The 107418-nt window shown below is 43.0% G+C and overlaps 14 protein-coding genes and 1 pseudogene across 19 annotated transcripts; 6 read left to right on the top strand and 9 right to left on the bottom strand.

Annotated features, from left to right (window-relative positions):
* LOC8071753 (aspartyl protease family protein At5g10770) lies at positions 8328-10182 on the bottom strand. Its single transcript, XM_002454315.2, has 2 exons — positions 9954-10182; positions 8328-9833 (listed from the first exon to the last, which is right to left on the bottom strand). Exons 1-2 carry the CDS (start codon positions 10099-10101, stop codon positions 8581-8583), a joined length of 1401 nt encoding a protein of 466 aa, XP_002454360.1. The 5' UTR covers positions 10102-10182; the 3' UTR covers positions 8328-8580.
* On the top strand, positions 20935-22459 carry LOC8071754. The gene is made up of 3 exons (XM_021460486.1): positions 20935-21120; positions 21776-22006; positions 22105-22459. The coding sequence occupies exons 1-3, from the start codon at positions 21115-21117 to the stop codon at positions 22147-22149; spliced, it is 282 nt and encodes a 93-aa protein (XP_021316161.1). The 5' UTR covers positions 20935-21114; the 3' UTR covers positions 22150-22459.
* On the bottom strand, positions 22305-26349 carry LOC8077714 (cellulose synthase-like protein E2). The gene is given in 9 exon segments (XM_021460485.1): positions 22305-23178; positions 23180-23281; positions 23372-23719; positions 23850-24068; positions 24195-24407; positions 24516-24647; positions 25012-25152; positions 25308-25629; positions 25941-26349. Coding segments are annotated over 9 exon segments (2232 nt in total). The 5' UTR covers positions 26243-26349; the 3' UTR covers positions 22305-22725.
* Positions 26685-29396, top strand: LOC8071755 (pentatricopeptide repeat-containing protein At4g16835, mitochondrial). The gene is made up of 2 exons (XM_002452585.2): positions 26685-28864; positions 29257-29396. The coding sequence occupies exon 1, from the start codon at positions 26986-26988 to the stop codon at positions 28822-28824; it is 1839 nt and encodes a 612-aa protein (XP_002452630.2). The 5' UTR covers positions 26685-26985; the 3' UTR covers positions 28825-28864; positions 29257-29396.
* LOC8077715 lies at positions 28894-29970 on the top strand (annotated as a pseudogene).
* Positions 30150-35650, bottom strand: LOC8077716 (ribulose-1,5 bisphosphate carboxylase/oxygenase large subunit N-methyltransferase, chloroplastic). The gene is made up of 13 exons (XM_002454317.2): positions 35232-35650; positions 34979-35142; positions 34793-34876; positions 34624-34681; positions 34236-34289; positions 34040-34111; positions 33801-33881; positions 31923-32095; positions 31305-31407; positions 31050-31181; positions 30775-30897; positions 30555-30690; positions 30150-30462 (listed from the first exon to the last, which is right to left on the bottom strand). The coding sequence occupies exons 1-12, from the start codon at positions 35598-35600 to the stop codon at positions 30604-30606; spliced, it is 1500 nt and encodes a 499-aa protein (XP_002454362.1). The 5' UTR covers positions 35601-35650; the 3' UTR covers positions 30150-30462; positions 30555-30603.
* LOC8071756 (cytosolic invertase 1) lies at positions 46034-49396 on the top strand. Its single transcript, XM_002452587.2, has 4 exons — positions 46034-46729; positions 47662-48093; positions 48206-48764; positions 48885-49396. Exons 1-4 carry the CDS (start codon positions 46298-46300, stop codon positions 49178-49180), a joined length of 1719 nt encoding a protein of 572 aa, XP_002452632.1. The 5' UTR covers positions 46034-46297; the 3' UTR covers positions 49181-49396.
* LOC8077717 lies at positions 51014-56328 on the top strand. The gene is made up of 5 exons (XM_002452588.2): positions 51014-51444; positions 53771-53856; positions 53949-54254; positions 54389-54472; positions 55566-56328. Exons 1-5 carry the CDS (start codon positions 51031-51033, stop codon positions 55969-55971), a joined length of 1296 nt encoding a protein of 431 aa, XP_002452633.2. The 5' UTR covers positions 51014-51030; the 3' UTR covers positions 55972-56328.
* On the bottom strand, positions 57311-60687 carry LOC8077718 (protein kinase G11A). The gene is made up of 3 exons (XM_002454318.2): positions 60290-60687; positions 58421-59395; positions 57311-58261 (listed from the first exon to the last, which is right to left on the bottom strand). The coding sequence occupies exons 2-3, from the start codon at positions 59275-59277 to the stop codon at positions 57400-57402; spliced, it is 1719 nt and encodes a 572-aa protein (XP_002454363.1). The 5' UTR covers positions 59278-59395; positions 60290-60687; the 3' UTR covers positions 57311-57399.
* LOC110434317 (glycerol kinase-like) lies at positions 66548-67760 on the bottom strand. Its single transcript, XM_021458161.1, has 5 exons — positions 67711-67760; positions 67440-67567; positions 67219-67358; positions 66941-67032; positions 66548-66680 (listed from the first exon to the last, which is right to left on the bottom strand). Exons 2-5 carry the CDS (start codon positions 67514-67516, stop codon positions 66657-66659), a joined length of 333 nt encoding a protein of 110 aa, XP_021313836.1. The 5' UTR covers positions 67517-67567; positions 67711-67760; the 3' UTR covers positions 66548-66656.
* Positions 71449-77113, bottom strand: LOC8071757 (25S rRNA (cytosine-C(5))-methyltransferase nop2). Its single transcript, XM_002454319.2, has 17 exons — positions 76703-77113; positions 76043-76203; positions 75893-75956; positions 75546-75679; positions 75284-75367; positions 74980-75054; positions 74828-74899; positions 74675-74748; positions 74429-74481; positions 74193-74302; positions 73821-73889; positions 73663-73737; positions 73128-73220; positions 72979-73058; positions 72802-72901; positions 71847-72328; positions 71449-71764 (listed from the first exon to the last, which is right to left on the bottom strand). Exons 1-17 carry the CDS (start codon positions 77010-77012, stop codon positions 71722-71724), a joined length of 2079 nt encoding a protein of 692 aa, XP_002454364.2. The 5' UTR covers positions 77013-77113; the 3' UTR covers positions 71449-71721.
* LOC8071758 (nucleotide-sugar uncharacterized transporter 2) lies at positions 78539-82834 on the bottom strand. 2 transcript variants are annotated; one of them, XM_002454320.2, is made up of 7 exons: positions 82471-82825; positions 80818-80969; positions 80509-80717; positions 80322-80415; positions 79827-79993; positions 79567-79737; positions 78539-79060 (listed from the first exon to the last, which is right to left on the bottom strand). In XM_002454320.2, exons 1-7 carry the CDS (start codon positions 82604-82606, stop codon positions 78781-78783), a joined length of 1209 nt encoding a protein of 402 aa, XP_002454365.1. In that variant the 5' UTR covers positions 82607-82825; the 3' UTR covers positions 78539-78780. The 2 variants fall into 2 exon arrangements, with proteins under 2 accessions (XP_002454365.1, XP_021314375.1); XM_021458700.1 differs by having other exon boundaries at positions 78920-79162; positions 82471-82834.
* LOC8071759 (zinc finger protein CONSTANS-LIKE 9) lies at positions 83958-88971 on the bottom strand. The gene is made up of 5 exons (XM_002454321.2): positions 88651-88971; positions 86445-87139; positions 85776-85973; positions 84967-85271; positions 83958-84792 (listed from the first exon to the last, which is right to left on the bottom strand). Exons 2-5 carry the CDS (start codon positions 87030-87032, stop codon positions 84663-84665), a joined length of 1221 nt encoding a protein of 406 aa, XP_002454366.1. The 5' UTR covers positions 87033-87139; positions 88651-88971; the 3' UTR covers positions 83958-84662.
* LOC110434981 (DNA-directed RNA polymerases IV and V subunit 4-like) lies at positions 96824-101170 on the top strand. 5 transcript variants are annotated; one of them, XM_021460151.1, is made up of 10 exons: positions 96825-97117; positions 97319-97445; positions 98104-98202; positions 98366-98470; positions 99995-100106; positions 100212-100289; positions 100401-100434; positions 100519-100587; positions 100682-100783; positions 100865-101170. In XM_021460151.1, the coding sequence occupies exons 2-9, from the start codon at positions 97364-97366 to the stop codon at positions 100754-100756; spliced, it is 654 nt and encodes a 217-aa protein (XP_021315826.1). In that variant the 5' UTR covers positions 96825-97117; positions 97319-97363; the 3' UTR covers positions 100757-100783; positions 100865-101170. The 5 variants fall into 5 exon arrangements, with proteins under 5 accessions (XP_021315825.1, XP_021315826.1, XP_021315827.1 ...); XM_021460152.1 differs by having other exon boundaries at positions 97343-97445; XM_021460150.1 differs by having other exon boundaries at positions 96824-97117; positions 97291-97445; positions 100401-100587.
* On the bottom strand, positions 101350-102985 carry LOC8071760 (probable glycosyltransferase 7). The gene has a single exon (XM_002454322.2). It carries the CDS (start codon positions 102850-102852, stop codon positions 101521-101523), a length of 1332 nt encoding a protein of 443 aa, XP_002454367.1. The 5' UTR covers positions 102853-102985; the 3' UTR covers positions 101350-101520.

A 107418-nucleotide genomic window follows, 5' to 3' on the forward strand; every position in this document is an offset into this window, starting at 1 on the left:
CTGAAATTGCCAACAGCGAAGGTCAGACCGGCTGCTAGGCTACAACCAAGATGGTTCAGACCTCCCCAAGGTGTCCTGACAATCAATACCGATGGAGCATTTGTGCAGGCAACTAAGAATGGCTCTTGGGGTTTCTTTATTAGAGATTAAACCGGTGTACGCGTGCTGGCAGGTGCCGGTAATGCTGGTCAACTTCATGATGCGTTAATGGCGGATGCGGTTAGCTTCCTCAGGCCCTGGAGACAGCAGAATTTTACGGCATCTCCCATGTGCAGCTATAGGTTGACTCAAGTGTTCTAATGGAGGCTATTACATCTGGTGCTCATGATCGTGCTCCTTGTGGAGTGATTTTAAGGGATATCCGAAACCTGTTAGCCAATGAGTTTTTGTGTTTAGATGTTTCTCTTATTCCACGTTGTTCTAACTCATCTGCGCACGAGCTTGCAAGTTTGGATTTAGTTTGGGACTTGGAACATCATGCATATGGACTGGTCCTCTTCCTGTGATTCTTACATGCTCGAACTTGGAACTTGAGCACACAAATGGTCTTTTCTTCTTCCTTTTGCATGTGAGGCATAAAGTCAAACTAATCAAACTGGCATGCAGTCTAAATTCGTTGTAAGCAGCCATATATTATTTATCTACCTTCATTAAGCCACAAATCATTTTTCGACTTTCCATTTGCTGCTTGCTGCTGTAGAGCTTGGTAAGCTTTTCAGTGAATGCATTATCTATCTTTTGGCTCAGCAGTGTAGCTAGGGTCTCTAGAAATGCTCACCACAATAGTGAAAGAAAGGGTCTACTTATAACAAACATAATAAGGTTGCAAACTATTGCCAAGTTGGCAACAATTTAACATGAACAGGATACCCCCTTACTTTTAAATTATATATGAAGTTTAGAAGAAGCTAATTAGCAATCAGTTTGTCTTACTAATTAATTAGCTTGTTCTAATATCGTAATATATAAAACAATGGTGCGAGGAATTGTCAATATTATCATTTGGTACTGTAATATGCATTTGGCGGCTAACCATTCATCATGAAACGATATGATGATGAAACCTAGTCACATGCATCATTGACTTCTACTAGTAATCTTGTGTTAATTTTTATTATAATAATAACAGATTAGTTATTTCGTGAAATTTATGCTTCAATTGGTGCTCCAGGCCGGTGAGAACAGGCAGCGGAGTCGGGCCCATCCAGTGTATATAAAATGATAAATAGTGTGACCACCAGTAAACTGCATTTCCATTTCCAATTTCCCACCATTGTACGTTGTCCCATTGTGTTATGGGTTATGGCATTGTTCACTTGAGGGCGCCACCATTTCGTAGATCGCCTGGTTCGTTCAGTAACACGTCATATCGCTGAAATGAGATTCTGTACGAACTACATCCTCTAATGGATTAGTCTCCGCCCCGTCCTTTAGAAGAAGAACAAGTTTAAGAACTCATTAGCAAACCTCCAGACTTCAAGTCCATGACCCAACCATCTCTTGCAAATTATACTTGGATGTACTTAGCTACTTAACCTCAGGAAAAAAAAAGTTAGAACCAAGAATTGCTTATTATGGTGGTTGTGCCACCTCCTACCATTTAAGGGATCAAACGTTAAGGGCATGTCCAACCCATAGACAAAGGGTCGTTTGTAAGTCTCTCGAATTTATCATACAGACAGATAAAAAGACAAGACATATAACCTATAGTCTATTTCATTAATTGCAAACTGTTTAATGCTTTGCACCTATCTAAGATCAATTATAAATAGATTTTTATATACCATGGTGTTGCAAGGAAGTTCATGCGCCATTTTTTTACTGATGATAGGAAATAGAAGTGGTGACACTAGGTAGTACTGTCAGTTTTTCAACTATAGGTATTTTCAGTAAAAAAAATCCATTGCTACTGCTAGTATTGTGAGTTCTTAAATTTGAGATGTTAGACTCTAGGCATCTAAGAACACGTACTGAGATAGCAGTTCAATGGATAAGAAAATGCAGTTCCATTTCATTTTTTTTTTGAAACAAAACCGGAAGAAGAGCTGTATGTTGTATTAAAAAGAAGGGAGTCTACAAAGGCACTGTACAAGTAAAAGAAGTAAAAAAATATACAAGATGTACAAGCAGAGTCAAAGCTCTAGGAATCTCAACTCATCAAATGCGGGATAATAAATTAGAGATGTGTTTTGCTCCCGCCATTGCCCATAAATTTGCCTCATCTTTGATTTTCTGGAGAAGCTGCAAAGATGTGGATTCTTTGTACTAAAAAATTCTTGCATTTCTTTCTTTCCACACCTCCCAACAGACAAGAATTATGATAGAGCATAATCCTCCTCTCGCCACAGAAGGTGTGCGATCTAAGCTGTTCCACCAAGTTTGCGCTGAGTCTCCTAGCTCCCAGGCGGTTAGTTGTAGTCCAGCCATGTTGCAATGTTGTCCCAGATACGCCTAGTATAGCGGCACTCTTGGAACAGATGAACCCCCGTCTCTTGGCTGCGCCTGCATAAGGGGCAGACGCCATTATTTGTCCATCGCCGCGGTTGTAGCCTATCAGCGGTCCAAGTTCTGTTTATTGCGAGCCATGCAAAAAATTTGCATTTTGGTGGTGCCCAAACTTTCCAGACCAGTTGCTTGAAGTTTGTCCGCGTTGCTCCAATGAACTGCGATTGATAAGCCGATCCTATTGTGAATTTTCCATCTGGCTTAAATTTTCAGGTAATGCTATCCTCCATGTTTGATTGTAGCCGGATGTGATTGAATGTGCTCCAAAGCTTGACACACTCCAGGAAGTGCTGGGAGGTTGAAGCCCACATGTCGCAAGTCAATGTCTTTGATCCACGTTTTGTTGTGCAAGCCCTCGCTAATTGTCTTGTTTTTGTTTTTTTGAAGATAAGGGTTGCAATTGACTGCTACTGCTAACATTTCTGACAAGCGGCAGACACCGAATAATTCTTGAATGCTTAAATTGGCTAAAACATAAGAGCTAATACTATTAACACCGTCAGACACACATCCCCATCGAGCAGTATAGCTGCTGAACGTCGACACACCTCTGTCGTGGTCGGTGGCGTCGTGGTCGGTGGCGTCGGTGAAGCTTCTTCTGATATGGATTGGGGATAAATCAACCCGGCTAGATCTACACATGGACGAATCCATTGCTGTAGCAACAGCGTACCCAGGCACAGGGGAAGCCTCTGCTGTCACCACACCCAGGCACAGGGAAGCCTCCGCAACCGTCGTGCCATACCTAGGCATGAGAAACTCGCTGATGGGGAAGATGCTGCGCCGTTGCCGCCATTAACAGGGAAGAGAGGTCCCGCCGGGTCGGATCCGCGGCCAGCAGAGAAGAGCTGGCCGGTGCTAGATCTGCGGCCAACGGGGATTTGGCACGCAAAATTCATCTCCCCTGCGATGTCACTTCCTCCACACGCGTGCACCATACTGGATCCCGCTACTCTCGATTCGCCATACAACGCGTCTCTGGATAGACGAGAGCTGCTTAGACCACGAGCCACGCTTGTCCTCTCGTGAAACGACGGAGAGGCCTCGTCTGCTCGTTCATGAGGTCCTTCTTGCAAAATAAACAGTATACAGACAAGGTATACAGACGCGTTGTACATGCCCTAAGTGACTTGTATTGACATGTACTCCCCCGCTTCAACTTATAAAATATATCTAGTACAAGTTATATATCTACAAAATCCAAAACATCTTATAGTTTAGAATTGATGGAGTACTTCAACGTAGGTGCTTTCACCAAACAGCCATTGCGGCCCCTTCGGCCGTAGAACTGAAGGTGAAATACTATCACTGCCGATTCTTACACAACTAGTGGTACAAAGGTGCAGCAGAGAAATGGTTTACATGGTAGTTAATAAGAACTAAAGTTTGAATTTAACACGTGGATCAAAATTCGTAACAACCATATATGACTAAAAGTTGAAAGCTAAAATATAGATTTATTAGCAGAGTTCATATAAACTAAGCAAACATTTTAACTAAATATCGTACAGATGTAATTCAAAGGATGAAAACACATATAGAGTAACTGGCAAATTTTAAACACATCCGGATAGAGATTCTGGATTTTTTTCAGAAGATGGATAGAGATTCTAGATGGGTATTTTTGTTACAAAATAAATAGAGTAAAGATAATCAACTTTTTAGTTGCATGCGTAAAATTTATTCATGAAACTTTTGATACCTATGCTGGACCAGGAGAGCAAATGATAATCTAGGTGCATTATTACCTTCTCTAAGAGCAATTTCAACATGGTCACTACTTGAGCCCTCGAAACCAAATTAAAGGTCAGAGTCAAAAAAAAAAAGCTCCAGCAGAGGAATTACTAGAGCCCTCAAATTTTAGGGGCTCCTCAATCGGTTATCCTAGCGCCCGGACGTCCGGCGCGCAAAACACGTCCGGACGCCGGTGTCTGCTTCCCGCTTTCATCCAAATCAATTAATACGGTATATTTCTGCTAGTCTTCTTCGACTCACAAACATTATTCTTGCCGTCCCACTCGCATGTTACTGCTTTTGTCAGCATATTTCGCGCCCCGCATTAATTTTCTTGCCGTCCCGCTCGCATGCTGCTGCTGTTGCCAGCAGGCTTCGTGCCCTGCGCCGTTCTGTTGTGCGCATGCTACTACTGCACTTGCTACTCCTGGTGGCCCAAGTGTGTTGATGTTAATGCTACCCCTGCATGTGCATGGGCTCACCCAAAAAGACGACAGGAGCACAAGACGTTATCTATGTTGACTCCTGTATGCTACAATATACTGTGGGGACCAAGCCTAGTGGTGCAGGAGGTGATGCAGGGGCACCTGGCTCTGCGTTAGCCATGTTGACTCAGACTGCATGCTACAATATCCTGTGGGGACCAATCCTAATGGTGCAGGGGCGCCTGAATCTACTTCCGTTGGGTGTTGGTCTGCTAGAGTGTGAGGAAGCAACACTTTTTGCAATAAAATATGCTGAAAATCGGGTGAAACAATTAAAATATACGTGTGCAACATATGTATGATATTACTGCAACATATTTAATATTGAGATGAAATAATTGCAACATATGTCTGAAATAGGTGAAACATTTAGAATATAAACTTGTAACATACATGTATAACTGTTGCAACATCTACAACATCCGAATCAAAAACATGCAACATTCAGATGAAACAGCTGAAACATTTGGAATACACAGTTGTAACATACTTATATAGCCACCGGAACATATATAATATTTAGATGAAACACTTGCAACATACATTTGAAATAATTGAAACATACACTTGTTATACACGTGTATAACCATTGCAACACTTGCAACATCCGGATAACAAAATTATAATATACATTTGAACCAGCTAAAACATTCAAAATATACACTTGCAACATAGTATATAGCTACCATTGCAAAAAATACAACAACATCCAAATAAAATATAGTACCTACATCTAAAACGCAGGAGACAGGCTAGATGCCATGGAAGGACAAAAAAATTTGCACCAACACCCTTAAGGTGTCCCATGCTTCTCAAAATAGCTAGTATAAAAAAATTTCATTGTCTATCATGGAGAGAGATCAAATAGCTAGGACTTCTAAATAGCTAATGTAGCATGATCTCCTAGAAACACCTCTATAACGTTCCACTGTAGTATTTTTATTTTATTGTTTTTTTGCCTTATTTAGCTAGCTATTTATAAACTACTATTACAAACGTCCTCAATTGCCATATAGATGTGATCTGCATGCCGGTGGATCAGCCAAAGCAGCAACGTGGCAGAGGCAGTTTGGCGTGGCGCAGAAAACAGGAGAAGGAGAGAGAGAAAGAGAAAAGAATAACACAACATGGAGCAGCGAACAGCAGGTCTAGACGTTAGGTAGGACAGGCATAGCAAGGATGCCTGCGGCCTAGGCACATGCAGCTAGGTCTGGTGGGCACATGCAGCTAGGTCTGGTGGGCTGTAGCCAGCAGCTTGACCACTCTGCACTACATGCACATCTAAAAAACCAGTGGACACACACGCACGCGCTTTGATGCGAAAGATGGCGCAGATTTCTAATATGTGCGAAGATTGATCCGTTCGGACGGCCGGACGTCTGTAACTAAGCATTACCGCTCCTCAATACCCTTGCACCCCTCATTTGGGTAGAGCTCTAGTTGATGACGCATGGGTAACATACAATAGTAAGTATATTTGAGGGCTATTGTTGGAGTCGTATGTGAAAAAAACTAGACCCTAAAAAATGATGGAGCTCTCAAATTTACCCTACTAATTCACCGACCTTTTCTTTTCTAGATCCACACCACAAAACATCCACGGCTAAGAAGCCCTCTCTCTATCCACCCAAAAAATTATACCTACAAAAATAATATCTTTAAAATGAACTGTCCAAACTTACTTGTCAGCCTTTTCTCTCCATACTCACTCAAACCGAATGGTCAAGATCTCATGTATCAACCTCCTCATCCCTCACCTATGCCCACATGGAGCACCCCCACGCCCGCACACCCGCGGCTAGGGTTCAATGCCTCAGGTGGTCTTTTTCATCTATTATTCGCTCGAGCGACGAGCGACTGCGGAAAGAAAAAAAGATCACACCGCCGCCTTCTCCTTATCCTCAACGCGGCTAGGTTTAGCCTGCCACTGCCATGCCTGAGATCCAGCCACTACCACGTCTAGAAAAATTAAATTAACTAATGAAAGAAAGAAAAATTCACAAGAAAAAATGGCTACTTCCCTAGACAACCAGGTGAAAGGTCCTAATGGCTATAGGGGGTGAATAGCCTATAAAAAATTCTACAATAACACTTAAACAAACTTGTTAGATGAACAAAAGGTGAAGCGAGTGTTGCGCTAGCCTACTAAAAGAGAAAGCCACCTACCAATAATTCTAGTTAATTAAGATCACTAAGCACTCAAGAACTAAGTCTCTACTCTCTACACTAGTTTAGCTAACCTAGAACAAAGAACAACTAGAAAGCTAAACTACGCAACAAGTTAGAACTACCAAGCTAGGTACACAAAGTAATGCAAGAGAGTGGTAGAGTGATATACCGCAGCGTAGAGGAATGATCCAATCGATCACAATATGAGTGAATACCAAAGAAGACTAATCACCCCAGAATCAATGATTTACACAATGATTTCTTACCGAGGTTTACCTGCTTGCCGGCGCTAGTCCTCGTTGTGGCGATACACTCACTTGGAGGTTCACTAGGGTGCCGTACAACCAAAGGATCATACAAGCCACGAGCAATCCACTAGAGTACCTTTTGGCTCACCGCTGAGGAAAGGTCAAGAACGTCTCATGATCACCATGATCGGAGCTAGAGACAGTCACCAACCTCCGCTCGACGATCCTCACTGCACCAAGCTATCTAGAAGTCGGCAAACTCCAAGAGTAACAAGCGAATCTCGCAGCGGAACACGATCACCAAGTGTCTCTAGATGTAAACACTCAAGCAATGTACTTGGATGCTCTCCAATCTTACAAAGAAGATGAATCAATGATGTAATTGAGTGAAAGTGTGTTGGCTAGGCTCACAAAGTTCATATGCCAATGAAAATAGCCAAGAGTATGAGCCCAAGTTAGCCAACAAGAATTTATAGAAGTCCCCAAACAATAGAGTCGTTGGCTCTCGGGTTGGGGGACAAACACGGGGCCACTGGACGCTCCAGTGAGACACCATCGGACGCTGCCACCTAGCATCCGATGCACGGATCACCGCCACCTGTCCACCTTTGAATCTCATGTGTTAGATCCTAATGGTCACTTGAGCAAGTCAGCGCACAGTCAACAAAAGCACTGGTACCGGTGAAGAACCACCTGACACTGAGCCCCAGCGTCAGATGCAACTTAGAGAGGTTCCAGAAACAATTTTCCTCCAACTAACGCGTCCAGTGGAGGACCAATTGATGCAGTTTCTAGTGCTCACAACACCGCTTTCTCCTCGCGCACGACCTATCGGTGAACAATGACTAGACAACGTCTGATGCCCACCCCTCGTGACCCATCGGACGTGCCGGTGCACTGCGTCATCCAGCACTGTTTCACCCAGCACACACCTGACGTTGAGAGGCAACATCCGGTGCCAAGACGTCGGATGCGCCAGTGCAACTCGCTGCTCTATGCCAACACTTCACCATGCAACCGACGCTGGCCTAGCGTCAGATACTCTGCAATCAGCATTCGGTGTGTGTTTCTCGGAGAGGAACGTTCTCGCGACTTCGGCGAATCCTGCCTCCGCCATAATGAAAAAAATAAACATTTCGTTGTCACAAAAACGCCGAATAAGGAGTAACTCGCCCAAAAGGCACGATGAAACAATTTTGAAGTATTCATACACAGTATTACAGTCATTGACAAGGCCATGGTTGGTACCAATCACGCCAAGAGCAACATTATATATCATTGATCTTTTATTTGTAATTATTAATCAGGAGAAATTACAATTATCTTTTTGGTTGTAGTAGTTTTGCACTTCCATGTCTGTTTACCTCGCACTTGCAACCACAAACAAGTGCAGTACGTAGTCCCGGTATCGTCAACATCGTTACGCCGATCACCATATATCAGCACGCCCCAGCCTTGAACCCCACGGCGCCACCACCGACGTCGTACAGCACCTCGAACGTCCGCTGCTGCACGTTGCCGATGATGCCGAGGGAGCTGTCGTCACTGTTGGCCGCGAAGGCGAGGCACAGGATGCTGTTGCTGGTCTGCAGCATGATCCCGTCGGAGGCGATGTCGACGACGGCGCCCCCGGAGAAGACCAGTGCGACGGTCGGTATGCTGACGCTGGACTGGCCGCTGAAGTCAAAGCAAGTGTCGAGGATGCCGCTGGGCGGTGCCGACGGGTACTGCTTCATCCCGGCCTTGAACGCCGACGACAGCGCTGAGTAGGCCGTCGGCGGCAGCCGCGTGAGGACCGTGCCGGAGTCCATGATCGTCCCGGCGGAGAAGACCGAGGTGGGTATGCTGAGCTGCCTCCCGCCCACCCTGATGGCCTGAATGCGCACGCCGTAGAACGTGGGGACCTGGCTGCTCCTGAGCATCGGCGTCTTGACGAAGCCCGAAGTTCCAGCGCCGAGCGTGAGGAACCCGGAGGAGCTCGACGTCGCTGGGAGGCAGTACGAGAAGGCCGCGCCGAACGTCCCCGCCGTCTGTGACACCAGCGACTGCGCGCCGCCGCCGAGCCCCATGAGCCCGTCGGTCTGATCATTGAAGCCCGACTCCACGTTGCTGCACCCGAACTGGAACTTCCTGACGGCGTTGGAGCCCAGCGCGAGCGTGTCGGAGCTGTATGTCCCGGTGGTGCTCGAGCCATCGCCGTAAGTGACAGTGTACTGGCACTGGGAGCTGGAGCAGCCGTTGCCTTCCTGGCCGAGCTGCGCGCAGGCGGCGGAACTGCAGGAGAACGGGGAGTACGTGCTCGACGAGCTTGGGTCGAAGAGTGGGTCCGCCTGGGAGTGGCACTGCGAGCACGGCTTGCACTGCACCCAGGACACGTCGCTGCCGGTGTCGATGAGCATGGTCTGGGACTTGCCCGGAGAGCCGAGGCGTACGGTGATCAAGTACTCCAGCGTGTCCAGGGAGGTGCCCAGGGTCGTCGGCACGGTGGCGTGCGATTGCTGGACGTCACCAGCGCCGCCGCGGCTGCCATTGACGCCGCCGCCGGAGAACTTCCGCTGGATGTAGGCAGCTCGGAGCTGGTCGCGATGGAGCCTCTCCTCCAAAGTTGGCATCTTCTTGGTCGGCAACGGTGAGCATGGGCCGTGACGGTGATGCAATGGCACCGTGGCGGCACCGGTCGACGACTTAACCGCTGAAACCATCGGAGCAAGGGAAACGATGATGATTGTCATATAGGAGTACAAGTGTGCACAAAATAATCAACCAAGTGGAAAGGAAACTGCTGGTGCGTGCACGGACGACTGTACTGCACCTTTGGACTCGGAACAGACGGACTTGGTCCTCAGAGAGCCAAGGGACAGAACCTTGTAGCTGCCATGATCACCTGCGTGAGCAATGGGAGAGCGATAGCTGAGAAAAACGAGGAGGCTCAGGAGAAGAAGCTTCGGAACAGAGGCCATGGCTTGCGGTTCCTTGCTTGCCACTTTGTCAGGCAATGCTACAGGAGCTGAGGTATCAGAGATGCAGTGAGATGCCAGCTTCAGAATGCACCCTGCTTATATATAGAGGGAGGCAGAGAGCAACATGAGCCCGGGGTGCCCCGGCACCTACGCAACCAGGGTTCATATCACGATGGAGACTCGTGGTGGACTGGGTAACGGTGGCGTGCATACATGGGGGGACGACCAAAACGGACCCCAAGGCGTGCGGTCTTCTTCAACGGATGTTGCCGCCTAGATGAGCGCACAAAAAGGCCACTTTTGAATTCTCTGTGATAAGATTATTGGGCGCCCTCGATCGGGCTGGATGATTAGGTAACAACGTCATCTTTACTGAACGAAGTCAGTGTATTTGAGTTCGCAAATTTAACTTGCTGGAGGATTGGGCAACACTGGTTATATTTAATAACAACGCATTTGCGCAGCAAGGATTATTCTAGCCTATATATGGGACAAGTTCCTCTCCATTTTGTGGTAAAAATAAAAGAATTTTGAATAACGACACGGCTTCTAAAATATAACATAAGAACATAAGAAAAGTGTATTTTTATGTATGATAGCATAGAACTAACCTGGAAGTTTCATGCATAAAAGTACACTTTTCTTATGTTTTATGTTATATTTTAGAAGCTGTATAACCAAAGGTTGAAATGGTGAGTTCTATCCATTGCTTGCTCTAACTATTATAAATTGGCTGTAAAGAAGGAAGCAAAGGTGCGAAAGGGTGGCAAATGCCTTCAGAAGGAGTAGTCATGGTAAATGTTGATGCATCGTTTGATGATAATATGTGGGGGTGTGGAAGCATAGGAGTTGTAATTAGGCTGTCTCCAATAGCATATGCATTTGGGAACCCAAACCCAAAATAGGTTTCCAACACAATACCTGTAGCCTCCAACAGAATACCCATACAGAAAACCCATTTTGGGTATCAGGGGAGGCATAACCCAAAATTGGGTATCCTCTCTCCTCGAGACCCATTTGCAGATAGTGTTATCTTTTAGGTCTTGTTTTTGAGCGGTTTTGAAGGCAGTTTTGTCTTTTTCATTTTTATTTATTTTGGCTGAATATTTATAAAATTATAGTAAATCACATAAAATTCATAAAATAGTAAATCTGATTTTGTTGGACTCCAGATAAGTAGATCTACATAGTGACCATATAATATAGTATGCTTTAGTACAAAATTTTTATTGTAGCTTTAGATCTGTTTTTTCTATAATTAATTAGAATAATTCATAGCTATAGTTTGTATAGTCCAATTGTGGTGAATTTTTAATGTTAGACTAATTATTATATGTGTTAAACTATGGTAAAAAATTCATACTCATTAGATCATGTATAACTTAGTTATAGATTTATTATAATTTAACAAGCATAAACCTAAATAAATCTATAACTAAGTAATACATCATTCAATGAGTATAAAATTTTTACTATAACTCAAACATAGAATAATTAGCTCACCATATAAATTTCATCACAATTAGACCATACAAAATGCAGCTATAATTAGTCTAATTAATTTCAGAAAAACATAGATCTAAAGATGCATCAAAAAAATCTGTACTAGAACATACTATATTATATATTCAATGTGTAGATCTACTGATCTAAAGTCTAACAAAATTGAGTTTTCTATTTTATGATTTTTATGTGATTTACTGTGATTTTTCAAAAGAATTCAGCCAAAATAAATAAAAAGAAAAAGGTAAAACCGCTTTCAAAACCAGGTCAAGGATGTAATGTGCACGGTTTAAAAGTTGAGGGATGTATTTTGTCCGGTTTTAGAGTTCAAGGATGAAAATCAGACTTTCACGAAAGTTGAGGGACCTAAAGTAGACTTTTTCCATGATAAAATGAAGAGGGGAATCATCAATCTTTTACCTAAATTTATTTTTAGATCTATATTATTTAGGGTTTATAGCCCGAATAAATCTATGAAGAAAATCAAATATTTTTTTATCAAGATACTGTTACCCAGGGGCGGTTCTAAAGTAGTAGCATGGGGGGACAGCTGTCCCCTCAAATTTTTTTTGAAAAACATTTAATATGTATACTCTTTAATAATATATACATGTATAATACATTGTTATACATAATTGCTAGTCTACTCAGCTTATATAACAACCTTAACACTCTATATTCACAACTATTTTATCACCGTTTAGTGATCTAATTATGTTATGTGCATATCGATGAACTATATCGTTTTCGTTCGTACCCCCATGATCAAAATCCTAGATCCGCCACTGCTGTTACCTATGAGATGGCTTTGGTGATTGTCACAACAGTGTCATCATTGGCCAATCCGTACCGCCTATCGACAATGGGATGGTGCTTCTCGACACTTCCCACAAGGATAGTAACTCTGGGTCATTGATCTCATCGTCGATGGTCACAGGAAATCTGGTATATATAACGAATCTACGGTGACAGTGATGAATATGTAACCTATGTTATCCACTAATGCAACATTAGATCTTATAATATATCCAATATTTTGACAGCATATACAAAGATTGCACTTTACTACATCGAGGAAACCATTGGGGAAGAAGACGATGAAGGAATCTAAAAGAATATCATATCTTTTTTATTTCATTTTTTTCATGTGTAGTTTGAGAAGTATATATCGATTTTTGATATAGTTCCTCCTTCACTTTGAAAAAATCATCAATTATTTATGACCGGGGTATCATCGACTGAGAGCTATAGAAAAAAGAATGGGAAGTCAGGTACTTTTTCTACGAAACTGAAGGGTCCGCAGCTCCTAAAGAAAAATTATTATTGCAGGAAAACGAAAAGTTTGGAAATTACAACTAGACATCGCTACAGCTAGACATCCCAACATTCTAAAAGTACATCAAAACCAATCCAGTCAACTTCTGACTGCGCTAGGAGGCTAACTGGCTAAGCAATCCAGAAACATGGGCCGAACGCTTGTTGCTGCAGTCTCTCGATAGTTAAACAATAATTGTCCAAAAACGGTTGGTCAAAGAAAACGCACCTACAAAAGGCTTGTGTATATATATGTATTTTATACATAAAACACAGGTCCGCTCGCTTCTGCTTGCTGCTCGAACTTGGAACTTTACCACCCAAATAGTCTTTTCTTCTTTCTTTTGAATGCGAGGCATAAAGTCAAACTAATCAAACTGGCATGCAGTCGAAATTCGTTGTAATCAGCCAAATATTATTTATCTGACTTCAGTAAGCCACAATCGTTTTTCAGCTTTTCTTTTGCTGGCTTGCTGCTCTAGCTTGGTAAGCTTTTCAGTGAATGCTCTATCTCTTAGCTCAGCAGGGTAGCTAGGGCCTCTAGAAATGCTCACCACAATAGCTCAGGTCACCACAATAGTCAAGTTGCCAGCAATTTAATATGAACAAGATGCCTCCTTACTTTTTAATTATATATGAAGTTTAGAAGAAGCTAATTAGCAATCAGTTCGTCTTACTAATTAATTAGCTTGTTCTAATAATGTAAATATAATACAATGGTGGGAGTATTTGTCAAAATTATCATTTGGTACTGTAATATTCATTTGGTTGCTAATCATTCATCATGAAACGATGATGAAACCTAGTCATGCATCATTGACTTCTAGTAATAATGTACTCCCTGCATTCTAAACTACAAGACATTCCAAGAATCTTGGAGAATTAAATAATCTAAAAAATTGACCAAAATTATAGAGAAAACTACGAAGATCTATGACATCAAATAAGTATACTATAAAAAAATATAATTAATGAGAAATCTAATAATACTTAGTTGACATCACAACTATTATTATTTTAATTATCTTATAAATTTGATTAAACTTAAGATGCTTTGATTCTTTAGGATTCTTAGAATGACTTATTTGGTATAGAGGGAGTATTCGACAACATGTTAGGTCGCTGGAATGAGATTCTGTACGAACTACATGCTCCAATGGATCAGTCTCCGTCCTATCCTTCAGAAGAAGAATATGAGAACTCATTAGCAAACCTTCACACGTTAAGTCCAAGACCCAATTTCTTGCAAATTATACATGGATGTACTTCTTAACTACTTAACCCCAGGAAGAAAAAAGTTAGAACCAACACTTGCTTCTTTTGGTAGTTGTGCCACCTTCTACCCAGTGAATTGTATTGACATGTACTCCCACGTTCCAACTTATAAAATATTTTGACCTTTTTACTATATATTTAAGTATATTATATATCTAAGTGTATAGTAAAAGTTATGTATTTAGAAAATTCAAACATTTTATAATTTAAAATTGATGGAGTACTTCAACAACAAGGTGCTTTCACTATGGCTCAAACAGCCACCACGCCACTCCGGCCCTAGCTAGAACCGACAATGAAATATTATGACTGTCGATTCTTCTACAACCGGTGGTAAAAAAGGGTGTAGCAGAAATGGTTTGCCTAGTAGTGAATAAGAACGAGCGTTTGAATTTAACCCATGGATCAAAAATTGTAACAACCATTTAAGACTAAAAGTTGAAAGCCAAACTATACATTTACTATGTAAAAAAATATGCAACAAGAGTTCATATAAAAAGCTAAGGTTTTAGCTAAATATCATAGATATCCAATTCAAATGGTGGAAAACGCATATAGAGTAATTTGCAAATTTAATCACATCTAGATAGAGATTCTAGATGGATATTTTTGTTACAAAATGAATAGAGAGAGTAAAGATAATCAATCTTTTAGTTGCATGCATTAAATTTTATTCACAAAACTTTTAATACATATGTTGGAGCAGAAATCATAATCTAGGTGCATTGCTTTCTCTAAGAGCAACTTCGGTCCCTACTTGAACCATCAAAACCAAATTTAAAGGCTAGAGACAAAAAAAAGAGCTCCAGCAGAGTCCTTGTGAGAGCCCTCAAATTTGAGGGGCCCCTTAAATCCCCTCCCACCCCTCATTCCTAGGGGCCTGGTGCAAATCTCAAATGACGGTTGGAGTCGTTCCTCCACTTGAGCGCTCGCAAAACCACGCCTACCCATCCGCCTCCAGCGCTGATTTGCCTTCTACATCCCCGGCAAGGCCCTCCCCTGGCATGGCTCCCTCAGTGGGTCCAGCCAAAGCTCCATTCCCTAGTGAGGCCATCCCAAGCTCTCTTCCCTCACTGCGGCATCTTCCCTGGCAGATCTCACTTGGCCGACTCTCTCTTTGACGACCTCTCTCACCGGCGAGACCTTTCCTCGCGCACGACTCTCCTATGTCGCTCCTTGATGAGGCCTGCCCCTCAATCGGTGACACTCGCCCTCGGGTCTCCTCCTCCCTCAAGCCACCATCCAGGCTTCTCTTCCCCAACGGGCTCCTCCCATTCCTAACTCCTTTCCCCGACTCGATCCTTTCTTCCCAGTGAGCCCCTACCATCAAGACCCTAACCCTTCGGCATGTGTGCTCCTCTCATGTGGAGCTCCCTCATGCCACCCATAGCGCATTCGGGTAGAGCTCTGGCTAATCACGAGTGGGTCCCATGTGGCAGTGTCTCTTTAAAATAGATTTGAGGGCTCTTGTTGGAGTATATGTAAAAAAATCAGACCTCAAAAATAAAAAAACTCAAATCAAAAGTAGGGGCTCTGCTTTAAGGGCTCATACTAGAGTTGCTCTAGTGGACCAGAGTCTCCAGCCTATGCTCCTCCAAAAACACTACATGATAAGACCTTCATTGCAAAATTAATTAAAATTTCATGCATCATTGCTTCATAGCTATTCTGGATTTTGTCTTAGCTTTTCTAGAGATATGAATTTTACTATGCACCTAGACATACACTATTTTTTATGTTTACTATGTCTAGATAAATAATGTACCTAGTAGGAAAGCTAAAATGTATAATTTTTTGACCGAAGTCAATAGGAGAAACCCCAACCTATTTTTTGTATTTTTTATTCCAGACCTGTTTCATTCGCTCCCACGGGGAGTTGAACCCAAGCCTGCTAGATACTACTCAGGTGCTCTAACCATTAGGCAAGAGGCCATTTTGCCTAAAATGTATAATTAGAATGGAGGGAATAATATTTTTTATGTTTAAGTTTGTATATATAAATATGAGTGTAGTATTCCACCTCTGTCAAAGTAGTTATTGCTGAACTATCTCTCAATCTCTCTTAGGCCCACAACTAGCCAATAAAAAATCCCTTCATACGTAATTTATACTAAAAGTATGGAAATGTTAAAATAAATAGATGGAGAGAGTAGTAGTTAGGGTTAGACAACTTGCCTAGTTTGAATTTATAGCACACCCTATTAGGTCATGTTTGGATGTTTGGATACTAGACCATTCTTTTTTTGCTCTTGAGGCTTGAAACAGAAAGCCTAAAATGCCATATAAAGTTTAGTCAACCTCACAAAAACTTTAGATCACACAAGTTAGCTAAAGTGATATAACTTTTAGTCCTTAACTTTAGCCAACTAAACCATAGGCCAGAAGATCCAAATAAAGAGACCATTAGTCTTGCTATTGCTCCCTCATTCCCAAACTAAATCAACTTTTAGATTCATTTTAAGTTAAACATATATGAAAACATATTTCATAGTATATCAAATACTTCGAATTTTGTTCTAAATTTGATCTTTTTATATAAATTTAGTTAAATTTATGAAATTTTGACTTAAGAGAGTTTCAAAGTTATTATTTTAAGACTGAGGAAGTATATATACTTCCTCTATTCTATATTACTTGACGTTTTAGACTCCCACGGAGACCACACAGAAAGCAAAAGACCCAAATATCCCTCAAGAAGTCAAGTTAGAGATGCATTGGAAATTAAAATGTCTACTGGAAAACGAGAAAGGTGTACTGGGAGGAAGTGAGAAGAAAATATTTTAGAACAAAATTTGAATCATATAAGGTCATCTATTTTGGAACGATGGGCATATTTATTTTCAAGCCCATACAAAAAAGCATCATCCACAATTTCAAAAGCAAGAGAGATAACACATATAAATTTTTTTAGGGTACACATATAAATTTCAGTAGGGTGCATTTATAGGAAAGGTAACTCAACACCTTAGACAAGTATAATAGGTTATATTCAGCAAATAATCTAATGCAGACGAGAGTACTGTAGAGAGAGAGAGAGTGCTAGTCGTGAGTTTTGGCATGGGTCGCTTGCAGGTTCCCACAGTTTGCATGCATGCAACATGTGTTAGATGAGCTGTTTCCCTCTTGACTATACAGTAAAAAAATGGTGCTGCCATATCCTTTCCTCTTCCTCTCCGCTGTCGTTATTGTACACCTTATTTATAGATTTAGTCTTCAAATATGCTATAAATCTAGGCCTTTTTTAGTTCACCCTGAAAACCAAAAAGTTTTCAAGATTCCTCGTCACATCGAATCTTATGGCACATGCATGAAACATTAAATATAGACGAAAACAAAAATCAATTACACAGTTTAGCTGGAAATCACGAGACGAATTTTTTGATCCTAGTTAGTCCATGATTGGATAATATTTGTCACAAACAAACGAAAGTGCTACAGTACCGAAAACTTTTCACTTTTCGGAACTAAACATGGCCCTAGTTTATTTTTCTACTTTGATTGCAAATGAACCTGACATAACTTCTCTGTCCACTGACCCCTTTCCGTCGCTTCTCTCGATCGCGTCTCTAGATGGACTGGACCAATGGCCAATGGCCATCCCGATCTAGTTCGTGGTATTCAGTTGCTTTCTTGACCGATTTCTACCCTCTAGCTCCGCCTGTTCTGCGGTTGGCGACGCCGTCGCCGTGGGGCAAGTGTGGCCGCCTGCAGCTGCCGCTGCCGGCGGACCTTTTCCCTTGGAGTACAACTGTACCAGCTCGTAGGTCTTTTTCAGATTTTTTTTATTTCAGTAGTAACTAGGTTTAAAAAATTTGTCTCGTGATTTACAGATAAACTGTATAATTAGTTTTTGTTTTTATCTATATTTAATGTTTCATGTATGTGCCTAAGATTCGATGTAATGAGAAATTTTGAAAAGTTTTTTTGGTTTTTAGGGTGAACTAAACAAGGCCACAGTAATAATCATCCCATCTGACATTCCAGGTTTCCATTGTTTGCTTCGTTCTCGGCAAGGGGAGGCAGCGTGGAAACGCGATAGAGTTTGCTTGCGCCGACGCACTACGATGGAGTCTACCTATCATATAAATTGTGGACAAAACACGTCAGCAGATAGATGTCACAACACCTGTAGAGTGTAGACAAAATAAACACGTACACATCATTTCTAATTCACAGCGGCATTATTTACCGGGATCCATTGCTCAGCATGCACTTGCGTGGTCGAGCGAACTCTCGATAACCTATTATTCCCTGCCATGGTGTTCCTCTCGCCGCGTGATGGCATGTCGTGAGAACGGGTTGCGCTGTTCCCGTGGAAATTGTGCGCGCACTGAGCTTTCGTACTCCCAGCCGGTTGTGTCGTGCGTGGGTTCGGCGGGTTTTGTTTGGCACCGGGGATTCCTGGACAGTGGCGTGTGGCGCGTCCGTATCTGCAACAGCGACGTGTGCGTCGTCAGGAAGCAGATTCCTTCTACGCTTGAGCGAGCCTGAGAGAGAACTCGATCAAGCATGCGGCGCGCGATCGAGCGTTGTTGCCGCCACCGGCGGTCGAGAGGGACGGGGCGCGCGATCGAACGGGGGCGAGCGGCAACAACGAGAGGCGGTGCGCTCGTTCTATATTTTCTTGTTCACAGTCGAGGACACAGCGCGCGTGCGTGTGCGTCCGTTTCGTGTGCATGCAGGCCTCCTCCGTGTGCTGGCGGCGGCGCGTGCGACGGGTAGCGTGCTCCCACCGGCGCACATAGCTAGAGCGCGTCGATCGGATGCAGGAGTGAAACGATTTCGATCGACTTGAAAGGGATTATTGTATATGCCTTTATATATGGGCATCTCTCCATCAGCAAGTTAAGGACAAGTTAAGATACTTTCGTCCCTTCCAAAATGTACCCCAGAGGCCCCATAGAAATCATAAACAGGACGTTCCCACTGGAGCTAACGACTTCCATTAACAAAGTTAGTGGTAGGAGACGATCTGGACATCAACTTTTCATGGGTGTTCTTTCTATGTTTCATGATGTAAACCTTTGAACAATGTTGGAATTGGTGTGATGTTTGGATACCTACAGGAAAACAATTTCATGCAATTGGGATTGCGGCAGTATGTTGGGCTATCTGGAAACCCCGAAATAGAACATGTTTTGAGGGAAAACTCCTATCAAACCCAGTCTTTATTATTTGTCATGCTTGTGCTTTAATGAAATACTGGGCAGGTCTTTTCAAGGAAGTAGACAAGGAAGCCTTATAGAATGGAGTAAACACGATGCTCAAGATCGCTACCTCTCTTCTTGCTAAGAGGAACAGAGAGGGAGAGTTGCTGGTGAAAGACAATGACGACAACAGCCAAGAAGAGTAGAAGATCTCCTGTCAAGTGCCCGAAGAAAGCGCCCAGTTGTGATGCGATTTGGGTTTATCTTGCTTTAGTGTTTTGTAATCTGATCTGTTTTCTAACATGTCACAGTCAGATCAATGGAGAGATAGGTCTCAATAGTTTTATCTCTATGTTAGCTTTTGTAGTCGTAAGGTTTCTCTGGGTTCTGTCCACTCTGTCTTTCTATATTGCTTCCTAAAGACTTTGTATTTCCGTTAGTGATAATAAAAATGGGGTTTACCTCAGTTTAAAAAAAATGATGTAAACCTTCTAGCCACTGCGTCTTATTTTGTTTCAAATTAATAAAATTACAGTAGGGCCGGGGGGAAACCCCTCCTGATTCCCTTAAAAATACAGGACTGCAACGTCATATTGCTTTCAGTATTTTCCTTCAAAAGAATTAGTTCCATTATTAATTACAGAGAGTAGAGTGAGAGAGTGGATGAGAAGAATGAGAGGAGAGCCAATTATGGGCAGGGCCCCCACCGTGTCAAATAACGAATGTATTGATAGAGTTCGTAGTATACTTTTTTAGTATAAGGCCTTCAATAATGGTGAGAACAACCTCCGGTTGACTCTGCGTTCTAGAAGACGGCTACATACTGATGCGATTGCTCTACATCTCATCATACTTCACATATAATGTATCGTTCACATATTATTTCTTTGTTCTAAATTATAAGTTATTTTAATTTATCTAGGTATATAAATTTTTTTATGTATCACATATATACATTATATATATACATAGCATGTATCTATAAAATCTAGAGCGACCTATAACTTTGAATGAAGTGACTATGTCGCAGCGAATCCTTATATCTTTTAGGTTTTATTTGGATGTTCTCGAATTCACCTCAATAATCCACACGTGCTGAGATGAGATGGATTGTGATGAAATTTTGTTTGAATTTTACTCTAAGCTATCTCAACATATGTAGATTGATATGAAACCGACTATATCCAAACAAGGTCTTAGGATGATTTGATATGAAACATATATTTCATCATGACCGAGGGAGTATATGGTTTTCAATTCTCAGCGAAAAATAGCAAAGCTTCTGCTAAATTTTGGAAGCACTGACCATTGCTCGGCCTTGCGGGTCCTGCCTTGTGCCACGCCCATTTCACACGTATATTTCATCATGAGTCATTACTTCTTCTTGCAGCCCAGCCCAGCCCAACCCAACCCGGTGGACACCCCGCGCGCCCACCTGCCAGCGGAACCAGCTCGCTCTTGCGCTGGTTTCCCGAAACAACTGCAGAACGAACTCAAAAAAGGCGAAACGTCGTTTAAAATTTGATCAATTTTAGGCAACGTTTGCATGCAAAACATGCCATTAATAGGTATATAAGATACGCGTAGGAGGCTGCTGTTGCGCTCCGCCTTCGCCGCTGCCTCCTCTTGTTTGTGGTTTTGGCCAATCCTTCCCCTCCCTCTCATCCCGGGCCCCGGGTGAAAATTTTGCCCCACAAACTCTAGCGCGTCGGATCACAAGCAAGGGCAAAATTTTCTGTGACTCCGGCTGAAGGACCCTGCGACACCCAAAACTATGTCGGTGAGTGCAAATCTCCAGCGCCTTATTACAGTCGATCACATCGTTGCTGTCTTTTTTTCTTCCTTTTATAATGCCTGCATTATATTCGTCTATCTTGGCTTGAAATCAAAGACTGTTCTGATGCATCACGCATGATGAAAACACATGCTTGTCGCATTGGATTGGCATGAAATTTTGTCTTAGCGATTTGGCACCTAGATGCAGGGATGAATATCTAGCTATCAATTACGATGATATGGATCCATATCCATCAGTTTGGCAAAATGGGAAACTGATAGCTATTGACAACGCCTGTTCATTTATAGGCCAATCGATCAATAAACATGAATGAAATCAAATTGGAAAGCATTTGATGATCAACAAACTGTGGTTCCTGATCCTTCACTTTTAAATTGTTGAGCGATCGATCCCACTGACAAATCATGCGTACGGATCAGATGTGAAACGGATGTTCACATCGAGGTCAGGATGTGGTCATCTGGTATCTGGTTTTCTACAAATCTAGCCTTGAACAGTAATGGTTCCCCCGGGGCAAGGCATGCAATGATGAATGAATTTAACGCTCTAATCAGGAGGAAAAGGAAGTAACATTATATTATGCATTCACATTAATGATTAATGCCTAATAGCATATAGCTGTTGTTGTGCTGATCAGGTGGCGAAGGACGACACTGGCCGCACTATACCCAAGTTCGGCGAATGGGACGTCAACAACCCGGCCTCTGCCGACGGGTTCACGGTTATCTTCAGCAAAGCCAGGGATGAGAAGAAAGCCCCGACGACCAAACCACAACCAGGCCACATCACCCAAAGGTCGGCGTCGGCTGACAGCAAGGACTCCAGGACCGACAAGATGACCTCCTACAACTCCAGGACCAACGCATCGGTACGCGTCCGTCCGTCCATCTCGTAGATTTATTTGGCTAACTAGTCACCGATATTCATAATCATGCATGCGTTGTGATTGATCTCTCCAACTTGCAGAAGAAATGGTTCTGCTGTGTCTCGCCCAGTCCTACACAATCTTGAGGAAGCAAAAGAGGAACGCAATGCTGCAGTCTGGTGCTATTCTGTGATGGTTATGTGTAGCTCTGTCGCTGGCAGACTGGCCATGAGTGACCTCTTCGAACTCGATCCTACTACTTGCCAGTGACAGGGGCACTATGTATAGCCGTTGCAAAATGAGAAAATTACTCTGATGGGTGTCTGCTTATAGCTCCTTAGCTCTGTATACCATCAGTTCAAGTTGATGTCTGCTTGTAAGTTTCTTTTTCTCGCCCCTTCTCTATGTGGTGTAACCCTTCCTCAACGTTATCAGTGAATCCGAGTTACTCCCCAATAATCCTCCTGCTGCATTTTGCTGTAACTTCGCCGAGGATAAATTTTGTTTCGGCTCTGACCAAACCAGGTCAACGAATTCTTAGATTGCAGTGACTGAACAAAGTTATGCGCCACCAACCTGACAAACAAAATGCGGCAACGTTTTCTGATCTGTAGAGGAACATGTTACAGCTGTTTAAGTTCTCTTGGAAATATACACTGTACCATTCTTATAACTTTCACCATCGGATTTCAAAAACATATATATCTTCACCAGCTTCACACCTAGAAGTTGGTTGGCAATATACATAATGGCATTACAATGCAGAGCGAAATTAGACTGACAGAAGCTGGTAATCTGCCACTGTCCTTGCGGAGGAACACTGCTTCATACACTGGGAAATTCAGTGCTACTAGTAGCGCACATAGAACAGCCTGCACAAACATAGCTCCCAAACTCATCGCACCTTTATGCAGCAAAACTTTTGTCACCCCGAGCATCATGCATGCCAGGTTAAGCAGTGCGACGGTTGTAATGATCACAAACATTGCGGAGAAGGACCCGAACTCCATCATCCCCTTCTTGTACCTCTCTAGGGCCTGCGAATCAGTTACCTTCGCTGTCAGGGTGAATCCTGACTCAGTGATACCAAGCAATCTGCGGATTGTGTCGATGGCGGCCAAGAGGTATGAGGTGATTCTTCTGAAAAGCCACATCCTTTGTGCGTTCCACCACTCTAATTTTTTTAGCAGTATCACCACATTGCAGTGACTCCACCAAGCTGCAGAAGTATGCAGCCACAGCAACGTATGCAAACGGTAGAAACCAGGGACTAGTTATCTGCGTTGAGTAGATTGCAGATGCAATTTCTCTTTTAGAATTTGGCCAGAGTGCATATAGAAAGAAGCAACGAAATATATATCAACTCACCTCAGGGAACAATGAGATGCCATTGAGGAAGCAAAGTGAAGGGATGGTGACATAGTACAAGGTGGGGAAGCTGTTAAGAGCCCAGAACCCACATACGGAGTAACCCATTTGAAGACCCAGCCTGATCTTCCTGTGACCTAGCAGAAATGGGCTGTACTTTGATAGGGAGATCTGGAGGAACCCTTCTGTCCATCTCTTGTGCTGAACCAGGATCTGTCCTAGTGAGGTCGGGGCCATGCCTAAAAACCCCTTTCTTGGTGGGTTGTGGTAAACTGATCTCCACCCACGGCACTGGATTTGCAATCCTGTAATAACATCCTCCAGTGGGCAACCATATCTAACTCCCTTCTGTAATCAGCAACTCGAAGTCAGTAATACAAAGTCCATACACAATTGAGAAAATTCTGTGATCGTAAAGCAACAAAGTGTGACCTCGACCACAGTAACATCATTTTCAGAGTTGTATATAGAGATCTACCTCGATTCCCCAAAGGGTGTTGTGCTCATATGTGCAAGTCACAAGTGACTCAGCCATTCCTTCCAACTCACTGACATCTTCAGTTTTACTCAACATCCTAGTCCAATCCTCCTTGTAGTCTCGACTATATATTCGCCCACATAGAGCCTCTCTCCGATGGAAGCATCCTGTGCCATAGTAACACATTCCACCCCATCCATCCAAGCAAGGATGATCCAACTGAAGACCAATTCAATCAAACAAAAAAACAGGGCTTATTAAGCTTAGTGGTGCATTTTCAGCTCGAGGCATAGGTAAGCCCTCCATTGAAATTCTAAGAGGTACTATATTTGATTTTTTATTGACCTCATTGACGGTGTTGATGGGATTGCCATAGATGTCATTGTGCACCACATTTTCAAAGTTCTGAGGATACTGAACAAAAGCAATATCTTGACCTTGCTCTTCATCTTGGAAGAAGCACAATGCATCTCTGATAGACCCTGAATTGTTGGAGTACATATCACAGTCCACATTCATAATGACTGGGCTGTTGCTTATCACTGATGATACCCTTATCTGCAACATCAACCTTAATTAAGGAGTTATATAAACATAAGAAATATTGGTTCAAGTAGGACATAAGAGAATCATGGACTATAATAAATACAGTCCAAAAATACCCACCAAAGCATTCAGTGATCCAGCCTTGAAATGATGATGTTCCTGAGGTCTCTTCTCACGAGCCATATAAACCAGTGTGGGCAACACATTTCCATCGACATCAGTTGCTTTTCTTTTGTTTCCATCAATTAAAATCTAGCCATTGAGAACTCTTTGATCAGAAGAAACCACAAAAATGATGAAAACAAAAAATACAAAATTCATAGCATTTCACTAACGAGTGCATATGAACCATGCCAGGCTTGTCTTGCTAAGACTAAAATAAAATTTGATAATAATGGAATAAAAATATTATTGGAAGAGTTATCTGCAAAACTTGTTATTTCAGTTGGCTTGGATTATTATTGGAAAAATTAGTCATACTTTTCTTACATGAGTGTTTCAAACACTCCGCGGATGTACTGGACTACTAGTTAAATTTTGAATTGAACCATCAGATCCTTCTCCTAGTAGTATCGATCTGATGATCTGATCAGACCACTTATACCATAACCTTTACCTGAACTATTGAAGGGTGATCTCTAAAACTTGTATTCTCGCTCCACTTAGAGAAGCCCCTAAGCTTGCATTTTGAAACATCAGGGATCTTCCCTGAATTAACAACTGAATTCACTCGATCTGCCAAATCTTTGTACATCTCCTACAGAACAAAAACAGAAAAAGAAAGATAATATGAACAAACTTTGCTGGTTTCAGTATCACAGAACATATAGAAAGGCCACAATAGCGCAAGTCAATGTGGCAGGAAGTAGCAAAATAAAATTTAGGTTAATGAGTTGAAATTGTACACACTACCTTCAAGGAAAACCACTCTTTACGGTCACATGCATCGGGAGGGGTAGCTTCTTTACCAAAGTAAGCGGCCGGCGACCTGGGTTCCACTTGGTACTTCTTGCAAAATGGAAGCCAGTGCTTTGCAAACTCTGATGCCTCATATAGAGCATATAATGTTATGATGGAACCAGCATCATCAGACAAATAGATGTTCAACTTCTCCTGCGGGTAGTCATAGGCCATAACAGATAGGACAGTGGAGATGACAAGCATTGGCGGCTCAACAGTGGGGTCTGCTGTACACACAAATATGTCCATCCCAGGAAGCTGCTCTTCCTTGTACCTGTTTATAGTCAACGTTAGCTGAAAATTCAGCATTGGTACAGATAGTAACTTCATAGGTTCGAAGCCGCTACCAATCATGGAAATTTAGCTTGGAATGTGCAGCATTTCAACACCTACAATACAATAGTCTAGGAGGATGCATATTTAGCTTGACTGCCTCAATATCAATCGTAATCCTAGCAGGTTAGGCAGGGAGGTAGTGATTGTTTCATGCCCGCAGTTCAAAATAGATGTCAAATAAGTGAATGCAGAAATTCAGTTAGTTCAGATGACAAACTCAAACACAAACAGCCGCTACAGGGAAAGTACCTTCGCGAGAGCTGGTCCGGGAAGGCGCGGCGGTAGACGGGGCTCCACCGCACGGACAGCGTGAGCACCCAGTAGAAGCCGAACCAGAGCTCGGCCGCGGAGAGCCCAAGCCACGCCCACCACCGGGCGCCGCTGCTCCTCGGCGGCACGTGCGTGGCTCTGTACAGCCATACCAGGAGAACCCCCGCGAGGACCGTGCTCGCGAACAGCCGGTAAGCGTACGTCGCCATCCCCGTCGGTTTCTCCGTCACGAGCAGCGGTAAGCGGTTGCTCCCGCCGCCGCGGACGCTGCTCCCGGCCATCCCTTCCTCCGAGAATCACTGGGGAAGTGTCGGGTGGGTTGTGAGCTTGTGGGTAGCAGCCTAGCAGGTGGTCAGGTCAACGCAGCTTTAGCGTGCACTACTGCAGCCGCCTCTCCGGTCTCAGCTTTGAATTGTCATCTTGGGCCTTGTTTAGTTCTAAAAAATTTTGCAAAATTTTTCAGATTTTCCGTCACATCGAATTTTTAGACACATGCATGAAGTATTAAATATAGATAAAAATAAAAACTAATTACATAGTTTGGTCGAAATTGACGAGACGAATCTTTTGAGCCTAGTTAGTCCATGATTGAATAATATTTATCAAATACAAACGAAAAAGCTACGGAGTCGATTTTGCAAAATATTTTGGAACTAAACAAGGCCTTGGAGCAGCCAGCCACCACTGTACTGTGTTCCCAGTTGAGCATGGAACACGAGACTTGGCGGTTTCCCCTGCCGCCGTCTCCACTCGGAGTAATGCTCCGGTCAGACAGAGCTCTAAAGAAAAAGAAGAGCCCAAAGAACCAACTCCGGCCCACTGCCATCTGGCCCAGCAGCGCATGCTCGATTTTTTCCCCCCCGTTGGTCCGTCGGCTACGACGCTAGCCGCCGACGATCATAAAGGAGTACATGACGGCGGAATTCGCCCTCCTTCCGGCCTATCGCCGCCGCCGTAGCCTACTAGCTTCAAACTCCCGCCATGCCAGTCTCCAGACGGGGTGTGAGTCTGAGGCGAACGTGAAATGATCCTGCGGCCTTCTCTTCTGGCCGTCGCCCGCCCTCTCACCACCGGCACCGCGGCCGTCGCGGCGGCCGTCCGCCGCAGGGACCTCGCCGGCGCCGAGGAGGCCTTTGCGTCGACGCAGCTCAAGACCACGACCACCTACAACTGCCTCCTCGCGGGATACGCGAAGGCGTCCGGTCCCGGCCGCCTCGCGGACGCACGCCGCTTGTTCGACAGTATCCCGCACCCGGACGCTGTCTCCTACAACACGCTCCTGTCCTGCCACTTCGCCTGCGGCGACATTGATGGCGCGTGGAGAGTCTTCTCTACGATGCCCGTCAGGGACGTCACGTCCTGGAACACCATGGTCTCCGGGCTCTCCAAGAACGGGGCCATCGAGGAGGCCGAGGCCATGTTCCGGGCCATGCCGGCGAGGAATGCTGTTTCCTGGAATGCAATGGTTGCCGCGCGCGCGTCCTCTGGAGACATGGGCGCGGCAGAGAACTTGTTTAGGAATGCGCCGGAGAAGACGGATGCCATTCTCTGGACTGCAATGGTGTCAGGGTACATGGACACCGGCAATGTCCAGAAGGCTATGGAATACTTCAGGGCAATGCCTGTGAGGAACTTGGTTTCATGGAATGCTGTTGTCGCTGGTTATGTCAAAAATTCACGTGCAGGTGATGCCTTGAGGGTGTTCAAGACCATGGTTGAGGATGCTATTGTGCAGCCAAATCCATCAACGTTAAGTAGTGTGCTTCTTGGATGCAGTAACCTGTCTGCACTTGGATTTGGGAGGCAGGTACATCAGTGGTGCATGAAGTTGCCTCTTGGTAGGAGCATTACTGTGGGCACGTCTCTTCTCAGCATGTACTGCAAATGCGGTGATTTGGATGACGCTTGCAAGTTGTTTGATGAGATGCATACAAAGGATATAGTTGCATGGAATGCCATGATTTCTGGCTATGCCCAACATGGGGGTGGAAGGAAAGCTATCAAGTTATTTGAAAAAATGAAGGATGAAGGTGTGGTGCCAGACTGGATTACTTTGTTGGCAGTATTGACAGCTTGTATCCACACCGGATTGTGTGATTTTGGAATCCAGTGCTTTGAAACAATGCAGGAAGCATATAACATTGAACCCCAGGTTGATCATTACTCATGTATGGTGGATCTTCTCTGCCGAGCTGGTCTGCTTGAAAGAGCTGTCAACATGATCCATTCAATGCCCTTTGAGCCGCATCCTTCTGCCTATGGCACATTGCTGACTGCTTGTAGAGTTTATAAGAACTTGGAGTTTGCCGAGTTTGCTGCTAGAAAGCTGATTGAACAGGATCCACAGAATGCAGGCGCCTATGTACAGCTGGCAAATATTTATGCTGTGGCAAATAGGTGGGATGATGTCTCTAGAGTAAGGAGATGGATGAAGGATAATGCGGTAGTGAAAACACCTGGGTATAGCTGGATGGAGATAAAGGGTGTGAGACATGAGTTCAGATCTAATGACAGATTGCATCCTCAGCTTGATTTGATCCATGACAAGTTGGACCGCTTGGGGAAGCTGATGAAGGCGATGGGCTACTCTCCTGATCTTGATTTTGCACTGCATGATGTTGAGGAGAGTCTAAAGTCACAAATGCTGATGAGGCACAGCGAAAAGCTTGCCATCGCTTTCGGTCTGATTAGCACTTCCCCTGGGATGACCTTGAGGATCTTCAAGAACCTCAGGATATGTGGAGATTGTCATAATGCAGCCAAGCTTATATCCAAAATCGAGGACCGAGAAATAATACTTAGGGATACCACACGGTTCCACCATTTTAGAGGTGGGCATTGCTCATGCGGGGATTACTGGTGAAGGAAAGAATTTCAACAACAGTTTCAGACACACTGGCAGTGTAGGACTTGCAACACTATCTAAATTGGAGTTTATGTATGAAATATGAACTATGAATTTATGGACTTGGTTCGTCATGTATGACTTGAATCATTCAAAGCCAGATCAACCCTGATAGCCTCTGGCTTAGGGAAATATGGCTATTTTATAGTTTGTTCCTGCTTGGTTTTTCAAATTGTTTTCTTTTTTGTACCTTCTAGTCTGTGTCTTGGTATGAAAGACCACAAGTGTTACCTGGTGATTCTTTGAAAAACAGTTTCTTTCTGGAACTTCCCAGAATGGGGCTATCCATCCTTAGATAGCCTAGCTACCTTTATGCATGTGTACATCTAGTGGATTTTCTGTTTACTTTGTGCTATGGGATTGGGGTCACTTATGCTATTATTTTTTCAGGAGGAAATGGTGCGGGGGAAGCCAGGATATGAACACCTGAATGAACCCCTTCATATATTGGTTGAGACAGAGCTACCTGCTGAAATCATTGATGCTCGCCTGATGCAAACCCGCGAGATCCTTGAAGATCTGCTAAAGGCTTTGGTATGTCATCAATACCTTTATCCTTTTACTTTTGAAACTCTTAGCTTGCCTGCTTTTAGTCCATCTTGAAGAACCGATACCTGAATAGTTCTTGTTTTCTACTTTGCAGGATGAATCCCTGGACTTCTTCAAGAAGCAGCAGCTACGGGAGCTTGCAATGCTGCATAATGGCACCCTTCGTGAGGAAGGAATGCAAAGATCTGGTTCAGCGTCCCCTTTCCACAACCACCTTGGAATGAAGAGAGCTAAGACAAGGGTGTAATGAACAGAGTTGCAAGCATCATGAAGGGAGAACCAAATCATCTATTCTGAGACCGATCCTGTGTACACATGGGGTTGCCTTGCTCGTAAAACATATATCTGGAGCTGTGTTTCCTGCTACTGGGGAGTTTGGTTATTCACCCTAGGTTGTCGTGCTATATATTGGGTTGTGCAGGGTTTTGTAGCAATGTTGTTTGTGTAATGCTCTTTTGGAGCGTTTGAAAGCTCTCGGCTTGTATTTCTTATCAAGACAAGAGAGTATTCAAGAACGCTGTTTGGGATTGAAGAAATGCGCTGCTTGGGATTGAAGAAATGCTCTAACTGTCTATCTGTGTACAAGGCAAGCATGGAGGCTTGCTATATTTCATTCGAACCTCTCGTTTGCTACTATCAATCAATGGTGCGCATTAGTAGTAAACTGACGGCGTCTTCAGTTGCATCTTCAATTTAGATTCTTCTTTGCTGATGCAGAATAATTTAGAGGGAAAAAAGAAAAGATGTGGTAGCGGTTGAGTATATTGTATGCAAAAATTTACAGAAGTGAACATGTGGGTTTACCACTCACGACTTTCTTAATAGTTGCAGGTCACCATGGTTGAATTGAATCAACATTACACCGATTACTCTTTACATATAAGCTCTGGGCTGTTCAATGTCAACGCACAGCTATCCTTCATTGAAGAATTACTAGTTTCTAGCATCCAGATGTTTCTCCGAGGATGAAATTTGCGGTCCAGATCCTGGACTGCAGTCTGATTTGGCAAACAAACATATGAGGCTTCGGCAGTAAGGTCAAAGCGCCTGAAATCGAAACATGCAATAACCAGTAAACATGCAAGTATTCAGCAACTATAAGTGATTAATACTCCGTACCTAATAAGAGAGTAAATTACCATGTTACTGGATCCAGTAAGATCTGCCAAGATAAGATAGCCGATCCATTTATTTAAAGAGTTTTCTTAGCCCATTGAACAATGACAGAGCTCTAAGTTCGCCACCTCTCATGTCCCTCAATCTTCTACGCAATATCTGGGCGATACAGTTGGAGCAAATGTAAAAGGTTAGGAATTGAAACATGACAACATACAAAATCAATAAGATTTACTGACTTACATATTGTGTACGATACAGGATTCTCCGTTCACTGATGCACAGATCTCTTGCTACCTGTTTTAGCAGTAATGTTCTGTTGGCTTGTTTTGCATTCATTGAAACTTCTGGAGAGCCACCGCCACCCTGAAAGTTCACACAAAAAAACTGATCAGTGATTTGTATACAAAAGCATTCAGCAAAAAAAATGACAGGATCAAAAAATTAATAGGCAAACAGATTGTCAAAATCTTGTGAGAGGTTGTATTGTGCAAGAGATGCCATGGAAAGGACATCACCTCTAAGTACTTTGTATATTTTGCTATATTAGGTTCACAGCAGTCCAAGATAAACTGAAGGGCCTGTTCTTCCAGGTCAGGGTAACTCAATCTGGGTTTGGATGAACTTTTATTGGATGCAGCAACAGCCATCTGCAAGGGTAATTTGGCAGATTATAACCAATAAGTGACACAAGCTCAAATTATCTTGAATATCCTCCAACTCTAGCACTGTTGATAATTAACCACATCAGGTTCAAACTAACAGCCACAAACCTCCTCAAAGTGTTGACTCATGTCAGGTGGACTGACCACAAGGAAGGCATAAGCCATCAGCTCAACTGGCCACCCTGTGACCCGCAAAGGGAAACTTTCAGATCTGTAAATGGTTATCAGATCCACTTTTGTTAATACAACTATACAAATCTGATGATATCAGAAATATACATTGCAAAATCATCACATGGAATTCAAATAAACGGGAATGATGTGATACTGAGCTAATAGAAGGTTCAGTTTCCCCAAGCAAGGCATGAGTGGTAAGTCAAGAATCAAGTACAAATCTATGGCAACTTCTACTTAACTCTCAAATTATTCATTCTGGAAAAAGAACTGGTTTCCGTCTCAATAAAATGCATTTCATGCTTTTCATAATCTATTTATTCTGAGTACTATATTTTCGTATTATATTCTGAATACTATGTCGAAGTAACAATAAGAAATCAGTGATGTTCGAGGACTGTTCTAGTCCAATAAATGGTCATTTTAGCATGATCACAATATAGAGAAGGAAAAAACAGTTCAAGAAACATGTTTTATGTTGACAGAAATGATATTATCATGTTCCACATGGAGAGGGTCAAATTTGACCTCATGAGTATAATGAGCACTTACTCTGACAAACCGTTTCGCTTCAGTGCTTGTAATTTCTCCTTATAGCACTTATCAGACTTATCAAGAGACACCAACAGTTCAACCGAATCATTTGGGTTTGTTCCCTCTTTTGGAACAAAACCATATGAAAGCAATAGCTCACCACTGGATTTCTTCCCATAAGATATAAATACCTTAAGACAATAAATCAAAACATGTAGTTTAAAAGACGAAACAATGCCAGTTACACCCAGACTTAGGGCATACAAAAAGAAATTAGGTAAAAACCAAACAAATTTCATGTAACTGCAGTACCAAATAAAGGATGCTAACAAATCCAGTTTTATTCATGTAGCCCTGCTGGAGCCAACTGTGTGATTTATGTACCAAAAATGGACATAGTCCTAACTCCTAAGGTTTAGTTGACACAGCCTGAACTTATTATCAAGATTTCAGAATCGAGAAGATGACTCAACTGTTAAGGGCCTGTTTGCAACAAAGAAATTGAAAACAGAGGAATAGGGGGAAAACGAAAGAAAGGATTATGAGTGTTGTCGCAAAACAGAGGAATGGAAAAACGCGGGAATAATTCAGGAATGGTGTTTGGAACACAGGAATTATAAACACATGAAACTTAAATTAAGGCAGGTCTCATGTGGGGAAAAAAACAGCTTCTCACGAGTTATACCAGTCAGAGCAGTGCACTCTCCCCTTCCTGGTCCGCGTTCTAAGCCTGGTACAGTTTCTTATTGCTATACCTCGGGTGCATCTCCCACCTGTGGTCCAATTTTTTTTATTCATGTGAAAAACCCATCAAGTACACGCTACCTGAGTTTGCATTTCTTACTTAGCAACTGACATGTTGACCTCATAATCTGTTGGTTCCAAAAATCAATTGCAGTAGGTAATAACTCACTCATCCTCTCTCTCATTCTTATCCGGTCACTCTCATCTCCTTCCTCTGGGTCTATTGATCCTGCTACTCTCTCCATTGTTCTGATCTGATCATCCTTGTGAAGAAACACTGAAACAGTGCAGTTCGCTGCAAGTGGCAGCAGGTGGAGCATGATGGGGAGGCACGAGCATTTTGACGGATGCAGGACTGCATAAAAGGGCAGCGTACAGTTTTTTTTCGAGAACATGTCTGTTGACATGTGTTTCATTAAGAGGGGGTTTATCGAGAACATGTCTGTTGACATATGTTTCATTAAGAGGGGACAAGATTGACATTTACAAGGCACTTACCCACCAGCCCCAAACACGAGCAGCGTTGGAAGCAAGATGGACGCAACCACTACGCTTAGATAAGCAACATTAGTCTGTGAGGAGCTATATGTGCTACATTGGTACTTGTTTTTGTGACTTTGGAGAGCAAATCAGAGCATGCGTAGTAAACTGCTCATGCGACTACAACGTGCCACAGTACTTCACTCGGAGTCTCAGATGCATTCGTCCTCACCTTGCGCCGTGCACGCACCGGAGAGAAGTTCTCGCATTGCTTCGCGCTTTGAAGCCGACAGAGGCAACCTGAAGGTTTCTCAGAACCTGGCAGACGCCCTGGCATGCGGAAGAGGCGGCGCAGAGGGGTCTCACTACAGTCTTCAATAGGAAATGAGTGATTGTATCCTCCATTCTAAATGCACATGAACTATGTTTCCTCCGTTTCTTATTCCTATTCTTTTCCTTTGAAGTTCCTACAATCCAAATAGGCCTTTAATGCCTATTGCTAGGGAACAGTAAGCCCGGCGTGCTAATGAAACAATAATTACATTTCAGAAAACCCTGAACAAATAAACATGCCACCCGGACTTTCAAAAACGGCACTGTCACACTAGTATTGTTAATACTTTCAATTGATAGATAATTAGAATAGAGCTAAGGAATAAACGAAACTGTTACCTGCTCACCTGGTTGATATGAGCGGTCAGTGGTGAAAACTATTCCTTGCGATGACTTGTCAAAATCCAAGAATGTTTCCACCTGGAAACAATTAAACATCAAGAAGTAAATTCCAGCAGCATTGTAATGTTAGGAAGACTTATGAGATGTAAAACGGAAAATCTGTGGATAAGGATGCTTAAGCAAAATTTGAGCACTATTCAGGATGGTTCTTTGTACAAATAAACAAAATGTGGTACCTCAGGGCTATGGTTTAGCATATCTGCCCAAGGAACTAGTGCCACCTTTTCATCCATTGATGGCAAGCGAACCTGCAGAATAGACCAATGCACATCCTTGGTTAGCATACAATGGCAGCAGTAGTAGTAAGCAAAAGAATTCATACTAATCATAAAAAGGGATATTAGACACCATATTTACTAGATCCAGTCTTACCAGGCGTGAGAACAGAATCCCAAAGGACCATAGAAATGTCTCTATGTTATACACCTAAAATAAGAAAAATGAGGCATACTGATCAGGTTAAAATATAAAAATAATTAGTAATAAAATACCATAATCGACATCCATAGTGTAATCAAATTAAAAATATGCAGTTACAAACATGTGACCAACTCCTCACAACATTATATTGATACTCAAATTCAAAAACTAGTATATTCTTCATCGTTCTTCAGATATAATATGACCTCAAGATTAGAGATTTTTTGAAGCTATGCTCTGTGCAAAGGATTGAAGCTGGATAAGTATTGTTGTATTGTTGCACAGTGCGCACATATGTGTACACAAAGAGTATAGCAGTAGCATTGTTGGCAAAACACACCTCTTCAGGGAACAAATCTGAATGCCTGGAAAATATACGGTCTCGAAGGTCGTTGTATCTACAAAAACCAATAAAGCATCCCAATGTGAGTTTCAACAGCTAGGGGGGGGGGGGGGGGGGGGCAATTTGCTAAACAAACATCAGTAGAAGTATTTGTAGACAATCTTACGTCCCAATCACATCAGTTATCCTCTGAATTGCACGTTTCCTGATTGGTGAGGCCACCAAGTATGCATCTAGCTCTGCACGAGTCCTACAATAACACAAAAAAGCTGTACAAGATTGAGAATGCAATCTCATGAGCCTATCTCCCTTCTCAATACAGCAATATGCCTACTACAATCCCCGGCCATACCAGTATAAAAGCGAGTAAGGCTGCCTCGGCAACGCTGCTATGTAGCTGCTCCACCTCGATGAGCCCTCTAAACTGGCTTCACTTATGAGGTAAGTGGCGATAAGCGGCCAGTCCGGCACGGAGTTCCTCTTCATCACCTCACCCACCTCAGGGCGGCCCCACTCCTAATATATACAGAAAAAGTACCAATTGTAACATCATTTCTTAACAGAAACAGCATCTCTGCTGTTAGTGAGAGGCTAAGACTTATTACCGAATCGGCGGTGATGACTAGGGAAGGGGGCACGAAGAGCAGCTTCTCTCCCTTGCGTATGTTCTTAAGGGCGACGAGGCCGCGCTCGCCGATGTCCACACGTTGGATGGCCAAGCGTTGCTCCGGTAGGCCCGAGTCAATGAGCCACCGCTCCAGCGACGCAGCGCTCTCCAGGGACTCGATCTCGCAGCCCCACGGGACGCCCGCGGCGGCCTCCCGCTGGGCCGGCGCGGATGCGGACGCCGCTGAGGCCCGTATAGGAGCGCGGCCGCGAGTGCGGGAGAACGAGGAGGAATACGAGTGTGGAAGCGGGCGGAGATGGCGGGGAGCGCGCAGCGGCGGGTGGAGCGTGGTGGTGGAGGTGGCCATGGCGAAACTGACGTGGTCAGTGTGCAGGCGCCGGCGCGGGGGCTTATCCGCTAGTCCCCAAGGGTCGTGGTGGGTTTGGAAGATTAGGCCTTGTTTAGTTCCAAAAAATTTTGCAAATCAGTCACTGTAGCATTTTCGTTTGTATTTGACAAATATTATCCAATCATGCACTAACTAGACTCAAAAGATTCGTCTCGTCAATTTCGACCAAACTGTGCAATTAGTTTTTATTTTCATCTATATTTAATACTCTATATATGCGTCTAAAGATTCGATGTGACGGGAAATGTGAAAAATTTTGCAAAATTTTCTGGAAAGTAAACAAGGCCTAATAGTGGATTTTCCAAGCTGGGCCTCGAAGATAAGTGGGCTACTGCAGCCAAACAGGAACATTTCATGGAGATATAACGAGAGCCGTTCCTTATTTTTCTATGGAATCAATCATAGTAGTTCTGAAGTTTCGAAGAATCCAACCATCTATTTAGATCCTAATTAAATTAGAAAAAAATCAAATTACAAATATAATTATTAGTTATGGATTCTAATAGTCTAGACTATTATAGACCTTGATAATTTGTTATTGTTTTATGATTTCCAATATACTCAACAATTCTAATTCTGCAATATAATTTTTTTCTAATGTGCTTCATAAAAACTGAAGGGGTGTTTGGAACTGTCCTACACTCCTACTCAAGTTTTTCAGCTTCATTTCATATTTTCTAGCCAAACGATTTCAGCTTCATGCACTCTATTTGAGAAAAATTAGAGTCGAACTCTAATTTTTTAGAGCTACTCCATAGTAGAGTATGGGTCGTGGATGTATATGATATTGAGTATCTTGTCAAAGTTGGATAAAAATTTAATGGCATTTATGTACTCCCTCCGTCCTATTAAAGTGTCGTTTTTAACTTATAAACTTATTGTTTGATTGTTTATCTTATTCAAAATGTTATATAAATATTATTTATTTTCTTATGACCTATTTTATTATTAGAGGTACTTTAATAATGATTTATTTAATTTTTATTTGTATAGAAAAATAATAATATGAACAATCAAATAAGAAATCTAAAAGTTAAAAATAACATTTTTAATAGGACAGAGGAATATATCTTTTTAACTTGGACTGTTTCCCCGTGAGGACAGTCTAATCTAGTCCCTGCCGATCCTTATTCTGTCATCTATTTTCCTGATTTCTTCAGGATGCCCCCCATGCGTGCATTTTGCTACACGGCACACCGCACATCGTAGAGGAGGCACCACAATTGGTTTTATGTCCATATATAAGGCTCTGTTTTGTTGATGTTGGTCAAATTTAACTTCCGTCACATCGAATATTTAGACACATATATGAAGTACTAAATATAGATTATTTACAAAACTAAAAACACAATTAGAGAATAAATTGTAAGATAAATTTTTTAAACTTAATTAATTTATGATTAGACACTAATTGCTAAATAAGGCGAAATAAACTTTAACACTTCCAACCAAACACTACTCTACATGATTAGTCTGAGTGTCAGGGAAGCGATGGGCATTGATATCAGCGAATCCAGCATTATTAGTCTTGACTAGGCACGATGAGGGCACTCACAACGCAGACTCTATCATAGAGTCTAATTTATTTATTACCTCGAATAATGTGGACTTAGAGTCTAGATAAGACTTGGAGTCTTATTTTTTTTCTACCTCTTTCTTCAACAAATATGTTGCCACATCAGCAAAATACTATAAATAAAATGTAATTAATTGTCTTGGACTCTATGATAGAGTCTCGCATTATGAGTGTCTTAGACTTCACTTCCATGACTCTCTCTTTCAACTAAACTTCAACGGTTTGATGGTTTCACCAAGTAAACTGAAATAGTTATTGTGCTTCTTTTTTTGTAGCCAACTCAACTAATGGTCCTATACATTTGCATTGCACGCACAACAATATTTCTCCTTTTCTATATGGAATGAATAGTACTCTGGTGCAACGTTCTAGCTCCGACGCGGAGCCTGCGAGGCTTCAACCACATGCGGTCGTGCTCTTTCACATCCATCTGGCGAGCTCCACGTCGCTAGACGGATTGGTCATTGCATCGGCGTACTCTGCGATTAAATCCGACGTGACCGGCTGTCCCGGGAGGTTACGGTCCTGATCCAAGCGAGGGTCAGCGTCGAAGATGCCACCCATGTTCATACTCCTATGCTGTACTCCTACGCGCGTTCAGAAGAATGAGTGGATCCAGATCACTGTATGAGCAAACTGATCCTGAGTGCCTGTGCCCCGGTGGCAATGGCATCGCGCGCGGCGCCGGCGCCGGCGCCATCGTGGGTGCATGCATGGATGATTCCGCCGTGTGTTTGTCCCATGCAGCAGCCATGCCCAGGGCCTCGATCCGCAGAGACTCGTATCGTGGTGACCAGCAGGCAGAGGCAGCGCCGCCGACCGATGTGCCCTGCGCCGCGGGAAGCTGCTGGCAGTGGCAGTGGCAGTGGCAGTGGCGGCAGCAGAAACAGCGAGTCTACGTGCGCGAACCGGCGCCTGGGCGTTGGGTGGTTGGCGGTTGGCTTTAGAAACGAGACAACGGCCACCTGCACGCGCGTGAGGACGAAACACGCGAGCTATAGGCCTGGGCGGGCGCCGCCGATCGGGTGAAGCGACCGTTGGCGTCGACGGCAGCTGGTGCTGACCATGGTCTGTCGGCACTCGGCAGTCACTGTGCCTAGCGTGTGCGCTCGGCAGGCAAGTTGCCATCCTGGTGACCGACCTCCAGAGGTGGCCGGGCCGTCGTCGAATTCTTCCCCTGGGCTCTACTGTAGGTTCTGCTCCCTGGCAGGCGAATGCTCCGTCAGTACAGTAGCTTGTGCAGGAGCTAGCTGTGACCTGCGAGCTGTGTGACTGCGAACCGGCCGGCGGGCTACTACTGTCGTCGCGACGAAGGTACTGGAAGGCGCACGGTCCTTTGACCATCGAGCACAAATCATGAGCGACGCAGAGGTTACATCATTCTAATTTCCAATTTAAGGCCGTGACACCCGCCTTGACTAATCATGCTCTTCCATCGAATCATGCAACGGTTGTGCCGGATAAACGGCCACGTTGAACAGGCCCCCAAGGGGCCCATCATTCAGATCGCCGTCGTACTACGTGACATTTGCGAGGAGGCCGACGGCTGGTCGCCACGGACCTGCAGCTAGCTAGCAGGGAGCCAGCAGCCACACATGGTGGTGCGGGCAAGGGACCGGCCGGTAGCTAGCAACCAGGAACCAGCTGTCCAGCTCCCAGAACTCCACATGCCCGCTCCGAGCCGGCGCGCGCGCGGCGTCGGCAACATCTCGCCGCGTCCGCTCGGGGCTGTTCGTCGAGCTGCCGATGCAGAAGGAGAAGAGACGGTGTTGCCGGGGTCGTCGGACTTGGGGTCTCGTACCTCAGTGTACGTTCAATTTCGTGCGCGGTTAGCTACACTAGTAGTTCACGTGTCTCGTCGAGAGTGACACGATAAAGCCTTGTTTAGTTTTTTTCCCTAAAATCTATTTCTTATCCCATTAAATATTTAGACACATGGATAAAGTATTAAATATAAACTAAAAAATAACTAATAATTGCACCGATTTGTGACTATTTTGCGAGACAAATCTTTTAAACCTATTTAGCCGATGGTACAGTAAAGCTACAATTAGTATGTGCTGATAATAGATTAATTAGACTTAATAAATTCGTCTGGTGATATAACGAGGACTTCTATAATTTATTTTATTAGTATTATCTGAATAATTTTTTATGGTAGTCCCGATGTAATAGTTGATGTGACATCCAAAACTTGACTCTCTCGATTTAAATAAGGCCTGTTCAACGTCGATCAACAGTTAGTTCAAATTTTTGTTGCCTTGGCATAAATAGCGTAGATCGAGTGTTTATCGATGATCAGGCAGCAGCTGCAAGGAATAAAACAGCGTGACGATGACGACTGTGAATCAACAGCTGGACTCTCGCAGGTGTCATCGTCCCAGGAACGTGAAGAGCATGGCAAGCGTTGTTTTCGCTTTCATACAATTACCTCCACGACAACCAAAAGATTTGCACAAGGTGACAAGGAGATGGCCTCCATCTGCGTTCAGAATTCACGGTCAAGTTACCAGACCAAATTACATTGCAGAACAGGACACCTAAACTACAGGTCTAAAGTACGACCATTCTTTTGTGTTCTTGTGTATTGTAAACTCCCATTATGTCAAGCTTTCGTACAGACTACAGAACATCACGACTCAAAACACATCCTTCTGCCCCCGTGATTTCGTCTCACGAACTTGAGGATCCAGACATATTCCAGACCCGTTTCGTGTGCCTGATAATAGGGGCTGACTAATAAACACAATGGTATATAACTCTGAGTGCTTATTGATTTTTTTTTCCGAATGAAAATGATTCACTCTGCTTCCTTTTCAGCAATGATACATATGTTACCCGTTTCGTCTTCTCGTGTGTGGAGAATGTTAGCTGGGAACCCACACGACGTGACACGTATTTACTCACTTTGAATGTGATGAATGATTAAACGAAGAAATTATTTGATGGGGGGGGGGGGGGGGGGGGGGGGCTGATGACTCTGGCCACGTTGATATATATTATCATAGAAGCCATTAGGTAATATGTTCGGTTATTCAGTTAGAGATGTGACATACGCCTTCAGTTTCAAAAAAAAAGTTTGTTTTACACTTGTCCTAAGTCAATTTTCTCTAATTTTAATCAAATTCATAGAAAACCTCTCATTTTAATCAACTTCATACAAATCCACTATAAAATACTTTTTTGTTTGAATGCAATGACAAGAGCTTGGCTTTCAAGTCGATCAAGAACAAAAGAGTTCTATGGGCAAAGGCCCAAGGACAAAAGCGGCTCACAAAATAAAAAACCATTTGCGACTAAGGAGGCTACAAACGGGGAGCCCTGTTATGTAGATTCGGACTTTCTTTTAACCAGAACAACAGCTTGGAGGACCATGACACGAGTGTTGTTAAAGATATGATTCTACATTTGTGCTCCTTTCACAAGTTTCATATAGTGCAGGTGACGAAGCCATTGAACGTGTGCTTGTGTTTTTTTGGGAACCGAATGTAGGGTGTTCTTTTACCAATTTACTAGGGTGTCCAAATTTGCATATTGTGATCAACCCCACCAAAGTTTTCCCAAGAAATAGTGCACTTACTTGGTATTACATTTACTAATATTTTTTAAATAAAATGACATGTAGTTTAGAACAGGAGAGTACTCATGAGCAGTTGTTCGACAAGTTATTAAAGAAACTTATGTCTGGACAGTTAATTAAATATGTGGAAGTAGCGCCCATGTTAGTCGAAGATACTACAAAGGTTGGAGTAGATGTCAGTTACAAAACTCCGCTCCATTTCTTCAAGTAAAAGATTGTTTGGTGATATTGCCTCGCCGATAGGCAATCTACACCCTTAAGCTATTTAATGCATATCTTCTTATCAATGTAGAATGTTCAGAGAAAAATTTTCAACTGACATAACAAGACTTCAAGATCCATAATCTCCTAATGACAATTCCACGGTGTCACACTATGTCATAAGGATAGAAATCCATTCAGCATCCCTGTGATGAACTGATGATTATGAACATCACTGGCTCTCCCAGACAGGCTAAACAAACCGGCCACAGCCAAGCAACCACCTGTTGGCCACCACCCCGAGGCCCACAGATGGCCAAACGGGCCACATGTCACGAGCACGGAACGGCACGTCGCGGCACGGGCACGGTTCGGCACGGGCACGATTTGGCACGCGTGCCTGCCGTGCTACCGTGCCAGCCTTCCAGCACGAGCACGACACGGCTAGACCTGGAGTGTGTCGTGCCGTGCCGCTAGGCACGGCGGCACGCCAGTACGAGCACGAGCACGACAGCACCCCGGCACGAGCACGAGCACGACACAGCCAGCACGAGCACGACACGGCTAGACTAAGGAGCTCCCCGGACGGATCTCAGCGACGAGGATGGAGACGAGGAGGAGCAGGGAGGACGAGACTACATCGAGGGTCAAAGAAGGAGGAAGAAGCGTGAAGACGGACACCACTCCGTCAAACTCCGTGTGGCTGTGACGACCGCCGGCCACCGGGAAGACGAGGGCTAGGGTTTCGCCCATCACGGCTCAGCGGCGGAGAGAGGAGAGGAGAGAGTGAGCGGCGGGGAGAGGAAAGGAAATGAGTACAGTGAAGCTAGGGTTTCGCCCCCCTCCTTATATAGTCGGCTGCGTAACAGAAAGAAATGGACGGAGGAGATCGCTTGGGGGAAGGGATCCAACGGCTCCCGTGCCTGGAGCGGGCTGATGGAGCGGACCGAGGCCGTACCGGCCGTTGGAGCGGGCCGTGCTCGTGCCGTGCTGTCGTGTGCGGCTTCCAGCACGGGCATGGGCGCGGGGGCGTGCCGTGCCAGCACGAGCACGAGGCAGGCCGGGCCGGGCCGTTTTCGGACCGTGCTTTCTCGTACCGTGCTCGTGCCGGCCCGTTTTGTGGTAGAACCTCCTGAATTAAGTGGCCCACATGCACCCATCATTGTCTCAAAGACTTCTGATCGGTGTGCACGAGTTCCAAATGACTCAAGAAGTCTGTCGGGTGTCCTCGGGATACCCGAATCATCCACGTTTTAACTCATACAGGATCAACATGGAGTTACCACAACATTACAACATTTGTTACAAAAATAACTTACATCAGAGTGCGGAAGATTTATAACTTAATTTACAACATATGATGAAGTACAAACTTAACTAAATTTCCAAAAGGTGGGTAGAATAGCGGAAGCATCCTAGGTGAAGCTTCTAAGGTAGAAGAGGTGGATAAATCATGTCGCGCCCACCGACATGACCTCCAATAGCAGTCTAAGTTAGCACCTGCAACAGGGGTTATAAAACCCTGAGTACAAAAGTACTCAACAAGACTTAACCGACTAGAAAAGAGGTGAAGACTCAGGTATGCAGGCTATAGGGATTCAAGGTAAAGCTTTATCAAGATCAAGCATTTCTTTTGCATAAAAGCTTACTAAGAGTAAAACCTACTTTCAAGTTTTAACTCAAGATCATCATTTATGACTAACCAAAACTATTATCAAACTTTCATAAGCATACCACCTCTTTCTCTTATCAAAGATCCATTTATTACTACGATGATGGGGTGAGGATTGAGGCTCCATATCCGAGGAAACACGGCGATTCGAATCGATTAAACCCAGCTGGGGATTCAGTACCACACGACATATGTAGAACTTAATCTTGCATATGTCAACCTTTTCTATAGATCCTCCCATACAAGAACGGGTCCAGCGTCACCCGAGAGTACAGTACACCACCATCCTACAGCCAATCTAGATGTTTCCCGGTCATCTCAGATCCGTAAGGTGGGTACACGCTACTCTCGCCATCTCTCCACTCCCAGTACGCGGTTAGCCGTTCTCAAGTATCGGAATAGCTATAGGTAAGGCTTACCACCGCATGTGGGCTGTACTCAAAGGTCTCAATCACAACAGGCCAACAACGGAACGGTCCTTAATCGACACAGTTGGAGACACTACTTTAAGACTCCATTCTTAAAGCAAGTCCACCAACCGGTCTCAACTTGAAACATCATTAACCATAAAAGTATTTCACAACAACCCTTCAAACTTTCTCATTTGAAAACTTATCTAATAAGCAGGGCTAAGCATACTAAGTATTTTCATAAAACAAGTATCAAGGTTAATATGGAAATCATCAAGGTAGATAATGCAGCAAATAGGATTTACTCAACTCCTATTCACCTAATGCATCATATTAACTCAAGTGATATAAATAACTTTATGAAAATACAAGGATAGGGTTTAATGTTCGGGGCTTGCCTTGGCCGGAAGGGAAGTTCGACAACTCAGCAAAACCCGAGGGATCCACAAACTCGGAAGCAACCCACTGAGGATCAGATTCTTCCGGAGCGTATTCTATACGTAAAAGTGCATATGCATGATTATGAGATACTCATGGCATGATAAAGACAGGCTACATGTTCTTGGATGACAACAACAAACATGACTATCTCGAGTACAACTTACCTTTACGGTATAGAAACAACTAACTTAGCTATCAAAACATAGATTACTACTAAGTAAGTTTTATCATCTACATTAAGCAAGGTTGTGTAATTATCAGACACAAAGATCAGTTATATGAAATAAACCATAACCAGGGAGCATATCATGCTAAATAACCACTGGTTGTCAATCAATCCAAAATACCACTCAAATCCTAAAAGGATTATTTATTTCTATTTCTTTTATAATTATTTTAAATAGTTTTATTTAGAAACAGAGCATACTTTATCAAAAAGAGTTGAAATTATTCCTGAAGCTAGATAATATTAACACAAGTTCACATGTCAAATTTCATGATTTTTGGATATACCCATAAATTATTAAAAATCATAGAAGATTTATTTATTAATAAACAGAGGCAAATTATACATACATGCAAACTATCATAAAATAAAATCTAATATTTTTCCTGTGCTCTTTGTATTTTCTGGAACTTACACAAAAATTTTCATAATTTTTGGATCACTACACAAATTTCTACATAATTTCAAACTCCAAGCATTTTTTTAAACAAAAAGGAAAAGGATAAACCACACTGTGCTGCGCCCGGCCTGCGTGCTCGGCCCACGCGCTCGGCCCACGCGCTTCCGCTGCGCGCGCACCCCACCTACTCGCGAGGTCACTGACGGGCGGGACCGGCCCGTCAGACACTTCTCCTACCTCCCGCCATGGCTCCGGCGAGCTCCAGCTCAACGCCGGTGAGCTCCCGGCCTCCGTGGTAGGGCAGGCCAAAGTCCTCAGCCCCCTACGCATCTCTTGCGGTGCTCGGACCACACGCTACCCCCCCAATCTCCCTTGCTCGCGTCCACGGCGGACGACGGCACTAACCGCGCGAGCACCGGTCGTCACAAGCGGGTAGAACGCAAATTAAAGGGCGCCAGAGCATCAGGGGCTCACCACGACTTCAACGGAGCAAGAAGCGGTGATGGAAAGGCTTGGAGCAGCTCTGGCCGCGGTGAAGCACCCACGGCGGCGATTTCGGCCGGAAACGGAGAGGACGGCTCGGTGGAGGGCTTCGGTGAGGTAGAGCTTGTGCTCGGGGGCACAATAGGTGGCTCGGTCCGAGGCGGAGCTGCCGGTGCGCTCGAGTGGCTTGGAAAAGGAGCGAGAACGGCGAAAAGGAGGAGCGCGGCAAGGTCGCCGGCGTCGGTGCGAGAGAAGGAACGAGTGCGTCGTCCAGGGAAGGCTTTTATCGCGAAAAGAAGAGACGTCGTGCCTCCACGTCGTCTGGCGACACAGGCAGCCAAGCAGCTGCGTGCCCTCACGCACGCAGGCGGCGCTGCGCGGGCGGCCGCCGCGATGGACAGGGCGCCGAGGTCCACACCGGCCACTGTAGCCATCCATATCCCCCTTTTTGTCTGTTTTGTGAAAATTCGACCAAAAAGTGAACTGCAGTCAAAAATTTACCAAAATAAAAGTTGTGTAGAAATTTACAAGCTACAAAACATATTTTGGTGCCCAAAGCTCAATCTGAGTGGAAAAACTTGAATTTAGTAAAACAGTTTGAATTTCAAATCTCAAATTGGGGAAATTCCAATTTTTTGAATTGGGGCAGATCAGAATTTCCAAAATTACTTTTGATTTTCCATAACAACTTGAAAAACTCCCAACATGAAAGTTGTTCAAATTTTTGAGCTCTACAACTTTAATGTTGGTCACTTTTCAAAATTCCAAATAGATTTTGAATTGGAGGTTCAATTTGGAAAAGGGGACACTTTCTGGAAATCTGTATTTTCAAAATTACTTTGAATTTTGCATTGAAACTTCAAAAACTCAAAACACCAAAGTTGTACATCTTGACAAGATCTTCAACTTTGCTTTTGAACTCAACTTCAAATTTTGCTTAGTTTTTAAATTACACAAAAGGGGGCAAAAACTGGGGTTGAAATTAGGGGTTTTTCTTAGCTATTCCCTTACCACCCTCCTTAGCTAGGGATTAAACAACCATCACAAGCATGATAAACACACTTTAATTCCCTAAGCACAATCAACCAAAATAAACTTATTTTTAAGTTGATGCATCATGATGTGCTTAACAAATACGCTTTACAATGCTTATGATAACATGATCCAGTTTTAGTATTCGTAACATCAGGATGTTACACGTTTAAATTGGCCCGTTTGGCCATCTCTACCGAGGCCCGAGCAGACACATGCAAACGGCAAGCAAGCCGAGCCACTAGTCCCACTGGGACACCCACAGCGCCAGGCCCACAAAATCCGACGCCGACCATCTACAGTCCTGCCACGTGGGCCCGCGCACTGCCCGTCCCCACACGTCATCCCTGGCCACCGCGCCCTTTATGTACCCGCCCAACCGCAACCCCCCTTCCCGCGCCGGAGCAGAGCCAGACTCTGCAGCTTGACGCGGCACCGACAACGCAAACCCAGCGGCCAGCTCCGGTGAGCCCGTACTATACGAGCGAGCTCAGACTCTCCCTCCGACCGCCTGTTTTCTTTCTGTCACCTTCCTCCTCGCCGCCGTCTCGCTGCACGGCTGGGTGGGGTGCCCGGGCGGGGGACCGTGTACGTATCCGGGCGCGAAGAGACGGGGACGGTGGCGGCGTTGGAGATGATGGAGGCGGCGGCGATGCGCAAGGCGTCGTCGCAGGCGTCGCTGGCGGACCCGGACGACTTCGACCTGACGCGGCTGCTGAACCACAAGCCGCGGATCAACGTGGAGAGGCAGCGGTCGTTCGACGACCGCTCCCTCGGCGAGCTCTCGCTCGCCGGCGCGGGCGCGGGCACGGGCAGCCGCGGCGGCTGGGGCTACTACGGCGTAGGGGTGGAGAGCTACGAGAGCATGTACTCCCCCGGCGGCGGGCTGCGGTCCTACTGCGGCACGCCGGCCTCGTCCACGCGGCTCTCGTTCGAGCCCCACCCGCTGATCGGCGAGGCCTGGGACGCGCTGCGCCGCTCCATCGTGTCCTTCCGCGACCAGCCGATCGGCACCATCGCCGCCGTCGACCACTCCGCCGCCGCCGAAGTGCTCAACTACGACCAGGTAGTATGGTATAACACGACAACGGCATGCTGCTGCCTTGCTCAGACACACTTTCTTGCTCTGTGTCGTGAGTCCTAGTTGCTTTGCTTCTTGGGTATGTAGTTGATGAATTCTGTTAGTACTCCTATATATGTTGATCGAGATTCTTTTTGGAAAGTAAGGGGATTATGCTGATCAAGATAGATACTTCAAACTGTATGGTTACTTGGAAGAACGGGCAAGAGGCCTGTCCAAGAGTAGTATGGTGTAGTGTGCACATGCTTCGTACCTAGTAGTTGGCACATATCCCCTCTCATCAAAAATACTTGTCATGTTTGATTTTGTACAGTCTTTGACCACCAATAAATTCCTGTGGAATACATATCTCTTAAAATTCATCAAATTTATGAGATTATAAGTTCTATTTTTCTGAATTAAATAATCTATAAGGTGGTTCCGAAGAATTGAAAGGAATTGGAAAGTAATCTAATAATAAAATGAAATGAAAAACAGTTTCTAGATATTAGTTTTAATTTATGGTATCCTGACAGGGACTAAAAGTTACTGATGTTTGTAGGTTTTAAAGTGTAATATAAAAAAACACTATCTAAGATCTTGTTTGTATGCATGTGTATTCATTTCAATCCACACGTGTTAGAGTAAAATAGAATAGAACTTAATTTAATTCCAGTATAATCCACTTCAACACACATAGATCGGGAAGAACACATTCGCATACAAACAAAGACTATATAAGATATGCATATGCATAAATGCGATAAACTGAAATGGGTGTCTTGCTGTATAAGCATTTTCTGACTAGAGGGAGTATACTTGATGTTACGCAGAATAAAGCCGGAAATATTGTGTGTCGCTAAGCATACTCTTCATTGGTTTGATCGATGCGGGATGGAGCAGCTCACTTGAATTGTGCCGTGCGCGCGCGCATGCAGGTGTTCGTTAGGGACTTCGTCCCGAGCGCGTTGGCGTTCCTGATGAACGGGGAGCCCGAAATCGTGCGCAACTTCCTGCTGAAGACGCTGCTGCTGCAGGGGTGGGAGAAGCGGATCGACCGCTTCAAGCTCGGCGAGGGCGCCATGCCGGCGAGCTTCAAGGTGCTCAAGGACCCCAAGCGCGGCGTGGACAAGCTGGTGGCCGACTTCGGGGAGAGCGCCATCGGGCGTGTGGCGCCGGTGGATTCCGGGTTCTGGTGGATCATCATCCTGAGGGCCTACACCAAGTCCACCGGCGACATGACGCTCGCCGAGACGCCCATGTGCCAGAAGGGCATCCGGCTCATCATGAACCAGTGCCTCGCCGAGGGCTTCGACACCTTCCCCACCCTGCTCTGCGCCGACGGATGCTGCATGATCGATCGCAGAATGGTAAGCAACAAGCTGCAACTGCAAGCAGAGCAGCCGAGAGTGTCGTTGTCGTGTCGTCTTCAAGAAATCAGCTGCCAATCAAATAAACCCGGAGTCCGTCCATCCCACGCAGGGCGTGTACGGGTACCCGATCGAGATCCAGGCCCTGTTCTTCATGGCGCTGCGGTGCGCGCTGGTGATGCTGAAGCCGGACGCGGAGGGGAAGGAGATCATGGAGCGGATCGTGACGCGGCTGGCGGCGCTGAGCTACCACATGCGGAGCTACTTCTGGCTGGACTTCCAGCAGCTCAACGACATCTACCGGTTCAAGACGGAGGAGTACTCGCACACGGCCGTCAACAAGTTCAACGTCAACCCGGAGTCCATCCCGGACTGGCTCTTCGACTTCATGCCCACCCGCGGCGGCTACTTCGTCGGCAACGTCAGCCCCGCCCGGATGGACTTCCGGTGGTTCGCGCTCGGCAACTGCGTCGCCATCCTCGCGTCGCTCGCCACGCCCGACCAGGCCGCTGCCATCATGGACCTCATCGAGGAGCGCTGGGAGGACCTCGTCGGCGAGATGCCTGTCAAGATATGCTACCCGGCCATCGAGGGGCACGAGTGGCAGATCGTCACCGGCTGCGACCCCAAGAACACCAGATGGAGCTACCACAACGGGGGATCATGGCCAGGTCAGTAGATTAAACTTCAGTGTTCGCCTTGGCCCATTTCATTGTCTGCACTCTGCACCATGGTTGACCAGTTGAGCAGCTCACATCTGAATGTACGGTACCTCTCACCTTTTTCTGCAGTGCTGCTGTGGCTGCTCACGGCGGCATGCATCAAGACCGGGAGGCTGAAGATTGCTCGGCGCGCCATCGACCTAGCCGAGGCGAGGCTCGCGAGGGACGGCTGGCCAGAGTACTACGACGGCAAGCTGGGCCGCTACATCGGCAAGCAGGCGAGGAAGTTCCAGACGTGGTCCATCGCGGGGTACCTGGTGGCCAAAATGATGCTGGAGGACCCGTCTCACCTCGGCATGATCTCCCTGGAGGAGGAGAAGCCGACCAAACCGGTGCTCAGGAGGTCGGCCTCTTGGACAGGGTAAGGTGGCGGTCAAAGCTTAGTCAGAAAGACAGAAGGAGGATCGAGAGTTCTTGTTCTTTGAGCTAACATTTTGATTTTCTATGCAACTTCTTGCTTTCCGAGTTCCTACTGGGAAAGTACGCATGTCCAATGTTTTGGTGGGTTCTATCCAGTTGTATGATATGTAAGTTTGGTCGGGGAAATAAGGAAACAACGAAAAGATTTTTCGCGTCACTTCCATGGCAAGAAGATGACAAAATTTAGGTGAATCAAGCACTCAGCGATGTTGTATAAGCGCAAATGCGGATACTAAGCAGCTTTTAAAACTTCAGGAAAAAAAATTATAGAGACAAATTCAAACACGACTTATCCAAATAGAATATTTAGATCACATTAGAATATCTATAGATGCTTCCAAAAAAAATAGATTTAGTTATAGAAAAGAAAATAATTAGAAAGTTCACAAAACTATGAGATATAAATGCAACAAACATTAATGTCAAATGTATTCATGCTGGTTGCCCATTTTTTTTTCCTGTTCCAGAAAGTTTTCAAAACACGTTTACATAGTTAGATCCCTCAACCACGCAAGATTTGCACTCTTCTCAGACCTCCTGCTAATGTGTCAAAGCACTGTTAAGCATCGTTTGGTTAGGTAAGTAGTGCAATCTATCGCTAGAATTTCTCTTTTTTTTTAAAAAAAAACTCTAGATACATTTTTTTCTGTTCAAAATCTTATGAAATGTTTACCATATGTATAATAAAAACAGAACAAAACTACGTTTAAAATCACTTCAAACTAGTGCGTGGAGATAATTTGAATGGTCTTGAGAATTTAAGGGGTATATAAAATGTACGACTATAGAGTCGAGAAGGAAAAACAAACAGTGATGATAATTCGACAGGTAGAATGACTTTTTTTAGCTCAATGAACTTTAGCTTACTAGTGGGCTAACATGCTTTATTGGGTATAACGGTGTTAGGATGCGGTGCTCCATGGAAAAGACGTAGAACAACGGACCTGGCAATCGGTCAAAGACAGGACTGGCTCTAGCTAGAATCATTTTCTTGTGCTTCTACCATTCGGTACGTACTACTAGCTATTAGAATTACTTTCTGTGTATTTTCTCCTAATTCTAATTCTTTACCTTCCTACTTCCCTTATAATCTAGAGTTTTTTCTACTGATTTTCTTCTAGTAGTTGCCATTGAATTATCATTCACACAAGAAGATCATTAAAAAAACACTACGTATCATTTTTTATGATTCTTCCATGTAGAACATGACTTTCGCATGCATTTTGAGAAACTAAATCCTGCCAGCTAGCAAGACGATTTTAGAAAGTGATTTCAATTTATAGGACGAAATTAAATCCGAATCATTTTCGAAAGAATCTAGATCATGTTAATAGGAGTGTTTCAAAGGAGTGTTACGAAACGTGCCCCAAGGAGTGTTTGGCAACAATAAACATACCAGATCATGGGCAAAATCACACACTAGGAGCATGTTTGGTTAATGAACAAATCCTGCCACATCATAGTTTAAATTGGTCGCAATTTTCCCATGCTGAGTTTTCATCTATGACTTGCCAGTTTGCCACACTGCACGCACAGGAGACGGGCAACACAAAATGTCGTACATGTTGACGGGCACGCTGCACGCACAGCGGACTACAAGAACCAAAGTTTCTCTGGTTGACGTCACCCTTTTGTGTGGGTCCCGCGATATTAATGAATTGATTGACAAAAACCAATTTCTCACTGACAAGTGGGCTAACGCCAGCTGTGGTCCGTGGCCGTGGGCGTGACTTTTTCCCCTTGAGCAAGGACAACTCCCCCCTCGGCCCTCCTGTTGCCATAAAAACCCGAGGAGATGCTGCACATTTTCCCCAAACTCCCCAAACAATTTCCATTTCCACCACCACCACTCTCTTCCTCGCAGCGCGCACCAACCCGCCGCCGTCTACTGCAGCTCCGCTTCCTCATGGCCTCCCCTACGGCGGGTGATGCCCCCCTCGCGGCTCCGGCTCCGGCGGCTGACGCGACGGACGCGGCCCTCGCCGCCGCGGCCGCGGTGCCGGATCCAGACGCAGAGTTCGGGTTCCAGCGCCCGGAGCTCGGGAAGGAGAAGCTGGTCGGGACGGTGGGGTTCCACGAGCGCCATGTGTTCCTCTGCTACAAGGGCCCGGACGTGTGGCCGTCTCACCTCGAGGCCGCTGAGTCTGATCGCCTCCCTCGCCTCCTCGCCGCCGCCATCAAGGCCCGCAAGCCCAATCTGAAGAAGACCGTGAGCATCCACATGCCCCCCTCTGATTTTTGTTCGGCTCCGAAATTAGCTGGTTCGGTACCGCGTTGTGGTTTTTGGTACGCTTTTGGCTGGGTTTTTAGTAGTTGATTTGGGGGGATTGCGAACTGGATGCTGGTGATTTCGATTTTGGACCTTCTTTTAGAGCAAGTAGCCAAGTATTCAACTAGCTCGAGGTATTACTTGATCTAGTATCGTTGGTTTGTCTGCATACGGGCGAGGTTAGTTTTCATGTGGGGTTTTACTATCCGTGTCCACGGAGTGCTTTGGTGGATGTTCTGTTCGGTTGTGATTATGGTTGTCGTCGCTGAATTCACCGCTAGAATCTAGGGATGCTGATATTTAATGCTCTGTGCCCTTTCTAACTACATCTGGTTGTCTGTGGCTGCTTCTGAGTCCTTCGTGTGAACTAGTGAAGATTTTGGCTGCTACTTGATCTTTTAGTTTTTTATTAGTATAGTCTGTTGGATATCTGAATATTGGCTTGGGGTTCGGACTTGGCATAGGAAACTCTTCGTACTGTTGGGCTCTGCGACTCTAGCTTCAGTTGCGGTTTGGCATTTATGTTTCGAACTTTATATGTTCCGGTTTAGCTTCAGTTGCGGAACTGGATTGTGCACGGCTGCCCATGAATTGATTGGCTTAATACATCTATTTGTCTGGATTCCATCTTCGTAATTTGGAGTCTGCTTACATTTTGTTTATCCATTTTCCATGGTTCTATTCTGATGCTGAGGCCTTGTTTAGTTTCCAAAAATTTTCAAGATTCTCCGTCACATCGAATCTTGCGGCACATGCATGAAGCATTAAATATAGACGAAAACAAAAACTAATTACACAGTTTACCTGTAAATTGCGAGATGAATCTTTTGATCCTAGTTAGTCTATGATTAGATAATATTTGGCACAAACAAACGAAAGTGCTACAGTAGCGAAATCCAAAATTTTTCTCAAACTAAACAAGGCCTGAAGTTTAAGAGGTATACATAAATGAACTATATATGGCTCCTCTACTTGTTAGGGTTATGTTGATGTTATTCATGGTTCTATTCCAATCCCATCTGTTTTATGTTATGGATCCTTAAGTCATAAATCGTGTTTTCGTAGTTTCAGTAGGACATCTGAATCATTCTTCGGGGATTTGCACATGGCCCTGGAATTAAGTGTGCACTATTGGGCTCTGAGTCTAGCTTATGCTCTAGATTAGCTTTTATGCTTTGACTGTATATGTTCTGATTATTTTAATTTGATAGAACCCTAGTGCCATGAACTTTTTTTATTCTAAATTTAGTTGTTTATCTGGATCACTTACTTTTTGCTTGGCACCCACGATGCATTTCCAGTCCTTAAGTTTAAGAGGTAGTTAATGAACATTACATGGTTCTTCTGTGCCTTGTTGGGATCCTTGACATGGTTATTTGCTAATGGTACCATGAGTTGGTGCGAATTTTGATTAATGATTATTTGAAGCTTGACTGCTTGGGAGGCCATTTGCCCTGTTTGGTTATTTCAATGTTACTTTAGATTCTACTATTCTCTGTTTCCCCCCTCAAGTGCCATCTAAGTAATAGCTTCCCATAGTGGGTGTAAATCCATGCTCATTTTCTTTTGTGGGAATCATCGATATTCCAAATGTTCTTCGCATATACTGTTATGTGTATTTAGCTATGACTTGAATGGGTTTGACATATATTGATTGAGCTCCAAGATCGACTTGTTCCTAATTGAATAATTTTAGTCTGAAACATAAAAAATCAGTAAATCACTGCCTCTATTATTTATGAGTGTTGCCATTCATCATATGATGTACATAGTTGATGGTTTGGAAGAAATGCAGAAACATGCCCTGTATGTTTATAAGATGTTGCCAAATCCATTGTTATGTCCAGGTCTTTAGGTTTATGCTCTGTTATCCAAAGTATAGGGTAGGATCCAAACTGTTCTAACTGCGGGAGAAACTCAAAGCTTGTATCACCTCATATAATGTAGGCAACTAACTGATTTTGACTATTGTCGTGTCCCAAATTACAAAGAAGCAACTAGTGCTTTTGTTATACAGACTCCTTGAGAGGTTATTACCTAATTGTTTTGATCTATTGTCTTCTGGGAGCATGTTATTCTTGCACAGTTGTAACTTTTGTGGTGATATTTTATAGTATTAAGATATTGCTTTGTCCACTATGTGGCTTGTTTATGTTCTTTTTAAAAAGAAATGCTTTAGAAAAAGGTTGCAAGTTCGGTAGTTTTTACTAATTCATCTTTGTTTTACACATATATCCAATGACTGCTATATTCTACCATGTCACAGATCAAATTGACCATCTGTGAAGGAGAAGATGGCACTGAATCATCAAATGGAGATGTGTTGATCTTTCCAGATATGATCAGATACAAGTAAGCTGCAAGCGTGCTAACTAATAAACATGTGGTCTTTAGGCTTCAAAGTCAACTATTTGTTAATTTTAATCTGTGACATATGTTTGCAGAGGGCTGACCCATTTTGATGTTGACAACTTTGTTGAAGAAGTGCTTGTGAAGGATATTGACTGGCTTCCTGGATCTCCTGAGCCTATGAGTGGTTCGTATGTTTTTGTTTGCTCCCATGGAAGCAGGGACAAAAGGTGTGGTGTTTGTGGACCTGAGTTGATTAAAAGGTTCAAGGAAGAGATAAATGGACTGGGACTTGATGGTAAGGTGTCTGTCAGTGCATGCTCACACGTGGGAGGTCATAAGTATGCAGGAAATGTCATCATTTTCAGCTCTGTTGCCAAGGGAGATGTGACTGGTCATTGGTAAGGACTGTTATTAAATTAACATTAACCCTTCACTTTGTCTTGTGCAACCATTGTTTTTTTTTTTACTTTTGCATATGCACAGTCTTGCCTTTTTATAATCCAATTAGTGCTCACTACAGTTGCAATTGTAGGTATGGTTATGTTGTTCCTGATGATGTGCCTGTTTTGCTGCATAAACATATTGAACAAGGAGAAATTGTGGACCATCTATGGAGGTATCCTCCTTGTTGAACCTTGTACTCGTATCTGTACACCATGTGTTGAGAACATAGAATTGTTTTCTCATCATTTACATCTTATCATGATGTGGAGTCATGAAGGACTAGGTGTCGGTTCCCAGCCTTTATATTGCTCTTTCTTATCCTGCAAAGTACATGCTTATGTGAACATGTGTAACATGTTCTATGATTAATCATACAAAAAAATCTGCATAATGTTCTAGTTTAATTGCATTACTTAAAGTAGTACTGTTAATACATCCTTTTAACAATTCTTAAATTAGCTTCAATGGAGAACTGGAGATCATATTGTTCAAAACTATGCACATTTGAATTGTGCGCTTGTGCATTAAAGTTGTTCAAGACAATGCACTATAAGCATGCATGAAACTGTATTCTTGTATAGTGCATTTTTTGTTGAGGCATGCTCACACACAGGAGATTTCCTATATCAACTCATTCATATTTGAAATCCTTTTTAAATTATCCTCCCTTATTGGTGTGAGTTTATCCAGAATCTCAGTGTTGGATTTGTCTGCACTATGTCAAATCACTCACTTTGTATGTATTGATCTGCTGCTCATGAGGATAGCTGATCAAGAATGATATTTCATTAATGCTTCATTGGAATTCTCCAATTCCTTAAGGCCTTGTTTGGATGCCTATGTATCCACCTCAATACATGAGTTTAAATTCCACCCCAACACACATGGATTGAGATGGATACATGGGCATCCAAACAAGCCCAAGTTTAGTTCCAGGATGAATTTGATACTCAATTTATGTCTTTGTACTTCTAGTTGCACCAACTTCAGAACTTAAAGAATGACCCTTACATGGCAAGCTGTTCAGTGTTCACATTCACAGTTTGTTGCAATAGAAGAATGGTGTTTCCCAAATCTAACAATGCATGTTCCAAATCCCTTTTGACTTTTTGTACTTGTGTCACAAGGCACTGGGGACACCAAATTAATGCTTTCTGCTTGCATTGCTAATTTGCTATGTTCAAGTGATCCTACAATATATGTTTGATTGATAGTTGGGTGTTTCTTTGTCCTGGGGTTCTTATGTGTGCTATGGTGTCTTGCAGGGGGCAGATGGGTTTATCTGAGGAGCAGCAGAAGCAAGCTCTCGAGCTTCGGAGCATGCTAAATGGTGGCAAAGAATCCCTTGAAGAAATCGGAACAGATGGTGCTTCTTGCAACCCTGCAGCAGCTGGTGGATGCTGCCAAGGTAATGGTGGCTTCACCTGCTGCCAAACTGACTTGCCAAAGGAAAAACAGGACAAGAGCATCGCAGCTGAGCAGAACCCCAAGAGCTCCGAGGAGAATGACAAGGAGGGTGGTGCTGGCAGCAAGAAGGGGAATACAAAGACTTGCCCGATGCCCACCTGGTTTGAGACCTGGGAGAGAGCTGACACCTATGCTGCTCTTGCTGTTGTCGCAGCTGCTGCAGCGGTGTTTGTCTCTTTCAGAATCTACAAGAACCTCAACTGAAGAACTTGAGAGATCTTTGAAGAGGTGCCGAAAACAAGTCTAGGTGAAACAGCATACTGTGGTAAAACAGTCTGGGATGAGAATAATATTTACCTGTGCATAGTAATGCGAGACTTAGAACCTTAAAGTAGCGTTTCTGGAGATGGTGATGAAAAGGTCCACTGCTATCGTGTGTGAACGTCCACTGCTATCGAAGTTTTCGTTGCCTTAGCTGTTGTTAATCATAAGCAAGGCGATGGTCTGGGCATCAACATTCACTGTGATGATGTTTTCTTTTGTTTGGCTTTTGGATGTTCTGGAGCATCTAGATATTAAAACAATGCCAGGTTGAATGGAAAATATGTTCATCTGATGCAACGCCTTTCTTATTCTGGACGCTTCTTTTTTTGTTTTTTTTTTCTTTATGAAATTTGAGCTTTAAATTTCCGCCTTTATCTGCTACCTGTGCGTGCATGTTTCTGTGGTGACCCGGCGAGAAGCCAATGGTCTTTGCATGAAGCCATGGGGATGGAGGCAGTGATTGCTGCTGAAGATCGCAGACCTCTAAAGCGCCGGCGCCAAGGAACGGCAATTGCGGCTGACGATCGCAGATGCATCTATCTGAAGATCGCTGGTGCATCTAGTCTGATAGTCATCTTAAATGATGCTATCGCCTCTAGGTCGGAGCTTTCCGTTAACCTTTTGCTGTCATTCAGCGATTGCTGTGTGATCGCCAAATCAAAACTAGTAGAGCGAGCATGTGACTGTCAAAGGTCACCCTCAATCGCTCATAATAGCTACCCTTTCCAAACCGTCAGTCAGTTTCTTCGACACAAGTCAAAAATTTCTAATTTTAACCAGGTTTATAGAAAAAAAATACACAAATATCTTTAATATTAAACAAGATTTATTAGGTATACTAAGAAATATATTTTGATAGTGTATCTATTTGATATTATAAAAAATGTGACCAACCTAAGAAAAATTATGCTGTTTTCATTAACAAGAAAATAGGCATCCAGATTTAAGTTGAAGACTAAAACTTAGGCCACATCCTCTACCCAACCACTTGAGCTAGGCCCACTTCCTTTATTTAATGTTTTGGATGTTGATTATTATTATTATTTTACAAAATTAGTTAAAGTTACACAAGTTTTGACTTAGAACAAAACTCAAATGATTTCCAATTTGAAACGGACTGAATACCAAAAAAGGAAAATGACACTGTTTTGCAAAGGCATTGCAGGAGATCAGTACAATCAGGACTTCCTGAATTACAGATGTGAACTTTAAGAAAATGTAAAGTACCCCCCCCCCCCCCCCCCCCCCCCCCCCCAAACAAAAAGGTTGAAGAGACAAATCTACAGCACCAACCATCTGGTAAAAAAACATAACATCAGAAAACCCTACATCCAGTGGAGAAACAATATAGTAAAACCCACATATTTGCTAGAAGAAATCAAACTCCAAGTAGCCGTCAGCACCTTTCTGGGGTGCACCAATGGAAGTATCAGCAGCTCCTGATGGCGATGAAGGATGCTTTGATGGCCTGTCGATCTCGACAGGCTTTGGTACCTCTGGTGGGCTTGCACACCTTATCAGTGCCCAATTCACGCCCTCAAAGAAGGGATGCTGCTTGATCTCCGTGGCTCCACGCTTGTAAGCCAACCGTTGCTGGGGCTCCTTCACAAGTAGACCCCTAATTAAATCTCTTGCTGAGAAGCTCACAACCGGGTACTCTGGGAAGCGCAACTGCTGGCCAATGACATTGAACAGTGTAGCCCGGTTGCTGGATCCCTTGAAAGGTGTCTTCCCGAACAGCAGCTCGTACAAGAATATCCCAAAGGTCCACCAGTCGACAGCGCTACCATGACCCTCACCTTTGATAATCTCAGGGGCCAGGTACTCGTGTGTCCCAACAAATGACATTGATCGTGCATCACTGGGCTCTGCTATGAGCTCAGGCCAATGGTTGATCGGGGTGGCAACTTCAGGTTTTGGTTTTCGATCTTTCTTGGTCTTGGAGAACAAGCGTGGGCCAAAGCAGGTGGTTGGGGCTGCACATGATGGCTGAATAATGCAGGACGGCTCAACACAGTAGCCTTGGCTGTTCTTCCTGAGTGCTTCTGCATCAGGGTTTGAGGATTTAATCAGTGTTGGACTGACTGCACAGCGAAGGGAGAGGTCGAAGTCTGAGAGCATGATGTGCCCATCCTCCCGAACAAGGACATTTTCAGGCTTGAGATCACGGTATATGATACCAAGCATGTGCAAGTATTCTAGTGCCAGGAGGACTTCAGCTATGTAGAATCTGCATCATGAGAACATTTCATTAGCGAAGCACCTCAGATGGTGGAACAAGGCAGCAAGCTATAGATTTTTAACAGTCATGATAACTTCCCAAAAACCTTAACTCTATTAGGTAGTGAAATGCAATATATGCCGATGGTAAAATGCAGATAAGACATACTTGACAGCTTGCTCTGGAAAGTGTTTGCCAGGCTGCCTCTGTCGAAGAGTGTGAAGGTCTCCTCCCGGGCAGAACTCCATAACTAGGCAGGAGAACTTATCGGTCTCAAAGTGAGTGTAAAGTGTAGGAAGGAAGGGATGATCCAGGCATTGCAAAATCTCCTTCTCTGTTTGAGCTCGAAGCAACTTTTTACGGCTTGCTAGTGATGCCTTGTCCATAACTTTCATCGCAAAATAGCTCTTAGTCCCACTCAATTCCGAGAGATACACACTGCCAATATCGCCACAGCCTAGTCTCTTCAACAGTCTGAAATGACTCAATCCAAGGATCCCATCTCTAGTTCTGATCGTCTGAATTGCTTCCCATTGCGAATCATTTGCCTTGTGAGGCTTTGTGCTGCTACTCATGCTACTACATGAGCTCTCATCACTGATATCACTGCTTGTGCTAGGCCTGCATCTTCCACTATTGCCCCTGTCACCAATCTCAGATGGATCAGTGAACTTAGCACTTGCACTAACCTTTGCTTGACTAGTCCCTTCACATGTCTGAAATGAAGTGGAACTTCCATTCATGCTTCCATGCTCCACTAACACTTTCTTGCTTGATTCTACAGGAGACTTGATCGACGCAACATCAACAGGTTCCTTGAGGTGGTGATCTGGTTTCTGCTCCTTCGGCTCAGGTTTATGACTCGATTTGCTCAGGTTAGTTGTTCCTGGTAACACTGTCAATGCTGAAGCACAGGAATTGTTTGTCTGCGGAATCTCTAAAGGGGAAGCACTCTTAGAGCATTGATTCGGGCCTGGGATGCTTGGCATTTCTGGGAGAACTTGAGGCATTGCCTTCGAAGCCATAGTTGCAACACCCGTCTGTTTTTCAGATGACCAGAGACTACAACAAGCTCGATCTGGTCAGTCAGGAAGCAACCATAGCATTGTGATGGACTATTCCATTGTAAATTTCATTGACAATCTACAAATGGGAAGAAAAAAAAAACTTCGATCAAATCATGAACTAGGATTGCCCAGTGACTGAACTTACAAGAAATATTTACTCCCCAAAAAGAACAGAGGAAATGAAGTGCCCCAAGAAAATAGAACACATCATGTGGCTGTGACATACTTCTTCTATTTTTACCGCAGGCTGTGACATACTATTAAAGTAAACATAAACAATAAACCAAGATTTATCAAAAGAAATACTGATCCAAGAAAATGATGGCCACATTCAGCATTCGCCTCCCGCCATGAGCGCTCATCATTGGGTGCTCAATGTGCGTCCGCCGCACTTGGGGATTCATCATCTGTCAAGCTAGGAAAGGTCTTGTTACAACCATCAACTATGTCCAGCCCCCCACTAACCTCAATCATGCAACGCTACAGATCTAGCATCCTCTTTAGCAATAAACAAATGTTTGATCAGCAGAGTGGTCGCCAAAGGAACATCATTGCTGCTCGCAAAAGAAAGTCGCCGCCGCCCCAGAATGAAAGCTTTTCCTTGCAAAAAAAAAGAAAAGAAAAACTACTGCATAGCAGTTAAAGGAGCGCCGCGTGCGTAAAGCTCGCGAGTTGAAATCGGAGTCGGAGCACATTTCAACGAAGCCAAAATGCCGATTTTTATCAATTTATTCTTTTGGTGTTGGCTGCAGAAAGATGAGGAAAGCAGGAATCAATAGCCGCGAAAAGAAGGGGCGAACTTTTCTCATCTTTCTGCGAAATGCAGAACAGCAGAGATGAGCAAAAACAATCCTGGAACCCAGGCGAGACAGATCTATAGGACCAAAGCACAATACAACGAAGGGCAGCCGAATCAGGAACCAGGGAAAAACAAAACTGGAGGGGAGATGTGCTGCCGCAGAAATCTCACCAGAACCGATTGCGCTGCGCAGCAGAGCCTGGAAGAAGCCCTGAAGAGCCGAATCTCTGGCTGCGCTCCCAAGAAGCAAACACGCGAAAAGGACGCCGCCGGGATGGGAGGAGCCCGAAGCCTGCGCTCCTGTGCCAGCTCTCCCCTAGTAGCTCTGGCGCGTGCAGGACATATCTTGTGGAGCGAGCAATGGCGGAGGGGGTGAATGAGGGCAGGAAACGGGAGGTGTCAAGTATTAATGGCCTGCCTTTCTGCTCCCCGGCCCGTCAATTCGCTATCTTTTTCTATCGTTTTTGGGTAATTCATTTCGCAGGTGCAATGATCCTGTCCCATAGTTTTTGGGGTCCCTGGAGCTGGAGGTGACGCTCAGTCTCTCGAAAACGACATGGCCGCCTCAAAACCTTCTTCCGTTGATGGTTGATCACTCTCAGTTTATCTTTATCAGGAGGGTTAACGCAAGTACATACAGTACCATAAGAATGTGTCATAGACTCATAGTAACGTGCCAAGATCAACGGAAATTCTGTCAAAAATCAGCATCAACAAAAACACGCGTTGGATCGTAATGGTGCGGAACTGCGGACCACCTTGTTCGTTTAGCTTTGTTTAGTTGTGAAAAGATTTTAGATTTTGACACTATAACACTTTCGTTAATATTTGATAATTATTGTCCTAACTAATCTTAAAAGATTAGTCTGGTAATTTACAGACAAACTACGCAATTAGTTTTGATTTTTGTCTATATTTATTGCTTTATGTATGTGCCATAAGATTTGATGTGACGAGAAATTTTGAAAAGTTATTGAATTTTGATGAACTAAACAAGATCTTAATAAGTAATAATAGAAAGTAATGTTAACTATTTTTTTTATAATAAGCTCAAGGGCACAGGCGCTACGCGGCGACAGTGCAAAAATCGTTTTAACCCTGTACAACGTACTGCAGCAAGCTAGCAACCTTCCAACGTGGCAACTTGCCATGACTTGCAATAGCATCTCTTAACCTCGACACAGTGAAGAAATCACATCGGCAATCAGTTGGACGTGACAGAACAGCCCTCTCTCGAGCCACTTCGGCCTTGTTTTCGAAAAAAATTCGAATTTCGCCACGGTAACATTTTCGTTTTTTATTCGATAAATATTATCCAATCATAGACTAATTAGACTCAAAAGATTCATCTTATGATTTATAGGTAAACTATGCAATTAGTTTTTATTTTTGTCTATATCTAATGCTTCATGCGTATGCTTCAAGATTTGATATGACGAAAAATCTTAAAAAGTTTTTAATTTTCGGGGTGGAACTAAACAAGGCCTTCATTAAAATTGGCGAGCCCAGAGTCAACTTTTTTCCTTGCTTTCCGAGAAGGAACCGGTAAAAACAAAACTACTTGGCCGGTTACTCGTAGATACGGTAGCGGGTTTGGAAAGCTGCGGAACGGACGAATTATAAGAGCAATCTCCAAGGCCTCTCTCAAATTCGTTCTTCTCATTATTTAAAGAGTTGTTTAAAAATATAAAAATTGCTCTATATATATCGTCTTGTTTGTTTGATTGATAAGCCATGACAGAAACTATTGTTGGCTGATTTATTATAAAAGAAAAACGCTGAAACAAACAAAGGCGATATTTCACCCTCTCCGATAGTCTCTCTGTATTTTAGTGCACTTTAAAAATCAGCTCCACTTTTAAAGTGTTTTTCTAGACTGGTAGGCCTTGTTTAGTTCAACCCGAAATCCAAAAAATTTTCAAGATTCTCCGTCACATCGAATCTTGCGGCACATGCATGAAGCATTAAATATAGACGAAAACAAAAACTAATTACACAGTTTGTCTGTAAATCGCGAGACGAATCTTTTGATCCTAGTTAGTTTATGATTGGACAATATTTGTCAAATAAAAATGAAAGTGCTACAGTAGTAAAATCTGAAATTTTTTCGGAACTAAACAAGGCCAAAAATAAAATTCAGTTCTAGGTGTTTCTCTCAGAAACGTTTCTCTTTTTTTGTGGTGTTTGGGAGCTGATTCTAATGGTTTTATTGAAAACTTGAAACGTTTCTCACTGCAAAAATGCGACATAAATATTGCAAAATTTTTGAACAAGGTTGATCACAAGGGTCATGTTTCATCTATAGAGCTATTAATTATCTTTGTGCATCAAAACAGCTCAAACCAATAGTTTAGCTCATTGTTAGCCGAATATCTATGTAAAGCATCTCCAACAGTTTTCTAAATGAACTTGCTATTTCTTATTTATTTGGTAAAACTAGAAAATAGTCACTCCAACAGTTTGATAAATAGGTTGCCATCTTTTTACAACTTGCCATCTAGCAGCACCACGCGCCCATATTTGTCAACTTGCTATCCAACAAATTAGTTGATTTGGTTGTTGATTGTGGGTCTTCTAAGTTTATCAAGCTCAATTGACAAACTGTTGGAGACAGAAGAAAATCTCACTTGCCATATGTTTTAGCAACTTGCCAAATCACAAGATTTGGCAAGTGAGTTTTACCAAACTATTGGAGATGCTGACCAAGCTATGAACTATTCTCCCCCATTTTAAATTTAAGACGTTTTGGTTTTCTAGATAAAGAGTTTTGCTTTACTCTTAGATATACATATACCACATAGTAAAAAAATGTATAAATTTGAAATAGAGAGTTTTAGCTAGCTAGTGAACCTAGGCCTTGTTTAGTTATGAAAAGTTTTTGTATTTTAGCACTGTATCAATTTTGTTTGTTTGTGCCAAATATTTTTCAATCATAAACTAATTAGGATTAAAAGATTCGTCTGGTGATTTACAGGCAAATTATTCAATTAGTTTTTGTTTCATCTATATTTAGTGTCTCATGCATGTGCTGTAAGATTCGATGTAACGGGGAATTTTGAAAACTTTTTGGTTTTTAGGGTGAACTTTTTGGTTTTTTGGGTGAACTAAACATGGCCCTATTAGCAACTAATGGATCCAAACACAGCGTAACGTGGCAAGTACATTATGTTCTTTCATTTTTTTCTTACACGCCACCAAAGTGAAGAAGACAAAATGTGACAGGCAACAGTCTAAATCAATGTACTGCCCGCAAAAATCATGATGCATACGGTCGCTAACACTTTTTTTTTTTGTCTGAAAAAGTGGTGTCTTCATTAGGAGTATTAATACTGCGCGTAGTACGGTGCTTTCGGATCGGACGATGAGGCAGCTCAAATCAAATACGATAAAAGCCTTTATACCCATCCTAACCGTTCAGAACGTAGCAGTACGGACGGCTAGCAGCGGTTAAAGAGTACAGTAACCGGAGCAGGTGCAGGATTTTGAAACTAAGAGCCTAATTTGTAAGAGCTTATTTGTCAAATCTGTTATTTATTTAATAGTGTTATTTTTAACAACAAATCAGCGAATACTTTCTATGATTTTAACTATAAGTTATGCACCGTTCTTCCGAGAACTGCTGCCACTTAGGCCTTATTTAGTTTTAAAAAATTAAGATTTTTCTCGCATCGAATCTTTAGAGATAATTTATATATAAGAAACTCAACGACTCTGAATTTCGCCGTGCACGACGAATCCGGACAGGTTCTAGGCTTTATAGGCTCGTAGTCGTAGCTGGGGTGGTCGAGGTCTATCACCCGCGTTGGGCGTTGGGCGTGGGTGGACCTGCGGGGCAGATCCCAATATATGCATTATGCGTGGCTGGCCGCGGCCGGTTTGGCGTCGCCGTCCTCCAGCTGAGGTGGAGTGTTATGGGACGCCACCACGCCATGAAGGATTGGACTGAAGGGTGCCAGTCTGCCTCGCTGTCCTCGCTCTCCAAGCAAGCCCGAATGCACGGCACCAGCAGCCTGCACCGGGTCGGAGTCTCGCAGGTACGTAGCTAAGGCCTTGTTAGTTCTAGAATAACACTTTTTTTTTGTAACGAATGGAGTAGACTACATAAGTGAGTTAAGTAGTTTAAAGTTTTAGTCCTCAACTTTAAGTTAATTAACTAAACTTTAGACTAAGGATCAATCAGGCCTACTATACAACAATAGCAGAGGTATTTTGATCTATGCGATCTGGCTTGGCAACTCAAAAATATCTATATTCCCGGATTTGGCCGCATCCATGGCGAGCGCCCCCGGCGGCATCAAGGTCACTCGTGGCGGCACGACGACGTCGAGGTAGTTCCCCATCTCCCTCTCTCTCTTCCTCTTCTCACTCTTCCCTCTTCTCCCATAGGCAAGCAGCACCGATGCCCCTCCTCTCTTCCGTCCATGGTGCGCAGATCCAGCAGGTTGGAGTCCTCCGACGGCAAATCTAGTGGGGAGGCACCCTGTGGTGGTGGATCCGGCCACCAGAGGCGTCGGGCGCGCGGATTTGGTGACCTACACCAACTGCTGACGGTCCCGACGAGCGACGGCATGCACAGGCGGATGCTGCAGCCATGGATGGGCTCGGTGGGCTCATGGATGGACTCGGTGGACCTGTCCATGGATTTCTCTTTTTTTTGTTTTTTTTATTTTATTAAACGAGGCGGGCATTATCAAACCTCCTCGAAAAGGTCAAATTTACCGTGACCTTTCATCCGAGGCATTTTTGTTGCTCGCCTCGGAAAATAAAAAATACCCGCCTTAAAAAATGAAAAATGTAGTAGTGTCTATCCCAAAATAAATATTATTATGGTATCCGTATTGATCAAACTTTCATAAGTTTGTCCATGTTTATAAAGACTATTATCAATATTTGCATCTCCAAATAAGTTTATTATAAAAATATATTCAACGAATTATATATGAAATGGTACTAATTGTGCACCATAAGTATTAATATCATCTTATATATATTTGATCAAAATTTAAAAATATTTGATTTCTTAAGAAACGAGAATAACACTTTTTTTGTAATGAATGGAGTAGACCACATAAGTCAGTTAAGTGGTTTAAAGTTTTAGTCCTCAACTTAAGTTAATTAACTAAACTTTAGACTAAGGATCAATCAGGCCTACTAGACAACAATAGCAGAGGTATTTTGATCTATGCGATCTGGCTTGGCAACTCAAAAATATCTATATTCTGGGACAAAGTTGAAAATTTTAAATATACACACCGTAGCTAAATTCTAGACAGATCAGAGGGAAGGGAGTAGTATAATGCTGGCATTAGGAAGTAGGAATGCGTCCACGATGTGAAGGCGAGATTATCGGCGGCGCATCGCCTTGGAATCCTAGGCAAGCGACTGCCAATTACCATACACAATCGTGCTAGGGCCTTGTTTAGTTCACTCCAAAAAGCAAAAAGTTTTCAAGATTTCCCGTCACATCGAATCTTGCGGCACATGCATAAAGCATTAAATATAAATGAAAGAAAAAACTACTTACACAGTTTAGCTGGAAATCGCGAGATGATTTTTTTGATCCTAGTTAGTCCATAATTGGATAATATTTGTCACAAACAAACGAAAGTGCTACCGTACCGAAATCCGAAATCTTTTCGGAACTAAACAAGGCCTAGCTTACTAGATTAGCATAGACAACTGTGCTAGTAGCTTGCTAGATGCAGCCGGCCGGCCGGCCGGGTGCCTGTCCCTTAAAACAAATTACTACAGATCAACGGATGCACGCGCGCGCGCGCGCACACACACACGCGCGGCTGACGACACTGCTGATGGCATCTCGATCAGAATCCATCGCGTTCGGGCATCGATCCATGATGATTTCAACGCTCCAAAGCTTGCACTGCAACAACTATATATCTCCCGGTCCGGCTGTCCGTTAATTGAATTGTATAAAGCTTTGCCATGCCGAGAGGGAGCATGTGCGGCCACATGCTGTCAGTCAGGGCCAAATCTCATGTACGCATTGGCTCCGCGATAGCGTGTGCGAATTCCTCCAGAGAAGCTTCCAACTGCGAGCGACGGCATCGCGTCCGCGCAGCGCGCGGGGGGTAGTCTACACTTTGTTTCGTCGTCGTCGTCGTCGTCGGGATGCTGCAGCTGGATGCAGACGCGTCCCTCTCTCTCTCTCTCTCGATGGAGCGGAATCGAAATGGGCCATCAGCGACACATCTGCAATGATAGCGGCTACAGTAAACTATGACATGTAGGAGTAGTTGTAAATCATGTCGCAGTGTCGAAGCTCCTCCGATCCAACACCACCAGCAGCAGCAGGCCGATCGTGGATGCCCGGGGCGGAGGACAATTATCGCGCCAATCATTGCCCGTAAACGACTGTACCTAAACATTACTAGTATAGTGCCCGTGCTAACGCTACGACTTCATTTCAGCATATGAAAACTACTAAACTGTGGTGGTATTTTAGAGTTCTAAATCAAACTGTTTGGTTAAAAGTTCCATATAGAGGGACAGGTCCTAGTCGAAGACAATGACCAGGATCTCATCCTCCTTGAACTGTCAAATCCTACAACAACACAACACCAAATAAATTTAACAGGTTGGTTAAAAGTTCCATATAAACCAAAGCAGAAGCCTAGGATGCTTCTTGACTACATCAACTATTTTCTTAAGCAAGTAATTTGGATATACTGACCCTGATGGATTAGATAGAGACGAGAGAATTAAGACCCTGAATTTCTCAAGGCTCTTCTCGGTCCATAACTGACTGTCCCAGAAACAAGAAATATAGTTGGACGAGCTCAAGTGTATTATGTATCAGTATACCTTGTCTACTTTTGAAGATGAAGACTGAAGTGCCCATGTAGCATGTTTGTGCCGAGATCCTTCCATTTCAGTAGTCATTTCACACTGAAGGCCTGCTAGCAAATACAAAAAATGGGCTTAGTTTTTCAACTTCTTCTTAGCGAAGAAGCATGACAAATTCTTATGATTATGTTACCGACAATCTTTGGCAAAATCTCAACAGGAACTCCTAATAAATAAGTGTTGGCTTATCCTAATTAAGTGTCTTTAGATTCATAAGCATTGTACGAAGTGGGTACCAGTCTGGACTGCATCCTTGACAGCATCCACATTTTCCATCAAGCATAATAATTTAAGAGCACTGAAGTAGGTACTGATTGGCAGCCAACAAGTCTCCACGAAGTGGGTTCTACCACCTGATAGCTCACTTTGTAATCTCCTGTATTGTAGAAGCGCGATGAGAAGATATGACAAAATCAAATGTTAATAGAAAATGAATAAATGATAAAAAAAGACAGACTTGCAAACAGAGCTTGTACGAGCATCCATCCACACAATGGCATTGTACAGTGGACAACCAATGGATTTACTCCACATAACAGTGGTTTCCCTCTTATTTGTGATCCCAATGACCTTCAAACCCTCTGTCTGCATGCACAAACAATAACACAGATTAGTGTGTTCGCACTGAAGATGAATATTTTTGTTGAGCTCTTTGTAAGTTATAACCGGCTTCAGATGCTCTCTGTAAACTAATGCGAAAAAACATGTGGAAGTAGAATACCAAATACCTTTCCTCAAATTTCAGCTGGGTTTCTTCTAGCATAGTCCGAATATCTACTGCCACACTACAGTTTAAGAAAATAATTAACAACAAACTCTGGTGATACAAATGAAGGAACAAGACTTTCAAAATTCGTCGGACAAGACTTTCAGAATTCGTTAGACAATGCCTACTCAGGAGAGAAAAATTAGACCAACCATGTAGATAAACTCAATCTTACAATTATGAGACTACAACTATCATGCTGTTGTCTACAATTTTGATGTGCTACCTTTTTAAATAGAAAGTGGAAATATGATACTATGTACCTTGATTGCATTAAAGGAAAAGTATCTTGATTTCCTATAAGGAACAGAAAATTCATAACAGAGAAATCCAACAGGCTCCGTGAAATCTTAACAAAAATTACAGAATATAATCATACAGGCAATAGTTAGTGCAATCACAAGTCATCAGCATCATGGAAAACATTGACATCAACACAATTTTATGCAATTAGGCCATTTTTTAAAAAAAATCACGAGGCAAGGTTTGCGACTCACCTGGCAACGGTCAGCTCACAGATCTTCTGCTCGTCCTTCTCAGCCGCACCCTTGACGGGAAGGCAAGCGATCGGCCGGCTCTAGGTGCTCCAGGTGGCCTGAGCCCCCTGGGCTCCACCATCGCGACGGCGACTGACACAGCAAGGGCTGGGAGGAGGGGGGGCGCCTCGGCACCAGGCCACTGCCGCCGACAGCGTGGGGGCGATCCAGCCAGCAGCCACGCGATGGGGCAGGAGGAGGGGGTCATGCGGTGCGATGGGAAAGGGAGGGGAGAGGAGTCGCAGTCGCCTGGGGAAGAGGAATAGTCGCGCATGGTGGGAGAGAGGGTGTCAGGGTCAGGGGAGAGGGATTAGCCGATGAGTGATGAGTGATTTGGTCCGCCTAATCTGGTCCATTAGATCTGAGCGAGTAAGAGAAAAAAGAGATTAGAGATAAATCTCCTCCATTCATTTGAAAGATTAGTTGGCTTTGTGTGTATTTTTTTGGGTGGCTGTAAGATAATACATGACTGTAGAGAATAGTTTTGGTGTGGCTTTAGTGAAGTTTACATGCGGTGGATTATATGTGGTAGAGACTCATTCCGACCTAAAAAGAGTGATGTTTTTAGACATTATATTTAACTGTTCGTCTTATTCAAAAAAATTTATAAATTATAAAATAAATAAACAATTATTAAATTATATTTAATGATAAAATAAGCCATAACAAAAAAATAGTATTTAGACAAAAAATGAATTAGATGATCAAACAAAATATTTAAAAGTAAAAAACAATATTTTTTTTTGGACAAAAGGAGTACACACTAGGCACAACACCGATGGTTTGACAGTTCTTATCGCCCGTGTCTGTTCGGAAGAAGTCAAATCAAATAATTTTAAATTTTAGTAAATATACATAAAAGCTACTCTCTCGGTGTCTAAAAAAGACTGATATTTTTGATTTTAAGATATTATGTTTGACCGCTTATCTTATTTAAAATTTTTGTACAAATTCTAAAATAAATAAATCATTATTAAAGTATCTCTAATGGTCAAACAAGTATATCAAAATGGACGATAATTATACAAAAAGTTTTAATAAGACGGATGGTCAAACAAGATGTCTGAAATTCAACAACAACAGTCTTTTTGAGATAGAGGGAGTAACATTTACGATACTAGATACGTATCGCTACCACCATCTGCAAAGAATACAGATCTAGATGTATTCTTGATTAACATGTCAAAAATTTGACTAAATATATGGTTAAAATATTAATGTTTATGACATCAGATGAGTATAGTATGAAAACATATCACATGACAAATCTAATGATACTTATAGGATATTATAAGTATTGATATTTTTTATTTTTAGTTAGCCAAACATAAGATACTTTAACAAGGTATTGTGCTGCAATTATATTTTTTTATGGATGAAGGGAGTATACATCTATATATATAATCACAGATTCTATCCATAGAGATTCTTGACCATGCCACCGTCCTATAGAGTTGTCCAATTATGCCGCATAAAAAAGATTGTCTCATGTCGTGCAAGAGACATGGGGTTAATTGCCCCGCATCTTAGAAGAATATCCGTGTGAGGCCGAACCTATTCTGGTTCCAAATACCATCCTATCCCTATTCGACCCCTCATCCAAACACGTGCTTAGTTTTTAAATTGAATTCTTTCGTTGCCTTGGTCAATTTTTATAAGAAAATCCATACAATAGCCTATAGTTCTAACTCATACATGCAACAATTTGTTTCTAAGAACTTCTCGTAACAATGTGCATGCTATCCTTAGTTATATTCCACTATGCATCAGTGTTAAAAGGAGCCCCACACTCATCGAAAAAGCTTAGAACGAAATTACGAGAACAATTGGAAAAAAGAAAAAAATATGCATGTTTGGATTTTATGAACATATAAGGGTCTACATAAAACCAATATCAATAAAAATGGATTTTATTAAATAGAAATAATAGTCTCAGATCTCAATCTAAGGAAGACAAAACCTTGTCACTTAGAGCAGACCCAATCCAGAAACTATTTTATGATTTCTATACTTATCGACTCAATTAGATACCACCCATAGAAACCACATTCCAGTCTCATATCATCTAGCTGTCTCATATCTTCGTATATTAGTTTACCCAGAAACTATGAGATGGTTTCTATACTTACAAAATCAAGTATCTGCTACACATAGAAACCGTATTCCTAGTAACTTATATCGTCTACCAATCACATCTTACCAATCACATGTCTTGGTATATTGGTTCCCATGTGGACATAGTTTTTTTATATAAAAAAAATTCAGTCTCTCGCTTCATTAGCTGCAACTTCACATTAGTATTTTTGTTATTTATGCTATAGAAACCAACTAGTTTCTGGTTTAGGAATGCCTTTCGGATGTGCAGGGACATCTGCGGGACAAGCCGCACAAGACTAGAGCTTAAGCAGAGGGTACACTCGTGCCAACCAAAGTCGAGGGAGCTTGCCTGCTCCCAGAAATGATAATGCCAAAAAAGAATGTAATTCTAAGTTTTAGATAAGTCAGTTTTTTTAAAATTTAACCAAGTTTTTAAAAATATTAACATTTATATCTCCAATTATATTTACTACAAAAAATATGTTCCATAATAAATCAAATGATACTTATTCAGTATTATAAAGTTTTGTAATTTTCTATACAGTTTTGATTAAACTTAAAATTCAAGCGAGAATTGTGTTTTTGAACGAAGAGAGTAGATCTGCTGCCGTAAAAAAGATTAGATCATCATTAGAGAAAAGAGGCTGACGTACAAGCCCCACGCTAACAATATATAACTACTGAAAAAAAAAACCATGTATTCTGTCCACCTCCATCCCTCCTATCGAACACAATGGTCGTATATTCAACATTCTCCCCACTTATCACTCCTATCAATCACTAAACATTGATCAACTAAAAGAAATAGATCCTAGAAAAGTGAGTCACAAGTTCTCCCAACCCGTAGACATGTCACCATATTATTCAACAAAAATAGAACCGAGAAAACCGGAACGACACTGTCTGATCTCACCTCGTCCCCAAACTCCAGACACAAGGCACATAAAACTATTCAGAACTCACAGTATTTAAAAGCCAGAGGCAGAGGTTCTGCCAACCAGCATCTCTCAGATATGGTTTTTTGTTAAACAGAAACATCAGCATAATTTTTTTGGGAAGATAAGCAGTAGAAACCAAATTTTCCGCTTTATATGACATATTCAAGCAGCAGAATTCACATAGCATTCATCAAGATAATTTGCTTCAGTTTCTCTGCCAGATGTCACTCGTTAAAGATAAAACTTGAGATGCCTACACGTACATCGAATCAAAAATACAATCGCTATTTCATACATCAAAAATTTTCCCTGGCTGCAACCTCATGATTGCTCAAAATTTTCTGTTGCCCTTGTACAGCGCATCAAATTTCATTGGGGTTTGTGGACATCTGAATACTCACTTCATATCTTCCTCCTCTTGGCATCTTTTTTCTTTTCAGCTTCCCTGTTAGCAAAATACCAACTCATGAGAAAACTATAAGATGACACAAATACTGATAGGAAGTGAAAATGTCAAATATTCTTACCATTCTCGCCTCAGCTTGAATTTCCTTTTTGGCTTCTTGTCACTGACCTGTCTCTTCTCTTTGACACCCAAATTGCTCTCAGGGCCAGCTTTTTTGGAATTATTAGAGGCAAACTTCCTTTTGTGGCTTCTTTGCTTGGTTTGTTCACGATGCTCCTCTTTCCTGTCTCCATTTGTTTCAGTGCTTTCAGGGCCATCAATTTCCTTGGTATCCTTATCCTTATTTTTCTTGAGATGCTTTCCTGGCCTATTAGATTCATGTTTATGGCCTCCAGTATCTTTGGTGACACTTGTTCTTTTATTAGTCACCTTGGCCTTTTTCTGATTTTTCATCTGAACAGTTTTCTCGTCTTCACCAGGAACAGCTGTCTCTTGTTCATTAGAAATAGCTTTCTCATCTTCGCCATCAGCCTTCTCAGCTGCTTCTTCAGACGCTTTAGACGGCTCAGATGTCACCGGGATTGTATTGCTCAACTTTTTCAGCTGTATGAAATAGCATAAAAAGCATGGCATGTCATTAGATACACTACAATACTGCCTTCTGTGTGTTTTGTTAGGGTCTCACCTATGTAAAATTTTCAAATTACTCTTAAAAAAGTATACATTAATGAAATTAAATTATATATTTTTGTGATGCTCGATACTAATCTTCATGTAAAAATTAATAAATACTTCCAGTACACTAACAGTCAAACTTTAAAAACTGACTGCATGCATTCATTTCTAGGATGTCAATTATTTTGGACCAAATGTTACAATTAGAGTCCATGTAAGAGACTTGAGATTCAATGCAGTATAACCAATCCAACATGCAAGTGCCCAATTGAAATATTTGCCAACATAGATATAACCAAACCTTCAAGGGGTCAACATGCAACTTTATGAGTAAAAAATACTATGATTTGTCCTTCAAAATTACTATGCCTTGAACTGGAAACCAGTCAAATGGAAAGTACCTTAGCTACAAAAAATCCATCCATGTTATTGACATGAGGATAAAATCTTCTTGTTTTTTCTAAAGAAGTATGAAACCGATGCTCCCGGTACCGGATGAATCTGAAATATATACACAAGAAACATAAGAAAACAACCAAGCATTCCTTGGCTCGTGCAAAGTAAGATTGCCATCATACCCTGGACGCCCAAAATCCAACCCACAAGGCACAAGCTTCACGTTTCTCTTTTTAAGTGCATAGTCAATTACTGCCTCGTTCTGCAAGAGTAGGGTTATTCAGAAACACAGGTGGAATCAGCTTTGACCAAACAAGAAAACTTTACATACCTCTGGGATCATTATCGAACAAGTTGAGTAAACAATGTAACCACCAGTTTTGGAGTTGGCATCAACCAAATCAATAGCAGCTAGCAGCAATTGCTGCAAAACAAGTCAATTTATTACTAAATAGTACAGTAACAAGCAGGGACGATCAAAGTGACTTATAATTTAATACCATAAAACTTAACACCTCCTAGGCCATTTAGAAAGGTGGAATAACACGCGCTAGTTTATGCTGCTGGGCGGTGGTCAGTGGCTAGTGGGTGCTACTTGCTAGCCACCAGGGTTATTTGGCTCTATTTAGAGAACCAGGACTAGAGGGGAGACAAAGCACAGAACGATAGCATCGACTCACAATAAAGTGGATGAATTGGAAAGTTGGTGCCTTGTGCTTGAGTCGCATTGTGGCATCAGGTTAAATTAAAACTCAGAAGATGGAGAATATGGTACCAAATGATATATACATGACATAAACTCAATTTTGTTAAATTACAGGCAGTAATCGCTTCAAACAAGATTTCATAGAGTAAAAGAAATAAACCTTTTGGACAAAGGCACAGTTCCTGATATCTTCAATGTCCTTTGATGTTTTGATTTGTAGATCCTTCCAGATGGTCTGCGAAAGAAAAGTCCTATGTTCAAGCAATACCAAGAGAAACATAATAGTCAAGCAGCTTATATAAATTTGATTATACTAACCCCAGTTCCTGTGCAAGGAGCATCCAGCAATACTCTGTCAACCGAATTCATGCCGAGAACTTTGGGTAGCTGAAATAACAACGATGTGTCATGGAAAAACATTTCTACTGGGAACATAATGTGCTCAAGCTTAAATGAGAGAAATCATGAAATTGTAATTTGTAAGTTATGCTTCCCCATATAAACAGAAGTGATTAACAACAGATTATAACCTTGGTTCAAGGTCTGCCTATCTTGGTTACAGCACACTTGACAAAGTCCGACAAACAATGACACCAAGTTATCAGACTGCACTATTTTGGCCCAATCAATACCAATAGGAAGGCTTTAGCCTTTAAGCACCTAAGGATAGTATGCATGTTATCTTCCTACCTCTTTACCATCATAGTTACTAACTATGGTATTTGTCACGCCCATGCGATGGATGTTTCCCAAAAGTCCATGCAACCTTTTCTCATTGAACTCATTTGCATAGATGATTCCTGTATTATCGCAAATGAAGAAACCAACATCTTTATTTAATTCAATGATGGTACACAACAAAAATAAATAGACAAATTACTCTATTAGAGGGATCACAGTACTCAAGTCAAGTTCAATGAACTAACCAGTATTCTTCATAAGGGCGCCAATGTACGTAGTCTTACCGCCTGGAGCAGCACTGTAAACAAGAAAATAATCAATTCTAATATTGGTCATTGCATATGACAGGATAGCCCTAATGAACAAATCAATTGAAGCTTAACATCAAAATTCTGAAACAAGTAAATAATATCTTAATATTGTAGCATGAGAAGGACTACCTCAAATCATAATAGAAATTAACTCCTGCCAAGGAAAAGGAAACAACTTACGCCATATCAACAATTCGCTCCTTCTCCTGTGGAGCAAGTGCCATCACTGGTAAGAAAGAACTTGCACCTTGTTTCTGTAACCATATTATTAGTCAAAATAATGGACAGAAAAACAAAATGGTTCAACATAATGAAAAGGTAGAGAGAGGATACCATGTAATGTCCAGCCATATATTCAGTAGTAGCACCAGCTGAAATGGTTGAGTCATAGACAACTAATCCTACCTGCCATTTTCAACAGGGAGGCGAGGGGGTGTAAGTTTCCTGTGGTTTACCATGTATGGGAAATGATAATTCAAGCATACCTTTGACCATTTGCCTATTGGGTCCAAATTAAATCCTCTTGGTATAAGAGCAGCAGCAAGATCCCTCCTCCGGGTCTGCAAAGTGCAAAATTCACCAATAACTTAAATGCAATAACAACAAAGCCTTTTGATCCAAGCAAGTTATGGTAAGCTGCCAAGTAACTAAATAAATAAGGTAGATAAAGTTATTGAGAAGAGCAGAGTCTATGCAGATATGAACCAAATTGACAACAAACAGTAAACGAAATGACTGTGTGGTACTGATACCACTCATACACTTTCAGATTGACCACAGGCAGTATACCTTTAGTGTATTTGTCCGCAAGCACTCAGGCGGTCTTTTCTCAAAGGCTTCCAGTAACTCAACAAGCTCAACAGCTGGGAACATCTGCACAGTTACAACATGAAGTATGTTATCTACTATCCGTGCTCAATTTCTGAGCAAGCATGTCAAACACACAAATTGCACCTACTATCTTATTCAGTCGGAACATCTATCTGCCTCAGCTATATAAAACAAAGTTAAAACTATATCCAACAGTTGATGCATAAAATGAACAGCTGACCTCAATTAATGCTTCAACGAGAAAATCATTATATCCATAGTATGACATGATGTCAGTTTTCAGTTGATTGATATAATCTTTTCGCGGAACATCTTTCTGCCTCAGCTTGCTGAAGTTTGAGAGCACTCGAACAACTGGATAAGAAAATCAGTATCAGTATATATGAAAACAGTCAGAAAGGTCAACAGATTGTTTTCCATGAAGAATGCAAAATATCTGCTCAGTGCTCATAATATAATAGCACAATATAACCTGGATTTTACAAATCCGATAGGGGAAGGGTGGTAATAAATGGTAGAAAGCCATGACATATGGCAAATAGGAATGGTATTATCAGATGAACGTACTTTCTGATATCCTCCTTTTGAGATTTGGTAGGTTAGGTGGTCTGTGTGCCTCTTCCTCCAGCTCCTGCAGCAAGTTATGCTATGGAATAAGTCATCAAGGCAACTAACACTGAACAGAGAGAGAATAGGAACTAAAGGCAGACAAGGAACCTCTGCCGTGGGTAATCTGAACTCGTCAGATTCTGATCTTATGTTGATTTGAAGTTCCTTCTCTGCATCTTCTTCCGCCTTGAGTTTCTGCTCATCAATTGCTCGTGACTTTGCCTCGAGGTCATCAGACTCATCTGACTCCAGTCCAGAGTCACCACCATCTGCAAACCCAGCACATTGCATTCAGCAGAGATAAGCAAGGTGCAAATTCCAGCACTACACTTGTATAAAAAAACAAAATCGTATGTACATGCCAGCTCACATGAATGAATTCTAGTACGAAATAATGGCTTGGGGAAAACTGAAACTGCTGGAGCAATTGAGCCAATGCAGAGATAAGCAAGGTGCAAATTCCAGCACTACACTTGTATAAAAAAACAAAATCATATGTACATGCCAGCTCACATGAATGAATTCTAGTACGAAATAATGGCTTGGGGAAAACTGAAACTGCTGGAGCAATTGAGCCAATGCAGAGATAAGCAAGGTGCAAATTCCAGCACTACACTTGTATAAAAAAACAAAATCGTATGTACATGCCAGCTCACATGAATGAATTCTAGTACGAAATAATGGCTTGGGGAAAACTGAAACTGCTGGAGCAATTGAGCCAATTCAAATCAATACATATCTGGTAGCCTAGTGATCAGAGCTAATTACCGCTTCCTTCGTCGCTACCAGCGAGGAAGTCGTCCGCAAGGGGTTCATCGTCGCTTTCATCACCTTCCTCCTCCTCATCCTCCTCCTCCTCCTCCACGTCGTCGCCGCTGCTCGAGCCTCCGTCGGCATCTGCGTCCGAGCCCGAGAGCTCGTCAGCCTCAGCGTCCGACAAAGAGAGCTCCTCGGCGTCGGAGACGTCGAGGTCGGAGTCCTCCTCTGGGAGCGGCAGAGCCTTCGGTGGGGGCACAACCTTGCTCCCCTTCTTCGCCGTGGGAGCCGGCGGCGGCGGCTGCTGCTTTCTCTTGGCCATGGAGACCGCGCTGTGGAGTCCGAATGGGGGGCGGGGGGCGGGGGGAGAGGAGAAAAAAAAAACTAAAACCCTAGCCGCGAGAGGGGTGAGAAAGAGAAAACCGTAGACGCTTTTAACTCTGGGCGTTGCCCAGGAGGCCAGGAGCGACCTTGAAGTGATGCTTCAACTGGGCCGGGCCGAGCCAGGAGAAATAGGAGCTTTATGGGCTAACACGCAAATCAGCTGTGCGCTCGGCCGAGTGATTTTATGGGCCGCCAGATGGTTATGACTTATTTTGTTTCTTTTATTTATAGTTGCTAAAAAAAAGTTGCGCAATTCTTGAATAATCTGAGCCATTTTTGCTAAGGGCCTAGATTGGAGATGAAAATTTTTTGGATGTCACATCGGATATGTCGGAAGGATGTCGCGAGGGGTTTTTAAAAACTAATAAAAAAAACAAATTACATAGCTCGTCTGGAAACTGCAAGACAAAACTATTAAGCATAATTAATCTGTCATTAGCACATGTGAGTTACTGTAGCACCTAAGGCTAATCACGGACTAACTAGGCTTAAAAGATTCGTCTCGTGATTTTCAACCAAACTGTGTAATTAGTTTATTTTTTTTATCTACATTTAATGTTCCATGTATGTGTCCAAAGATTCGATGGGATGGATGAAAAATTTTTGGATGGGGAACTAAACAGGGCCTAAGTCCGCTTGATGTGACTCCAACTTTAGCTTAGATTTCAAACTACCAAAAGTTTTCGTTGGGTGCTCGTATATTACTATATTACTGTATAATCCTAAAAAATATATGAATTTATCTTTCATAGTGGCTCTTTCGAGCTCGAGAGCTTTTGCGGAAGAGCAACTCTAAAAGATTATGTAAAATAAGAGTCTAAAATCCATAATTTAGTCATTCTCTAAGAGTATCTCCAACAGTTTCTCGTCTTTAATTTTAAATAAAATAAAAAAAAAACTCTCTCTAATAGTTTAGCATCTTTGCTCTCCATCTTTTCCAACCTCATAAAAATTTATCTCGAGTGCGCAAATATGCACGCGGGCTAGGAGCACGCATCTGGAGTTTCTCGGTCCGTCTAGTAAGCAGGATGAAAGAGTTCCATGTGAGAAAATATCAAGAGACTGGTGGAAAGGCTTAAACGCATGCAAAAATAAATTCACGATTCCTAGTACAAAACATAAGACCAAGTCATAGAAAAAATACCGAGAAAAAAAAGATAGAAATATAAAAAATCTCTTAGAAATGTCTTCTTTTTTTCCTCCTCATACTAATTTAGGAATTGATGATCTCTCAGAGATGCTCTAAGATAGAACATCATCCAAAAGAGTAGAATAATGCAACAACCTTTCTAAATTTCTCGTTATCTATTTTTTTTAAAGCTCCAATGTCATGCTGATGCTGAGATTGGTTCGCTTCTCCATTTCATTTAATCCCACCATTTGCTAGCACACCACTAGGCTGATGGCAAGCGTTCACGGCTTCATTTTTTTACCTAGTGAAGTACGGAATAGCGAATAGGTGTCTTTTTTTTTTGAAAAAATATGATAGAATAATTGTTGGAGCCGTGATTCTTCTAAAAATACCTAAAATAAGATTTTTCATGACAAATGGCTACTCTCTTGGAGTTGCTCTAGGTCAAAGGTTTTGGCTTCTATGTACAAAAATGGATTCGGTCACCGACAGATTACAACAAACCGAAGTTAACTGAGCTCAGATCGATCCTTGCATTAAGTGACCTAGATGACAGCTTCCCCAACCTGGCAACCTACACGGTATCTTCTTGCTCTGAATCCACGTCATCACTTTCTGCAGCAACCTTAGGTCTCGCCATGAAGGAGTTCTGTCTCGACGGCGCTTTCTTGCCGCTGGTCGCCGAGTCTTTCTTCAGACCCAGGTAGGTGTAGAAGGACATGCCGCCGAGTGCGACGACGGCTCCGCAGACGCTGGTGATCCCAGGGTCGGAGCCGAAAATCAGGTAGCCGGAGAGCATGATGACGATGGTTTTGAATTGGCCCAGCACAACATGAGACAAGGCTGACGTCGCACTGAAGCAATACACAAGGAATTATTAGTCACTTAAATAGCTAATGTTACCTAGATGGCATCATGGCCACCTGATCTTGTTGCCTCATCGATTTTCTTTTCTCCTGATGCAAAAGGTTACAAGTTAATTAATCCTTGGATGGTGAATCAGGTTGTTGGTTTCAGTTTATACTTCTTTTCTTTCACAAATAATGCGCCTCTTTGTAAAAGCCAAAACACTTCCATGAAAAATTACCAACACGAGCTAGAATCGATACTTCTGATTCCTTTTTTATTGAAGTATGAATGAAGAAAATAAATGGAAGATTGCAAATCCTTTTCATGAGACATAACCAAGGTGCCAAAACTGGTAGGTACATTTTGCTTAGAGCAAACAAGAAACCAAGCATATTTTTTTTTCCCACTTTTATGTTGTGCATCAGCAATTGCATTTCGTCAGGTAATGACTTGTCAAAACTTGGATACAGAAATGGCAATTTGAATGAAAATAAGCAATGATATATCTTACCCGAGTGCCAAAGCACCAGACCACTGAAGAAGGAAGCCAAACAATGCAGAAATGATAATAGCGCAGCTGTTTCTGATGTTCCAATTGAACAGCAACAAGCCAGGGGGATCCAGCAAAGGCATCAATGTCAATAAGAAAAATATCGTAATTGGAGTAGTCTTCCACATCAGCCTAGATTAATAATGGATCATCTGAGTTATTATAAGGGAATAAAGTTATGAATAACCTGAATCAGAGAAAGAAAAAAAAACAGAACATACGCAAGAGCTGTCCAGTTTCCACTCTGTTGCAAACTTGACCAAAGGATTTTGTTAACGGCACTAGGAACAATCCATGCTAATGCGACACAAGCACCGAAAAAGTTGAACTCCAAATCAGTAACAGTCGCTACAGCGACTCCAAATGACACAACTGCCAGTGTGATAGCCTGTAATGTCAAAGTGAAATTTCAGAAAATCATAGTTAGCGACCCAACAAAGTAATACACCATATTTTTTTCAAGAACGTGTCCGTTGACACGTGTATCATTAAGAGGGGAAAACACGGTACAAACCACTAGGCACCATACAGATGGTCAGATGGTGTGAGCGGTAGTCTGGTAGAGGGACAAAAAAGCATGTACACTTCCTCTCTTTTTCTTTTCTTTTTTTTTGCTTACTTTTCATAGTTGAATTATTTCCAGAACCATGTTATAAAATTGTTGGCCTCAATGCAGTAAAACATTGTGGAAACACATTTTGTTGCAGCAAGCCTACCTTTTGAGAGGAAACTTTCTTCTGGAAAAGCATGAATTCAGCTACAACAATTGTTGGGGTTACAGCAATCTTAGCCATTTGATAGAAACCTACACTGAATAGCAAAAATACTGAGAATATATGAAGGCAATACTACAAAATGTATGTAAGCACACATCACTTAACATTCAAATGGAATCTGGTTTACCTGTTATGTTTCAAACTCACGTTGGCTAGCCCAGTGGACAGGGACATTACAGCACCCAAAGCAAATATAGATGAGAAAGGAGTGGATTTCGATGGAGGGGCAACTGGTAACAAGGATAATGTCTTAAGGGTGGCCATTAGAACAAATGCAACTGCGTAATGAATTAATGAGAGTGCAATTGGGAACTTAAATCCAACACTCCCCATCACCTGCAAGACAATAGATCACACATAAAAATACTTCAAACTCTAACAAAGAGATGCATAGGGACAATGAATAACCGTAGGTTATCGTGTATACAAGCCATACCATTTTATTTGCCATGATAATACCAACAGCAACAGCGAAATTGAATGTCAGTGCAACACTTGGTCCACAGAATCGCTGCTGCTGGCGCTTAGCACCTTCTGAACTATGCATTTCATTGTACAAGGAGCTTCGCAACTCCTCCAGTGCCCGACCTGGCAAGTTCAACAGCACGTAGGGGCAGAACTCAATTTTCTTGATTATCACTTATCAGCTAACACATGTGAGAGAACTTTCCATCCTCCTTGCTTAGTCACCACACTTGTATGTTAAAGCAGCTCAGGATTAAACATGGTATATGATTGCATATATGTTCTTAAAGTTGTCTTCACTTCTCCAACCAATTCGCCTTACAACATTTATCCTTTCCTTAACAATTCAATCATACATTTTTCTACTAATATTTTACTTACACAGTATTAGAAAAGAAGAAATTGAAAGAAAAAAATGATAAACAGAAAGCTATAGATTTCTAAAGTCCCGTATTCATAAATTGCAGTTTAACTTCTCATGTGGAGCTAGCTTTCTTATGCATAGCATAGCAGGAACATTCAAAATGGCAGGCCCAGCATATACTAGTTTGAAACCTTGAATAGGTAAGGTTTAAAAGCAAGTGAAAATACTGGTCTTCGAATTACCCCCAAACCATTACAAAACAAGCAATGAGGTCACAGTTACATTCAGGTCATCAGGTGCGTCATGTGTGTGTGTGTGTCACATTCAAAAGTTCACATGCCAACAGAACACTCCTATTGATTATTATATTCTCCTTGGTCTGTCCTTCCTCTCAGGAAACCATTCATCGTGTTGCGGACTTTAGGGCAGTAACAGCAGGGCACTGATTATTAGTGAACAGGTAGCAGCAGAAGCTGGAAGCAGCAAAGGACAAACTAGAGATGTGAATCAGCTATAGCACGTCCTATTTCATCGTCCTGTCGATTACTACATCCATGGATGGTGATGAGTCACGGAAGAAGGATGCTGGAGCCTGGAGTCGATGAGGGATTGAGGGGGAACAGACAAGAAGAAAACACTCAGCTACAGGCCTACAGCTGCAGTGCACACCCAGTTCCTAAGCTTTACTGAACCATGCGAAATGGCAAAATGGGAGGATCGGAATCGGAAACAAGAAAGGAAAAATCACGTCTTCTGCCTGTAAATAAAGTCGCTGAAAACAAGCAGCAACTATATGATGAGTGCCCACGAACCCGGCGTTGGAAAAGATCGAAGAATCCAAACAGAACGTGTCAAGCAACAGCTTTGCCGTTCGCGGGAAAAGCAAATGGCTTTCATGCCATTTTTTCTCCGCACCAGAATCGTCCGAGAGGCCGCCGCAGCTACAAGGAGCGGAGGTGACGACTGGGTGAAGGTGGTAACTGCAAACGCAAAAAAGTGGGTGCAGTTTTTATCCGCACCAAAAAAAAAATCGCACCAAACTGACCTAAAAGATCTCTTCAAATGCGGAGAAAAAGGACCGGGAAACCGAATTGGCACCCACTGCACTGCACGCCACGAACACCAACCGCGCAGAGCCAAGGAAGAGCGCTTCTTTCGCATCGAACCCAAACAGACGGCCGGCGGCGGAAAGGTTTTTTTTTTTTTGAAAAATGTTCACCAACAAGAGGAACAAACAGGGAGGGTGGTGGGGATGCGAACCCGTCTCGCCGGCGTCGCTGTCCTTGCGCTTGATGAATCTCCTGCCGCCGCCGGCGAGCACGGCCTCCCAGACGCCCATCGCCGTGACGGCCATCATCTCCGACGCGTCGGCGCGCCACCACGGCAGCTTCGTCATCCCGCTTAGCCTCTGCCCTCCACCGCCTCTCGGTCGCGGTCGCGGTCGCCGCAGCTGGCGAGAGAAGGGAGGGGGAGGATCGAGGATCGATCGCAGCCAGACGCGCCAAGAACAGCAACAGCGCGGCACCACCGTGAAAACACAAGCAGGAGCGGAGGAGCCCAGGCGGAGAGAGGCCGGCCAGGAGAGAGCGGGTGGTGCCTGCGCGGCGCGGGCGGGCGGGTGGTACTTGCCGTGCCGGGCTATTTTAAGCGCGCGCCCTGCCTCGTTTTAGCCGGGCCGTTGTGCCGCCGTGGTGCGGCCCGCGGGCGAGTGATGGCGACGACGGGCGGGGCGAGTGGCAATCAACCTGGCGCTCGCGAGGGGCCGGAACCGCGGTTAGTGCCCGTATAGTTGCATCAGAGTTGATCATAGGCGTCAATCCCTAAGGTTAGTTTCAGAATTAAGAATGACTGTCAAATTGTCAGAAACCAGGAAAAAACACTACGTAAGAAAAAACTTTTATTAAAAAAAAACAAAGACTACGTGCACTGATTCACGTACCGATCGATGTCACCAAATACTCGGTAGGTAGCCAATAGTGCATGGGTGCACGTAGCACAGGCGATGCATTCAGTTGGGCGTACCCTGGCCGGAGAAAAGGGAAAGGAATCTCGAGCCTTTTCGAACCCATGATCATAATTCAGACATCGTGCACGATGACTTACCGGGCCTGTAGCTCTGTCGTAACTGGCATTTAGTGTCGTCGTAAATCGTAGCGTACAGGAGTGTAGATGTAGACCTGAAGTATGATTGAATTGGGCTGCCTATGCCTCGAGATCGCGGCTGGCTGTCGTAAAGCGTGACGTCGAGTAGTCTCTACGACAAGTAGTAGTAGATGATGAGCGTACGAGGTCCCCGCTCACCTGGCTTTTCAATGTGGATGTAGAGACGTTCAGGAGCATCACTGACTGCCTCATGGCCCGGAATGCACGCTGGACGGTTTTTGTGTTTATCTTGAAGCTGTGAGGTCACAGGGACATGGTCGATTGAATGCTTGTGTAAACATTTGTGTCCTCTCGGGGTAAAAGATCATTACCATACGGCGAAGACGGGGAACAACCAAACAAGAGCGAGAGGCCCATGTCTAGTCCGCCCGACAAGGGATTGCCGGCTCGTAAACAGTTGTCTTTCTGCATCACTCAGCAGGGCCGAAAAACATTGGATTGATGCGCTCGGCCCAAATACACACAGACACCGACTCCCAGTTCCCCGCGGCGTTCAGCGTCACGCGCGGCCCGCCTAGCCCACCTAATCACGACGCGGACGCAGCGCGCAAGGAAGGAGCACAAAGAATCATATCTCAGATGAGTAGATGACGAAGCACAGGAAGGTTATTCTGGCACAAAATAGTTACAGAGGTTCAGTGTCCAGATATGTGTGATCCTCCTACTCATCTCCAATGCTATATGTGATCTAACAAGAACACACTTTACATTCATGACGGCTACTTCTTTTTACCAATGTTGCATCCATCTACAAACATACACACGACCGAAGAACAATCTCCTGACAAGAGAAGATTGTGCTTCACAGATAATATTACAGGAACGAAAACAGAAGAGGTATAAGTGTATCCTGTTAGGCTGTTACCAAGACTGTACAACCTGGCAGCTCACTGGTCACTGCCGAACACCGTAGCCGACGCAGGTCCTTGCACGCAGTGGTAGAGCTGGAGGACGAGCACCAATTGCATCTGTTCAACGCACAGACGGCAAAGCTCCATCCAAATCACTCATCTGCTGAGGAACTGAAGAATGAATATTTATGTTCCATTCCATCCACGCCGCATGGAGTCCGGCAAGTCTGCATCTTTCTTTTTGTCTTTTTCATTCATCCCAACACTTGGTATCTCTTCTTAACCTTTTTTTTTCTGTATTTCAATTGCAGGCTCTGATGCATGCAATGCAATTGTTGTGCTCTCCAGTGATCTTGCCTGTAGCGCAACCTACAACAGATGAGCAGTTGAAGATTGCTAGGCTGACACTGGACGATAACAACCAGTCGCATTCAAGGCTCAGTAGCTTCTAGTTTGGCTTAGTGGATCATAGTCATATGCTTCGCCGGCCTTTATAAACCGTCCCTTGACCCTCTTCCTCACGTCTGCCCTAGCCTTGCGAGAGGCATATCTGATCTTCTTGTCAAACCTGTAGATCAAATTCATGAAAAGAAAGGTCAGTTAGCAAATTTTGCAAGGAAACACACAACTGAAACTAAAAATAAGAGACCCAGAAGGTGGGAGGCATTTTCTTTAAAAAGATAGCCACGATCTATGAATGTTAAGCGCAGAATAACTACAGGTAGACATTTAGATTGCTTACTTTCTTCTCTTCTTCTTCTCCTTGTATCGTGTGAGAGCGCTATCTCTGCTGCCTCCAGCAACTGAGCCTTCAGGACCAGGAGAATGCCAGGGAGGCTCACCCATGAGGAGCATTGGTGACACCCCACAATCTTGGTGATCTCCAGCGCTGCTCTCACCAGTCAAACCAGATAGGGAATGGGATATACTAGATCTGACTTGCCTAACAGGAATACAAAGGCTGGAATCAGCCCTTGCCCCTGGGTTTAACATCCCACAATCAGCTGATACCACATTGCTACATTCTAGCTGCATAGTTTTGGGCTCCTGCAAACATAAAAAAATGTCCAAAAATTTAGTAAAGCAACAACACTTGACCTATTTGTGTATAATAGTAATCACTAAGTTTTAAAAAAATAGAGTATTTTATGGATGGAAAATAAACTTAACACTTTAAATGCCAAAATGTCCTGAACTCAGATTTAATGAGTGAAATCAACAGAAACCATAAATAACAACTGAGGTAAGAAAATAAACTGACCCTGGCTAACTAGGAGTAGATTGGGGAAGTAAGCACATGAGCTCTCTTCCCCACAGGAAAAATTCAAATGAATGAAAATATATACTTTGGCCATCCAGGTATGACAGTTTTGTGCATCGACAGTGTAAGATAAATGTTACCTGAACTAATTTCATAGCATTTAGTTAGCTTTGTTTGAAATGCCATATTTTCATAGAAATTCCTTGACGAATTGCCACCTTCTAGACTATGTTGAAGTCCTAAATGGCACATATTTAGAATCACAGAGAGTATACAAGAAAAGTACACACCTCGTTGAAATCAAAAGGTTGTGTTTCCTTCATTTCAAAGTAACTGTCAATTCCAGCGTCATCAAAGAGTTCCTCTGTTCGAATGTGAGAGGTACCAAATAGCTCTTCATAGTTCTCGAATGTCATGTCAGCATCATCCACACATAAGTCTTCATACATGCCATCATTGAAATTATCGTCATCTCTGGCATAAGGTACCTGAGAGATGTAACCAGCATCTGATAAGAATACAACGATAACAGATCGTATTTTTCTTAAAAAAAAGGACCGATGATACAAGATCTGAAATTCTGGACCGATGCCACTTGCAACTGTCCACTGACACAAATGTATCTAATAACTTGTTACAGAAATGGAATTTTCATTGTAAAGAGAAGCTACTAGAGCACTGAGAGCCCAGCAGGGGAATAGAGACAAATGGATCATCACTAAGAAATAATTTTTGTGTACTATTTACCTGAAGATAAACAGTAAATGAATTGTGCTGCTGCAAGACTGAAACAGTAACCAAACTACATGACTATTATTGTGCTATATTCATATAAGATTTTATATGTTTATACTCCGCAAGTAACTTGCATGCCATAAGCAAGAAGTCTTTTGACATGCAAAACCAAAGCACAATGTTCAGAAACACTCTTGGAGGAAAATATGAAAGTCATATAGCACCTTAGGTGTCACTGAAACTGATCCAGCAGGCTGATCTGTGGCTAGAGGCAGAACATCAAACCCATCTCCGGAAGAAGAGCTTATCAGAGGTTTAGGCTTGTCTGCTGAAGGTGGATCGCTCATGAGTGTTGTGTTAGCTATTTCCAACAGTCTTTTATCATCTGAAGCATCATGATGATTAGTCACATCACTGTCATCAATTGTCATCATGCTTAATCCATCCTCACAGTTGGGCTCAGCAGGTACAGTCGGGATATCCATAATAAATGACCAGATTCTTGAAAGCTCTGCTGATGATGGGCACCCTGAGTAACAGTTTATAGCCTGCCTTTTATGCCCAGAAGCCCCTGATGCTGCATCATGCCCATTCCAATCACAGTTTTGGCAAAGTGATGCATTGTCCTCAAGACATCTGACTGATGCAGGCTGAGAACCACAGCGATCACAAAGAAGGGTCCTTGTATGACGCCGAGACAGCGCATTAGCTGAATGAACATTACGGTCGCATGATAAGCACAATGATGCCGCATCTGATCTGCAGTAGATCATTGACCTTTGTTTCCCACAGAAATCACAAAGAGAGGCCATGATCCTGGACAGTATTTGAGAAATTCCACTTGCTGTTCAGTGCTACTATCAATTCCACCTTCCCGTGCCCTGTTCAGCAGCTGAATCCAGTGGAATCCTACGTGATACTGGCATATAGAAGTAAACAGTTAGTAACAATACAGCAAACCTATAGTTATTTCGACTGTTCCGCATAGAGACAAAATTTGGGTACTGAGAAAAACTTGGCAACTTTTCCCCAGGCCATGCGAACAGACACCTGTTCTGTTCCACATCAGCAAAAATATGCATCTACTACATCCTGCCACGAGCTATTGACAATCTTAGCATAACACAGAACCACGCCCTGATTTAGCTACATAGGACGCTTCCTAGAAAACTCTGAGGTTTAGATATTCTTCCTAGATCTGCTAGCCAGAGCATTGGCTAACTAGAAGTTAATACAGAAATGTAATCTAGGGGAGCTTCCACCCAGAACAAACTGTAAAAAAAATGGAAGAAACAGAACAAACTGTAATTTGAGACTATGCTATTGTTGCAAGCATATAATCTCTGTAACGCATAAGGGGGAAGGTAAGCAGAGTAAATTCAAAAGACCTTCAAATAGAGTGACCATAATGCATTTAGTACCACAAAAAGATAGAGTGAATAGTCAACTTGGGGCAAAAGAAACGCTTATTGCAATTAGCATCAATGCTTTGAAGAAATCAAAGAGTCCTATCACACCAGCTTAGCACAGCATATCAGCAAATAGGCGTGAGAGACAAATAGGATGAAGTGCGACTAAACTTTAGCGACCTCTAGTGCAAATGACTCCCTAGTTATCATTTTGATTTTTGAGTGGCATGTTCATATTTTGGCATATCCAATGGAAAGTTTCCATGCACATGGCCGGTAAGCGTGTACTAGCACAGCATAAGTTGACACTTGCCAAACTTCCGTTATAACTACAGGTGTTAAGCACCACTAACCCTCACTTTTTTTTCCTCTCTATCTTGTCGCTTGCTCACCTATGCCGACGATGCGTGGAAGCCAACGGACTTTCGGCGCCACTCAAATGAACACGGCAGATTTCGCTCAAAAACAGACAATGAATAGTTCCGGCTAAGAACAGAAAGGAAAGCCAGATACAAGCAAAGCGCGAATATACGATCACTATTCATGAGTCAGTACTAGTCAGTAGGCAAAAGCAACTTTTTTTAAAAAAAAAAAAGATAAAAACCTTTCCAGATCAATTGGCTGCAGATACAAGCAAAGCCACAGTGCTCCGGTGATTAGATGGGGGTAATCAAGTTTTGAGCAACTGAGTCCGCCTGCGCAAGGACAAAATCAAACAAACCAAGACCACTCACGTACGCTCTACGCAACACGGAATTAAAGCGTGGAGTGTCCGCAAAGAGGAAAGGAAAAAAAATACAGTTCAGACTTGTCAGTCCGACACACATATACGTCGACGAACTCCATGGAACACCGGCGGGCTAAGCAAACGGACTCGAAATCGAACACTCAGTACCCGATCGAAGAAGCAACACACTCCTCATCCAAATCGAACAGGAGACGGCACCGAATATCCGAATCCAAGCATACAGAGAACGAACAGCTCGCGATGAAACAGACAACAACCAGAAAGAGCGCTCACCGTATCGCGGCGGCGCTTCTCCACGGAGAGCTCGGATCCGACCCGCGCAGGCGCGGCCAAGGCGCGGAACCAACCACCCAACGGCGGGGCTGCCGGGGGGAGAGGGAGAGAGATCGAGAAGCTTTCGCTGTTGCCGCTCCGGTAGAGAAAACAACCTCCTTCTGCGAGAGCCGAGAGGACTAGGAGGAGGTTTTGCCAACACGTCGAGCAGGGGTCGGCGTCGGGGTCGGGTCGGGGGGGATAAGCGAGGCGAGGTGCGGGGGGAGGAGAATGGGACGGAACAGGTGGAGACTGGAGACCGGGGGGAGAAGGAGAACGCGAGAGGGGTGAAGTGGGAAGGGGAAGGGGAAGGGGATGAGGGCGGGCTGCGAGAGGAGGGGCCCACCTCGACGCCTATGTGGTGCGGCCGTGCGGGACCCGCGGAGAAAAGGCCGCGCTGCCGCGGTGCCCTTTTTGCGCTTTTCAGGGGCAGGCCCGTCATTTGCCCCGCGCGCACAGGATAAGGGGCCGCTCCCGCGGGCGCCACGTGCACTGCGCTTTTCGCCAAGTGGCGGTGGGCCGTTCTGGCGCCCCCTCTGACCCTCTCTCTCCCTCCCTGACAGTTGGTGCCACGGCGGCCGCCAAGCGTCGACGCCCGGCGACGGCGGTCTGGCGGCGCCGGCGACCATGCATGATAGGGTTCTGGAATCTGGATACGCGCGCGCACACGCACAACGTGAAAAAAAGGAAGCGGTGCCGTATTTTTCTTCCCTTTTTTTTTCCCCACCGGCAATGAAGGCCTTGTTCAGGCCGGTTTCCAAAATTTTTGAAGATTCTCTATCACATCGAATCTTTGTACGTATGTATGAAGTATTAAATATAAATAAAAATAAAAACTAATTGTACAGTTTACTTGTAATTTGTGAGACGAATCTTTTGAGCCTAGTTACTCTATAATTAAACAATAATTGTCACATACAAACAAAAGTGCTACAGTAGCCGAAACAAAATTTTTTTGCGAACTGAACAAGGCCTTAGTTAAAAAAAAACAAAAACTTTTCAAGATTTCCTATCACATCAAATCTCGAAGCACATGCATGAAGCATTAAATGTAGACGAAAATAAAAACTAATTACACAGTTTAACTGTAAATCACGAGATGAATCTTTTGAGCCTAATTAGTCCATAATTGAATAATATTTGTCAAATAAAAACGAAAATGCTACAGTGCCGAAATCCGAAATTATTTCAGAACTAAACAAGGCCCAAGTGTGGAATAAGGCCTTGTTTAGTTCCCACAAAATTTTGCAAAATTTTTCAAATTTCTCATCACATCAAATCTTTAGACGCATGCATGGAGTATTAAATATAGACGAAAATAAAAACTAATTGTACAGTTTGATCGGAATTGACGAGACGAATCTTTTGAGCTTAGTTAGTTCATGATTGGACAATATTTGTCAAATATAAACGAAAGTGTTACTATTCATATTTTGCAAAAAAAATTTGGAACTAAACAAAGCCTTAGTTCACCCCAAAAACCAAAAAGTTTTTAAGATTTCCCGTCACATCAAATCTTATGGCACATGCATGAAGCATTAAATATAGACGAAAACAAAAACTAATTACACAGTTTGTGTGTAAATCATGAGATGAATCTTTTAACCCTAGTTAGTCTATGATTAAATAATATTTGCCACAAAGAAACAAAAAATACTACAATAGCGAAATAAAAAAAATTCGCATCTAAACAAGGCCTAACAATACGAGTGAATATTGCAGTGCCATCGCGAGATGCTAAAACGGACGATGCTAGCATCGGTTCAGCAGGCACCGTGGAAGATTCTTCCTATCCTAAAAACGAACTGTGGATGGATAGCGTGAGACTTTCCACTCGTCTCGTCAGTCCCCACTCTACAATTTCGCTTACAAATCTGCCCCCGATGACATGTGACCTGTGAGCTGAGCCATATCCAGGAGGAATCAACACGAGGGGGGGGCCTTTATCCGGGTCCGGGCCCAGTGCAGCGGACAGCTGCTGAGGCTCGTGTCACGGCCAGCGACCAACCAAAGTGGATCGTCGTTGGATCCGACGGCACCCAACCAAAGTCAAGAGTACTGGACCAGTACCGGGCTACCGGCGGCAGCAGATCAGACGATCGTGCAAGCCCTTTCGATCTCGTGAGGCGGCAACGCACCCGCGAACACGAGTGCTGATGTGAAACGGACGGCAAAACAATGTGCGCGGGTGGTGGCATGCTGCCTCGTATGGCGTCCCGGGCATGTTTGGCGACGAGACGAAGACCAGTCAGTTGTATATGGACAGCCACCGAACTCTGCGCTTTTTTTCTACGCCCGTGGCTGCTCGTGTTTTTCGACTATTCCAAAATTTTGGTTTTTTTTTTTGGCTACTGTAACACTTTTGTTTTTATTTGAAAAACATTGTCCAATCACGGAGTAACTAGGCTCAAAAAATTCATCTCACAAATATCAGATAACTGTGTAATTAGTTTTTATTTTTATTTTTATTTAATGCTCTATACATGTGACCAAAGATTCGATGTGAGAAGTAATCTTGAAAATTTTTGCGAACTAAACAAGGCCCAAGGCAGCAAGCGCAAAAAGGACATGCGAGACCGCAGGTATTTCTCCAAACCGATTTGGCTTCACTTCACTTGATCACTTCACTTCGCCAGGTCTTTTTTTTTCCTTTAAGCAGATCACTTCACCACGTCTAGTAGCTTCACCGCTCGTACTCCGCTATCGGCCGCTGTTACTCGTCGCGTCCATCAGCCGGGGCCGAAGAAGTTCGATGAATCGCAGCGTGGATGCCGTCGTGTCGTGCGAGCCAGCGACTCCGATTCCTGGGGCCGAAAAGGGCAGGAAGGCGCACACGATAGAATCAGCAGCCCTGTGGTTTGCGACGTGGACTCCTAAAAATATCATTCACTGATTTATTGTAAGAGAAAATCAGATAAAGTTAAACAAACAAGGCCTGGTCGGATAACCCAGCAACATTGGGGCATGGCGTCTGGTAGAGCATTGTTGTATATGTGAAAAATATACATATGTTCCAGACTTCCAGCTAAACAACATGACCCGGCAGCAGGTATTGAAGTAGTCGTGACCACAAAACTACTACACATATAAAATCCAACAACAGGCAACCAAGACTCCAACTAATTTAATGTCATGTTCCGCAAAGACAATCTCAACGCTCTGTTTGCTAGACTGATAAGCTATAGTTGCTGATTTATTATTATAGAAAAATATTATTGAATGGCTGGCAGATTTGACAGATAAACTCGAGCAAACATGCTGGCATGCCCAGAATGAACCGAGCTTTTTCTTCAGCGGCATCCTCCCCGTTGCAAGTTCTCTGCTATCCCAATACAACATAGTTTTCTTCTTCCTCCTCCCCTGCTCGAAGGGATCATCTGTTGTCAAGGATGAGATATCTTAGTTTAGCCACACTCTGAGCATGTGACATGTTTGATAAATCCAAGTCCTTGTAAGGGAGAAAAAAACGAATTCTATGACAGATAGAGTGCTCCATGAGTTGTTGTGATACCTAAAGATGTAAAAGACAACTTTAATTAAGGGTTTCAAAATGGTTACTCAAACCTCAAGGAAACTGCAACTTACGTTCAAGATGAAAGTCTCTAAGGAAGGAGAAAACTCGTAGAAAAATAATCAAAGCTTTGATCCTTTAAGAGTGATACACATCAGACACTCGAGGTAGAGAAAATTGTTTGATACTAATGTTGTCTTGGCCATCTTCACAAGGAGATCTGATTAATTGTGTTCCAAGTACATGAGTTCCAACATAGAATTATATCAATGTCACTTAAGAGCACACCTCATTTTTTTGGATGTATAACACCTTCAAGATTTGGCATGCTATATACAAGTTCAGCACTATTGACACAAATAGGGCCACAACAGTCAATGTATATAGATTCTTTATTTTCAGTGCTTTCAAGTGATAGTTGTACATGGTGATCGCTTTCAAAGTTGAAACTATATTGTCAAAAAAAAGTGGAAACTGGATAGATTTGGAGCTTTGTTTTCTATTACTTGCAGCTTGCAGCAACTAGTTACTAACAGGTGGTTTAGCTGCTGAACGAAACGTATTTTAACATAAATTGTCTTAAAACAATAATTGAGGTCAAAAAAATCCAAAGCTAAAGAATTGAAAAGAAGGCACCTAACTCGTCCCCTTCAATATACACAAAAACAGTTTTAATTTCACCAGACTTCACAAGCAACTAAACCCAATTGTTAGACAAAAAGCACAGCTAGCAAGATGAAGACAATTAATGGAGTCTCCATTCCCATGGGATAGAATGGAGCATGGGAACTTGTACTTCTTAGTAATGAATTGTTCAAACAGAGAAAGGGTGTGAGTTCTTCAATACCTGGTGTTATAGCCGTTTCAAGCCAATTGCTAAGACAATGTTGGTACCTCACATTGTTTGGAGCACCCAAAAGCTTAACTGTCTTCGCGCCAGTGCATAAGTGGTTCTTCGCAATGTGATCAACTTTGTTGGTAAAATCTATTATTATTTCATCCATTCCACCAACACGTTCGTTCAAAAGCCCAATGTTTTCTTTTCTTACTGAAAGTAAGGTTAGGAGGCTCATCCACGAATATACAAAGGCACGACACACGCAAGTGGCTCAGACAGCGTCTCGCAACAACATTAACGAATGTATATGATGCAAAATGTCCTGCGTGCGAGGTAAGTTTAGTGTCAAAACTATAAAGACGGATGGTAACCTCTTCTAGAGATACCATAGTAGAACCATATGGAATGTCCTCGGAGTTATGTCCATGATTGCACAAAGCATATTGTATTGCATAGATAAACACAGTTGAAACCAAAGACTCATGATAGCCGGTCTTTTGTCAGAGGAGTGAAACTTGCTAGTTGGAACAAAGCAAAGTTACTGCTGTAGAGGAGACAACCGAGTTATGAGAAAGGTTCATACATACTTTTATTAATTTAACCAACATAGGTCCATAGATTTTTGCTATTCAAGTAGCCTGTGGTTTATTACTTGCAATACAAGTATTCATGATCCACGCGACTTTATGACATACCTCTAGGAGGTATGGCTATGATTCCCATGAATACCCTTTTGTTTCACCAATCTGACAACTACCACCTCGTTGGTCGGGCGAGCCCTTATGTTTACCCTTTGAAACAATCTATCTATCTGCAACACATCATGCAAGGTTTCAAATAAGCATACAAACAGTAATACAAAAACGCACACATTGTAATCCAATTTGTTTAGCTTGTTCAAACTCTTATGTAAGAACATGCATGAATAATTTTAAAACTAAACTCACTTCAACTTAGGAAGAGAAAAAATATTCACTAAGTATTTTTGCAAATAGTGCAATCTATCACCAATCTTCTCCAATGTAGGGCCTATCAGGCACAGAGATGATATCCCTTCCTTAACCTCCCTCCTTCTCCTAAAACCCAAATCACATGCCACGTTCACAACAAAATTTTGAGTGGATACTGCTACCTCTAGAACCATAACAAATTTATGGTTCTCTTTTCCTATTATTCTTTTTTGGTATTCTTTATTAGTTTATTTGCTCTCTAAAAAATTTACTCTCAGCAATTCTCTTGCTGAGATTTTGAAAAAAAGAACCATAATAGGTTGCAACATTATTTGATCGATGACAAGTGACAACTTCTGTATCTCTTGCAGTTTCACTTGTGATAAATTCAGTCTTGATATCCATGATCGATGAGAATGACAACTTTTGTATCTCTTGTAATTTCCGTGACAAATTCAGTCTTGATATCCACTTATGAAGACATTGAAAGAAACATTAACTAGCTTGGCTTATGCTAGTGATAGCTTTGCATGCTCTATTTTTGGAGTGTGCCATGCTTGTGTAGTTGAGTGGTTGCATGTGTGCACCCTATGTTGAGTGGTTGTAATCGCCTGTGGACCGGCTCATGTGTCGTCCTAGCTATCTATATGAACTTTGTACAATGCATGGAATAAAATATAAGAATGGAACACTCCAAATATAGATCATGCAAAGCTATCGCGAACAACTTATATCAATCTAAGCGCTTTTTTTCAAAACAGCTAGCTCAACTTATATCAATCAGAAGTCTGCTATGGTATAGATGCTTTTTTTGTTATTACAAATGCCTTTTTTGTTATCTTCAATCCCCGGCTATTCTTCCTTCCCACACAAGTTTGACAGCAGCGCAACGCCCTCTCGGTCCTCGGCGATCTCCCGGTGTCCGGCCCACCTAACTCAAATCACTTAAATACAAGTCATTAGCAACTTAGTGTCATTAATTACCAAAACTAAATTTGGGCTTTCGGTTGTTGATTCGGATCCGAGCTGAACGGTGTTGGCGTGTTACGGAGCAAAAGTGGCAATTGTATATCATTCTCTCTCTCTCTCTCTCTTGTTAAAAGCGTAGTGCCAAACATAAAACTACTGTATGAGGATGTGCCATCCGTTATAATGGTAAAAAATTAAATATTCCATTATTCCATATTTAACACATACAAACTATTCATTTGGTAATTTGTCACAAAGAAAAAAATGTTACCATTTTAGAAAAAGTTCTTATATGTTCGCATGAAATATTGTTCTTTATCTTTGAGATTGTTATGTGTTATTGTGAAAATGGCTTATAGCTTCAATAGAAATATGTCCAACCTTAATAAAATGTAAAAAGTTTCAATTACTTATTTACAATGTATATATAATGATAAATATCTTATGTTATTTAAAACAAATATTTTACTAGTCATTGTTAGTGTTCATGAAGGGGATAGATCTGAAATTACAAAAAATAAAATAATAAAAAGGGAGAGAAACAAAATATAATAATAATAAGAATTTTCCAAACAAATGTGTGAAAAACATAGCCTACAAAGGCCTTGTTTAGTTCCAAAAAAATTTGCAAAATTTTTCAGATTCCCCATCACATCGAATCTTTAGACACATGCATGAAGTACTAAATATAGACAAAAATAAAAACTAATTGCACAGTTTGGTCGGAATTGAGAGACAAAACTTTTGAGCCTAGTTAGTCCATTATTGGACAATATTTGTAAAATACAAACGAAAGAGCTACAGTGTTCATTTTGCAAAATATTTTGGAACTAAACAAGGCCAAAGAAGGCCCGTCAGGTGCATTAAAGTTTCAGATGTCTCGTGTTCGTGTATATATGCTTAGTGGTAGAGCCTAAAGTTTTATGAAGCCTGAGTATAATGTCATATTAATAGTAACAAGATAGACATAACCAAATATTATAAAAGGGGTTAAGTGCTAAGCGAGCAATGACTCACTGATTAAGTTTAAGCAAATCCCTTAAGAGTTTGGTAGACATTATAATTGATTTTAAATAGAATAAATAGAGAAGAGAGTGGAGAACAATTGAGAAAAGAACAAATGAATACGTAAGTTCTTGTCTATCTCCTCTATTTCATTTCTATAGGAAAGGTGTGAGGAAATTTTTTCATAATTTCTCCTAGTAGGATTTGTATTTTAAAAAATATTTCTAGAGAAATCATTATATCACAATGTTATGTGACTGGGCCATGGAGACACGAGTATAATCCCCTAACATATATTATTCTAAATACATAGATATTAATTATATAGGTACTAATTTGTCAAAAGATGTTAGAAAGGAAAAAAATAGAAGATGCTAAAAAAAAAGAAATGAAAAAAATAGAGAAAAAACCATATGAGTTTGTATTTAGGTATTGTTTAGATCTATTTTTTTTAATTTTGATACTGTACCACTTTGGTTTATATTTGATAAACATTGTTTAATTATGGACTAACTAGACTTAAAAGATTCGTCTCGAGATTTATAGTTAAACTGTATAATTAATTATTTTTGTTATCTGTATTTAGGCCTTGTTTAGATGTGAAATCTTTTTGGATTTCGCTACTGTAGCATTTTTGTTTGTTTGTGGTAAATATTATCTAATTATGGACTAATTAATATCAAAAGATTCGTCTTGTGATTTATAGGTAAACTGTGTAATTAGTTTTTTATTTCATCTAAATTTAATGCTTTATGCATGTGCCGCAAGATTTGATGTGACGAAGAATCTTGAAATCTTTTTGGTTTTTTTAACTGAACAAGGCCTTAATGCTCAAGATTTGATGAGAAATTTTACAAAGTGTTGGTTTGCCCTCGAACCCACGCACCGCCGGCTCCAGCGCCGACGCTCCATCTCCCCCCACTGGCGCTCAGGCTCGGTCCCTCAGCGCAGATCTTCTGCTCCTTCCCCCACTCGCGCTCAGGCTCGGTCCCAGGGATCGGATCTTCCGCGCGTCGGCGGCTCCCCCTCGGCGGCGTCCAGCGACGGAGGGGCAGTCCCAGGCTCAGCGGCGGCGTCGGTGGCTCCCCCTCCCGCCTCTCGCCAGTCGCCTCGCACCCTCGCCTCCGTCCTCCGCGCACCAGCCGGCGACCCTGCGTACGCACCTCCCTCTATCCTCCCGCCTCTGCTGTACCGTGGGAGCCCGGCCAGCTGCCCATGGTGGCCGGGCCTTGGCTCCGCCGGTGTATATGCTATGCCTGATGGGAAAGCTTCCGTAACCTAAAAGCCCCTGTGATACACTTTTGATGTGCATATGTTTTGAATTTCAGTATGAATGATGTAGCCTTTGATAAGCAGGACTTACGTGCATCTTCGTGGCAGGAGTCTTGACAAGTTCTCCCAATGGATCGAGTACCGAATGGAAGGCCTAAGGTTTCCAACAGACCTGTAGTTGTGCTTTCAGATTCTGATTCTGACTCTGAAGGTAACAGCACATTCAGTTCTAATGATACATTGTCTGTTATTCTATAACTCATGAAACGCTCGAGTATCCTTTTATTACATATATTTGTGATTGCACTCTTGACATTATGGGCATGCCATGTAAGACACGTTTGCTATTCTCTTGCACAACATTTGTTAGATGAAAATAGGCCTCTAGGATATTCAAGGTAGGACAAAGTACCTTATGTTATCATAACGATCATTTCTTTGCAATGCCTGTCAGCTTTTCTTGGCAGGCTTCATACACTTGATATATTACTAGAGAAAAATCGTTGGCACATGAATAGATACCATTTTTTAACTGTCATTTGTTTTTTCTAATTGCATTGTACACTTTCACTGTCTTGTCACCAACACCTTAAGTGTGAACACTGATATTGCTTTGATTGCAAAGTCTACTACAAACTACTTTTGAATTATGATCGACAGGTGTGCTGTGCGCATATCAGCTTCCAGGTGGTAATAATGAACTGTACATATGATGTATTTGATCTTCAGTATTTTGTTAAGAGTAAAATAAGGAACTCATTACATGAGTAAAATCATAAACTCTATAATATAGCCGAATGTTACTGCACATGAATAATTTGATGCATGCTTGAAACCTGCAGTACTCATGTAGTGCTGCCTGTTTCTAGGTTTTGTAGAAGCGCTGACTCCTGTTCACTCGAAGTCAAACGGGAAGGCTTCGTCGGCGAGCCTAAAAACTGGTGGGAAGGCTTCAGCCTTTTCTAAAGGTACAAATACACAATGTTACTAAACATCATCCCCTTCAAAAAGTACTTAAGTATGTGTGCTAGAGATCTGGATATTGACCTTTATACTGTTATTACATTTCTGCTTTTCTTTCATATATGTTGTCTTATCTGTGTTAACTGTAATATTTCCATCCCCTTTTAGGAGAGGCAAGCAATGGAAAAGCATACAGTAGTGGCAAAGGTGGAAAGGGTTCTTCGTCACATGCGGTGCCTACCAAGTCTGATGCGGAACTAAAGCTAGAGCTTGGTCAGTTCCCCTCAACAAAATTCTCAAAATGCAGCTTATTTAGATGCTAATTTCCCAAGCTTCTAATGCTGAAATGGACTATATTAGTGATGGGGCTAAGATTTCAAGCCTCATTTGAGGGCATTATAGGATCAAACTATAGCAGTCCATGTTGTGGAAAAGAAAGCACACTTTTGTGTTCTGGTAATTCCCTAGGTGAATTTTAGTACCTCAAGACACATTCAGGGAGGGATTTGGGGCCACAAAACAGCACCCATGCTGCTCATCGGCCTTGGGAGTTCTTCAATGTTCTGTTGTCTCTGTTCTTCACCTCAAGACCTAGGGTTATAGACATGGAGAGTTTGTATGAGAACTTAGCAGTGCTTTTCCCATTGCCGTATCTTTATTTATTTATTCTCAAATACCATCACCGTTTCTTTACAATCAAGCTATTTATTGTACAAGAACATGAGGGTCATTTGTAAAAGATTTGTAATCTGTCCTGTTTTTGTTGCCTCCACTTGTATGTCGGTATCTACAGTTGATTAATTGCTCTTACCCTCTATCTCTCTAAAAAAAGAAGCAATTACTGGCTTTGTTTTTTCTTCAAAATCATCTTTCCATTCCCATTTGTTATTCTTGCTCTTAAGTTGGCCACATGCTTGATACTTATGTTATGCAGAGATGGGGCATGTTATTGTTAGTACCTTGTTAATGGGCATGCATACAGTTACTCTCTCACTCCAGAAATGATCTATGTATTTTACCAGGGGAAGTCAAACTTTACAAACTTTGATCATCAATTAGTTCAATTATATGTACATCTAATGCATAGAATTTGCATCAATATATTTGTATTCAAAGTGGTTTTGAGATTATGTTGAGTCTTTATCAATTGACATTATAATATAAGAGAAATCTTACATTAGTTGAATTATATGTACATCTAATGCATAGAATTTGCATCAATATATTTGTATTCAAAGTGGTTTTGAATTTATGTTGAGTCTTTATCAATTGACAATGACATTATAATATAAGAGAAATCTTGTGTCAAAATATACTTTGAGAGACTTTCTGGTCAAAATACGTAGATCATTTCTGGACGGAGGGAGTATTTGATAATTGATATGCTGGCACTGGCACTGATCATGTTTAATTGTTTATGCAGTCAGCTGGTTCTTGCAAGTATCTGTTTTGAAAAGGGTGATAGTGTGTAGATGTTGTTAGTATTTATTGTTATTTTTATTTTATTATTTTTTTTGCTTGTTGATGTATGCACAATGAATTGATCAGTAAAATGTATTTGACAATTTAGTTATATATTCGTGCGTTCTGCTCCCACCACATATTTTGAGCTTGTAAGTGGTATATAGTAATGTTATGATTAAGTGAAATGCTGTGTAAATTGTAAAAGGAGTTTCATGTTCTGAGTGGTATATTATCCATTCTGAAATCCGCAATAATCTGATTTCCATGAGCCATTATTATCTCGAAATGAGCCATGTAAACTAATCTTGGTATTTCTCATGCATTTGCTTGTAGATATCCCTCCAAATTCTAGAATTCTTATGAATTGTGAAGCAGCTGAACTATTGCAAGAAATTCACGAGCACATGGCTATACTATCAGAGGACCCCAAGATCAAAATTCCTGAGTAAGAATAATATTTCCTGTTTATGACCTGTTTTACTCGTTTTATCTCTATCAAGTCTCTTAGCTGTTTGTCTTGTTGTTTACTCTAATCTTATTGCTTCTGCAGGTCATTTGACAAAGCCTTTCAGTATGCAAAAGATGGAAATCATTTCACCACTGCAAGCTCTGTGAAACAAGCCCTTGAGTATCCTAATCATTTTTACTGTAGAGATTAGAACTTGCATCTTATTTGAAAGTTATACTATTTTATTAAACGAACATCATATCAGTACAGTTCCTTAACTGGTTGCTGCAGACCTCTTAAAAAATGTGGGGTTAGTGATGGCGAGGTTTGTTACTCATTTTTTTCTCTCTTTCCTTTCTGTGTAGAACTAACCTCATCTCACTCTACGATTGTGGTGTGTGTACAACAGATATGCATGATAGCAAACGTTGGGCCTGAGACTGTTGAAGAGGTTTATGCACTAGTGCCATCTCTCAAGGTCAGCCTATTTCTGGGCACTTCAGTACTTTGGCATTTTGAATGTACCATTGTGGCAACATCCAACTCTTGCAAAACCAATTTTTTTGTTCCAGGCTAATAGGTCAGCTACCGAAGGTTCAGTCACTGAGGTTCTTGCTGTCCTTGCAAACATAAAAGCTGCTAAGTGAATCTCCAATGGAACTAGACCGATAATAGTAATACCCATGCTTCAGATATTTGAATAAACACATATATCCTGACTCTACACCATTCTTATTGGTTTTCATTGCCTCCAGAATCGGAAGCAGCCGTCTTGTGTGATCAAGGAGCGCGGAATCTGCAAAGTGGTCCTTTGGTCTTTTGGATGTACTGCATAAACATGTTGTGTATATAAAAAAAACGTAGTATGTGCTGCATGAACTCATCTAGGATGTCTAGCTGCTGAAGTGCAGATTCAGCTGAGTGGTTGAACTAGTCTACTCGAACTGATAAGTACTGTCTGCAGTCTGCACTTGTGGCTACTGCTTGAACAATGAAGCTGATGACTCGTTGCCATCTGTTGAATTGTGCCTCGCAACTTATCTGTTGTACTTGCGGGTTTGTGAGCAGTTCTCTCCTTTACCATGTTTATTACTTTACTCCTTTACCATGTTTATTAGTTTATGGTTCTAGGTTTTAGAAGTGCATTCGGTCACGGCGGTAGAACCGAGTAGTAGGACTGTTTTCTAATTGAGAATCAGTAGCGAAGGCTACTTTGATTATAGCATGATTAGTTAAACTGTAACCAGAACAGGGGAATTGCACCTTTTTTTTTTTTGAGATAAGGCACCAACTGAAGTTATGAAGCCCAGAAAGGAGCAACTAGCCAGCAAAGCCGTTTGAATGCGACTATGCGTGATGCATGCTATGCAAGGGGTAGTAGCTAGTAATAACAGCCGGAAATTCACGTCGATCAGCTAGTCACTGCCTTTGCAGGGTAATCGAACGGCAGTGGCTCCACGTCGTCACTGAGCGGACCGGCGTGCCGGAAACCGTACGCCCTCAGCACCTGGTCGTCGGCGAAGTTGAGCGCGCGGCGCATGCCCTGGTCGCAGCTGTCCCCGGAGTAGTGCTCGTTCCGCTGCCCGCTGCACGGCTGGCACCCCGTGAAGTGCGTCACGAACGGGCGGCGCCACCCGTGCACCCCGGTCTCCGCCAGCCCGGCCCCGGCCAGGGCGGCGTCCCTTGCCGCCGCGTACTCCGCGTGCTCCCTCTCCGCGTGCCGCCTCCGCAGCGCGGCAGCCCCCGGGCGGCGCTCCATCGCCTCGTACCGCTCCGTCATGTTCCCGAGCCGCCCCACGATCTCCGCCCAGTAGCCCTCGAAGTAGTAGTCGCTCTCCAGGAACACCTTGTCCCGCCACGGCCGGCTGCCCTTCTCCTTCTGCAGCAGCATGTACACGAGCGCCGACTGGTCGTCCGACTCGTCGAACACCTTGTCCTTGAACGTGGACTTGAGCACGGAGCCCCAGCGCTGGTAGTCCGGGGAGTCTGGCCCCATGGCGGCCCACGCGTCCATGAAGTCGAGCGACCACTGGCAGTTCCGGATGAGGAACACGCCGGCGTTGAGGCTGGTCCAGGAGCTGGCCTGGGCCTCGAACACGAGGCTCGGCCAGCCGTGGACGACGAGGTTGTGGGCGCGGTACCGGCGCAGCGGGAGGCGGAAGTCCATGTCGGTGAACACGGCGTCGGAGTCGACCCACCACACCCACTCCGCCTCCGGGTGCGCGACCATGGCGGCGCGGATCACCGGTATCTTGGCCCAGTACCGGTCCATGGACGGCCGCAGCAGCGCCATGTTGGACAGCAGCTGCACGCCGTGGAGGCGGCAGTAGTCGGCCTTGTTCTTCAGCAGCCGCATCAGCGTGTGGTCACCGCCCGGGGACCGGCACGGCGTCGGCTGCGAGCCGGACACCATGAGGACGCGCTCCTCGCCACCACCGGCGAGCTCCGGGTGCGCGCGCAGCCACCCGGCGCGCTTCTCGTCCCACCCCGTGATGGGGCGGTCCACGGTGTACGCCAGCGCCGGGTCGTCGTAGAACGTGCGGGCGGCACCACCACCACCACCCGCGGATGATGAGCCAGCAGAGCCGGAGGACAGGGCTGCTGCGTCGCCGTAGTAACCCTCAGGCTGAACGAACGGGTTGGCGAACGCGAGCAGCGCCACGGTGGCCACCACGGCGCCCGCGGCGAAGAGGAGCGCGTCGCTGAGCCACGACGGCTTCGCCGTCGCAGCGCGCGGCGGCATCGCGTGCTCTCGGCTCTCCGCTCTCGCTATCGGGATGCACACGGCACAGGCCTAGTGTCCCTGTCACGCACTCACGCCACGTAGAATACTGACATGCAGGCCGATGCGTGCGGGGACGGTGTATGTATAAAGCCGAGGCCGAGCCGTCCCACTTTCGGCGGCGAGGCGAGGCGAGGCGAGGCGATGCACGCCAAAGGCCCTCGATCCGGTGCCAGCCTTGCCGCCGTGTCCGTCTGCGTGGCCGGGGGAGAGAAAGGCCAAGCGGGGAGGACAGCGGTGGTTGGGTAGCGGCATGCGTCCAAACGGGACTCTCATGCTTGCATGCGCTCGGGCTCGGGCGAGGGAGAAGAAACGCACGCATGTGGAGCCATCGCCCGTCGGCCGAGAGGCCGGGTGGAGATGGATTGCGCCGTCACGGATCGGTGGGTGGCAACTGGCCGCGGCGCCGGCCGGCGCGCCCTTGCTCTTGCGGAATTGAGGTGCTTGCTGCTAGCTGGTGGTGACAGCCTGACGGGCGAGGCCTGCGCTGCGCTCTCCTCTAGCTATAGGCTACAGCCCACGGAGACACGGCGGCACACAGTGGGCAATATCGGCGTATCCGCGGCTTGTGCAGTTGTGCTTGGCGACTCGTGCGGACCAGCCGGACGACACCAGTCACACGACTATCTACTTGTAGATACTACTAGCTTAGCCTGCACTACTCCCTCCATAAATCAAATCAACATCTCAAGGTCTTCTAAGTCAAACTTTTTAGATTTAATCAACTAAATTTTATAAAAAAAAATGGACTAATATTTTTTTTTTGAATAAAAAATGGACTAATATTTATGACACAAGATTATAATAGTTCAATACAATATGAGATATATTTTTTTCTGTGTCATATATTTAAGAAATATTTTTCTATAAGAAAGAAAGGATGGCTAAGCATGATTCTAAGAGTTAATTTATTTAGGGATGGAGAGAGGAGTAGCCACAGTTTAAAATGATAAAATGACGCAAGGAAACTATGAATTCTGAAGTCTGTAATGTGGGAGCATTGACTTGTTTTCGGAGGAAATTGTACAGTTTTCTGCTCACTTGGTTACGAGCTAATGAAACCTTCAGCTGCGGCTGGCTTTTTCGCCTTTTTTTTGTTCTTTGGAGATGTACGTATATACATGTACTCGTCCGTGACTTATCGTACCCTGCCTGCGCAGTTGCGCTCACGATTGCAGAGAGCCAGAGAGCGCAGCGAAAGGGTGATGCGTTCTTGACCATGACCGGAGGGCTCTCCAGTGTCGACTGGCAGCATGAGCATGAGGCCAAGCATGCCATTCTCGCGGTACGAGGAGCTGCTGCAGAAAGCCTGTGCCGCTTGTGGATCGGGCAGTCCAAGAAGATCAATGCACAATAGTACTATCTCCGAATTATAAGACGATTGATTTTTTATTTTAAGTTTAACTATTCATTTTATTTAAATTTTTTTATAAAAATATAGTTAAATTTAAGTCATTTAAAAAATTATTAATAAACCAAACCATAATAAAAGAATTAATATTTTACACAAATTTTTAAATAAAATGAGTGGTCAAATTTAGTGTTGAAAAAGTCAAAATGTTTGTAATTTGGGATGGATTGAGTACTACACGACTGACTGGTCCATTTCCTGTTTCCAGACACACATCTGATCTGTGATCAGCTGCGGATCGGTATGAGCAATAGCATCACTGTCGAACGAGGAACTCCGCTGCCCATGGAATACAGCACACTAGCATATAGATGACAGAACCGTGCGTCCATGTAAGGTATAGTATTGTAATAGTAGAACCGGGGCGCTGACAATTGCTAGAGACAATTTCTGCTTCCTTTCCCCTGGCCACTCGACGTTGTGCTAGGTCTTGTACCCTTCTTCTAGGATTCAGCTCTTCAGCTCTTATAACTTGGCCTTGTTTAGTTCTGAAAAGTTTTTGAATTTTAATATTATAGTAATTTTATTTCTATTTAATAATTATTATCCAATTATAGACTAAGTAGGCTCAAAAGTTTCGTCTCATAGATTACAGACAAACTGTGCAATTACTTTTTGTATATTTAGTGCTCTATGCATATGCCGTAAGATTGGGAATTTTGATTTTTTTTTTTTTTGAATTTTGTGGTGATCTAAACAAGGCCTTTGTAAACCTTACCTAGCTAGGACTAGAGGTCTTTACGAATGTACGAACTAACTATTGTAAGACATTGAGTTTACTCTCCAACAAATATTGTATCTTTTCTAGGGTGAATGTTGAACACATGATGCCGAGTCGTTGGTTCAAACATGCTGCTAATTTTGTCCAAAAGTGTGATTCCTCCGCAAATTGTGAATCGTTATTCAGATGAAATTAACTAGCCCAAAACTGTTGATGAAACAGAGAACTTATCCTTCACCAGATCTGACCTCTTAGCTAAGGGAAGCAAAACAATGAGCAAAGTCAATCGATCAAGATAGCCAAATAAATCGGTGCAGACCAAAGCAAAAGGTGAAACAGTGACAAAATGACATGATTAACCAGGTTCACGTCCGTCGAGTGGTAGACTCAAATTTTGCCCTTAGAAAAAAAAAATCACTCACAAGTCACAAGTCTCAAGTACGTTGCAGGCGTACGAAATGTTCAGAAGTCAAGACACAGACCATTAAACCCATCATGTTTCCGATCCTAAAAAACCGCATAAGCGCCACTACCAAACAATAGCGAAGAACACTGGGACGCCTCCAAAGAAATATTCCTCATCAAAACTCAGAAAGGAATATAGAACAACTTAATTCTTTGAGTTTGCATGTCTCGTTCTGTCAGGATTCAGATTTTGACGCCACTTCAGATTTGGAGTTTGATCCGACGGACCACACGCAGCCATGGACGCGGCGCCCAGGCTCTGTTCGGCGGCGGCGATCATCACCTCCTAGCGGCATGTGGCGATTCCACGACGGCGAGCGCACGTTGCCGAACCTCATGGAAATGAAAGGAACAGGCAGCGAACGATTGGCTACACACGATCTTGTGGCGGTACGAGCAACGCGGAGTTGAAGGCAGTGGCGTGCTACCGGCGGCGGAACTGATATCTGCTCCTTGGCGAACCTCACGTAATCGAAACCAACGGGAACAAGGGGATTTGGGTCCAAACTTGGCATGGGCTTCGATGGAATGAGCCCATGTGCAACCCATTTGGAAAATAATTAAAAAAAAATATTTAATTAATTAGATGGTTGCTTTTGAGATATGTGTAATTATATTTTTAGAAAGAAGAGTATTGAAACAGTTCTCACGAAATAAATACGTATATATATTTCACGTAGTACCGTCTAGGTGGTCATAACCATTCAATCACAATAAAATGTGAATGGCTCGTACAGAGAGTACCGCAGCAAAATACATATCCATGGATACTCCTACATCTGACTATATCTGTCCGTAATGCCATAAGAGCAATCACAATGTTATGAGAAAGCAATTCATAATGAATTAAATATTCAGTATAAGGTGATTGAAACATTGTGAGAGAGAAGTCTATAGGATAGAAATAGCAAAAGCTAGCCACTTAGAGTAGCTCGCAAGACAACAAAAAACTTTTTTGCATTGTACATTTTGACACAATACATTATAAATAACAAACGAAGAGCCGTTGGTTTAGAAAGCTAGCCGATGGTGTTGGGAAGGCGGGTTAGATTTGACGCGAGGAGGGAGCTTAGAGACCAAAAATATAGCGCAGAGACTTCTCTCTCATGTGCAAGAGATACGGAAAGTGGAGTGTGTAGTTTTTTTTTTATTTTACCGTGACACGCCGGATCAACCAATCCAAACACATTATATATGCTTTGAAATTTAACCGTTGACTGTTGTTGTGAGACCTCGTTTGTATGGACTCATTGATATACATACGTATTGTTGTTGCTCCCTAGGCCTCAGGAAAAAGAAGTCTCGGCCATTGCCAGCGAATGACGGGATGACACGACGTGCGCCGAGCAATCCAAGGCCTTGTTTACTTCTAAATTTTTTTGCAAAATAGAAATAGTAGCACTTTCGTTTGTATTTGATAAATATTGTCCAATCATAGACTAACTAGACTCAAAAGATTCGTTTCGCAAATTACAGGTAAACTGTATAATTAGTTATTTTTTTTATTTATGTTTACTGCTCTATGCATGTGCCGCAAGATTCGATGTAACGAGGAATGTTGGTCATTTTACAAAATATTATGGGAACTAAACAAGACCCAGATATGCAATACTGCGGTGCAGTGCTGGGGACAGGGGTCCTCTTCCTGGTGCACTAGCTAGACTGGTTGCTCCGGTGTCGATCACCACGTTGCCAAGATGCCACGCTCAAATTCAAAGAACACTGGTCGCCAAATGATGAGCGAGGTTTACTTGATCGGACGACATGGCGTGCAGACAATATTAGGTGCGCTGCCAAGCACGAGGAGTTGAAGATCCAGGAAATAATAACAGCGTTTTATTTGATCATTTGGTGATAGCGACACCGTTTATATTCTCAATCAGACAAACTGCTGAGAGCATCCCAACCGTTTGTTTTGGCAAATGAGGGA

The sequence above is a fragment of the Sorghum bicolor genome, chromosome 4 (assembly GCF_000003195.3).
Source record: "Sorghum bicolor cultivar BTx623 chromosome 4, Sorghum_bicolor_NCBIv3, whole genome shotgun sequence".
Taxonomy (NCBI): Eukaryota; Viridiplantae; Streptophyta; class Magnoliopsida; order Poales; family Poaceae; genus Sorghum; species Sorghum bicolor.

Excerpts from the sequence above, each read along its gene's own strand:
- LOC110434981 (XM_021460150.1), top strand. The coding sequence starts at position 97,364 with ATGGATCGAGTACCGAATGGAAGGCCTAAGGTTTCCAACAGACCTGTA. Across the intron at positions 97,446-98,103 it reads TTCTGATTCTGACTCTGAAG|GTTTTGTAGAAGCGCTGACT; the intron begins GTAACAGCACAT and ends GCCTGTTTCTAG. Across the intron at positions 100,290-100,400 it reads TCTGTGAAACAAGCCCTTGA|ACCTCTTAAAAAATGTGGGG; the intron begins GTATCCTAATCA and ends TGGTTGCTGCAG.
- LOC8071759 (XM_002454321.2), bottom strand. The coding sequence starts at position 87,032 with ATGGCCTCTCTTTGTGATTTCTGTGGGAAACAAAGGTCAATGATCTAC. Across the intron at positions 85,272-85,775 it reads AACCTTTTGATTTCAACGAG|GAGCCCAAAACTATGCAGCT; the intron begins GTGTGTACTTTT and ends TTATGTTTGCAG. Across the intron at positions 84,793-84,966 it reads GAGAAGAAGAAGAGAAGAAA|GTTTGACAAGAAGATCAGAT; the intron begins GTAAGCAATCTA and ends TTTGATCTACAG.
- LOC8071756 (XM_002452587.2), top strand. The coding sequence starts at position 46,298 with ATGATGGAGGCGGCGGCGATGCGCAAGGCGTCGTCGCAGGCGTCGCTG. Across the intron at positions 48,094-48,205 it reads GCATGATCGATCGCAGAATG|GGCGTGTACGGGTACCCGAT; the intron begins GTAAGCAACAAG and ends CATCCCACGCAG. Across the intron at positions 48,765-48,884 it reads CAACGGGGGATCATGGCCAG|TGCTGCTGTGGCTGCTCACG; the intron begins GTCAGTAGATTA and ends CTTTTTCTGCAG.
- LOC8077718 (XM_002454318.2), bottom strand. The coding sequence starts at position 59,277 with ATGGCTTCGAAGGCAATGCCTCAAGTTCTCCCAGAAATGCCAAGCATC. Across the intron at positions 58,262-58,420 it reads TTTCCAGAGCAAGCTGTCAA|ATTCTACATAGCTGAAGTCC; the intron begins GTATGTCTTATC and ends CTCATGATGCAG.
- LOC110434317 (XM_021458161.1), bottom strand. The coding sequence starts at position 67,516 with ATGTGGAGTAAATCCATTGGTTGTCCACTGTACAATGCCATTGTGTGG. Across the intron at positions 67,359-67,439 it reads CGTACAAGCTCTGTTTGCAA|GAGATTACAAAGTGAGCTAT; the intron begins GTCTGTCTTTTT and ends TCTACAATACAG. Across the intron at positions 67,033-67,218 it reads CAAGGATGCAGTCCAGACTG|GCCTTCAGTGTGAAATGACT; the intron begins GTACCCACTTCG and ends ATTTGCTAGCAG.
- LOC8077716 (XM_002454317.2), bottom strand. The coding sequence starts at position 35,600 with ATGGCCACCTCCACCACCACGCTCCACCCGCCGCTGCGCGCTCCCCGC. Across the intron at positions 30,898-31,049 it reads AATATACAAAGTACTTAGAG|GGTGGCGGTGGCTCTCCAGA; the intron begins GTGATGTCCTTT and ends GTGAACTTTCAG. Across the intron at positions 30,691-30,774 it reads TCCTGTATCGTACACAATAT|ATATTGCGTAGAAGATTGAG; the intron begins GTAAGTCAGTAA and ends TGTATCGCCCAG.
- LOC8071754 (XM_021460486.1), top strand. Across the intron at positions 22,007-22,104 it reads ACTCCAGGACCAACGCATCG|AAGAAATGGTTCTGCTGTGT; the intron begins GTACGCGTCCGT and ends TCCAACTTGCAG.
- LOC8071758 (XM_002454320.2), bottom strand. The coding sequence starts at position 82,606 with ATGACGAAGCTGCCGTGGTGGCGCGCCGACGCGTCGGAGATGATGGCC. Across the intron at positions 80,416-80,508 it reads GTGAGTTTGAAACATAACAG|TGTAGGTTTCTATCAAATGG; the intron begins GTAAACCAGATT and ends TTTGCTATTCAG. Across the intron at positions 79,994-80,321 it reads AGAAAGTTTCCTCTCAAAAG|GCTATCACACTGGCAGTTGT; the intron begins GTAGGCTTGCTG and ends TTGACATTACAG.
- LOC8077717 (XM_002452588.2), top strand. The coding sequence starts at position 51,031 with ATGCTGCACATTTTCCCCAAACTCCCCAAACAATTTCCATTTCCACCA. Across the intron at positions 51,445-53,770 it reads AGCCCAATCTGAAGAAGACC|ATCAAATTGACCATCTGTGA; the intron begins GTGAGCATCCAC and ends ACCATGTCACAG. Across the intron at positions 54,473-55,565 it reads ATTGTGGACCATCTATGGAG|GGGGCAGATGGGTTTATCTG; the intron begins GTATCCTCCTTG and ends GGTGTCTTGCAG.
- LOC8071757 (XM_002454319.2), bottom strand. The coding sequence starts at position 77,012 with ATGGCCAAGAGAAAGCAGCAGCCGCCGCCGCCGGCTCCCACGGCGAAG. Across the intron at positions 75,957-76,042 it reads TCAGATTACCCACGGCAGAG|GAGCTGGAGGAAGAGGCACA; the intron begins GTTCCTTGTCTG and ends AACTTGCTGCAG. Across the intron at positions 74,749-74,827 it reads ATATGGCTGGACATTACATG|AAACAAGGTGCAAGTTCTTT; the intron begins GTATCCTCTCTC and ends ATATGGTTACAG.
- LOC8071753 (XM_002454315.2), bottom strand. The coding sequence starts at position 10,101 with ATGGCCTCTGTTCCGAAGCTTCTTCTCCTGAGCCTCCTCGTTTTTCTC. Across the intron at positions 9,834-9,953 it reads CGTCTGTTCCGAGTCCAAAG|CGGTTAAGTCGTCGACCGGT; the intron begins GTGCAGTACAGT and ends CGATGGTTTCAG.
- LOC8071755 (XM_002452585.2), top strand. The coding sequence starts at position 26,986 with ATGATCCTGCGGCCTTCTCTTCTGGCCGTCGCCCGCCCTCTCACCACC.
- LOC8071760 (XM_002454322.2), bottom strand. The coding sequence starts at position 102,852 with ATGCCGCCGCGCGCTGCGACGGCGAAGCCGTCGTGGCTCAGCGACGCG.